Source organism: Lycium ferocissimum, chromosome 8, assembly GCF_029784015.1.
Source record: "Lycium ferocissimum isolate CSIRO_LF1 chromosome 8, AGI_CSIRO_Lferr_CH_V1, whole genome shotgun sequence".
NCBI classification, from domain to species: domain Eukaryota; kingdom Viridiplantae; phylum Streptophyta; class Magnoliopsida; order Solanales; family Solanaceae; genus Lycium; species Lycium ferocissimum.
The window spans coordinates 36,552,734-36,696,821 of NC_081349.1; the positions used below are offsets into that span (position 1 = coordinate 36,552,734).

At 36.7% G+C, this 144,088-nt stretch overlaps 4 protein-coding genes across 4 annotated transcripts; 2 read left to right on the forward strand and 2 right to left on the reverse strand.

Annotated features, from left to right (window-relative positions):
• Nucleotides 1-3,261: 3,261 nt before the first annotated feature.
• LOC132068278 (beta-amylase 1, chloroplastic-like) lies at nt 3,262-9,177 on the reverse strand. Its single transcript, XM_059461817.1, has 5 exons — nt 8,811-9,177; nt 5,940-6,211; nt 4,636-4,846; nt 4,430-4,540; nt 3,262-4,348 (listed from the first exon to the last, which is right to left on the reverse strand). Exons 1-5 carry the CDS (start codon nt 9,078-9,080, stop codon nt 3,545-3,547), a joined length of 1,668 nt encoding a protein of 555 aa, XP_059317800.1. The 5' UTR covers nt 9,081-9,177; the 3' UTR covers nt 3,262-3,544.
• Nucleotides 9,178-35,349: 26,172 nt separating this feature from the next.
• LOC132066304 (F-box protein CPR1-like) lies at nt 35,350-97,427 on the forward strand. Its single transcript, XM_059459637.1, has 6 exons — nt 35,350-35,580; nt 68,909-68,949; nt 92,411-92,451; nt 92,560-93,615; nt 96,350-96,448; nt 97,308-97,427. Exons 1-6 carry the CDS (start codon nt 35,498-35,500, stop codon nt 97,425-97,427), a joined length of 1,440 nt encoding a protein of 479 aa, XP_059315620.1. The 5' UTR covers nt 35,350-35,497.
• On the forward strand, nt 54,337-55,794 carry LOC132068279 (putative F-box protein At1g50870). The gene is made up of 2 exons (XM_059461818.1): nt 54,337-54,446; nt 54,555-55,794. The coding sequence occupies exons 1-2, from the start codon at nt 54,423-54,425 to the stop codon at nt 55,092-55,094; spliced, it is 564 nt and encodes a 187-aa protein (XP_059317801.1). The 5' UTR covers nt 54,337-54,422; the 3' UTR covers nt 55,095-55,794.
• A 19,940-nt stretch (nt 97,428-117,367) lies between the features above and the next one.
• LOC132068282 (cullin-4) lies at nt 117,368-132,143 on the reverse strand. The gene is made up of 17 exons (XM_059461819.1): nt 131,881-132,143; nt 129,427-129,542; nt 129,006-129,352; nt 125,307-125,487; nt 124,711-124,833; nt 123,829-124,110; nt 122,233-122,358; nt 122,004-122,105; nt 121,870-121,923; nt 121,255-121,361; nt 121,081-121,141; nt 120,851-120,982; nt 120,590-120,727; nt 119,822-119,902; nt 119,577-119,657; nt 119,080-119,160; nt 117,368-117,644 (listed from the first exon to the last, which is right to left on the reverse strand). The coding sequence occupies exons 1-17, from the start codon at nt 132,080-132,082 to the stop codon at nt 117,531-117,533; spliced, it is 2,328 nt and encodes a 775-aa protein (XP_059317802.1). The 5' UTR covers nt 132,083-132,143; the 3' UTR covers nt 117,368-117,530.
• Nucleotides 132,144-144,088: the final 11,945 nt, after the last annotated feature.

A 144,088-nucleotide genomic window follows, 5' to 3' on the forward strand; every position in this document is an offset into this window, starting at 1 on the left:
ATGGAACACCTACCGAAGTTAGCGTTCTCATGTGAATCTTATTGAGGCCGCAAAACACAAGCAAAGATTGATAGAACGTGGCAAAAGTAAGAGAGGAAACTTTGTGGCTAGACTACTTTTTGTCATTCAATCTAATGATGAGAACTAGGGGGGTCAAGGGTTTGGTTCGGTCGGTTTTTTGAAAAAATTTAAACCATACCAGTTTTTCGATCACTCTGCTATATATAACCAAAATTAAACTTTTGAAAACCATCCCAATGAGATCGGTTTTTCTTCGGTATCGGTACGGCTCGGTTAATTTTTGGTATTTTTTTAAAAGTCACCTAATGCAATACAAGAAACAAGGATTAAAAAGCTATTGAAGAAACAAACCGAAAACACTACATTATTGTTGCTCACAGATACAACGACATCTACTTATAACTTATAAGGAACACACTATACGATAAATACGTATATTCATTGCTTCTAAAAGAATATTAAAATTATTAAAAACTAGAACTATGCAATGGATTGATGGATCTTACAGGTAGCAAGGCGGCAAACCAACAATTGTATCAAGACATGATAATTGGTGTTTAAAGATTATTTTTATCATAAGAAATTATTGAAAAGTGGAACGATATAAATTAATTATCATATAGGTTCCAGTGGCAGTGGAGAAAGAGTAATTGTACTAAAAAAAATTAGTTAAAGAATTTGCAATATGAAGTTATCTGTAGTTAATACCATTGCTGATTGGAATAAGAACTTTAAAAATTTTAAAAAAATATAAATAAAAAGAAGAGGAGGAGGAATCAAACCTTTTCTTCTTTTGGAGCAAAAGAGATGATATTATCGTGCAATAGTGTTTGAGACTTTAGGTATTTCGTTTCAATAGGGTCGACGGGTAGGTTTAAGTTTTAGTTATAGCCCTCCCTATTTAAATTCATCCCAAGGACAAAATATCTAAAGGTATGTATTATAAATTATGATATATAAAATATATTTCTACATATGTATTTATTCGGTTCGGTTCGGTATTTTTTATACAATAAAAAACCCACGCTAATTATTCGGTACGGTTATCGATTTATTTTAAAACCTTCGGTTTTATTAAAAAGAACCTAAAAATCGGTTTGGTTCGGTCGGTTCAATCGGTTTTTCAAAAACCATTGACACCCTAATGAGAACAATGGGTTGCTGTTTGTTGATCGAATCCTTCGAGATTCTACAAAATATGAGGGCGATCGCTGGAAGAATCTAGACAATGAGAATTCCAATATCGTCTCCGCTTCATGAGACACTTCATCATGGTGCAAAGCCAAACCCAATGTATCGAATAGCTTCTGGACTTGTGGTTTTAGGGAGGAATTACAACCCTCATCATAAACTTTTCACGCAACGTTTGATAAGATAGAGACCCTCTTCCCAAACATTCTATGTGCGGTATACCTAGAATTGGTCAGGACAAACATCAAGGATTGAAAACTATATGGGATAGTAATGATTAGATTTGAAAGACGCAAGCTTATTATTTACTAGTTTAAGTATAAGAGAACTGTCACTCCCTGATTAGTGGGATAAAATTTAAAAAGTGAATCAATAGTTTAGTGGGTTAATTGACCAAATTTAAGTATGTCTAAAAAGTGATAACAACTGCTATTTTTTATGAACTTTAGAAGGTGGGCTATGTACGAGCCTAAATCTAATACCGTGACACCCCATGTAATTTTCTCTTCTTTTTATCTAGCTTCAAAGCCCATTTGTTGTAGGATCTTCAGTAAATAGTTCCAGTTGAGATGATCAAAGGACTCACATGAACCACTTGAATCAAAGAATCGTGTTGAGAATTGCAGTATGAATTCAAGAGTGAAAGGCCTCCAAATTTTTTACTATAATTATATAACTAGTCATTGGTATGTGTTTATAGTTGATAGCTTTGTATGCAAAAAATATGTATCACTTTCTTATTATATAATTGGGATAGGTTCTTTCAAGTTAATAAAATATTAGTCATTTGTTGCAATATAATATCTTGGTTCTTATTGTCAAAAAACTTAGGTAGATATGAAGATTTAAATAGTTTAATTAAAGTTCCAAAACATTAGACAAAGTTCATGAATATATAAGCAAATGATGAACTTTTCTATTTGTAACTTTGTGATACATATAGTAATTTTTTAGAGGTTATAAGAAAACTTTTGCTGAAAAATTAAAACTAATTGTAACTTGAAATAGTGAAAAAAAAAAACTTAATAATAGAAGATCCAATGCATTACTATGTCACTGTACAAGAAAATTATAGATATTATATTAGAAGACTTGGAAATGGTATTTAATTCTATACAGTATATAAAGTTTCTAATTATCATAAACAAAAGATTACAATTTTTTAGATTTTAGTTTGAGTTGCTCAAATGGCCGGGTGAAAAAAATTAGGTTTAGTTTTTAAATAGTTTAATTAAAAGCACATACAATGTTTAAAATTACACACCCTCCCAGTAACATTAGTTATTTATTTTTATTTTTTTTAAGAGCAAAATCAATATCTTTCTGGAGATAAAAAGCATACCAGGTGAACGAGGACAGTTTTTGCATAACCTAGGGAACTTTCCTCTAGGATTGGATCTTAACATTTGGTAGTAGTATTTTAGAAGAGAGTTCAAATTATATGGTCGATGGTGTAAGAAATTTTACCTAATCAGGGTACTAATAAAGTAACTAGTTTCTACGAAGCGGATCCAGGATTTAAATTCTATAAGATCGATTTTCTTATTCTTAGCATTAAACCTATTATACTTTTACAATTATGAGTTTATATCTACTGGTGAGTATTAGTTAAAATTTTATTAATTTTTTACACATAAATTTATATTCCGCGTCGAATGATAAGGTTCAATTGAACCCCTATCTAGAGTGCAAGATACGCCTCTGATAAGGTGTAACCTAGTAAAATTAGTAACTTACTATGTATCACATGTTAAAATTGTGTAAAAATTTTCATTCTGTCGGTATATATCTCATATCCCTCTACAAAGAAAGGCTCAAAAAGCGCCAAGAAATTGTTAGATCAAGGAAAATTTAGACGAATCGAATAAATGGACAGATGATGGAAAAGATGAAGCGTATTCAAGAGACGTTTGCATTTCTCTGAAGATTGATTCTGCTTTGATTTTGATAAAGAGATAAAGGAGAGTACATACTATTTTATTCAGAAACCTAGAATTAGAGACAGCAAATTTCAATCTTCCAGGATTGGCTAAATCATCAAAAATATGATATTCCAATCTTCTAAGATTGCACTATAATACATTTCATACATAAGTGGCAGAACAAAGCCGAGAAAACCCCAGTAAGAACTGCACGATACTGATGTCACGATAATGTGTATCATCTGTAGACGTATGTAGCTGAGATGCTAAGTTGATTTCTCAGATGATCACTCAACTAATAGTTATTATTTGCAGAAAGTCACTTTCTATGTTCAATGAAAAAGAAAGGTGATTTTATGAGATAATAACTATTAGTTGGGTGACCATCCGAGGAGCAACCCTTGAGATGCTCAGTGCATAAGGGCAACAGCAGCTTCTTGCACTAGAGGATGAACATGTACAAAATGCTCGGCTTCATGCTCCACTTGTTCCGAACACCGCTCCACATCCTTTCCTTCACTCATTTTCTTCACAAATGCGATAAACCGACTCCAGTTGTCTGGCTGGAAAAGATCTGGATTCATCCTCAGATAAGTAAATGCACACATTTCTCCATCATCAAATTCGCTGTCGATATTCAATGAGGATGCTTGGATGATCTGCTCATGTGCAAAATCATCATATCGGGGCAAAGCATTCTCACCAGCTAGTGGAACTTGAGCTTCCCGAGTGGCTAATGCTACCTGCCTAACCAACTTCTCAGGTGCACATTGTGCATCCTGTGGCTGCTCGTGATCTCGCATCTCAATACAAGTGAAGTTTAAAATAGCGCCGTGTTTGGCGAGCATCTGAGTGATCGGAAGGTAACCATCTCGGAAACGGGTATTGTAGTACCCTGCTGTGAGTTCAGGGGCATGGGACCGTGTTCCATAGTGCCAATGAATACCTGCAATCTTAACTGATATCTTGACGTCCTTGTTCTCGTATATAGCTTTGGCGGATTGCAATATTCTCTCGCCGTGGTCCAAAAGCATTTGAGAATACCATGTGAGGAAGAACTCACCGTATTGACAATCCCAACCACCACCTTCTTTCCTGAAAAAGTTTGTATCTTCGGGCCAGTTGTTATATTCACCTGCATCTGTGGGACCAGTATGGCCCCACTCAGACTTGCCAAATTCATCTGCCGCAGACTTTAAGCTGCTGAGCATGTACTGCAAGACACGGGGTTTGTTAGAACAACTCATCAGAGATGAGGCATTCAAAAATTTTGCACAAAGAAGTCGATGCATAACCTTGTCGTAACACTGAAAAGCTCCAATACCGGGAAATTTCCATACTCCATCTTTCTCAGGGTAGGATGGATAACGTAGCTCTCCAGCTGGACCCATGCCAACTTGAATTTCCTAGATTAAAAAAACCATTAGAGAAAAGTTTAAGCTTCCAATCTTTGGTCAGTGATCCAACATAGTTTAAAGGTTTAGAACATGTCTAAACTTACCACAATAGTGTCTCCTAGTAGATTCTCAAATCTATCTCTAAATGCTCTTATGAAGTCGGAGTAACATTGAACAGGGGTCCTTCCTTTAAGGACAGGAAGAGTATCACAACCAAGCGAGATATATTCAGAATTCCTCCTTCCCCATTGATCCGTATAAGCAAGGTCAGGATCCTTGTTGATCTCTTCAGTGACCCAACTTGGAAGAGGGATCCTAAAATATGAAAATTAACTATTAAGGAGGCAAGAAACAAATATAGGAGATAACGAAATATGTGGAATATTGTATTCTCCAGTTACAGGAATTGAGAAGTTAATCCACAAAAAACATGATTAATAATGTAACGATGAATTCTTTGTGGCTATATGTGTATGGAAGAGCTCTTTAAACGTGGATTCTACTGTTGACAAGATGGGATTACAATTAGCAGTTTCTAGAAGTTGCAGTAATCAAATCACTGATCAACATCCTCTTCCAATTTAAAACTTCCTAACAATGACTCTGCCATGTAGGTAACCAAAATATCAATGACTTTTTGATGTCTTCATGTTTTCCAGAAGACCAAGTTAACCAAATTCAGCCTGCTTGATATATTATAATCAAAAGTGTTTTGTTCAATTTGTTTTCTAGAAAAGGCCATAGATCTTCATGAAACAACGATAAAAGACAATTGCTTTATAGCATCCTTGTAACATATGGCAACTACTCCTTTAATTCTAAGCAAAATAGACTAATGAATGAAACGAGAAACTTTTACATGTTTCCTATAATGTTTAATTAGGGTCTATCGGGAACATTCCCTCTACCCCACAAAGGTACGGGTAAGGTCTGCGCATATCCTACCCTCCTCAGACCCCACTTGTGGGATTACACTGGGTACGCTGTTGTTGTTATTGTTGTTGTCCTATAATGTTTAATTAAACACAAAAAAATAAATTTCATGTTTCCTCTAATGATTTAAGGACAAGATTATGCAACTTTTTGTTTGTGTTCCCCTTTCTCCCTTGTTCCACTTCCTCACATCCAATGAATCAGCTATCAAAAAGTACTCCTACTTAAAAATGGATGTATTTAAATTATATACACTACATTACTAAATGTTCTAATAATAGTCACTTACAAAGAAGAAAAAAAGTAAATTAGCTTCTTCAACTAACTCCAGCTTGAATCAATGAGTCATATGTGAATTGTGAAGCAATGCAAGTTGAAAACAGCTCGAAAATACGATTTCTCGATATTGCTAAAGAAATATAGCAACACGAAATTACTAACAGAATAGAATATGAGTAACTAATTATGTACTCACGTGCAAGAGTCACCAACGTTTCCGCCACACTGATGAAAGGACATCACAGCCTGAACTTTAAGCCCTTGCTTCTTCGCCATTTCCAGTAACTCCACATAACCACTCCAATTGTACTCTCCCGGCGCGTCTCTCTCAACCAAGCCCCACCACACATCCATCATTATCCCTTCCACTCCAGCACTCTTCAGTGCCTGTAAACTCGCCTTCATCGCCTTTTTTCTATTCACCGTGTTGTCCATTTTCACACTGTCCAACGGCATCATCACGAATACCTGAAGGGAAAATATATATAATTCATAAACTAATAAAAAAAAAAATGAATGCACTCTACAATGTGCACTCTATAAGTACGTAGAACGTACTAAAATGACCTTTAATCTTATGGTCTGAAACATATTATATGAAAAGTTAAAATTAAATAGCTGCCAAAAAATGAAAGAAACATTCCTTTTTACACAGATTAAAAAAGAAAGTCAGACAAACAAATTACAACGGAGGGAGTGACTAGCAGCACCCCCATTTACAATAGTACAGATCTACTTTAACTCAAAACATATTCCTATATTCCAATCTAATTTGACTATAAATCCTAATTAAACATGAATTAAAATATAAAATCCTAACCAATTTCGATTTCCTACAACCTTTAATTTTTTATTTTTTTTTCAACACACTACTAGGAACAGAGGCTTTTCTGTAACACCCCGTAGTTTCGGACGAAGGTTTAACCAACAAGATGATAATATAATGGAACCAATATGAAGGTATGATGTATATGACATGTTGGCGAGTAAGAAGTAATATTTAAATTTAATGATTCTAAATGAGTTTTCAAAGACATTTGAGGTAGGAGGTGAAAGTTGTCAAGGAAAGCAAGGTATATATCGTGTGTCGGGCAAGAATTACGAGTATCGAGTTAATGATAGCTTAATGACATTTTAGAGAAGAGTTATAATTTCCCTTATATTGGTAACAAAGTGTTAAGTAGGTTTCAAGAAGGACCCATAAGCCAAATATGTGCATAAGCCATCCAAAAGGATGATTTAAGGAAAACATTTTCGGATGATTCGACTTGTAGGGGCAATAACGTCATTATAAGTTTAGACTTTGGGAAAGCTTCCTTGATAAAAGTTGTAGCCCTTTGAAATATCTTTCCAACGGTGTATTATGAGTCTTAAACAGAGCTTCGTACAAAGAGTTATGCCTATTTTACCGAACGCTGTGTAGAACCGACACCCGTAGCTTCTCGGGGCTCGTGAGGGCGCGTGAGAGAGCGCGCGATGGTCCCGCTTCGCGGACCAATCGCGCAACTCTGAGTTTTTAGCTGCAGAATGTTGCGCGATGAGCCTGCATCGCGGAACCATCGAGAAACAGGTCAATTTCGGGTCAAAAGTCGGGTTTACGCGTGTTTTTGTTATATTTGGGGTTTGGGGTTTAGTTCCCCAGCCCCCCATTTCACGAAAATTCTCTCTAAAACTCAGAGACAACAAGTCCCAAACCTCAAGATCTTCCAAGGTAAGCCTATTCTAATTATTCTAAGTCAATTCTAAAATATATCCTTGTAATCTAAGCAAGAAATCATTGTTCATAAACTAGGGTTTTCAAGAAAACCCATCTCAAGGTTCAAGAACCAAGATTTTTGGAAATCTTCTTCAAGTTCAAATCTTTAATTCAAGTTCGGAGTATTACCAGATATGTAGAGTTACTATCTACGTGTGAGAACATCATTGTTCTTCCCCACGCCTCATAATCCATAAAATTATGATTCTCTACAAAACTAGGGTTTCAATACCATGCTCATAATAACCCTAGGTCCATGTCTATGATTATATTATGCATGAATTGTTATAATTCCATCATTGAGTTCTTAATATTTCTTTATAATTATTGAGAATCCGTCCGTAATCTATGAAAACCCATATCTTGTATTCCATGGGTTCTTGCATGCATGTTTTTGACTAAGAATGATTATTTCATGAATATCCTACATATCTACAAGTTTTCATACAAATGTATTACATAATTACTTTCATGCTATGATACAAGATACATACTCTCTAAATACAAGTTATTTTATGAAACCATGTTTACAAGTTATCTCATGAAACCATGTTTACAAGTTATTTCGTGAAATCATGATTTCAAGACAAGTACAAGTTAGTTCACGAAAATCACGGGCTTCTTAGCCAATTATGTTATGTTCATATTTTTGGGAGTTGCTGTAATTACCGAGGAGGGCTTCAGATAGCCTGAAACTACGTAGCCACCGTAGGATGAGGACGCGGGTTCGATACCCGTAGCTCTGCAAAGTGAAGATGGCATAGTTGTGCGATCCGTCTGCGACCCAAGTCATACAATGCCCCAATATGTCAAGCATGCATGTCATGGAGGGCAGTGGTTCCCAGATGCTCCACTGCAGTCTCACAGTTTGGTTCCCAGATGCTCCAGCTGTGGGCCCTCACATTTTCTCACCGACAATCAATGAGAAATTTATGTTATAAAACTTTCCCACCTCATTTCTACCAAAGCAGGTGGAAAACAGAATCCATTGAACCCAAAAAAAAAAAAAATACATTTAGTCATTTGCACATCCTTACGAAACTACTCACTCCAAGGAAAAAAAAAATGTAAATTAACTAAATTACTCCTAATTAAGTAAACATTAAAATTTAATCACATAACACTTAATATGGACAAATTTGAAAAGATAAGGTAAATTATTTTTTGATTTAATAACTGGACACTTTTTTTTTTACTCAAGAAAACAAAGCTAAGTGAATATTATTTGATCCCCTTTTCTAGCTGATTCAATTAAAATATATGTGAAAATTTTCACTTTTAACATTTTTCTAAATTCAGTGATTTTTTTACCGGCACTCCTTTTCCCTTCTTCTCCGGCAAGTTCCCTGATTTATAATCCGTCGTCAACGACAATGCATCACGCGCCTCCATGAGCGCGTGAGATGCTGCCGGACTCATAGGTGGTGACAATGGATACACAACACTGTCTATTAATTCATTTCCTGATTTTTGTACTGATACTTGAAGATTTGTAGCTTGAGATGTTCGTAATGCTGACGTGGCAACACCTCCCGTTTCCGATGATAATGCTCCGATATGGTGAGTCAAACTCATAGCCATACTACTATGAGATTTGCAATATAATTAAAATGTGTGAGAGATGGAATGAAAATAAGAGCAATTTTGGAGTCTTAAGGTATTTTTCTTACAGTTGAGTTATGGAGATATTATTGATGAGAGGAGAAAAAGAAATATTTATAATCATGCACAAGTTACAGATAAGATTTTTTAAAAATTACTAATCGCTCAATTTTCGTGATACTTTTCATTTTCTGAAATTCAAATTGTTTCTTGATCAATATTTTAAAATGCATTTTATTAACAAATTGATACTAGACTCCTCAGTTTCAAAATATTTATTTAATTTTGTCTTGATATAAAATTTAAGAAAGTAAAGAAAATTTTTGAATCTTGTGGTATTGAATTAAAGATATGTAGAATGTGTACTAAAATGTCCTTTGATCTTATGGTCTTAAACATATCATGTGCAGGTTAAAATTCATGAGTTGCCAAAAAAAAAAAAAAACCTTTTATTTCTAAACAGACTAAAAAAGAAAGTAAGACATACATCTTGAAACGGAAGGAGTAACCTGTACTTCCTTCATCCCAATTTTAGGGTCTTACTTTCTTTTTTCCTCAGTTCCATTTTTTTTCTATATTTACTAGGTTAATTATATAAACATACTACCTGATAAATTTAAAATCATAAGATTTAAAGAACATTTTAGTACTATATTACGTTCGTTTTTAATTTAAGATCACAAGATTCAAGAGTTTCATTTTATTCCTTAAACTTTGTGTCTACTCAAAGTGATCATAGTAGTACCTTCAATGTATTTTTCAAATATATAAATTTTGATTTAAAAATATTGAGTTAATCTAATACTCCCTCGTTCACTTTTACTTATCCACTTTTGATTTCGCACATCCCTTAAGAATTAATAAATTACTCCCTCCATCCCAAAAAGATTTTTTAGTTTGACTTGGCACAAAGTTTAAGAAACAAAGAAAGACTTTTGAAACGTTTGTCCAAACTAAGCCTTAGATATTTGTATAGCTGTAAATCATTTCATAAAGTTAACTTCTTTCTAAATATAGAAATGTGTCATTTTTTTGGGACAGATTAAAAAGGAAAGGAAGATAATCTTTTTGGGACAAAAAGATGATGTATTGTATTATAATACCCATATTAATTGGTGTATAGTCTCATTGGACTTGAAAAAAAATTTTAAAATGAATAATTGATGGTAATGGTAAAACAAGGAAAAAATAAGTATTGTCTTCTCTTGATATGCTAATGAACAAGTACTCCCTCCGTTCACTTTTACTTGTCATGTTTTAATTTTTCACGCTATTTAAGAAATAATAATTAAAATAGGTATTTTATCACAATACCCCTATTAAATAGTGTATAATTGTATTGGGGTTGAAAAAATAATTTAAAATGAGTAATAAATGCTAAGGGTAAAATAAAAAAAAAATTGTCTTACCTTGATATGTGAAAATTGACAAGTAAAAATAAAAATCTATAAAAGGGATAGTGGGCAAGTAAAAGTGAACGGAGGGAGTAAAAGTGAAAATTTATTTTTAGTATAGTGAACAAGTAAAAGTGAACAGAGGGAGTAGAATTTAACTTCAAAGTTTAGTCAAATACATTATGAAAAAAACAAAAATTATCACATAAATTGAGACTGAGAGTGTTTATCTTTAATTTCGTTTTGCCACGTGTATAATTAGGATAAGTGGGAAGCATCATAGGCTGCGGAGGTGACGGCTCCAATTTCGTGGCTCACATGAAGTGGACGGTGGGATCCTCTATGCGCGTGCACACTCCACTTCGTATTAACGTGATCGTATAAAAAGTACATTTGGGTGTTCGCCAAATCATACCCAATTCATTTTGAATGGCAAAATGTCCCTAAACTTGCCCCTAATTTTTATTAGGTAAAATTACTCAAATGGCTACGTTATGGTAGTTTTCTATCATTTATAACTATCCTTTTAAATATTATCATTTATAGTTATGTTTTTTCAAATTATTTTGTAAAGGTTATTTTGTAAATTTTTCTATATATTTGTGTATTTTGTTCAAATTAGTTCCATCAGTTCATCTAGTTTCAAATACACGAGTGACGCAAATACATGATAAGTTTCCTATATATTTATGTATTTTGTTCAAATTAATCTCATCAAATGCATGGGTGATGCAAATTATTACTTACACAAATACATGAGATTTAAAATAAAATATATGGGACTTGATTGGAAACTTCAAATACATAAGTTATCTATCAAATACATGGGTAAATAAAAAACGAAATCAATATTGAAAACTTTAAATACATTACCACTAAATACATGGGTGATGCAAATTGTTACTCACACAAATACATGATATTTAATATAAAATACATGGAGTTTGATTGAAAACTCCAAATATATTAGTTATGCTATCAAATACATGAGTAAATAAAAAACAAAATCAATATTGAAAACTTCAAAGACATTGGCTGTTGAATGTTTTCAAATTCTGAACTTTTGATGTTTTACGTTTGAATGTTGAAGATTGGATGAAGGAATAGAAAACGATTATGGAAAAGAAACCTAAAATCTGATTTTGTGGAAGAGTATGGTAAAAAATACCAATTGATAACTAAGGGCTCGTTTGGATGGAAACAACTTATCCTGGGATAACTAATCCCGGGATTAGCTATTCCACCCTCAAGATGGGATAAAAAAATAATCTAATCCCAGAATTAGTTATCTCGAGTTTTTTTTCAACCAACCGTGGGATAAGGCGGTACTAATTTTTATCCTGAGACTATTTTTCTCTATCCGTCATACCTGTCACGACCCAACTAGGGGCCGCGACGGGTACCCGATACTCGTACCGAGCACCCCTTATCTCACTTCTTCTTCTTATTACTAAGTGAGCCGTATGAACACTAGCATTTTTTTTCCTTAACATTATCGTTAATAACATACTTATAAACAAGTAAGAGTAATATACATCACCGACATATTACACGGCGACAAGGACAACTAGGCTATGAAACATCTGACTGTACATATCTGTCTACGAGCCTCTAAACAAGATACATGTAATTACAAGTAGCTGCCTTTGCTGTGTCTAAATATATACACAAAGTAGTACCCAAAACAGAAGCTCCGGAGCAACTGGAGCGCCTCTCGATGTACTGCTGAAAGAGCTCCTAGGAGTCGAACCCGTCAACCCCGTTGTCCGCGCGTGCACGAGACGCACGAAGAAAAGGGGTCAGTACGAGCAGTCCGAGTATGTAAGCCATGAAAAATAATATAATGAAGCATGTAACATATGAGCAGCAACATGTGGGATCACGCGCATCATACAACGAGATAAGAGGGATAACCCGTACCGTAAGTGCCTCTCGTGCGAATGTCATGCTTGCTTATTTTTCCTTTTAAAAAAAACATTTCTTGTCATATACATATGAAAATAGAACATGTCATAGCGCCGAAATATGTCGGCTCGCCCACATATGTCCCGCGTCCGGGCATCCCGCGTCCGGGATGGAATTACGCCAATCGACTGTGGCAATGCGTCTATAGCGCAACATGTGTCCCTTCCCCATTTTTCCCATTTACATATACGTATCATATACATATCATATACATATCATATAAGCAGCATGCATAAGAACCCAAAGAAAGTCATGTGTCTATCAGAGTGACGTAAGGTCGGTAGCCCCCGATTACCTTATGGAATAACCATGGTCGCTTCGTGCTCACCTCGAAGGAACAATCATTATAAGGCGAGGATACCAATGAAGAGCAACACCACGAGAAAACATAAAATAAGATTATAAGGCATCTATGAGAGAAGTAGCGGGAACCTATGCGCACGTACATCGAGACTCGAGTGACGAACATAAAAACATGATCATTATATCTCATTGGATCATCCACGAAGATTTCATGGCATTCCGATTTCATTTACAAAAGTTACGGACGTTTGGACATTACTTTACATTAAAGCGTAAGTTATTTAATTCAATTCTACTGAATGAAAAAGGATAAATTTAGGTGTCGTTTCCGAGGAGTGGGACTTTCCCCGAGGGTCGAATTTCGACCTATCATAACTAGGACATGCCAAGAGAAGGAGAGGTGGACTTTACATACCTTTTCCACTTCGTACACGTCTCCAAAATTAAGTCTCAAGTTCACCAAAATCTACAATTTGGTCACATTTACCAAATGTTAATTGTAAGGCTTTAAGATTTCAATCTTAACCAATACTTGTCTACAAAAATTTGGGCAAAGATTCCCCTATACGTATAACATCCCCGAGATTTAATCTCCTCTCCAACATGTCAACAACAACAACCAACAACACCAACAACATCAACAATCAAATTAGAACACATTCTAGTATGAATATTCTTCTTTCCAACATAGCGACAACTCTCAATCTCACTTCGCACTTCCAAACTAATATCAATGTTTTCATATCCATTTATTAATCAAGATCATTCCAGTACAATTCGGAAGCATTTCATATCATTCTAAAAAATATTTACAAAATATACAAAAATTTCACCAAAACCATAATTCATCCGAAACTTTCAATTTTTGACATAAATATTCATAACACACTTTCATCTTCCAATTTCATTAACAATAATCATAATTTGCACCTTAACAATTTCATTTTCATAATTACATAAAAACTACATTAAAATCACATAAGTTCCTATAACCATTTTCAACAATTTTTCATGCCAACTTAAACCATTTTTCCTCCATTTCCATCACAAGGCTTCAACAACACAATTAATATAACAAATAAAATTTTAACCATCCCTTTCCATACATACCATTTTCGGCCATACATATATATATATCCATAACACAAAATTTTCATACTCTACATTCCTTTCCACATTCCACAACACCTATATATATTTCTTCCAAGACAAAAGGAGTGAAATCTTACCTTTTCTTCTTAGCTTCACAAGTTGGCTTGGGTTGTAAATGATGAAAACAAGTGATTTATTGACTCCAACAACAATTCCACGTTAACAAGGACCCTTCAATTAGTAGGTTTGCTAGAAAGGAATATTTTTTTGGATCAAGTTTCTTGGTCTTCTTTTTCTCCCTCTTTGGCTGAATATGGGGTGGTCTTTATTTTTCTTGAAGCTTCTTGGCTTTTCTCTTGGTTGAAGATGAATTATTCATCTTTTAATTCCCTATATTAAACCCCATATGGGCCTTTTTTAATGACCATGGCCGAATGGCCCCTATTGGGCCTCTTTTTTTTTTTTTTTTTTTTCATGGGCCTAACCCGGTTGGCCCCGAGTTGGGCCGAGCCCACTGACCTTTTGATCTTAAAACATCCATATCTCCTTGTACCGACGTCACCTGGGAACCCACGACCTATAGTTGAAAAGATAATTCAATTATCTACAACTTATATTTCTTGGTATTTTCCCAAATTCCGAACTTATAATATCATTTTTGCCCCTCAAAGTCAGGTCACCCGAAAACGTTTTCTTAAAAATATTCGTTTGGAGGGCTTCCACTTTGATTTGGCCCAAGGGTCCTTCATGAGTTGTGTTTAACTTTACATATGTGATTCATATAACTTGTCACATGTTCCAAAAAATCTTGACGTGTGGGCCCCACCTCAGCTTACAAATAATCCGACTTTCAAAAATACGGGATATAACATCCTCCCCCCTTTAGAACATTCGTCCTCGAATGTTGAACTAGCCTTATAGGGTATTATCGTAATTCGGGGAGGTATCTCTTATGGCTGTGATACAGTCACTTAACACGTTCGTTTTAGAAGCTTTGGTTGCCTGTAGGCCATAGGCCGATTCTGAATCAGCCGATTGGTGACTTATATCTCCTTGCTATATAACACTTCATAGGATGCCGTCCCGGTTGTCTTTTTATATCTGTTGATCTTTTTCAGGTATTTTCCCGGGTTGCTCTCTATATTTGCGTCACATTGCACCCGTCGCCAACTTGTTTCCATGTCTTTCCGTACTTGCATAATATGCCAACCTATCCCAAATTCTTGTTGTCACGACCCGACTAGGGGGCCGCGACGGGCACCCGGTGCTACCCCCACCCGGGCACCCCTTCGCATACATTTACATAACATCTAGGTGAGCCATAATCTTTTCATGCATTCTAATCATACACCATAAAGTCCCGTTGGACGACAATCATCATATATCATGTCACGGGCGTACGTGCCACAACAACGTACATGGGCCGACGAGGCCGGCAAAATGATATACAAAAATATATGAGCCGACAAGGCCGGACACATCTATCCACGTACACGTGACTACGAGCCTCCCAAGAGTATGACATATCATATGAGCGGGACGGGACCCGCGCTATGCCCATAATTATGTACACAAAAGAATGAGTACCAAAAGCTACGGCTCGAAGAAATGGAGCTCGTTGTGCGACCTCCGAATAGCAGCTATGGGTCAAGTCTGTCTCCCTGTGCACCTGCGGGCATGACGCAGCGTCCACAAACAAAAGGACGTCAGTACGAAGAATGTACTGAGTATGTAAAGCATGATCAACATCAATATAGAAGCATAGTAGACAACATATGCGGCAACATAGAAGGGAAGACGACAATACCATCATCGTGACACTTACTAGCTTTCCGTGGGCTTTCCCTTTCTCATATATATTATGTACACACGTGTCATAAATCCATAGTCCATAATAGTACTCGTACCATAATTGTGCTCATATTCGTGTTCATATACATAGTCTTATCACATTCATATATATTATATACATAGTATATATATACATATATACACATATATATATACATGGCGTACCCGACCACGGTTCGGTGTTTTGTACATAATTGGCCAACCAAAGGCTCAAGGTTATACGTACTGGGCCCTACCAAGGCTCGGTGTTATCCGTACCGGCCTACCAAGGCTCGGTGTTATCCGTACACAGCCTACACGAGGCTCAGTGTTATCCGTACCTTCTGCATGTGTGCGCGCGTTACGTCGTCGTATGCATACTCGGTATAAATATTCATACATATATATATAAACATATACTCTGCACTCGCACCATAGGCTCGAGGTTTCATTATAGCCTTTCATAGGCACACATACGTCTAATAGCCCGTAGGCACCTTTTCCATCATTATTATTATCATCATCATTATAGGCTTACTCGTCGCATGAGGTGCGTAGTACAATCGTAGTACATATCAAGGATCGTGAGCTTATGAGCTCGGAATATCAATCATTTGAAAACAACATACTCATATAGAGGAATTAGGAAATCAGCCAAGAACCATGCCTTATGAAAGAAGGGTTAGCCTCACATACCTTTTTGTCGCACTATTCTATGCTTGTACGACTCCCTCCAATGATAGCGTTTAAACCTTCATTAATATCATAACAATGGCCATTAGTCATTCACGTTATACACGTTATCTAGGTTTCTCAAATTGGCTTCTAATTCACCCATATTCATGGTCATAATACCCAACTTCGTCCATTCGTCTAAGGTGTCTAGTTCATGTTCTTAATACCATTTATAACACATTTATCTCACAACCCAACAACATTCATGATTCAATTCCAACTATGTCTCAAAACGTCACTATTCATCATTCATAACCCATTTTGCTATTCTCTTTTAATGACAAAGTATTTCAACTCCCAAATACCTTAAACAACATATAAATATCATGAATCTTACCTTAGATGTTTTATGAACAAGCCTTGGTTGCTAATACTCCTCTTTGAGCAAAACCACTAGTTTTTCTCCATTTGGATTTCTTGACTTGGATGATCTTTGATGATTTCCTTTACTCTTGATTCACTTATTTAATGTTGTTGATCCTCAAATATCCTTGAAAACTTGTGTAATAAATGTAGAGAGAGAGATTCTAGAGAGAAGTGGTGTAATGTAGAAAATGAAATAAAACAAGTCTTGGTCCTCGTATTTAATGACTTGAAAAATGCGTGCTTGAGGTGAACGGTGGTCGTCCATGGGGTTTACGGTCCGTATTCCACTTTACGGACCGTCCCTCGTGGTCGTCTTTAACCTTAAGCAGAACCGAAACTTTGGCGATGCATGGTGATTTACGACCATGGTTTACGGGCCGTATTTCACTTTACGGTCCGTCCACCGGTCGTTTTTAACCATTCTCATTTGAGAAACTCGAAGCCTTGCATGCCATTTTACGTACCTTTACGGTCCACCAGGTATTTAACCATTTCTCCCGGACAGAAAGTTGAAACCTTTGCATGCCATTTTACGGTCGGACCGTATTCAACTGGACTTCACCGACTCTTTACCGGCGGTTGCCAACTTTCAACTTTTCACATTTCTAGACTTTTTATTCTATTCATTCCCATCCATTTACATACATTGCCCATGAAACACTATACACTCGCACTCCTCGCACTCATCACTAGTTCGTCCACTTGCGTACCAACGGGAAATTTTTTGAGGTGTAACATTCTACCCCCCTTGGGAACATTCGTCCTCGAATGTTGAAGTCTTGGGGATTTCAATAAAAATTTCGCCAGAGTTTTCCCTATAATATAGCACTACCAACCTGACACAGCAGCCTAAAATATCGATGCCACACAGGGCTACAACATAATAGCATCACGAATTGGCCACACACGACCCAAAAGCATAAAAAAGAAAGTATACGTACCTTGTGATCTTGATGTTTCATCTTGGCCCTCTTACAAAGGCCGAAATAGATGCGGGTACTTGGATTGCATGTTTTCTTCCGCTTCCCATGTCATTTCCTCTCGATTGTTATTTCTCCACGGTGAGGCTACTTCTTTATTTCTAAGCCTTCGTACTTGCCTATCTAATATGGCAATGGGTATTTCATCATAAGCTAACTTCTCTGTCACTTGAACATCGTTTATCGGGACGATCCTCGTAGGATCTCCAACACACTTTCGAAGCATCGAGACATGGAAAACTGGATGGACTGACTCCAAATCTGGAGGTAGATCTAACTCATAGGCTACCTTGCCCACTTTGCGCACAATCTCATAAGGCCCTATATACCGGGGACTAAGCTTTCCCTTTTTGCCAAATCTCATGACGCCCTTCATTGGCGACACTTTCAAGAACACCCAATCTTTTACCTCGAACTCCAAGTCTCTTCGGCGATTATCCGCATAGGACTTTTGACGACTTTGAGCCGCTAGCAATCGATCTCTTATGAGCTTGACTTTTTCCACGGCCTGTTGGACCAAGTCTGGCCCCATTAATTTAGCTTCTCCAATTTCAAACCACCCAATTGGGGATCTACATTTCCGGCCATATAAAGCTCACACGGTGCCATCTGAATGCTAGAATGATAACTATAAATTCAATGAGTGGCAAATGATCATCCCAATTTCCTCCAATATCATGCATACGTAACATATCTTCAAGAGTCTGGATGGTGCGTTCCGCTTGCCCATCAGTCTGTGGGTGAAACGCCGTGCTAAGGCTCACTTGGGTCCCTAGACCCTCTTGAAAAGATGTCCAGAAATTTGCCGTAAACTGAGTTCCTCTGTCTGAGATAATCGATATTGGAACACCGTGGAGTCTCACTACCTCTTTAAGGTAAAGCCTTGCATAGTCCTCTGCCACATACGTCGTTCTGACAGGTAAGAAATGGGCTGACTTGGTGAGTCTATCAACAATTACCCATATAGAATCAAACTTGCGTCGAGTACGGGGTAAGCCTATAATGAAGTCCATATTAATCACTTCCCACTTCCACGTTGGGATTTCTATAGCTTGTAACAATCCGCCGCTTTTGGTGCTCTATTTTCACTTGTTGACAGTTGGGGCATTTGGCTAAGAATTCTGCTACATCTTTCTTCATCCCATTCCACCAATATATAGACTTAAGATCATGATACATTTTCGTCGTTCCGGGGTGGATAGAACAACGGGAACAATGAACTTCCCTCAATATTTAGTGGCGTAGATCTGCCACATCGGGAACACATAGTTCACCTATCGGAAGCTCCGTCTCCTGAAATGCCAAATGATGATCCCTCTTTCTGAGCAAGCGCGTCTCTGTACTGCAGTAGCATGGGATCCTCATATTGTCGCTCTTTTACTTCCGCTACTAGCGATGAAACTGCTGAATTCTGAATAGTAGCTCCGCTGCTACCTGAGTCCACTACTCGGACTCCTAGGCTAGCTAACCGCTGAAGCTCACGGGCCATCCCTTTCTTTTCTGGTCGTACATCACATAAACTCCCCATAGATCTGCGGCTAAGAGCATCAGCCACAACGTTAGCCTTTCCAGGGTGATACAAGATATCAACATCATAATCTTTTAGCAACTCCAACCATCGTCGTTGCCGCAAATTCAACTCTTTCTGCTTGAAAATGTACTGAAGGCTCTTATGATCTGTATAAATATCCACGTGGACGCCGTATAAATAATGTCTCCATATCTTTAATGCATGAATTACCGCGGCCAATTCTAAATCATGTGTTGGATAATTCTGTTCATGTTTCCGTAATTGCCGGGAAGCATACGCAATCACTTTACCATTTTGCATCAATACGCAGCCTAGCCCGACGCCTGAAGCATCACAATAAACGACATATCCTTCTAATCCCTCTGGAAGTGTCAAGACTGGGGCGGAAGTCAATTTATCTTTCAACTCTTGAAAACTATGCTCACAAGCATCTGTCCATTGAAACTTAGCCGACTTCTGGGTCAACTTTGTGAGCGGTGCTGAAATAGAAGAGAAACCTTCGACAAACCTTCTGTAATAACCTGCTAAGCCCCAAAAAGCTACGAACCTCTGTAGGAGTCGTGGGCCTTGGCCAAGTCTTCACGGCCTCAATCTTTTGGCTATCCACCCGAATACCATCAGCTGCAACAATATGGCCCAGAAATGATACCGAGTTCAACCAAAACTCACATTTAGAAAATTTCGCATACAATTCTCGAGTTCGAAGAACTCCTAAGACAATGCGCAAATGATCCGCATGCTCGGCCTCGGATCTAGAATACACCAAGATATCATCGATGAATACAATCACGAATAGATCCAGAAAGGGCCTGAACACACTGTTCATCAAATCCATAAATACCGCCGGCGTATTAGTTAGCCCAAACGACATTACTCGGAACTCAAAATGGCCGTATCTTGTCCTGAATGCTGTCCTAGGGATATCTTTCTCCCTAACTCTCACTTGGTGATAACCAGATCTCAAATCGATCTTTGAAAACCATTTAGCACCTTGCAATTGATCAAATAAATCATCGATCCTCGGAAGAGGATATTTGTTCTTAATCGTTACTTTATTCAATTGCCGATAATCAATACACATTCTCAAGGAGCCATCTTTCTTCCGGACAAATAATACCGGTGCTCCGCACGGGGATGAACTAGGCCTAATGAAGCCCTTTTCAAGCAAGTCTTTCAGTTGCTCCTTCAACTCTTTCAATTCTGCAGGTGCCATTCTATAGGGAGGAATAGATATGGGCTTAGTGTCCGGCAACACATCAATCGCAAAATCAATCTCCCGCTCGGGAGGAAGGCCTGGAAGCTCTTCCGGGAACACATCCGAAAATTCATTCACTACAGGGACTGACCGAAGAGTCGGCGACTCAGCTTCTACATCGTGAACTCGCACTAGATGGTAAATGCACCCTTTCGTAATCATCTTTCTTGCCTTTAGATAGGAAATAAACCTACCTTTTGGTGACGCCGTATTTCCTTTCCATTCTAAAACTGGTTCTCCCGGAAACTGGAAACGAACCATTTTCATTCTACAATCAACGTTGGCGTAGCAAGAAGCCAACCAATCCATGCCCATAATGACGTCAAAGTCTACCATCTTTAGTTCGTGCAAGTCAGCTATAGTACGGCGGTCACATATCATAACTATACAATCTCTATACACTCGGCTAACTATCACCGATTCACCCACGGGTGTAGACACCTCTCAATCTATATGACGCTAGCTCCACCGACTCGGTGTCTGAAGCATGTATCAATCGGAGCGTCCTCAACATACCATCGATGAAGTCCTGAGGATCCTCCTCCGGCTTTGACCCAAAGAATTTCGGAGGGTTTAAGGTAATGAAGTCACGGGCCCTTGCACTGACAGCCCTATCACCCTGCCCTGAACTTTGCCGCTGTGCCTGAGCAGCAACCAACTGTGTAAGCAAATGTATGGCCTCTTTCACATCTTGGCCTGAAGCATCCGGTGAAGGAGCGGGAGCTCGGGCTGAGGCTCCCTCACCCTCATCTGAAATAGGTACTGTCTGAGAGGGCTGAGATTGAGCCGCATCCTGGGACTCACTTTCCTCTACAACTGTTTGCGGCGCTCTTTCGGCCCGCTTTTCTGCCGCTGTCTTGCCCTTTTGGTCCACTGTAGCATTTCTCTTTATAGGCATTTCTGAAATACAACACACGATTAAGGAGCAAGAATTTCTTACATCATAGCTCTATCGCACGATTCTTATGAAGAAAGAAGGTCATTCATTCCTAAAATGTCCGCAGCCTCTCGTTTATAAGTGTGGCGCGCAACACACCCATAACCAAGACTCTACTAGACACGGCTCGTAGACACACCCTAGGACTGAACTGCTCTGATACCACTTTTGTCACGACCCGACTAGGGGGCCGCGACGGGCACCCGGTGCTACCCCCACCCGGGCACCCCTTCGCATACATTTACATAACATCTAGGTGAGCCATAATCTTTTCATGCATTCTGATCATACACCATAAAAGTCCCATTGGACGACAATCATCATATATCATGTCACGGGCGTCTGTGCCACAACAACGTACATGGGCCGACGAGGCCAGCAAAATGATATACAAAAATATAGGCCGACAAGGCCAGACACATCTATCCACATACACGTGACTACGAGCCTCTAAGAGTATGACATATCATATGAGCGGGACAGGACCCCGCTATGCCCGCTAATTATGTACACAAAAGAATGAGTACCAAAAGCTACGGCTCGAAGAAATGGAGCTCTGTTGTGCGACCTTTGAATAAGCAGCTATGGGTCAAGTCTGTCTCCCTGTGCACCTGCGGGCATGACGCAGCGTCCACAAACAAAAGGACGTCAGTACGAAGAATGTACTAAGTATGTAAAGCATGATCAACATCAATATAGAAGCATAGTAGACAACATATGCAGCAACATAGAAGGGAAGACGACAATACCATCATCATGACACTTACTAGCTTTTCATAGGGGCTTTCCATTTCTGATATGTATTTGTACACACATGTCATCATCCATAGTCCATAATAGTACTCGTACCATAATTGTGCTCATATTCGTGTTCATATACATAGTCTTATCACATTCATATTCATATTATATACATAGTTATATCATATACATAACATGTACACATATATACATACATGGCGTACCCGACCATACGGTTCGGTGTTTTGTACATAATTGGCCAACCAAGGCTCAAGGTTATACGTACCTGGCCCTACCAAGGCTCAGTGTTATCCGTACCTGGCCCTACCAAGGCTCAGTGTTATCCGTACCTGGCCCTACCAAGGCTCAGTGTTATCCGTACCTTCTGCAGATGTGTGCGCGCGTTACGTCATCGTATGCATACTCTATACATATTCATACATATATATATAAACATATACTCTACCCGGCACCATAGGCTCGAGGTTTCATTATAGCCTTTCATAGGCACACATACGTCTAATAGCCCATAGGCACCTTTTCCATCATTATTATTATCATCATCATTATAGGCTTACTCGTCGCATGAGGTGCGTAGTACAATCGTAGTACATATCAAGGATCATGAGCTTATGAGCTCGAAATATCAATCATTTGAAAACAACATACTCATATAGAGGAATTAGAAAATCGGCCAAGAACCATGCCTTATGAAAGAAGGGTTAGCCTCACATACCTTTTTGTCGCACTATTCTATGCTTGTACGACTCCCTCCAATGATAGCATTTAAACCTTCATTAATATCATAACAATGGCCATTAGTCATTCACGTTATACATGTTATCTAGGTTTCTCAAATTGGCTTCTAATTCGCCCATATTCAAGGTCATAATACCCAACTTCGTCCATTCGTCTAAAGTGTCTATTTCATGTTCTTAATACCATTTATAACACATTTATATCACAACCCAACAACATTCATGATTCAATTCCAACTATGTCTCAAAACGTCACTATTCATCATTCATAACCCATTTTGCTATTCTCCTTTAATGACCAAGTATTTCAACTCCCAAATACCTTAAACAACATATAAATATCATGAATCTTACCTTAGATGTTTTAGGAACAAGCCTTGGTTGCTAATACTCCTCTTTGAGCAAAACTCTAGTTTTTCTCCATTTGGATTTCTTGACTTGGATGATCTTTGATGATTTCCTTTACTCTTGGTTCACTTATTTAATGTTGTTGATCCTCAAATATCCTTGAAAACTTGTGTAATAAATGTAGAGAGAGATTCTAGAGAGAAGTGGTGTAATGAAGAAATGAAATAAAACAAGTCTTGGTCCTCATATTTAATGACTTGAAAAATCTGTGTTGCATGAACAGTGGTCGTCCATGGGGGTTTACGGTCCGTATTCCACTTTACGGACCGTCCCTCGTGGTCGTCTTTAACCTTAAGCAGAACCAGAAACTTTGGCAGCATACATGGTGATTTACGACCATGGTTTACGGGCCGTATTTCACTTTACGGTCCGTCCACCAGGTCGTTTTAACCATTCTCTCGGCTGCGAAACTCGAAGCCTTGCATGGCCGGTTTGGCCCCGGTTTACGACCGTATTTCACTTTATGGTCCGTCCACCGTATCGTATTTAACCATTTCTCCACCGACGGAGTTGAAACCTTTGCATGCCATTTTACGACCTGGCTATTTACGGACCGTATTCAACTTACGGTCCGTATTTGGACTTTACGACCCCTCGGGCGATTTGCCAACTTTTAACTTTTCACAATTCTAGACTTTTTATTCTATTCATTCCCATCCATTTACATACATTGCCCATGAAACACTATACACTCGCACTCCTCGCACTCATCACTAGTTCGTCCACTTGCGTACCAACGGGAAATTTTTCGAGGTGTAACACTTGTTACTGTTTCGCTCACCACATTTTCAATCTCTATTCAAACTTAATCTAATTCTAGAGTTGTGTTATGCCTTCTCCCTTTTTCTCGATGGTCCGTCTCAGCCTACGCAACCTCTATAACGTCTTTAGTCACCCCACGTACTCTAATATCATCCCGGCCACCCTAATTTAAAGTTTGTCCCCGGTATCTAGACTTATGGAATTTTCGGTACATTTCCCAGGGGATCACCCATCCTAAAATTGCTCTCACTCTAGCACGCTTAACCCTGAAACGTCAATGCATTTTGGTACCTTAATGCTAACATATTCGCGTCCACTCCTCCGCACGACCTTTATCACATAATCTAAAGCAGGTTAGGGTCTTGATCACTTCCGAAACGCTCTCGTAACGTAATTAATTTTTTTCTTTTAATTATTATTTTAGCCCTCTCGACCCCCAATATTCACCTCTCGCCTATGCGCACAACTACCTTTCATCCTAGATTTCTAAATTCCCACCAGCATCACAAAGAGCAACATATGACAGTGCAGAATTTAGATCGATCAGCACATATACATTATAGGGGAATACCGATAGTGTACCTGTAGCTGCGTTCGGGGAAGGCTCAGGATCCTGCTGTCTCGTCAGTGCATATATGCGGTTTTGAGGATCGCCTGAACTGGGTGTCCCTCCTCTGCCTCGGCCGCGGTTCGTTGGAGCCTGGGAATTCTGTCCGGGAGGGCGCACGGTCGATGACGAACCGATTGCGGATCCGGCGGGCTGAGTCTGGCCCCTCGTACCTCAGGTGGGCGATCACGCATCAAGTGGTCGGTCGACCACGGACAAACAAGCTTTTTGTCAAGGTAGCACCGTCCGGAGTGTGTCTTGCCACACCGAGGCATATCGCGATGGGGGTGGCCTCGTTCTATTTGAATCGGCTACTGTGCCGGACACGAAGCTCGGGCACTGCGATACGGTTACGAATACCGGAATCTTGGGTGCTGTCCCCCTCTATACTCACTTTTGGCTCCAAAAGATCCGGCCTTTTTCTCCGGAGCCCCCACGGAATCACGTTCACCCTCTCGTCGGCCCCGATCGCTCCTCCGGGTTTTGGGCGTGGGCACCCGGATGCGAGCGATAGTCATCCCGTCATCCGGGAGACATCTCGTCTGCCAGGTCTTTAGCTAAATGTGGCCCCAGCCCTCTTACGTACCGGTGCACACGATCCTCCATATCCGCTACCATGGCTGGGGCGTACCTGGCTAGGGAGTCGAAACGAAGACTGTATTCCCGAGCACTCATATTTCCCTGTCTGAGATTCAAGAACATATCAGCTCGAGCCCGTCGAACCTCTGGTGGTAAGTAGTGTCGCAGAAATGCCTCAGTGAACTCTTGCCAAACCGGGAGAGGCGCATTTGCTCCCCTCGAAGAGATAATTATTATACCAATGGACTGCTATATCCCGCAATCTATACGAGGTCAACTCTACTGACTCGGTCTCCGAAGCATGTATTATCTTCAGCGTCCTCAGCACCTCATCTAAAAAACTTTGCGGGTCTTCCTCTTGTTTCGATCCATAGAACTCCGGAGGATTTAGGGTGATAAAATCACGGGCTCTGGCGCTCACCGCCCTGTCCCCTTAGCCCGTATCTTGCCGCTGAGCTTGTACAGTGACTAGCGGGTCGACGGATAGCTTCCGTTGTCTGTGGCCGGCCCGAGGCCGCCGGCGATGGAACCGGAGGCACCGTGCTTCGGAGCTCTATCCCCTTTCCGCCGACGCAGGGGAAGCAGGAGAAGCCTCGTTGTGACACTCACCTTCTTCCACTTCCGTCGACGGCTCCCGTTCAACTCTTCTTCTAGCCTCCGTCTCGCCTCTCAAGGCTGCCACAGCTTTTTTCTTTACCGGCATTACTGAAACCATAACACGGGGTTAAGAGAAGATCATGAAAACCTAGTAGCATAGCTCTATCGCACGATCTTAGAATACAAAGAAGGTCACATTTCCTAAATGCCCTGCAGCCTCCTGTTTATAAGCGTGGCGCGCTACACACCCCTAAACAGGACTCTACTGGACACGGCTCGTAGACAACCCCTAGGACGAACTCCTCTAATACCACTTTTATCACGACCCAACTAGGGGCCGCGACAGGTACTGGATACTCGTACCGAGCACCCCTTATCTCACTTCTTATTCTTATTACTAAGTGGGTCGTATGAACACTAGCGTTTTTTTTCCTTAACATTATCGTTAATAACATACTTATAAACAAGTAGTAGTAATATACTGTACTGACATATTACACGGCGACAAGGACAACTAGGCTATGAAACATCTGACTGTACATATCTGTCTACGAGCCTCTAAACAAGATACATGTAATTACAAGTACTGCCTTCTTTATGCCGTGTCTAAATATATACACAAAGTAGTACCCGAAATAGAAGCTCGGGAGCAACGGAGCGCCTCTCGATGTACCGAAAGAGCCTAGGAGTCGAACCCGTCAACCCGTCTACCGCGTGGCATGAGACGCAGCCCCCGAAAAAAGGGGTCAGTACGAGCAGTGTACCGAGTATGTAAGCCATGAAAAATAATATAATGAAGCATGTAACATATGAGCAACAACATGTGGGATCACAGATCATACAACGAGATAAGAGGATAACCTGTACCTGTAAGTGCCTCTCAGGCGAATGTCATGCTTGCTTATTTTTCCTTTTAAAAAAAATATTTCTTGTCATATACATATGAAAATAGAACATGTCATAGCGCCGAAATACGTCGGCTCGCCCACATATGTCCCGCGTCCGGGATGGAATTACGCCAACTGACCAGGTGGCAATGCGTCTATAGCGCAACATGTGTCCCTTCCCCATTTTTCCCATTTACATATACGTATCATATACATATCATATAAGCAGCATGCATAAGAACCCAAAGAAAGTCATGTGTCTATCGGAGTGACGTAAGGTCGGTAGCCCCCGATTACCTTATGGAATAACCATGGTCGCTTCGTCTCACCTTGAAGGAACAATCATTATAAGGCGAGGATACCAATGAAGAGCAACACCACGAGAAAACATAAAATAAGATTATAAGGCATCTATGAGAGAAGTAGCGGGAACCTATGCGCACGTACATCGAGACTCGAGTGACGAACATAAAAACATGATCATTATATCTCATTGGATCATCCACGAAGATTTCATGGCATTCCGATTTCATTTACAAAAGTTACGGACTTTTGGACATTACTTTACATTAAAGCGTAAGTTATTTAATTCAATTCTACTGAATGAAAAAGGGATAAATTTAGGTGTCGTTTCCGAGGAGTGGGACTTTCCCCGAGGGTCGAATTTCGACCTATCATAACTAGGACATGCCAAGAGAAGGAGAGGTGGACTTTACATACCTTTTCCACTTCGTACACGTCTCCAAAATTAAGTCTCAAGTTCGCCAAAATCTACAATTTGGTCACATTTACCAAATGTTAATTGTCAGGCTTTAAGATTTCAATCTTAACCAATACTTGTCTACAAAAATTTGGGCAGCATCTCCCCTATACGTATAACATCCCCAAGATTTAACTCGGCTCCAACATGTCAACAACAACAACCACAACAACACCAACAACATCAACAATCAAATTAGAACACATTCTAGTATGAATATTCTTCTTTCCAACATAGTGTGACAACTCTCAATCTCACTTCGCACTTCCAAACTAATATCAATGTTTTCATATTCATTTATTAATCAAGATCATTCCAATACAATTCGGAAGCATTTCATATCATTCTACAAAATATTTACAAAATATACAAAAATTCCACCAAAATCATAATTCATCCGAAACTTCCAATTTTTGACATAAATATTCATAACACACTTTCATCTTCCAATTTCATTAACAATAATCATGATTTGCACCTTAACAATTTCATTTTCATAATTACATAAAAGCTACATTAAAATCACATAAGTTCCTATAACCATTTTCAATAATTTTTCATGCCAACTTAAACCATTTTTCCTCCATTTCCATCACAAGGCTTCAACAACACAATTAATATAACAAATAAAATTTTAACCATCCCTTTCCATCCATACCATTTTCGGCCATACATATATATATATATATATCCATAACACAAAATTTTCATACTCTACATTCCTTTCCACATTCCACAACACCTATATATTTCTTCCAAGACAAAAGGAGTGAAATCTTACCTTTCTTCTTAGCTTCACAAGTTGGCTTGGGTTGTAAATGATGAAAACAAGTGATTTATTGACTCCAACAACAATTCCACGTTAACAAGGACCCTTCAATTAGTAGGTTTGCTAGAAAGGAATATTTTTTTGGATTAAGTTTCTTGGTCTTTTTTTTCTCCCTCTTTAGCCCGAATATGGGGTGGTCTTTATTTTTCTTGAAGCTTCTTGGCTTTTCTCTTGGTTGAAGATGAATTATTCATCTTTTAATTCCATATATTAAACCCCATATGGGCCTTTTTTAATGACCATGGCCGAATGGCCCCTATTGGGCCTCTTTTTTTTTTTTTTTTGTCATGGGCTAACACAGTTTGGCCACCGAGTTGAACGCCCACCGACCTTTTGATCTTAAAATGTCCGTATCTCCTTATCACAGAAGACGTCGCTTGAACCCACAACCTATGGTTGGAAAGCTAATTCAATTATCTACAACTTATATTTCTTGGTATTTTCCCAAATTCCAAACTTATAATGTCATTTTTGCCCCTCAAAGTCAAGTTGCCCGAAAACGTTTTCTTAAAAATATTCGTTTGGAGGGCTTCCACTTTGATTTGGCCCAAGGGTCCTTCATGAGTTGTGTTTAACTTTACATATGTGATTCATATAACTTGTCACATGTTCCAAAAAATCTTGATGTGTAGGCCCCACCTCAGCTTACAAATAATCCGACGTTCAAAAATACGGGATATAACAATACCAAATGATCCCTAATGGTTAAAAATACCAATTAATAACTAATTAAATGATCCCACCGTTATGGCCTAAAATCAAGGGATATGTTTTCTTTTTTACTGTGTTTCTATGAATTTACACTCATCAAATACATCCAAAAAAATACCTTAATTTGGGAAAAACATAACTATAGATGATAATATTTAAAAGGGTAGTTATAAATGATAGAAAACTACCATAATGTAGTCATTTGAGTAATTAATTAATGAAGGACATTGCTTATACTTTTTTTTTTTTGAATATTTTCACATATGTAAAGTGCCAGTATGATATAATTGAAACGTTTCTTGAATAGCCGAATTCCTAATTCATTTAGGATTTTCATTCAGGGAGTTCGAAAAAAAATCTTTTGCTTTTATTCAGCGTATTCAAAAGTTAATATATACACATAAATACAAACAATTTACCTTATAAATACACTGTAAATTTTTTTTTCAAAATTAATTTAGTGTAAAACTCCCAAAATTAACGCAAAAGAAGAATGGTAACCAGACATTGACCTGCCGAGAATGGCCTTTTTAGTCGTTCCCAGGCCCATTTGAATGGCCAAAGGGAAAGATCCAAGACTCTCTGGTGAGAATCTTAAGACGATGAAAGCAAGGATTTGCATATCGGCTTCTTTTCAACTCAACACTAGCCATTTTAAGTTATTGAGGATGGGTAGGCTCCAATGAAGACCGTGTATATCGGTGAACATTACCAAATCCAGAGATAACAAGAAAGTTCAATCTTTCCGGATCTTGTAATGAGATGATGATGATGATGAAGAAGAAGAAAGGTATGTTTCTCCTACTAGATTTATTGTCATCTTGCTCATGACATTACCCGGCTTCACGATAAGTACTTAATTTAGTGACATAAGAAGGGCTCCACGGTGGGTCCTTGCAAAGACTACGGGACCTTGCTCCCTGCCGGCCTCATGGCCCGTGTCATGCTACTCCCTGCGAGTTACTTGGGCATTGTTATTGTCGACGGACAATTCGAGAATACACGGTTGCGGGGGTCTCGAACCCGTGACCCTTACCTTTTGTTTCCACAGGAACGCCTTTCGCAGCGGGCGTAGCTCGGATGGTGGCGTTCCCCGTGTGAAACAAAGGCTTGAATCCGGGTTCGGGCGGCTGCGACGTCTCCTCGGAATTGTCTGTTAGCTCAGTATAACAATGCCCCGGTGTGTTATGTATGTCGACGGCTTCGACAACATGGAGGACCGGTGTCGGCGGCCTTGCGTCCGAGAGGCCCGATGTCGGCGGCCTTTGTGGATCTGCATAAGAAGGCGCCTTTTTGTGAGGATCCACGATGCGCGGCGAGATGCTGGCGACATACATGACATACTGGGGCATTGTTATAATTGAGTTGCAGCTCAGTTGGTGAAAGGTTTTTTGTGAGGATTCGCAGGACTTCCCATCACAGCCACGCCACGGCCTCGAGGATGCGATGCTGGCGACGCGGTCCTCGTGCTGGCTGGCCGACATACATGACATCTTGGGCATTGTTATACTTGGATCAACGGACAATTCGAGGAATACAAGGCTGCCGGCGCCTCGAACCGTGACCTCGGAAACCTTTTGTTTCCACGTGGAAGACGTTTTGAATAGCCGAAGTCTGGTTCATTTAGGATTTTCATTCGAGGGGTTCGAAAAAAAATCTTTTGCTTTTATTCGGCGTATTCAAAAGTTAATATATACGAATAAATATAAAAAAATTTACCTTATAAATACAACTGTAATTTTTTTTTTCAAAATTAATTAAGTGTAAAATTCCCAAAATTAACGCAAAAAGAAGAATGGGAACCGGACAGCGACACCGAGAATGGCCTTTTTAGTCGTTCCCAGGGCCCGATTTGAATGACGGGGAAAGATCCAAGGCTCTACTGGTGAGAATCTTAAGACGATGAAAGCAAGGATTTGCATATCGGGTTCTTTTCAACTTCAACACTAGCCATTTAAAGTTATTGCTCCCGATGAAGGCTTGTGTATATCGGTGGAACATTACCAAATCCGGAGATAAAAAAGAAAGTTCAATCTTTCCGGATGTGATGATGATGAAGAAGAAGAAGAAAAGGTATGTTTCTCCTCTTTAGATTTATTGTCATCTGGTCACATTACCACTTCGCGAGCAAAACAAAATAAGTACTTAATTTAGTGACATTTTATTTTTGAGATTCAAATACCGTCATTCCTTTTTTGGGGTCAAAGCTGGAACTTGTATTAACCAGAGAAATGTGTGTATGCTCGGACTATAGAGATAGGATTCTCAAAATTAACAAAAACTCTCTCTTTAACTCATCCATCAAGCAGCTAACATTTGGGTAACTATTCAAACTAAGTAAAGTTTGATGCCATTTGACTTGGCTCTGTCCTGCACTGCAGGGCTATTTCTTTTGTTCTGTCAGCATGTTGAAATCTTCTAGCATTCCGCTCAGCCCATACATGGTAATCACAAAACCAACCATGGGTATTGGGCCCATTTTGAACTTGTACTCTGCATCCTTCTAGCAAGCCAAGCAATCATTTTGCCTGTTTATGCTTAACCAGTGAAGAAGCTAGAATATTCACATTCAAAGAACAGATGTCTATGATTTTCATTGACTCCAGCATTGCATAATTGACACACCCTACCTAGCTAATCTATCAGTAGTTGCTAGTCTGTTTTGTACAGCCATCCACTGATGCCTTGGGATAAGGCCTTTGAGTAACACTATTGATTTCCATTGGACTTCAGGCATCATACCGATATATGCCTTCTTTATAATGGACTTGTCACCAGTGCTAAATTTGTCCAGGTCTTGCAGATGTGCCCTTGCATCCAATATCTTCCTCACTAACCAAGTAGCTTGCTTTAGTGTTGTGATTTCACTAATAGTTCTCTTCTTTATATAGTGTGTATGAATCCATAACACCCAGAGTCTGTCTTTCTTTGCCCAGAGCAACTTACTAAGTGCAGCCTCGTTCCATTGCTCAAAGTGCATAATATTCAGACCTCCAGATGACTTTGATTGACATAGAGTTTCCCAAGCTATAGGATTAACTGCTTGGCGTTTGTCCCAGTCGTGTGAGGGCTCCACAGTGGGTCCTTGCACCACACTGCGAGACTCGACCTTCTCACCAGTTCCCCATGACGTGTCATGCTACCCCTTGCGAGTAGACATACTTGGGCATTGTTATACTTGGATCAACAGACAATTCGAGAATACACGCTGCAGGGTCTCGAACCCATGACCTCAAGCCTTTTGTTTCCACTTAGGGAACGCCTTTCACCAAACGAGCTACGGCTCGGTTGGTGGCGTTCCCGAAACAAAAGGCTTGAGGTCACGGGGTTCGACTCGAATCATGATCTGCGAACAATGCCCCGCATGTCATGTATGTCGGCCGTTGGAGGACCGGTGTCGGCGGCCTTTGCGTGTCCGGAGGACCGATTAGGAGCCTTTGATCCTCGCAAAAAAGCGCGCCTTTTGTGAGGATCCACGAGACATCCTCCGCCGCACATGCGGGGGCATTGTTATAATTGAGTTGCGGCTCGGTTGGTGAAAGGTTTTTGTGAGGATTCGCGGGACTTCCCCGCTCGAGGGCTACCCCGGCCTCGGAGGATGCGGTCAAGCCTCGCGTTTGCTTTACATGACATACTGGGGCATTGTTATACTTGGATCAACAGACAATTCGAGAGTACACGCTGCAGCGCCTCGAACCCGTGACCTCAAGCCTTTTGTTTCCACATGGAGACGTTTCTTGAATAGCCAAAGTCCTAATTCATTTAGGATTTTCATTCAGGGAGTTCGAAAAAAAATCTTTTGCTTTTATTCAGCGTATTCAAAAGTTAATATATACACATAAATATAAAAAATTTACCTTATAAATACACTGTAATTTTTTTTTCAAAATTAATTAAGTGTAAAATTCCCAAAATTAACGCAAAAGAAGAATGGGAACCAGACACTGACCTGCCGAGAATGGCCTTTTTAGTCGTTCCCAGGCCCATTTGAATGGCCAAAGGGAAAGATCCAAGGCTCTCTGGTGAGAATCTTAAGACGATGAAAGCAAGGATTTGCATATCGGGTTCTTTTCAACTCAACACTAGCCATTTTAAGTTATTGAGGGTGGTGGCTCCGATGAAGACCGTGTATATCAGTGGAACATTACCAAATCCAGAGATAACAAGAAAGTTCAATCTTTCCAGATGCCGACAGATGATGATGATGAAGAAGAAGAAGAATGGTGTGTTTCTCCTCTTTAGATTTATTGTCATCTGCTCATGACATTACCACATCACCGAGCAAAACAAAATAAGTACTTAATTTAGTGACATTTTATTTTGAGATTCAAATACCGTCATTCCTTTTTTGGGGGTCAAAGCCGGAACTTGTATTAACCAACCGGAATGTGTATACGCAACCTCGCTTTCATTTGGACTATGTAGATAGGATTCTCAAAATTAACAAAAAACTCTCTTGCTCCTAACTCATCCATCAAGCGAGCTAACATTTGGGTAACTATTCAAACTAAGTAAAGTTTGATGCCATTTGACTTGGCTCTCATCCCGCACCGGGGGGGCTATTTCTTTTGTTCTGTCAGCATGTTGAAATCTTCTAGCATTCCGCTCAGCCCATACATGGTAATCACAAAACCAACCATGGGTATTGGGCCCATTTTGAACTTGTACTCTGCATCCTTCTAGCAAGCCAAGCAATCATTTTGCCTGTTTATGCTTAACCAGTGAAGAAGCTAGAATATTCACATTCAAAGAACGATGTCTATGATTTTCATTGACTCCGCATTGCATAATTGACACACCTACCTAGCTAATCTATCGGTAGTTGCTAGTCCGTTTGTACACCATCCACCGATGCCTTGGGATAAGGCCTTTGAGTAACACTATTGATTTCCATTGGACTTCGGTGCATCATACCGATATATGCCTTCTTTATAATGGACTTGTCACCCGGTGCTAAATTTGTCCGTGCTTGCGTACGTGCCCTTGCATCCAATATCTTCCTCACTAACCAAGTAGCTTGCTTTAGTGTTGTGATTTCACTAATAGTTCTCTTCTTTATATAGTGTGTATGAATCCATAACACCCGCAGTCTCCTCTTTCTTTGCCCGAGCAACTTACTAAGTGCAGCCTCGTTCCATTGCTCAAAGTGCATAATATTCAGACCTCCGGATGACTTTGATTGACATAGAGTTTCCCAAGCTATAGGATTCTTCTTGGCGTTTGTCCCAGTCGTGTGAGGGCTCCACAGTGGGTCCTTGCACCACACTGCGAGACTCTACAGGACCTTGCTCCTGAAGCCTCCATGACGTGTCATGCTACCCCCTTGCGAGTAGACATACTTGGGCATTGTTATACTTGGATCAACAGACAATTCGAGAATACACGCTGCAGCGCCTCGAACCCGTGACCTCAAGCCTTTTGTTTCCACTGAGGGAACGCCTTTCCTGGCGAGCTACGTAGCTCGGTTGGTGAAATGCGTTCCCGAAGGTGGAAAACAAAAGGCTCGAGGTCACGGGTTTGAGGCGCCGGCAGTGTATTCTCGAATTGTCTCGTTGATCCAAAGTATAACAATGCCCAAAAGATGTATGTCGACGGCAACATGAGGACCGAAGTCGTCGGCACCGCATCTAGAGGACCGATGTCGAAGCTGCGTGGATCCTCACAAAAAAAGGCGCCTTTTTTGTGAGGATCCACGGTCGTCGACAACGGTCCCTCCATGTCGCTGCGACATGCGCTGGGCATTGTTATAATTGAGTTGCAGCTCAGTTGGTGAAAGGTTTTTTGTGAGGATTCGCAGGACTTCCCATCTGAGGGCTACCCCTGGCCTCGAGGATGCAGTGCTGCTGACACTGGTCCTCCATGCTGCTGCTGACATACATGACATACTGGGGCATTGTTATACTTGGATCAACAGACAATTCGAGAGTACACGGCTGGGCGCCGCCGAACCCGTGACCTCGGCCTTTTGTTTCCACATGGAGACGTTTCTTGAATAGCCAAAGTCCTAATTCATTTAGGATTTTCATTCAGGGAGTTCGAAAAAAAATCTTTTGCTTTTATTCAGCGTATTCAAAAGTTAATATATACACATAAATATAAAAAATTTACCTTATAAATACACTGTAATTTTTTTTTCAAAATTAATTAAGTGTAAAATTCCCAAAATTAACGCAAAAGAAGAATGGGAACCAGACACTGACCTGCCGAGAATGGCCTTTTTAGTCGTTCCCAGGCCCATTTGAATGGCCAAACGGAAAGATCCAAGACTCTCTGGTGAGAATCTTAAGACGATGAAAGCAAGGATTTGCATATCGGCTTCTTTTCAACTCAACACTAGCCATTTTAAGTTATTGAGGGTGGCTGGCTCCAATGAAGACTGTGTATATCAGTGGAACATTACCAAATCCAGAGATAAAAAGAAAGTTCAATCTTTCCAGATGCCGACAGATGATGATGATGAAGAAGAAGAAGAAAGGTATGTTTCTCCTCTTTAGATTTATTGTCATCTGCTCATGACATTACCACTTCACCGAGCAAAACAAAATAAGTACTTAATTTAGTGACATTTTATTTTGAGATTCAAATACCGTCATTCCTTTTTTGGGGTCAAAACTGGAACTTGTATTAACCAACTGGAATGTGTATGCAACCTGCTCATTTGGACTATAGAGATAGGATTCTCAAAATTAACAAAAACTCTCTCGCTCCTAACTCATCCATCAAGCAAATTAACATTTGGGTAACTATTCAAACTAAGTAAAGTTTGATGCCATTTGACTTGGCTGTCTGGCCCTGCACATCAGGGCAGGCTATTTCTTTTGTTCGTCGATGTTGAAATCTTCAGCATTCCGTCACCCATACATGGTAATCACAAAACCAACCATGGGTATTGGGCCCATTTTGAACTTGTACTCGCATCCTTCTAGCAAGCCAAGCAATCATTTTGCTGTTTATGCTAAACCAAAGGAAGAAGCTAGAATATTCACATTCAAAGAACGATGTCTATGATTTTCATTGACTCACGTTGCATAATTGACACACCCTACCTAGCTAATCTATCGGTAGTTGCTAGTCCGTTTTGTACACCATCCACCGATGCCTTGGGATAAGGCCTTTGAGTAACACTATTGATTTCCATTGGACTTGCATCATACCGATATATGCCTTCTTTATAATGGACTTGTCACCGTGCCAAATTTGTCCAGTTCTTGCGTGTGCCCTTGCATCCAATATCTTCCTCACTAACCAAGTGGCTTGCTTTAGTGTTGTGAGTTCACTAATAGTTCTCTTCTTTATATAGTGTGTGAATCCATAACACCCGCAGTCTCCGTTTTCTTTGCCCGCAGCAACTTACTAAGTGCAGCCTCGTTCCATTGCTCAAAGTGCATAATATTCGGACCTCCGGATGACTTTGATTGACATAGAGTTTCCCAAGCTATGGATTCTTCTTGGCGTTTGTCCCAGTCGTGTGAGGGCTCCACAGTGGGTCCTTGCACCACACTGCGAGACTCTACAGGACCTTGCTCCTGCAGCCTCCATGACGTGTCATGCTACCCCCTTGCGAGTAGACATACTTGGGCATTGTTATACTTGGATCAACAGACAATTCGAGAATACACGATGCAGCACCTCAAACCCGTGACCTCAAGCCTTTTGTTTCCACTGAGGGAACGCCTTTCACCAACTGAGCTGTAGCTCAGATGGTGAAAGGCGTTCCCCATGTGGAAACAAAAGGCTTGAGGTCACGGGGATGAACTAGGCCTAATGAAGCCTTTCTCAAGCAAGTCTTTCAATTGCTCCTTCAACTCTTTCAATTCTGCGGGTGCCATTCTATAAGGAGGAATAGATATAGGCTTAGTGTCTGGCAACACATCAATAGAAAAATCAATCTCCCTCTCGGGAGGAAGGCCTGGAAGCTCTTCCGGGAATACATCCGGAAACTCATTCACCACAGGAGCCGACTGAAGAGTCGGCGACTCAGCTTCTACATCTTGAATTCGCACTAGGTGATAAATGCACCCTTTCGTGATCATTTTCTTGCTATACTTTGCATTGCATTTCTTGTTACATTCTTATTATATCCTAATCATAATCAACTCTATAGAGTGACACTTCTTGGTCTCAGTCACGATCTTGCTCATAAAATAGCTTAACCCTCGCGAAGTGAGCGCACTTAACCTGTTACTCTTTCTGATTATCCCTATTTCAATTACCACATAATCACTTCACCAATGTATTCACATTCATTATAACCCTTCACATTCGTATCTCTGTCTTCATGATGTTGTTACTTTATTTTGCTAATAAACTTATCGTAGCTTACTCGTGCTTATACATCCAATTGCTACCCCACTATCACATTCTATTAGAGTTACACTTTCTCTTCCATACCATGTTTTAGTGCTACCAATCTCCTTGATTTACTCTAGCATGTCTCTTTACCGTATCAATGTCACTCTTGTAACTGCCGTTACTATCAATTTAATAGTATCTAACTCATCTCTTGTAGTCATTATCGATACCCATTGCTTAATCTCATTCTGCCATTACTCTTTTGCACATCATCTTTTCTTATTAGGACATATTACAAGCTTATATCCTATCTCTTTTAGATTCTAGAAAATTTTGGCAGAGTTTCCTCTATATTTCTTGCTATCTCAAAATCTGCACGCAGCAAATACCAACCATACCCCATAGGGCCAATACACACACATATATATATACATATATCCACGGCATGTCTCAGCCACACAGGGCTCCCACTAAGCTCAAATCTGTCGAAACTTACCTCATGTATCGCACTTCGAGATGTACCTGATCCTTTAGCAATCTGCCCTGTTACCTCTTCCTATTTACATTCTCTTTCATCCTTCAGCTTTTCCTTTCAATCATATCTCGATATTCTTACTTTATTCGACACACATCTTTCGTGCCGTCACTTACCTTTGTTCGGATCCATTCAATTTGCTGAGTTCTCAACTTATAGCTGAACTTATCATCAAGAAACACATTTAATCAATTTCCCTATCATGTAAACACTGACTCATTTTCAAGACGATTAATTCATCATCATATAATTACATATTTCAATAACGTAGCCTTAACAAAGGGGCTTACTGCCGTGGCTTTCAATATCATCAATCACTTTCTTCTATCATTACCATTCTTCTGCTGCAATCAGGGGTTAGTATAAGGAATCACATTTCCTATGGCTTAGCTCTATCGCACGATCTTAGAGATGAAAGAAGAGTAACCATCCTAAATGCCCAGTAGCTCCCTGTTTATAGATGTGGCGCGCAACACACCATAAACTAGACTCTACTAGACACGGCTCGTAGACACATCCTAGGACTGAACTGCTCTGATACCACTTTTGTCATGACCCGACTAGGGGCCGCGACGAGCACCCAGTGCTACCCCACCCGGGCACCCCTTAGCATACATTTACTTAACGTCGAGGTGAACCGTGATTCAATTCATGCATTCTAGTCATCAATCATATTAGTCCCATTGGACGACAATCATCGTTTAACATGTCATAGGCATCTATGCCGCATCAATGTACATGGGCCAACGTGGCCGACAAAAGGATATACAAAACATAGGCCAACGAGGCCAAACACATCTACCCACATCCACATGACTACGAGCCTCTAAGAGTATAACATGTCACATAAGCGGGACAGGACCCCGCTGTGCCCATAATTATGTACACAAAAGAATGAGTACCCAAAAGCTATGGCTCCGAGTGAAATGGAGCTCGACTATGTGATCTCTGAAAAGCTGCTATGGATCAAGTTCCTCCCTGTGCACCTGCGGGCATGACGCAACGTCCACAAACAAAAGGACGTCAATACGAAGAATGTACTGAGTATGTGAAGCATGATCAACATCAACATAGAAGCATAATAGACAATATATAAACTAGCATAGGAGAGGAGGCAATAACGTCATCGTCGTATCCTGTAATAATAGCCTTGCCACTTTGTTTTCGTTTTCATACACATGCCCTCATTTACATTCCTTTACAAATCTTTTCACATTCACATTCATAGTCATATCATATCCATAGCATATACATATATACATACATAGCGTACCCGACCATAAAGGTTCGGTGTTCATATCTACTTGGCCAACCAAGGCTCATTATATCTAAAAAGGATAGGCCAAGGCTTCAGGGTTATCCGTACCCTCTGCAGAGGTGTGCGCGCGTTTCGTAATCGTATACATACTTTATACATAATCATATACATATATCCTTACCCGGCATCATAAGCTCGGGGGTTCATTATAGCCCTTCATAGGCACACATACATACATATAATAGTTCATACACATCTCTAGTCTCATTTTACTCTTATCATCATTACTATCCTCATCCTTATCATTATCGTTACGTCTACATTATAGGCTTACTCGTCATACGAGGAACATAGTGGAATCGTAGTACATATCAAAGGTCGTGAGCTTATGAGCTCGGAATGTCAACCATGTGAAAGCAACATACTCATATTGAGGAAGTAGGAATTTGGCCAAGAACCATGCCTTATGAAAGAAGGGTTAGCCTCACATACCTCTTTGTCGAACTATGCTACACTTGCGCGTACTCCTTCGATGCTCAAGTTTCTACCTTCATTAATATCACAATAATAACCATTAGTCATTCACATTATCCACATTCTTCATTTTACCTCCATTGACCATTTTAGTATATTCTTCCATAACCCAAGTGTTTCAACTCTCCAATATCTTAAGAAACTCATATATATCATGAATCTTACCTTAGATGATGTAGGAACAAGCCTTGGTTGATAATACTTCGCTTTGAGCCAAACCCTAGTTTTTCTCCATTTGCATTTCTTGACTTGAATGGTATTTAATGGCTTGCTTACACTTGATTCACTTATTTATGTTGTTGGTGGCTTATAATCCTTGGAAACTTATGAAATAAATGTAGAGAGATGATTCTAGAGAGAAGTGGTGTAGTGTAGAAATGTAATAAAACAAGTCTTGGCCTTCATATTTAATGACTTGAAAAATGTTGCTGAACAGTGGTCGTCCATGGTGGTTTACGGTCCGTATTTCACTTTACGGACCGTCCCCCATGGTCGTCTTTAAGCTTAAGCTGAACCAGAAACCTTAGGCTGCATGCATGGTGATTTACGACCATGGTTTACGGGCCGTAAATCACTTTACGGTCCGTCCACCAGGTCGTATTTAACCATTTATCGGCCCAGGGGAAGTTTGAAGTTTTTTGCATGGCAATTTACGGCTGCCGTTTACGGACCGTATTGCACTTTACGGTCCGTATTTTGCGCTTACGACCACGCGCGTTTTTGCCAACTTTCAATTTTTCACATTTCTCGACCTTTTCATTCTATTCATTCCCATCCATTTACATACATTGCCCATGAAACATTATACACTCGCACTCCTCGCACTCATCACTAGCTCGTCCACTTGCGTACCAACGGAAAAATTTTCGAGGTGTAACATTCTACCCCCCTTAAGAACATTCGTCCTCGAATGTTGAAGTCTTGGGGAATTCAATAAAAATTTCATCAGAGTCTCCTTTGTAACGCGGCACTACCATCCTGTCACAACAACCCACAATAACAATGCCTCACAGGGCAACAACACAATAGCATAGAAATTTGGCCACACACGACCCAAAAGCACGAAAAGAAATCATACATACCTCATGGTCTTGACGTCTCCTCTAGGACTTCCTCCAAAGGCTGCAATAGGTGTGGGTAATTGGATCGTATATTCTCTTCCGCTTTCCATGTCATTTCCTCTCGATTATTATTTCTCCACAAAACTTTAACTGAGGCCACTTCCTTGTTTCTAAGCCTCCTTACTTGCCTATCTAATATGGCAATGGGTATTTCATCATAAGATAGCCTTTTTGTCACTTGGACATCATTTATTGGGACGATCCTCGTAGGATCTCCAACACACTTTCGAAGCATCGAGACATGAAAAATCATGAACTGACTCCAAATATGGAGGTAGATCTAACTCATAGGCCACTTTGCCCACTTTGCGCACAATCTCATAAGGCCCTATATACCGGGGACTAAGCTTCCCCTTTTTGCCAAATCTCATAACGCCCTTCATTGGCGACACTTTCAAGACTACCCAATCCTTATCTCTAAGTCCCTTCAACGATTATTCGCATAGACTTCGACGACTTTGGGCAACAACCGACCTTGTATGAGCCTAACTCTCTCTACCTTGGGACCAAGTTACGCTTTAACTTCTCCGGTTTCAAACCACCCGATTGGGGATAGGCCCATATAAAGCTTCATACGGTTCCATTTGAATGCTAGAATGATAACTATTATTGTATTCAATGAGCGGTAAATGGTCATCCCAACTTCCTCCAAAATCTATCATACATGCCCGTAACATATCTTCGAGAGTCATGGTGCGTTCGGCTTGCCCATCGGGGGTGAAATGCGTCTTGGTTCCCTAAACCCTCTTGAAAAGATGTCCAAAAATTGGCGTAAAATGAGTCCTCTCGAAGATAATGATATCGGAACACCATGGAGTCTCACTATCTCTTTAAGGTTTGCTTAATCTTCGCCACGTACGTCGTTCTAATCGATGCGAGTCTATCAACAATCACCCATATAGAATCATACTTACGTCGAGTACGGGTAAGCTTCCATATTAATCACTTCCCACTTCCAAGTTGGGATCTCTATATAAATCCGCCCGCTTTTGGTGCTCTATTTTCACTTGTTGACAACAAGTTCATTGGGCTACAAATCTTTCTTCATCCCATTCTACCAATATATAGACTTAAGATCATGATACATTTTCGTCATTTTGGGGTGGATAGAATAATGGGAACAATGAGCTTCTCTCAAAATCTGGTGGCGTAGACCATTCGACTCGATTCTCCCGAAACGTCAAATGATGACTCCTCTTTCGAGCGAGCGTATTTCCGTACCATAGCATGGCATCCTCATATTGTCGCGCTTTCACTTCCGCTACTAGCGACGAATCTCCAATAGTAGTCCCCCACTTAAGAATCTATCACCTCGGACTCCTGCATATAACCGTCAGCTCACGAGTCATTTCCTTCTTTCCTTGTCGCACCTCACATAAGCTCCCCATAGATCTGCGGCTAAGAGCATCAGCCACAACATTTGCCTTTCCGGGATGATATAAGATATCAATATCATAATCTTTTAGCAATTCCAGCCATCGCCGTTGCCGCAGATTCAACTCTTTCTGCTTGAGAATATATTGAAAACTTTTATGATCTGTGTAAATATCCACGGTGGACGCCGTATAATGTCTCCATATCTTTAATGCATGAGTTACGCGGCCAATTCTAAATCATGTGTTGGATAATTCTCGTTTCCGTATGACCATTTTGCATCAATACGCTTAGCCCGACGCCCGAAGCATCACAATAAACGACATATCCCTCCGATCCCTCTGAAGTGTCAAGGCCAGGAAGTCAATCTATCTTTCAACTCTTGAAAACTACGTTCACAAGCATCTGTCCATTGAAACTTAGCCGACTTCTGGGTCAACTTTGTGAGTGGAGCCGAAATAGAAGAAAAACCCCCAACGAATCTCCTGTAATAACACGTTGCTTCCGTAAAAGCTACGAACCTCCGTAGGAGTCGTGGGTCTTGGCCAAGTCTTAACGGCATCAATCTTTTGGCTATCCACTCGGATACCATCGGCTGCAACAATATGGCCCAGAAATGATACTGAGTTCAACCAAAACTCACATTTAGAAAATTTCGCAAACAACTCTCGAGCTCGAAGAACTCCGAGGACAATACGCAGATGGTTTGCATGTTCTGTCTCGGATCTAGAATACACCAAGATATCATCGATGAATACAATCACGAATAGATCCAGAAAGGGCCTGAATACATTATTCATTAAGTCCATAAACACTGCCGGTGCATTAGTTAGCCCAAACGACATTACTCGAAACTCGAAATGGCCATATCTTGTCCTGAAAGCTATCTTAAGGATATCTCTTTCCCTAACTCTCACTTGGTGGTACCCGGACCTCAAATCAATCTTTGAAAACCATTTGGCACCTTGCAATTGATCAAATAAGTCATCGATCCTTGGGAGAGGATATTTGTTCTTAATCGTTACTTTATTCAATTCGATAATCAATACACATTCTCAAGAGCCATCTTTCTTCCGGACAAACAATACGGTGCCCCCACGGGGATGAACTAGGCCTAATGAAGCCTTTCTCAAGCAAGTCTTTCAATTGCTCCTTCAACTCTTTCAATTCTGCGGGTGCCATTCTATTAGATATAGCTTGTGTCCGGCAACACATCAATAGAAAAATCAATCTCCTCTCGGGAGAAGGCACTGGAAGCTCTTCCAGAATACATCCGGAAACTCATTCACCATGGAGTCGGCGACTTTACATCTTGAATTCGCACTAGGTGATAAATGCACCCTTTCGTGATCATTTTCTTGCTATACTTTGCATTGCATTTCTTGTTACATTCTTATTATATCCTAATCATAATCAACTCTATAGAGTGACACTTCTTGGTCTCAGTCACGATCTTGCTCATAAAATAGCTTAACCCTCAAGCCGAGCGCGCTTAACCTCGTTACTCTTTCTGATTATCCCTATTTCAATTACCACATAATCACTTCACCAATGTATTCACATTCATTATAACCCTTCACATTCGTATCTCTGTCTTCATGATGTTGTTACTTTATTTTGCTAATAAACTTATCGTAGCTTACTTATACATCATTTACCCCACTATCACATTCTATTAGAGTTACACTTTCTCTTCCATACCATGTTTTAGTGCTACCAATCTCCTTGATTTACCTCTAGCATGTCTCTTTACCGTATCAATGTCGCTCTTGTACTTTACTATCAATTTAATAGTATCTAACTCATCTCTTGTAGTCATTATCGATACCCATCGTAATCTCATTCGCCATTACTCTTTTCGCACATCATCTTTTCTTATTAGGACATATTACAAGCTTATATCCTATCTCTTTTAGATTCTAGAAAATTTTGCGAGTTTCCTCTATATTTCTTGTTATCAAAACACGCAAAGAATACCAACCATACCCCATGTGCGGCATGTCTCACCACACTTTCTCAAATCGAAACTTACCTCATGTATCGCACATACCGATCCTTTAGCGACCTCTTCCTATTTACATTCTATTCATCATATCTCCTTACTTTATTCGACACACATTTTCGTGCCGTCACCTTTGTTCGGATCCATTCAATTGCTCAACTTATGAACTTATCATCAAGAAACACATTTAATCAATTTCCCTATCATGTAAACATCGACTCATTTTCACGACGATCAATTCATCATCATATAATTACATATTTCAATAACGTAGCCTTAACAAAAGGGGCCATTGCCGTGGCTTTCAATATCATCAATCAAAACCATTTTCGAGGTGTATACACATTTCCTATCTTAGCGCACGATCTTAGAGATGCCCAAAAGACATAGATGTACCACTTCACCGAGCAAAACAAAAATAAGTACTTAATCTTGTGAACCGTGATTCAATTCATGCATTCTAGTCATCAATCATATTAGTCCCATTTCATCGTTTAACATGTCAGATTCAAAACATACCCAAACACATCTACCCACATCCACATGACTACGAGCATTGTCACATAAGCGGACAGACCCCGGTACACAAAAGAATGTCAAAAGCCTATGGCTCGAGTGAAATGGAGCTCGACTACGTGATCTTCCCGAAAAGGTATGGATATTAACGCAACGTCCACAAACAAAAGGAATGTCGAGTATGTGAAGCATGATCAACATCAACATAGAAGCATAATAGACAATATATAAACTAGCATAGGAGAGGAGGCAATAACGTCATCGTCGTATCCCGTAATAATAGCCTTGCCACTTTGTTCTCAACACATTAACAAAAACTCTCACATTCATAGTCATATCATATCTAATATGTACTATATACATCCACCAATAAAAAGGTTCGGTGTTCATATCACTAACATTTCAAGGTTATATCTATTCAAGGTCAACTTGTATCTAGTCAAAGTTTGGGTTATGCCATTTGTGCGCGCGTTTCGTAATCGTATACATACTTTATACATAATCATATACATATATCCTTACCCGGCATCATAAGCTCGGGGGTTCATTATAGGGCACACGTACATACATATAATAGTTCATACACATCTCTAGTCTCATTTTACTCTTATCATCATTACTATCCTCATCCTTATCATTATCGTTGAACATTATAGGCTTACTCATACGAGGAACATAGTGAATCGTAGTACATATCAAAGGTATTGAGCTCTCGGAATGTCAAATTATGTGAAAGCAACATACCTCGGTAATCACAAAACCAATACCTCTTTGTCAGATGGGTACCTGCGCCGTACTCCTTCGATGCTCAAGTTTCATTTTGACAATAATAACCATTAGTCATTCACATTATCCACATTCTTCATTTTACCTCCATTGACCATTTTAGTATATTCTTCCATAACCCAAGTCTAGAAACTCATATATATCATGAATCTTACCTTAGATGATGTAGAACAATCATTGATAATATTCTCTGCTTTGAGCCAAACCCTAGTTTTTCTCCATTTGCATTTCTGTGACGTGGTATTTAATGGCTTAACACTTGATTCACTTATTTATGTTGTTGGTGGCTTATAATCCTTGGAAACTTATGAAATAAATGTAGAGAGATGATTCTAGAGAGAAGTGGTGTAGTGTAGAAATGTAATAAAACAAGTCTTGGCCTTCATATTTAATGACTTGAAAAATCTGTGCTGGGTGAACAGTGGTCGTCCATGGTGGTTTACGGTCCGTATTTCACTTTACGGACCGTCCCCCATGGTCGGCTTTAAGCTTAAGCTGAACCAGAAACCTTAGGCTGCATGCATGGTGATTTACGACCATGGTTTACGGGCCGTAAATCACTTTACGGTCCGTCCACCAGGTCGTATTTAACCATTTATCGACTGGGCAGGAAGTTTGAAGTTTTTGCATGGCAATTTACGGCTGCCAGTTTACGGACCGTATTGCACTTTACGGTCCGTATTTTGCAGTTTACGACCACTGGGCAGTTTTGCCAACTTTCAATTTTTCACATTTCTCGACCTTTTCATTCTATTCATTCCCATCCATTTACATACATTGCCCATGAAACATTATACACTCGCACTCCTCGCACTCATCACTAGCTCGTCTACTTGCGTACCAACGGAAAAATTTTCGAGGTGTAACAATTGTCATCTGCTCATGACATTACCACTTCACCGAGCAAAACAAAATAAGTACTTAATTTAGTGACATTTTATTTTGAGATTCAAATACCGTCATTCCTTTTTTGGGGTCAAAACTGGAACTTGTATTAACCAACTGGAATGTGTATGCAACCTGCTCATTTGGACTATAGAGATAGGATTCTCAAAATTAACAAAAACTCTCTGCTCCTAACTCATCCATCAAGCAGCTAACATTTGGGTAACTATTCAAACTAAGTAAAGTTTGATGCCATTTGACTTGGCTCTGTCCTGCACTATTTCTTTTGTTCTGTCATGTTGAAATCTTCTAGCATTCCGCTCAATAATCACAAAACCAACCAATTATTTTGAACTTGTACTCTGCATCCTTCTAGCAAGCCAAGCAATCATTTTGCCTGTTTATGCTTAACCTAAGAAGCTAGAATATTCACATTCAAAGAACAGATGTCTATGATTTTCATTGACTCCATTGCATAATTGACACACCCTACCTAGCTAATCTATCAGTAGTTGCTAGTCTGTTTTGTACAGCCATCCACTGATATCTTGGGATAAGTGTTTATACCCTATTTTGACCCGGGCTAAAAGTAGAGTATGACATTTTGGTGATTCCTACTTTTTGTTTATTTATTTTAAGGAATCGCCACCTAATTATTTACGGTGAATTAGGACACCTAAAGTTTATTAAAGTAGTTGTCTAAAGTTAACTCTGTTTAAGGTCTGCGAAACTTAAGATTCTAGGTAAGGGTTCAATTAGTCTAAAGGGAAGGTATTATGCATCCTTTAAGACCCATTAACAATGATTAACCGACCGGACTTATGATTAGTTAGGCTAAGAATGTAAATGTAATTTTTTTTTTTATGATATTTTAAAAAAAATATCTTTATAAGTATCGCTAAAGTTATGGATAGATGTATAAGAATGCTATTTAAAATAAGACTTGTAAAAAAATAATGATTTGCATAAGAAGAGGCTTAATTATAAATAAACTAAAAAGAAGCGGGATATGTAACGTTTATATATATTTGGAGAAAGTAAGTTATGGAGACTAACAAATTTAAAAGAGTTATTGTAAGACTAAAATCGGTAAAGTTTAAAACTTTTATAGAAGGAATATTAGTTCAATATAACTATATAAAGGTTGTTTTGACAAACGCCTATGAAGACTAGCTCATTTTCTTCTTTCTCGAAACAGGTTAAACGTTAGTGTGTAAATTCATGATACTTTGGAAGCATATCTTTCCTTCTAACTAAAAATGCTAAACCTACGAGGAACAATTAAACTTCATTTAATTTAAGACCTACATTTGCTAATTAAGACATCCTAACATAAAATAGGCTCGGTTAAAAATAAGCAATTGGGTATTTATCACAATCACACAGCAGATAAAATGTTAGTCACACATAAGCAAACATTAAGGAACGAAAGTAAAATGACTAAAGCCACATTTGGTTCCCATAAAAGAGTAACGCTTTCCGTGGTCCGTCGTTTGGCTAACCACCCTCTTTGTTCGGATAAAGGTTGAGAGAACGAAAGCTGAAATAGGAAGGCGCATGCAAAGTCCGAATACCGCATAGTCTCAAATGAGACTGTTCGGATAATGAGTCTTTATGAAGACTCCATTTCGCTCCGAAGTGTACATGTAAAAGAAGGAAAAATAAGGATTAGCACTCATATAGGCACAAATTTGATCGAGACTATAAATTTTAAACTAAACTGTCAGCCCAACATAAACTAAAACCAAGCGCATGCTCAGATGCTTAAGAAACAAAGGCAGAAGTAAATTTTAGTTTGAAAGGCTTTGAACAAAATTCACCCATTTGCACACTCAATTTATTATTTAGGAACTAAATAACCAAAGGTCAGAAGATAGGCACATGTAGTTAAATCGTATATAACTTAGTTCCACGGCATAGGAGACATCATTATTCAGTATCCATGATCAAATGTAAACACATAAATTCAAAAGGATCATACACAAATAGAAATAGAACGTAACAAGGTAAAACAGGGTGCAATTACCGAGGGTTATAGAAATCTAGAATTCTGTCCACCACAGATTCAGATTTAGATGACTCCTCACAAATTAGAGCTAAACCTTAGAATGATTTGCTAAAATATGCCGCAGCAAAACAGCAGCGAAAGCAGCGTTATAACCTCAAAATGAATAACAATTCAGTTCAAAATGAAGGTGAAAATCAGCTCAATACGCAGCAAAAATTCAGTTTTTTTAAAAATGCAGTGGTTCATGACTAAAAAATACAACAACCAAGTGGCTGAAATTACAGCAGTTTCTAACCATAAGTAAAACAGGAAAAAATGGCTAAAATGTAATGCTTCATGGACCAACATAAAGCAGCAGAATGCAGCAGCATTGAGTGTCAAAGGGCAGCAACATTCAGGCGATGTGGGTAATCAAATACGACTACTGGATTTATGTTCAAACATGACACATACAAATGTCTGGTGACAGAAGGATGCGGCCAAGAAAACAACGAGAACAGGTGCAACAAAGGTAAATAAACAACTACAATCAGGAGAAACTGGGCAGAAGATTTAACAATTTCTGTTCAGAGCAGCAGAGGGGAAGAAGAACAGTTTGGGAACAGATTTCTAGACAGAGGATGCCTGATCAAAAGCAGGTCGCAGTATTAAGCAAAATGAAATGCTACGGAAACCATATGATTACACAGAACAACATACAAGGTGTCTTAGCTAGGATAAGAAACAAGAGAGGAGAGGGTACACAAGAGAACAAGTCAAAAACAGGAGCAAAATGTTATGCCGAAATCAGAAGGAAACAGTAGCTCAGAGCAGCATATGTATGCGGCAGCCAAGATAAAGAGACAGGCAAATTACAGCATGTTTGAAGGGTTAACACAAAGCAGGGAAAAGCATAAAAGACTCTATATAGTATATGTAGGCATGCACTTTGGTCTAGTGTTTTGAACATGGCATACATATGGTGGGGAATATTGTATCATGATTCAAAGAGTCCCAAATGGATATCATACTGCTTCAGGGTACCAGAAAACAAGATATCATTTCCTCTTCCCAATAGGCAGAAAACCAAACAGACGATCTCAAGTTATTAAATTACCATAGCAGTGAATAATCAACAATGCAACCATGAATGACAAAATTGCAGCCAAGAATTTAAACAATTTGAACCATCAACTAATTATAGCAGAAAAAACAGGTTTCAAATACAGTAGCAGGTGGTACAACTCAACAGCAGCACATTCAGATAAATTACAGATTTTAAACATACAGAATTAGATCAGTTTAAACACAAACATCTTATTAAAACCATCATAGACATACGCCCAGAAATTTCAGACTAGCTTGTTAACCAGAGGGGAAAAGCTGAGAAAGAAACTGAATTATTCCATGACCAAGAATAGTAGATTAAACAGGGCTGTTCACACAGGTCCAAAGGGGTAATCATATGGTATGCATATCATGTTTTAGCAAATAAGGAATCTCGAGCACTTTGCCAACTTTAGCAGGTCATTTATACATGTCTAAAGATACTAAGATTATGCTCCTAATGCTTTTAATCTTTCTAATAAAAAAAACATAATCTATGACTCGTATTACTGCCAGCAGTCAATCACATAACACAGAGTGGCTGAATGCAACTAATCTAGTCTAAACTATACATGAGTTTAACAACAAACTAATTATGCTTAAACAAACGTGAGCACATACCAATCAACCACTATATTAAGCATCACACATATTTTGACTACATCAGCATCTTAGGAACATAAACTAACCAAACAAAGCGATAGTATCCAATATGGTCTAAACTAAGCTAAGACACAATGAAGGCTAAGCTAATAATCTGAACAGCAAGCTAACATTATGTTGGACTACAAATTCATTAACAGAGGATCAAACTTATCTAACGGAGACAAACAAATGCTATCAATCATATCATATAACAACCAACCTAATCAACTCTAATAAAACAGCATGTAGATCATAACTAATCAAAACAATAATTATATACAATACGTGGTTAACATAAGCAGGTTAAGCCAAATAACTCCTAAGGCATTTTCAGCTAAAACCAATTACATTAACACCTAAACCATACTCAACTGAGAACAGACAGAGCTAAGCCATCATATACTTAAAGTAGAACCCAGAACCAACAATGTATTACACTTAGCCACTTTCTACTACCTGAATCCATATGAAACTAAACAAATCACAACAGAGCCTGCTCTGAGAAACTCGACTCAGTTAATCCGTACAATCGTCAATAGCCAACAACTTAACCACAATATTTAAACTAAAAACAGACCCATTGAGACTAATTGTCAACTAATCTAACAAATTATCACCCAAATATGCAATCATAAGCAGCGAATCAAAATCGTCATGCTAAAGGAGGAAGGTTTACCTTTTTCGGGTGTAGTGAACTGAGACGTCGGGGTCTCGAATCTACTCTCGAACTCAAACAAATCCGAACCCGATTAAAGCAAACTAAAGTTTTAAAACAGAAAAGAAAATGGAAATAGAGTTTTTGTTCGCTGTTTTTTTTTTGGTGATTAAAACTTGTGTTTCGTAGGGGATTTTCGTGGTTCCAGATCCTTCAAACTTTGAATGATTTCCGGCTAAATTTCACCGAAAAAATAAGAATCCAGTGTGGAAGGTCATTTAACTCGATAAAAATCCCCCTTTTCATGTCCGAATTTCTGTTCTTTTATAGGGCTGTGATTAGGGTTTAAGCAAGGGAGAAGGAGGAGCGTGGGGAACAAAGAGACAGAGGAGTCAGAGGCGTGGGAGGGGGAGACGAAGAGAGTGGAGAGAACGTGAGGAGAGGAGAGACGAGAGAGAGAAGAGAGAAAGGAGGCGGGTGAAGGAGAAGAGAAAGAAAAAGAAGCGGATCATTAGGTTTAGGGATGAAAAGGAGAGGAAGTGGACCGGGTCGGGTATAACATTAACGGGTATGGGCTGGTCTGTTGGGTATTTTAGTTGGGCTGAAAATGTGGGTTGTTTATTTGGGCCATTTATTTGGCTGAAAATTATTGATCCTTTCTCCGCTATTTAATTATTCTTGGGCTTCTAATTTGATAAATAGTACAATATATGCTATGTGAAGATAATTAATAATTAATATGTATAAGAATTTAACAAAGTGTTATTTTGTAATTAATTTGACGAGTCCGAACCCCAAAAATGAAACGATGATTAACCGTTTAAAATTTGTGATAAAGTAATGCTCGTAATGTTGAAAATAAAAGTAGCGATATTAATAATAGTAGCAATAAAAATGATGAAAAAATAAGGTATTTAGCTCGTCAGTAAATTTAGAAACCCGAGTAAATTAAATAAAGGAGGGACAAAATTGGGTGTCAACAATAAGGCCTTTGAGTAACACTATTGATTTCCATTGGACTTCAGGCATCATACCGATATATGCCTTCTTTATAATGGACTTGTCACCAGTGCTAAATTTGTCCAGGTCTTGCAGATGTGCCCTTGCATCCAATATCTTCCTCACTAACCAAGTAGCTTGCTTTAGTGTTGTGAGTTCACTAATAGTTCTCTTCTTTATATAGTGTGTATGAATCCATAACACCCAGAGTCCTGCCTTTTTCTTTGCCCACCGCAGCAACTTACTAAGTGTGACCTCGTTCCATTGCTCAAAGTGCATAATATTCGTACCTCGGATGACTTTGATTGACATAGAGTTTCCCAAGCTATGATTCTTCTTGGCGTTTGTCCCCGGTCGTGTGAGGGCTCCACAAAATGTGGTCCTTGCACCACACTGCGAGACTTCATGTGACCTTGCTCCTGCAGCCTCCGTGATGTGTCATGCTACCCTTTGCGAGTAGACATACTGGCATTGTTATGCTTGGATCGACGAACGGTCGAGAATACACGCTGCCGCCTCGAACCGTGACCTCGAAGCCTTTTGTTTCCATCGAGGAACGCCACCAACCGAGCTGTAGCTCGGGATGGTGAAAGCGTTCCCATGTGGAAACAAAAGGCTCGAGGTCACGGTTCGAGGCGCCGTGCCGTGTATTCTCGAATTGTCTGTCGATCCAAGCATACAACGCCCAAAGATGTCGGGGCCATGGACCAAGCACAAGAAGACCGCACCCCTAGGCCCAGCATCGCCGGTTTGGGCAGTCGATCGTGGATCCTCACAAAAAAAGGTGCCTTTGCGAGATCCACGCGCCGCCGCCGACATTGTCTCCGGATGCAAGGCCGCCGACACCGGTCCTCCATGCTACCGTCGACATATACGACATGCCGGGGTACAGCAGGCACCGAGCCGGGCGCCCGCCGTGAAAGGTTTTTTGTGAGGATTCGCAGACTTCCCATCCGAGGCTACCCTTAGCCTCGAGGACGCAAAGCAGCCGCCGACACCGGTCCTCCATGCCGCCGGACATACATGACACACGGGGCACAGCCATACTTCGGATCAATAGACAATTCGAGAATACACGCCGGCCGCGCCAAACCCCGTGACCTCAAGCCTTTGTTTCCATACGGAACGCCACCAACCGAGCAAACACTGCAGACTCGCTTGGTGAAAGGCGTTCCCCATATGGAAACAAAAGGCTTGAGGTCACGGGTTCGGGGCGCTGCAGCGTGTATTCTCGAATTGTCTGTTGATCCAAGTATAACAATGCCCAAGTATGTCTACTCGCAAGGGGGTAGCATGACATGTCATGGAGGCTGCAGGAGCAAGGTCCTGTAGAGTCTCGCAGTGTGGTGCAAGGACCCACTGTTGAGCCCTCACAAGTCGATAAGTAATTTCTGTCACCAGTTTATGCACCTTCTTAGGGAGGTTTGCATTTCAAACAAGCACTCCCTTGATGAGATGCAATCCTCCTGATTAAGATAGCAACTTGGGTGTCCAACACCTAACTCTGGCTAGTAAATACCGTAATTTTTTCGTAGGCCTTTTAAAAATTTTGAATTGTTAATTATTGTGATTTATAGTATTTATTACGTAGTCGCTTAAAAATTTCATGTCCTAATTCACGGTCAAAACTAAAAGATTTGACTCTCGAAATTCAAAATGTGACACATAAATTTGGACAGATGGAGTATTAGTTTTACATGTACAAAGGGAAAAAAATAAAATAAAATAAATATATATCATGAAAATTAATGAAGAACCAGTTTTTTGTGAACATTTCTAGCCAAGAGGAAAACGGATTGGGCCAAAAAAACAATGGATTCCCATTGATCTTTATTGATCAGCGTGTCTCCAACAAACAAAAACCTCTTGCTCCTAATTCTCAACAACAATTTTGGTATAAACCTAAACTAGTAGTAATATGTAAAATTAGTGTTTAAAAATTGGACAAAAGAAAAGAAAGAAATGTATTGGGTGTCTGACATTGTCATAAACCCATTGCCTCATAAGAAGATCACAATCTTCAGTAGCAATTCAATTTTTTCTTCTTCAGTGAGCATTTTAATCCTCTGCCTTTTCTTCCCAGTCTCTATCTGTTCTTCATCCTTTCTTCAGTTCTCACAACCTTTTGCTCTAATTTCATATGCCTATATATTCACATAGTATGTTTAATTTGACTCAAATAGGAACTGCTCTTAAATCCTCCAGAAACGGCCAGAGAAACACAAAACTGATTGTTCTAGAACCTCATTGCATATGGCTAAGATAACTAATGGGTCTGTTCGAGGCTATGACCCAAATAACACATTACGATTGGGTAAGGGTGGATTGAACATTAGGTTTTATTTGTTGAAGTGGTTATGTGAGAGCAGATGACAACAGATATGTTAAAACTTAACCAGCTGTTTAGGTTATGTGCAAAAGTGCACCACTTTTGCAAACATTGTGTATTATTAGTGCTCCACTTGAAACTATATGGATGATTGCGAACCTAAACTCAAAGATAGTGGATGATTTTGGGCCTTTTCTCATTTTTTTACTTAACTAGTCTAGTGTTTGAATATTTCTTTTAATTAAACTGCAGGGAAGAGCGTTGTGGAGATGGATATTGTTGCTTCTTCAAATGTAAGGCTTACAATTGAGTTTAATTGTTGTTGGTCGGACTTGTCTTCTTTCAATAACACTTCTGCTCTAATATTCTTCTGCTTATATTTATTTGTCCTATCCATCTAGGGAATTCCAATTCATTGTCAACGGGACATAATGATGGAGATCCTCAGCCGGTTTCCCGTGCCTTCTCTTTTTCGATCCAAATGTGTTTCAAAATCTTGGGATAATATAACCTCCGACCCTTACTTTAAGATGAAGCATCAAAGTCGTCATGCATTACATAATTCCCTTAAATTTCTTTTTGTCCATCACGACTTCAATAAGACACATAGTTTAAACTTTTATTATTCTTCTTCTTTATCATCCTTTGAGGATGTACAAAAAGTTGATATCCGTTCAAACATTGCACCATTTCGTTGCACAATGTTTGCTTCTTGTGATGGGTTGGTTCTTATTGGATTTGCAAATAAATTTCTTGATCAGCTTATGCTGTGGAACCCCTCCACAAGAGAATCAATACAACTTCCCTTCCAGAATTTAGAATTTTGGATTCTATTTTCGGATTGGCATACGATGAAGCTTGTGATGACTATAAGATACTTAAAGTTCACCGGTTCAAAGAGCGACACCCTGAGAAACCAACCAGTGAAATTCTCGCGCTAAAAAGTGGTTCTTGGAAAAAAGTCTGTACCCGTTCAAGAATCATTTGCCCTTGGACAGATAGCCTTGGTCGTATGGATCCTTTGGTATTTGTTCATGGAGCATTTCATTGGGTTGTTAGATGGCCATGTCCTTTTGTGGTTTCATTAAGTATTTCGACTGAGGTATATGGAAAGATACCGTTGCTACGGAAAAAATGTACGAGTGCGATTTTATTTCCCACTCTTCCAGGGAATATGTAACTTCCCACTCTTCCAGGGAATATGGCGTTACAGTATTGGAAGGAATGCTTTGCTTTTCTTCCACTTGTAAATTTCATGAGGAGGGTACTTTTAAGTTATGGGCAATGAAAGAATATGGTGTCAAGGAATCTTGGACTGAATTATTTAACATAAATGTTCTGGTCTTTATGTAGCCAAACCTAGATATAGGTTTGCAGATGGTGATGTACTACTCCGCTGCCGCATAAATGGATGTGAGACATTAAGGACATCCAAAGGACCATTTAGATTATGGTCCAAGTCACTCTCAACACCAGGTGACAGGGTTGAAGTAATTAGTTTCAAGGAGAGCTTGATCTCTCCAAAATTACTTACTACTATATAATATTTGGCTATGTATGATTGAGACCTTTTTCCCCCCTTCTGTTGATCATGTAACAAACTATTGGTCTTATAAAGTTTATTTAGCTATTGCTTGTCAATGTTTGGTTCCAAAATGTATTCATCACCAAAGTTGTCAAAGTTACTTGTTTCATATTTTCGAAGAAGCTCATTTCTTTGTTAGGAAAGAAGCCTCTTATTATCTATTATTGCTTAGAGGCAATCGTATATAGTAATTGCCAGTGGTGAGATTGATAGTAGTCCAAAGCCAATTCAAGAGTAATATGCAATATATGCACCGTGTGATGCAAACATCATTAAATTAAATACGTGATCGACGCGTCATATGGGAATAATTTAAATCATGGATCTACAAGTTATATGGGAATAATTTTACTTTTGCTTTAAGACTTCCTTCACAATTCAAAAGTCATATCCCAGCACCAAAATCAAAATCCTTTGGATGTGGATGCTTAAACCCATAATTGTTCACTATACACAAGATTTGAATGAACCAAACCTATTCGAAGCAAACGGTAAATCTATTTTTAGGAACTATACGGTAGCCAAAAGCACAATCCACGGGAACTCAAAATTCAAACTTTGATACAAAGAAAGAGAAAGACGAGGCCGACTTTTGAGAAAATATTTTGCTCATAAGGTAAAGAGCAGTGCACAAAAATGATCACTGGAACAACAAGTGATGCTTTAATACCACATGAAGGTAGGAATGAAAAAAAAATTCTTTGTTTGAAACTGGTTAACTACGTAGATGAGAACCACTAGCCTCGAGCTACATTAAATTACAATTTCGTAAGCTGATACTATAAATTCCTCTCTCTCTCTCTCTCTCGCATATCCACACACACTCAAGTTTCTTGGAATCATAGCTTATAAGAATTTGACTCTTGCGAATGTTATGGTAACATGCACTAAACTGCAAGCTGTTAGATGTCATTATGAATTCTATTCGACTTCAATGGTTTTGGACTCAGATAATTATCACTTGAAATTTTCAAGGGTTAGTATAAGTATGTCACGCCTTTGACAAACGGAGTTATCTGTATGAAGTAACATTAATAGCGTGATCACATCGTAGTTCACCTCTTTTTTTAATGACAGTGGTATTTTGGATTAATTTGTGCACATCTCAACTATTTCACTGTTTACGTACTGCCTTCTACCTCCACCAAAGACAAGTATCACATAAATCTATCCATCAAAGTTTAAGCAGATGGAAAGAAATTACTTATAACCCGTTTAGATTAAGTATTGAAAAGCAATTTTAAATATTGAAACTAATATGATAGATAATTAGTTACTTGTTTGAATAGAAGTGCTGAAACTATTAATAAGCAAAAGGATGTGTTTGGTCAAAAATTCTAATAAGTTTCTTTTGCTAGAATGACTAAGATACCCTTAACATTTTTACAAAAAATAATTTAACTAAAAGTATTCATGTAAGAAAAGGAGGAACGACGAATACAGAGTGAAGAAGAAATTAGGAGTTTTGTTTTTGTAGATATTTTGAGAATTAAAAAAAATAAGGATAAAATAGTAAAATATTTTGTCAAATCAAAAGTGCTTATAAGTTTAAAATCCATAAGTCGGAGATGACCAACTTATTTATGATTTTAGCTTATAAGCACTTTATTGATAACCAAACACATAAATAAGCTAAACGATGTGTACAAGCCAGTTTGATCAGCTTATAAGCTTAGAAAACAACCTCTTAGTAACTTTTTTTTAATTTTTTTTTTTTTTTTTTTAACTTCTGATTCAAACTTTTGACCTCATGATTCTTCTTCCCCTTTATTTATCACTAAGCCACACACTTAGGCTCACCTTTGTTCTTGCATCCACGGATTGGCAAAGGACGGTCTAGAAATATATGCTCTCCTGGACAGCAGAATAGACGATTAAGGAACCAAACAGATGAACCTGGGTCCAATAGATCAATAGGATCTACATACATCCTATTTTTTCCGATTTAACCATTTTATGACCAGCGATGTTAGGGAAGGACCAACAATGGGACCTTTACATTCTTTTAACAAAAAGCTCGCGCAAATGATCTATCATGAGCAGCGAGTTTAAACGATGATTCACCACGCGACAACAAACTATAAAAATGCAGTGCCAACAAATTCAAACTAGTCCAAGTAAGATGATATTGTTTCTTGAACAAAGTGTGTTTTACAGTCGCAAAAAAAAGAACTTCAAGGATGAAAAGCATGGAGGATAATAACTACCAAATACTTTTTACACGAACAGCAATATCAAGAGCCATACAAAGTCATTATCCATTGAGTATGTATGACTTTGGTCGGAGTGATTAAGTCATAGGTAAGTTTTCTATTTTAAACGGAATATTTGTCGTCGTTTCAAATGTGACATTATTTTACGGAAAAAACTTAGGAGTGAAAATGATTAGGCAAATGAAGGGATTATTATTCAGTATTAGTAATAAATTAATTTTATTGTACATAAATTATTTACTTTAACATGATTTACCAGAATGTGGGTATTATTTAATTCTGTAAAATTAGCATAGTAAGCAGGAATTTGAAAATATCACACCAAAAGTTTTCTTCATATAAAGGAGATTCAACATATTATATATGTAAAAAGTTTTATTTTTACCCATATACGCAATATAATTTTCCAGCTAACAAAATTCAATAAACATTCATATACATAGCTCTGTCACTACGCCGAATGCTGCATAAGTTATGTGGTGACAGGAGATTACTTTTCTTATATGTACACGATACATCAAACCAAACAAAGAATATCTTACCCTACTACCCCCCGCCCAACCACCAACCCCTTCAATTTTTTATTTTTTTTTATTTTTTACACCACCTAGCCCTCCACCCCACCCCACCCCCAAACTATAACACTCCGTAAATTCGGATTAGGTGTGAATGTGTTAATATAAAATATTGTTTGCTGTTGTAGTCTTATTATATATATTTTTTATTTTTTTATTAATATAAAATAATTAGTTAATATTTTTATCCTTATATTTTATTTTATCCTTGAAAAGAAAAAAAAAAGTAGACAAAAAAGGAAAGGACTAAACCGAAAAAAAAAACATAACTCACAACCCACGGCAAACATACAAATAAATAAATAAAATATGAAAATATATTTTTCTATTAATTTAAATTTCTATAATTAAGCTTGTGACTTTAATGTTTTTCATAATTACTTTTTGTTGTAGTATAACTATTTCATTTTCTTATATTTTCATTAGTCTTAAAATAATTATCTAATAATTTATTTTTATATTTTATTTTTATCTTTGAAAAGAAAAATTGAACACCAACAAAGAAACTAAAGAAAAGACAAAACAAAGAGCAATGATGAAGCCTCCAAGTTAATGTGCATTTTGCTTTCACAAGAAAAAGCTACGGCAAATATATGAAAAAGATAAAAAATAAAAAATAAAAAAGAAGAAGAAAAGATAACAATTAAACGAAATAGGCAAGCAAAAGGATAAACAACCCATATCAATGGGCAATGCAAAGACAATTAACTCTCTATAACTAAGATCCACATATAATAACACCCCTTTATAACAATCAAATTTTTTCGTAATCAATTTTTATATTATATTTTACTTTCTATAATAATATTTCACCTATAACAACATTGACCAACAATACGCTTTTATAAAATTACCCACCAATAATAGCTATCTTTTTTGGATAATATAATAATTAATCATTTTTATAGAATATCTATGATTAACAATAATAAGTATAGAGATTTTGACTAGATATTTAATACTTTAGTACACTATCTATGACAAAAACATGATATGGATATATGTATTTTCATCATTAAAAGATTTTTCTTCGTTATACGAAATCTAAGCTTAATCTAATGCATTAAGTAAAAAAAAATTTAGATTTTATGCATTTTTTTTGCCTATAACAAATAAATATTATTTAAATGTCAATATTGCTATATGTGTACAATCAACCATTCTCTATAACATCCAAAAAAATTCTGACCCATTAATGTTGTTATAGAGAGGTTTGACTCGCAATTATTTTGAGCCGTAAAGGCAATTTGAGCATTTAATATATAGAGGGATAAAAAGCCGTATTCCTCTCGTCCCATTACTTTTCTTTTTGGTTTGGTTCAAAAAAGAGTTCTCTTTCTATATTTAAGAAGTTTTCTAATTTCAAAACAAGTTTTAAGACTACAAGATTTAAAATATCCCATATATATTTAATTTAAGTTTGTAAGATTAAAAATCTTTCTTTATTTTTTAAATTTTCAGGTGTCGATGAAACTAAAATACTTAAATTGGAACGTAGGGATAGTAATTATTTTGCAATGCATGGCCGGAATTCCCAAAATTAAAGAGAATCCGTGCAAAAAAAAAAAAAAAAAAAAGGAAAAGGACACTGTGTGTCCACTCAGCCAAACTAATCCACATTTAACTACTGTTTGAGCTTAATTACACTAGGTGTCCGTTCGCCCAAAATAATGCCAAAAAATGGCCGGTCGGCCCAAAATAATGCTAAGGCTGACCGGCCCAACAAATTGCGCGCTTTAAAAAAAAAAAGAAGGATTTTTTGTGGCGACTAAGTCGCCACTAAATGTACGTTATAACATATATACATATATTGGAATTATATATACACTTTATATACAAAAATTATACAATTTATATACATATGCTGGAATTAATCATACATTTATTTTACATAAACTATACGTTAATTATATATTTATTAAACACATATTATACAATAATGATACGATTTTTTTTCATATACAATAGTGATACATATTATATACCACAATGATACGATTTCTATTATATATTTTTTATACGTACGGTACACTTTCTATACAAGACTGATACATTTTATATACACATGTTGGAATTATATATACACTTTATATACAAAAAATGATACATATTATATACAAAAATGATATAATTTTCTATTCTATACAGGGCAGTTGCACTGTGCTATACACATTATATACACAAATGATACATATATATACAAAAATGATACATAATTTAGTGATTCATATTTTATACGAGCTTTCTATACATTACGTATAGGTATCGATACATATTTTATATACAAATGACACATATTATATATAAAAATCGCTCAAATATTTTTGTGTTTAGGTTTTTTATTTGAAAATTATCTTATTTAAGTTTTAGCTAATGAATAGAATTAGTTTAATGGGCATAATTTGAATTTGAAAAAAAATTGGGTTAGAGGGTGTTTCACCCCACCCCACCATTTGTGTCCTTTTCCTAAAAAAACAAAACAAAAAAACTATGGGGAACCCTAACCTCGCACTCCGGAATGGGCCATTTTTAGTGTTCCCAGTCCCATTTGAATGGCCGAAGGCATATGAGCTCCTCCTTTATCTTTGCTCCCCTCCTTTATGTCACGACCTAACTCCGTAGGCCGCGACTCGTGCCCGAGTTGGACACTCATACGTACCTTATCCCAAATTAGCAAAATATCAAAAATAAACAGAAATAATAATTTAACGATGCTGAGTAGATATGGCGCACTGTCACGCCCCGAACCATGGCCTGGGCGTAACACGGCACTCGGGCCTTGCTTGCATGTGTCCGAGCGAACCTCATGGCTTGCTTGTCAACATGGGCATCAAAACAATACAATCTATATGATGCAATTTAAATAAATCATGAAAATATAAGTTGCGGAATAGAGTCTTGAAATTATCTCATAGCATGAAGTATTATGAAAACATAATAGTCTGTAAACATGAATGCATCACTGACTCTGTAAACTAACATCTGTCTATGAAACCTCTAAAACATGTCCGAATACTAACTACCAGGATACGGCTCCGACTACCATAAACTGCATACTAAATATATAGACTCCATGTTGAACCCCGAGAGGAGCGGGGCTCACCAATAAGCCGATACCGAGGTGATCCTAACGCGCGTGTGCCGATGCTCGAAAATCGGTATCCGCACCGCGGGCGGTGCCCCGGCAAAAGGGACGTTAGTACATGGTGAATAGTACTAGTATGTAAAACCTGCTGAGATGAAGAACATGGCATAACATAGGTATAGAACATGAACTGAAACTGAATGTAACTTGAACATGAGCATGAAACGTGAGCAAATCCTCAAACAATAAATCACTGAAAAATACTTATATGTAAAACTGCTTGTAACGTGGGGAATGCTATAGTATAACCGACAACATGGGCTGGTACTTGCGTCCTACCAGCAGAACACTCACAACCTCGCCAGGGGATATGAGATTTACGTGAAAATAAGCATGTAAGGATCCAAACTGCATAATGAAGGTGTTGCCTACTTGCTGACAACCCTTATCCTACGGGGGCAACGTAGTTTCAGGCTATCTGAGCCTTCTCGGTTAACTAAGCAATTCCCAAAAACATGAACATGACATAGTTGGCTAAGAAGCCCATGATTTTCGTGAAATAACTTGTAATATGGTTTCATGATATAACTTGTCATAATCTTGCAAACATGTTCTTGATTCGTGAATAGTAACAATAGTTCCCAAATATATAGATATATAATTTGACTTGAAAACATGCTTGTAACTTGCTACATAAAATCATAAAACATAATAAGAACACATGAGGAATAATTCATGATTCATGGATTAAGCTAGGGTTCCTAATAACCGTAATGGAAGATTAGGAATACAATAACGAATGTGGATACAAATTCATATGCGTAAATACATAATTACGGGCTACCAATATGTTGGGTTTAATGCCCTAGGGTTTGAACTTCATGAATATCAAAAAACGAAGCATGGGGAAGAACGTAGAGATTCCCACATGTGGATAGAAGTTCTACATACCTTAATTGTTTCAACACTTGAATTAGAGACTTGAGTTTTGAAAGTGTTTCCCCAATTCTTGATTCTTGAATCTTGAACGGGTTTAGTTAGGGTTTACCAAAAGTGTTGGATGGAGGAGATACCCAAAAGCAAGGAATCCCTTGGAGATGTTTAATCAACACTTGTATGAGTTCCACAAGGAATACCAATGGTTTAGTCGCCGAATAATCGGTCCGGACCTAGAAAACCTATTTATAGGATGTCCAAAAAACGGGAAAACTTCCGACGAAAATAGCCGCGCACCATGTGCGATTCGCACATGGGTGTCGCACGTGCAACATGCGAGTCGCATGTTGCACCAAAAACCGGGTGTGCTGCGATGTTTGGATCGTCATTCAAAGAAGATACGCGACATCATATGCGACTCGCATGTACCACATGCGATTCGCATCTGGTGTCGCAGGGGCGCACACCCGATGGTCTTTTCGCCCTTCTCCGACACTGTGCGATACCTTATGCGACTCGCATGTGTCACATGCGAACCGCACACGGTGTCGCGTGGTGGTGCACGCCCCATGTCTTCTTGGCACATCTCCGACGCGACGCGACACACATGCGACTCGCACGTGTAACACGCGAATCGCACATTGTGTCGCGTGTGTGCCGTTACGGGTTCGTTTCAGCCAGCTAAAGGTACTTGGTGTTACAATAGCTCCCCCTTGGGAACATTCGTCCTCGAATGTTGGGTCATGGTTAAGAATACGGCTGGACAAGGCTTGGATACATGAACATGAATGAAACCTGACATACAATACAAGAACTTGACGTGGTTACTTGGGAACATGATCATGGGTCATGAGGACTGAATGCGGGGTTACATGGGTACTGAAACATGAGGCACATAACATAAGCGTTGAATACATGACATGAGCGTGGAACATGAGACATAACGAGACATGGCTATGAAAAGTTACCGTGGAAGTTCTCTCGTTGCGTTCAAACAAAAATGGGTACTTGGATTTCATATCCTCCTCGGCTTCCCATGTAGCTTCCTCAACCTTCTCGGCTCCTCCACAGACTTTCACCGAGGCTACTTCCTGCTCTCAACTTGCGAACTCGACGATCGTTAATGGCCACGGAATCTCCTCGTAAGTCAAACCATCCTTAACCGATATGGTATCAATAGGAACAACTAACGACGGGTCCCACACACACTTCCTCAACATGGACACATGGAACACGGATGTACGCAACCAAATCTTGTGGCAACTCCAATTCATAAGCTACTAGACCAACCCTTCGCACTCGTAAGGTCCAATATATCCGGGACCGAGTTTGCCTTTCTTGCCAAATCTCATAACACCCTTCATGAAGGCGAGACTTTTTAGGAACACCCAATCATCAATCGAAAATTTAAGTCCCTTCGCTCACATCCGTGTAAGACTTCTGCGACTTTTGAGCCGTTTTCAAACGCTCCCGTATTAACTTGACCTTTCTCCATAGCCTCGATAAACCAAATCCGGCCCTAGCAACTCGCTTCACCAACTTCGAACCACCCAATCGGTGATCTACACCTTCGCCCATATGTAGCTTCAAACGGTGCCATCCCAATACTAGCATGATAGTCGTTATCATATGAAAACTCGACGAGAGGTGATCATCCCAATTACCTTTGAAATCCAAGACGATGCTCTCAACACGTCTTCCATAGTCCGAATGGTACGCTCTCGCCGTCCATCCGTTTCTGAAAAGCCGTACTCAAGGTTCACCTTGGTACCCAAATCCTTCGAAAGGATTTCCGAAGTTCGCCGTAAACCGAGCACCACGATCGAAATAATGGACACGGTGTCCCATGCACCGACAATCTCATTAACATACGCCTTGGCATAATCTTCCGTCGAATCCGTGGTCTTGATCGGCAAAAAGTGCGCCGACTTAGTAAGCTCCGTCAACGATCACCCAACAGTCATGTCTCCTAGCCGAACGAGGTAAGCCTCGATACAAAGTCCATATTGATCATTTCCCCATTTCCAGCACCGGAATATCGATATTCTCCGAGCCAAGCCACTCCGGTGTTCACTTTCACTTGCCGACAATTCGACATTTAGCTACAAAGTTCCATATATTCTTCTTCATATCATTCCACCAATAAATCTCCTTAAGATCATGGTACATCTTTGTAGAACCGGGTGAATGGAATACATTCGGAATTGTGAGCTTCTCGACATGATTCGCTCCCCGAGCCCATCTACATCCGGAACACACACCCCTCGGTACCTCAAGGTACCATCGTCTCCCCCTTGTTCGAAAGCCGTCCGTGCTTGTGAATCCCCTCTTTGGGCCGCAACAAGTAGGATCATTAAACCGTTTCTCCGACTTCAACGACTAAAGAGGAAAGAGCTCTATTCTCAACAACCACACCACCATCCCTGAGTCCACAAATCGAACTCCAAGATCAAGCAACCAACTTCTCAATCTGAAGAGGCGCGACTCTCAGTGAGGCAAGAGGGCAAGAGGTCGACACACCCGTAGCGCTCAGCAAGGAAGAGATCAAGGTGCGATCCGTCTGTGACCCTTGCATAGACAATACCTCATGTACATGCATGCATGGAGGGCAACCCGCAGTGGGCCAGGTCCTAGACACCCCTGTGGATCCTCAAACACAAGGCGCCTTTTTTGTGACGACCTCCCTCGGGAGTCTTGATCGTACATACTGTGTATTGTCTATGCTGCAGGCTGTACGCCCGCTCGCACCTTAATCCTCTTCTTCCGGCAGCCGCTACGGGGTATCGAACCCGAACCTCAAAGCTCCTTTACATACTCCCTGGCGATCGCCTACCACCGAGCCGTAGCAACAAGAGGATTAAGGTGCGAACTGGCTGTACCCTGGCATAGACAATACCTGAGTATGTACGATCAAGACTCCCGAGGGAGGTCGTCACACGCACGAAGGCCATAAGTCCGTCACAAAGTATAGATAAGCCCCAAACGTATGTGAAACTCACAAAACATATACAGAACCCACAACACATATATCTACAGACCTCTACATAACGAAAGCATAATCATATGACGGGACAGGGCCCCGTCGTACCCTTGAAATCCGTATAGCATATAGCAGAAAAAGTCTGTAACAAAATATGAGCTCCGGACAGCGAGTACCGTAGACTAGCCGAGCAGATAGGCCTAAGCGGGTGGATCCGCGAAATGAGCGTCTGTGACTACGGCATGAAACGCAGCCTCCCGAAGAGGGAGTCGCACGGAAAATGTACCGAATATGTAAAGCACAGATCGTAACAAATAAAGAGCAAATCCGTAATCGTAAAATACCGAAAATGAGCAAATGTCCAGACTATCAAAATGCATATCTGATTTGGGCAAAATGTCCAGATTATCAAAATGCATATCATAAATCAAACTCAATATATGCAAAAAACATATGTCAGAACCGACCCATTATAGACTCTGATCAAAGGCAGTCGCCCCGACACCGGCGCCACCGCACAAATACCCGCAGTAGGAATAGCTCCGTACATATCATATCATATCGAATGTGCACATATCATAACATATCGACGGCCATATCATATCATATCATATCAAAGTGTGTACATGGCACAACATACTCCACAACCCATGTACATATCATACCTGCCCCCTCACATCGGGACATGGCGAATAATGCAGAGAAACACGCGTGATAACATATCCTGGCCCGGGCTCAGTGAAGGAAGCATTGAGGCATCCACGAATGGAGTAGTGAGAAACTATATGCATCATAAAATATTTACAAAGACTCGATAGAATAATCCGAACGACGGGTCATTTAGAAAGAAATCAGACGATAGTCATAGTACGTACCTTTCGGATGTTGTGGGGAATTATACTAAATTAAAACTTCTGGGATTGTTTGTACATATCAAGTATAAAACATTTACAGAAATTCGATAGCCTAATTCAGATGACAAACCATATAAGAGAAATTGAGCAATGATCATAACGTATGTCTTTCGGATGTCATGACGGTCTATGTCAAAATAATCTTTCTGAAATCGTTTTCATATTTCAAAATATATTATGAGACCTTATAAAATAATTGAAACGACTGTCATATAGTAGTTAGAAGTATAGCTAAGAGTTTCCTTTGGATTATACTCAAAAATAGGTCAAACGGAACAATAAGAAAAAAAATCGTAAATAGTGAGAAACCATATTCATATAAGTAAATAAATTCCAAGGCTCGATGAACAAATATATTTACCAACATCTGAAAGCTCAGAAACAAGTATCAGGTCAATCGGAAGTAGTATTGGAAAGTTACGAGCTTTTGAAGTACAGAACCTTCTAAAAACGTTTCAGAAGCTGTTTTAGGCAATTCAAGTAACTATCATATTAGGTAACCTACAAATATCGCTTACAGACCAAATTAAATAGCCTTTAGAACCATATATATATATATATATATATATATATATATATATATATATATATATATATATCCATGACTTTAGCCATATCACTTATTTTTCAAACAACATTCGGAAACATATCAACTAGAACTTCGAACATCATAAATACGTATCAAACCGTATGGAATAGCCTATAGAAGCCAAAGATGTTAACAATCCTAGTGGCTCTAAGAATGGGAAACTCTTTAAAATCATACATATACATCATATATTTGTTTCATAAAGATCATGCCAAAAGAAAAGGCTGCAACTTTTACATACCTCACGTTATTCAAGAACTCAGTCCAACCACGAACTTTCACAATTAATATGTCAACCCTTATATGCAAGATTTAATATTCTTCCGTAAAATATCAAGTCACGTTGGTACTCTATCGATTTAAAACTGCGTTGTTTCCATATAAATGGAAGTCACGTTGTTGCTCCTTTGCATATTGAAACAACAAAATAATTAGCTAGAGAGAAAATAATGGTGTTGTACGTTTGTTATTATGGCTGAATGGGAAAGATTTAAGTTTGATTGCCTAAAAAGAGAAAGGGATTCAGCATCCTTTCTTTTGTACGTGTCATTATGCACTTTAATGTGCATGACTCATCACTCCTATCTGCATGTTTTAAGACCACCCTTTTTCATGGAGTCGTGGGGTCCAGCCCCTCATTTTTGCTTACTAATTATAATTGTCTGAACGTGTCCACCCACCAAATAATATATAGGACAGCATGCATTGCTTTATATTTGTTTTTTTTTTCACGGCCCACATGGACTCATCAATCTTGACACTTGTCCACTTTGTTTGTAAATCACCCCACTTTGTTTTCCACGATAATTATGCCCCCTTGATTAAGTAATAAACTCCTTGCATTAGTTAATCATTTTCTTTTCTATTTCTTTTTTTCAACTTCACTCCAAATATTAACTAATTACACACCTAATTAAATCCTTAATCTTCATTAATATCTCCACACTAAATAATCTGATCGTGATTAATTAATTTCTCACTTCACTAATGTTTCTATACCAATAGCAATTAATTAATACACCGTGCAATAATAAAATCGGGGTATAACAATGAAACTCCAACGTTGCTGCTCCATAGAAAATTAAGCTTCCTCCCTTTTCTAATGTGTAATGAAAATAAAACAGCTATATAAGGATCCTTTGTCCTTTTTCACGTGTACCTTAGCTGGCCACATTTTTTTCCATTAGTCATCATTAATATGACAAGGCACAATGTGCATGTATATACTTGTAGTGCTTGTGGCCCACTTAGATTAAACACACGGACCATGTCCACTAATAGCTATCCAATTATATCAATTAATTTTTTTGATCATGATTCACTTAAATATGGATCACTTTTAAACACTTAGTATACTCACCATCATAATCATGTAGTATAACTCTAGTCCATAACCTTTTCATATTTCCTAAAATGGAATACACCATTTCCCATAATTCCACGAGTGGGTGTGGTTGGCAAATAAGTTACTATTCTAGTTATATTTATTTAATTTCCTTAAATCTCGATTCACTCATGCAATAATAATAATTTTTTTTCTTTTAACACTCTTTCTTATCACGTGTTAAGAATTACATCAACACTTATAACCTCAAATTTAATCTCGTCCTTGAACATACGCTTGCTAAATTTTTACGAATAATCCAATGTACAAAAATACTAATATAACACTTTAGATTCCAAGACTAGGAGAATCTTAAGACGATGAAAGCAAGGATTTGCAGATCCTAAAAGGAGGCTTCTTTCAACTCAACAATAGCCTTTTTAAGTTATTGAGGGTGGTCGGCTCCAATGAAGACGTGTATATCAAAATGAACGTTACCAAATCCAGAGATAACAAAAAAGTTTAATCTTTCCGTATGCCGACAGATGATGAAAGAAGAAGAAGAAGAAGAAGAAATCACTTCATACTTGCAAAGGTATGTTTCTCCTCTTAGATTTATTGTCATCTCGCTCATGACATTACCACTTCACCGAGCAAAACAAAATAACTACTTAATTTAGTGACATTTTTCGTGATTTTGAGATTCAAATACCGTCATTCCTTTTTGGGGTCAAAATGAACTTGTATTAACTAACCGGTATGTGTCCGCAACCCGCTCAATTGGACTATGTAGATAGATTCTCAAAATTAACAAAAACTCTATGCTCCTACCGTTCGTCAACTCATCCATCAAGCCTAACATTTGGGTAACTATTCAAACTAAGTAAAGTTTGATGCCATTTGACTTCGTCTCTGTCTCCGCACCGGCAGGCTTATTTCTTTGTTCTCAAAGATGTCGAAATCTTCTAGCATTCCGCTTGCCACCCCATACGGTAATCACAAAACCAACCACAGGTATCGGCCCATTTTTGAACTTGTACTCGCATCCTTCTAGCAAGCCAAGCAATAATTTTGCCTGTTTATGCCTAACCAAGAAGGTGCTAGAGTATTCACATTCAAAGAACATGTATGTCTATGATTTTCATTGACTCAAAGATTGCATAATCGACACACCCTAGCTAGCTAATCTATCAAGAGTCGCTAGTCCGTTTTGTAACCATCCGACCGATGCCTTGGGATAAGGCCTTTTGAGTAACACTATTGATTTCCATTGGACTTCGCATCATACCATATATGCCTTCTTTATAATGAACTTGTCACCAAGCATAAATTTGTCCAGCCTTTGCAAATGTGTCTCCTTGCATCCAATATCTTCCTCACTAACCAAGTAGCTTGCTTTGGTGCTGGGAGTTCACTAATATTTCTCTTCTTTATGTAGTGTATGAATTCATAACACCCGCAGCCTCGAAATTCAAAACGACACATAAATTTATTTACATGGAGTATTAGTTTTACATGTACAAAGGGAAAAAATAAAATAAATATATATATCATGAAAATTAATGAAGAACCAGTTTTTTAAAACATTTCTAGCCAAGAGGAAAACGGATTGGGCCCAAAAAACGATGGATTCCCATTGATCTTTATTGATCAGCGTGTCTCCAACAAACAAAAACCTCTTGCTCCTAATTCTCAACAACAATTTTGGTATAAACCTAAACTAGTAGTAATATGTAAAATTAGTGTTTAAAAATTGGACAAAAGAAAAGAAAGAAATGTATTGGGTGTCTGACATTGTCATAAACCCATTGCCTCATAAGAAGATCACAATCTTCAGTAGCAATTCAATTTTTTCTTCTTCACCATCTTCAGTGAGCATTTTAATCCTCTGCCTTTTCTTCCCAGTCTCTATCCGTTCTTCATCCTTTCTTCAGTTCTCACAATCTTTTGCTCTCATTTCATATGCCTATATATTCACATAGTACGTTTAATTTGACTCAAATAGGAGCTGCTCTTAAATCCTCCAGAAACGGCCAGACAAACACAAAACTGATTGTTCTGAACCTCATTGCATATGGCTAAGATAACTAATGGGTCTGTTCGAGGCTATGACCCAAATAACACATTACGATTGGGTAAGGGTGGATTGAACATTAGGTTTTGTTTGTTGAAGTGGTTATGTGAGAGCAGATGACAACAGATATGTTAAAACTTAACCAGCTGTTTAGGTTATGTGCAAAAGTGCACCACTTTTGCAAACATTGTGTATTATTAGTGCTCCACTTGAAACTATATGGATGATTGCGAACCTAAACTCAAAGATAGTGGATGATTTTGGGCCTTTTCTCATTTTTTTACTTAACTAGTCTAGTGTTTGAATATTTCTTTTAATTAAACTGCAGGGAAGAGAGTTGTGGAGATGGATATTGTTGCTTCTTCAAATGTAAGGCTTACAATTGAGTTTAATTGTTGTTGGTCGGACTTGTCTTCTTTCAATAACACTTCTGCTCTAATATTCTTCTGCTTATATTTATTTGTCCTTTCCATCTAGGGAATTCCAATTCATTTTCAACGGGACATAATGATGGAGATCCTCAGCTCTGCCGTGCCTTCTCTTTTCGATCCAAATGTGTTTCAAAATCTTGGGATAATATAACCTCCGACCCTTACTTTAAGATGAAGCATCAAAGTCGTCATGCATTACATAATTCCCTTAAATTTCTTTTTGTCCATCACGACTTCAATAAGACACATAGTTTAAACTTTTATTATTCTTCTTCTTTATCATCCTTTGAGGATGTACAAAAAGTTGATATCCCTTCAAACATTGCACCATTTCGTTGCACAATGTTTGCTTCTTGTGATGGGTTGGTTCTTATTGGATTTGCAAATAAATTTCTTGATCAGCTTATGCTGTGGAACCCTCCACAAGAGAATCAATACAACTTCCCTTCCAGAATTTAGAATTTTGGATTCTATTTTCGGATTGGCATACGATGAAGCTTGTGATGACTATAAGATACTTAAAGTTCACCGGTTCAAAGAGCGACACCCTGAGAAACCAGCCAGTGAAATTCTCGCGCTAAAAAGTGGTTCTTGGAAAAAAATCTGTACCCGTTCAAGAATCATTTGCCCTTGGACAGATAGCCTTGGTCGTATGGATCCTTTGGTATTTGTTCATGGAGCATTTCATTGGGTTGTTAGATGGCCATGTCCTTTTGTGGTTTCATTAAGTATTTTGACTGAGGTATATGGAAAGATACCGTTGCTACGGAAAATGTACGAGTGCGATTTTATTTCCCACTCTTCCAGGGAATATGTAACTTCCCACTCTTCCAGGGAATATGGCGTTACAGTATTGGAAGGAATGCTTTGCTTTTCTTCCACTTGTAAATTTCATGAGGAGGGTACTTTTAAGTTATGGGCAATGAAAAAATATGGTGTCAAGGAATCTTGGACTGAATTATTTAACATAAATGTTCTGTCTTTATGTAGCCAAACCTAGATATAGGTTTGCAGATGGTGATGTACTACTTCGCTGCCGCATAAATGGATGTGAGACATTAAGGACATCCAAAGGACCGTTTAGATTATGGTGTAAGTCATTATCAACACCAGGTGACAGGGTTGAAGTAATTAGTTTCAAGGAGAGCTTGATCTCTCCAAAATTACTTACTACTATATAATATTTGGCTATGTATGATTGAGACCTTTTTCCCCCCTTCTGTTGATCATGTAACAAACTATTGGTCTTATAAAGTTTATTTATCTATTGCTTGCCAATGTTTGGTTCCAAAATGTATTCATCACCAAAGCTGTCAAAGTTACTTGTTTCATATTTTCGAAGAAGCCCATTTCTTTGTTAGGAAAGAAGCCTCTTATTATCTATTATTGCTTAGAGGCAATCGTATATAGTAATTGCCAGTGGTGAGATTGACAGTAGTCCAAAGCCAATTCAAGAGTAATATGCAATATATGCAGTCTGCCGTGATGCAAACATCATTAAATTAAATCTGTGATCGACAAGTCATATGGGAATAATTTAAATCTGTGATCTACAAGTTATATGGGAATAATTTTACTGTTGCTTTAAGACTTCCTTCACAATTCAAAAGTCATATCCCAGACCAAAATCAAAATCCTTTGGATGTGGATGCTTAAACCCATAATTGTTCACTATACACAAGATTTGAATGAACCAAACCTATTCGAAGCAAACGGTAAATCTATTTTTAGGAACTATACGGTAGCCAAAAGCACAATCCACAGGGAACTCAAAATTCAAACTTTGATACAAAGAAAGAGAAAGACGAGGCCGACTTTTGAGAAAATATTTTGCTCGTAAGGTAAAGAGCAGTGCACAAAAATGATCACTGGAACAACAAGTGATGCTTTAATACCACATGAAGGTAGGAATGAAAAAAAAATTCTTTGTTTGAAACTGGTTAACTACGTAGATGAGAACCACTAGCCTCGAGCTACATTAAATTACAATTTCATAAGTTTGATACTATAAATTCTCTCTCTCTCTCTCTCTCTCGCATACCCACACACACTCAAGTTTCTTGGAATAATAGCTTTTAAGAATTTGACTCTTGCAAATGTTATGGTAACATGCACTAAACTGCAAGCTGTTAGATGTCATTATGAATTCTATTCGACTTCAATGGTTTTGGACTCAGATAATTATCACTTGAAATTTTCAAGGGTTAGTATAAGTATGTCACGCCTTTGACAAACGGAGTTATCTGTATGAAGTAACATTAATAGCGTGATCACATCGTAGTTCACCTCTTTTTTTAATGACAAGGTGTATTTTGGATTAATTTGTGTGCACATCTCAACTATTTCACCGTTTACGTACGCCTTCTACCTCCACCAAAGACAAGTATCACATAAATCTATCCATCAAAGTTTAAGCAGATGGAAAGAAATTACTTATAACCCGTTTAGATTAAGTATTGAAAAGCAATTTTAAATATTGAAACTAATATGATAGATAATTAGTTACTTGTTTGAATAGAAGTGCTGAAACTATTAATAAGCAGTGGATGTGTTTGGTCAAAAATTCTAATAAGTTTCTTTTGCTAGAATGACTAAGATACCCTTAACATTTTTACAAAAAATAATTTAACTAAAAGTATTCATGTAAGAAAAGGAGGAACGACGAATACAGAGTGAAGAAGAAATTAGGAGTTTTGTTTTTGTAGATATTTTGAGAATTAAAAAAAAATAAGGATAAAATAGTAAAATATTTTGTCAAATCAAAAGTGCTTATAAGCTGAAAATCCATAAGTCGGAGATGACCAACTTATTTATGATTTTAGCTTATAAGCACTTTATTGATAACCAAACACATAAATAAGCTAAACGATGTGTACAAGCCAGTTTGATCAGCTTATAAACTTAGAAAACAACCTCTTAGTAACTTTTTTTTTTTAATTTTTTTTTTTGTTTTTAAACTTCTAATTCAAACTTTTGACCTCATGATTCTCCTTCCCCTTTATTTATCACTAAGCCACACACTTAGGCTCACCTTTGTTCTTGCATCCACGGATTGGCAAAGGACGGTCTAGAAATATATGCTCTCCTGGACAGCAGAATAGACGATTAAGGAACCAAACAGATGAACCTGGTCCAATAGATCAATAGGATCTAAATACATAACCTACTTTTAAGGTCATGTTGGATTTTTCTTAATATGTGTACCATTTTATGACCAGAGATATTAAGTAAGGCTAAGGACCAACAATGGGACCTTTAAATTTATTTTAAATATAAAAGCTCGCCAAATGATTGGGCTAAAAAAAAGCAAATTGCGAGTTTAAACGATGATTCACCACGCGACAACAAACTTTAATCAATTTTCCATGTGCTAAAATTCAAACTAGTCCAAGTAAGATGATATTGTTTCAAGAAAAATCAAAGGAAATCACAGAGAGAAAAAAAAGAACTTCAAGGAGAAAAAAGAGAAAAAAAAAGAGATAATAACTAATCCAAAAACTTGTTTACACGAACAACAAGTATCAAGAGCTCTTACGAAGTCATTATAGTTGAGTAAGCAAAAGACTTTGGTCGGAAGTGATTAAGTCATAAGGTAAGTTTATCTATTTTAAGATGGTGCGTATTTGTCGTGTTTCAAATTGTGACATTATGGAAATTGTGTTGGAGATTAAATTAGGCCGTGAAAGTATGATTTAGCCATGGTCTTGAGAAAAGGAAGGATTATTATTCAGTATTATGTAATAAATTAATAAGTGTTATTGTATAATTGATAAAAATTTTAGAAATGTGGTATACATGTGTGGCCGTGAGAGTATATTGTGTGTGGCCGTGTGGTATTTAACCTTAATTTTTCTTAGTGTATTAATTGTGTTATTGGAACTTTGTGAAGGAAATGGAAGAAAATCACACCAAAAGTTTGAATGAATTCATTGATGGAAAACTTGCATTTATTATATATGAGAAATGTTTTGAAATGTATTTGGTCTTGAATTAGCAGATAAATATGAAAATGTTAGTGTTGGATTGAAAGTGTGAATTAGAACATTCATATACATGTTGAAAGAAAGACCATTTATGTTAATATGTGTTTTGTATATTGATGTTGTTGATGTTGTTGTTGGGTTGTGATTGATTGTTTTCTTATCTCGGGGATGCTACATGATACAGGTCTTTTCAAACCAAACAAAGAATGATCTCCTAATTTTGTATTGCACCATTAACTAATCCAAACAATCATGTTCATATTTCAAAAAGGTATGTGAAATCCCATCCTCGTTCATGTCCTAGGTATACTACAATTTGAGCCTCGGGGGTTAATGAACCAAACACTATTCATTCGGTGCATTGAACTAGAATCTATTTTGTTGGAAAAAAATGCTCAAACGTCCGTAACTTGCGGGAAGTGACGAATCGCCTTGAAACTTCCAAAATTCAAACTTTGTATACGTAAAGAACCTCCGTTGACCCGGGGGCGGACCCGCTTTCCCAAAATGACTTATTTTTCGTACCAAGTAAAGGAAAACTTTTGGCTATCTATTAAGCTATTTTATAAAACTTTTCAAACCACTCCGGATATTTTATAAAGCTTTTCAAAACCACAATCGGGAGTGTGATATTTTATAAAGCTTTTCAAAACCACAACTTGATATTTTTAAAACTTTTCAAAACCACTCCGGGGGTGTGAGATTTTATTATTATTATTATTATTATGCAATAAGAGTACACGAGCAGCCGAATTAAAATTATAGTATAAAAATCAAAAATTCAAAAATGGGTCTTCTTGGGAGACTTTTCGGCAATACACCAATGGGATTAATATTACCCATTTTAAAACTAAGGTTATTACTACTATTGTTATTATAGCCTAAAGAGAATAATAATTTAAATATTTAAATGAAATTAAAAACTTGCTTTTCAAGTACAATTCCCTTTTCTGATAGCTTCCACATCAAAAACAAAAGGGAGTAGCAAAGTAGGGTAATTCATTCCTTAAATTTTTTTTTGAAAGCAAAGAAACAATTGCAGAGAAATTATGGGGAGTTCTCATGCAACAATAGGAAGTTACACAGTAGTAATCTCCTAGTCAGGTAACCTTTTTTGGCTCTCTATGCGTTGTATATATATATGTATCATGTTTTGAGATGTGATTCTCGATTTTGGTATTTCATTTACAACTTTCACATTTTGTTTAAAAAAAAAAATAATTTTGAGTTGATGTGACTAGATGTTGACAGAAGAATGAACAGATTTTGTAATATCAATAAACCTAGCATCCTATTTTTTCCGATTTTTTATGGGCATCCCTAACCCAATTTAATCTAAGGTCATCATTCTGCACGTTGAGATCATAATAATAACCCGGTACTTCAGCAATTATCCTCCCTTTAACACAAGGGCTCAAGTGAATGCCATGACCAGCGAGTTTACAATATGATGATCCAATACCTGAGATGTTAGGGAAGGACCAACAATGGGACCTTTACATTCTTTTAACAAAAAGCTCGCGCAAATGATCTATCATGAGCAGCGAGTTTAAACGATGATTCACCACGCGACAACAAATATATATTTGCAGTGCCAACAAATTCAGACTAGTCCAAGTAAGATGATATTGTTTCTTGAACAAAGTGTGTTTTACAGTCGCAAAAAAAAGAACTTCAAGGATATATATTTTTTATAATAACTACCAAATACTTTTTACACGAACAGCAATATCAAGAGCCATACAAAGTCATTATCCATTGAGTATGTATGACTTTGGTCGGAGTGATTAAGTCATAGGTAAGTTTTCTATTTTAAACGGAATATTTGTCGTCGTTTCAAATGTGACATTATTTTACGGAAAAAAATTAGGAGTGAAAATGATTAGGCAAATGAAGGGATTATTATTCAGTATTAGTAATAAATTAATTTTATTGTACATAAATTATTTACTTTAACATGATTTACCAGAATGTGGGTATTATTTAATTCTGTAAAATTAGCATAGTAACAGTGAATTTGAAAATATCACACCAAAAGTTTTCTTCATATAAAGGAGATTCAACATATTATATATGTAAAAAGTTTTATTTTACCCATATACGCAATATAATTTTAAGCCTTCAATAAACATTCATATACATAGCTCTGTCACTACGCCGAATGCTGCATAAGTTATGTGGTGACAGGAGATTACTTTTCTTATATGTACATGATACATCAAACCAAACAAAGAAATCTCTAATTTTGTATTGCAATTAACTAATCCAATACAATCATGTTCATATTTCAAAAAGATATTGAAACCCATAATCGTTCACTATACACAAGATTTGAATGAACCAAACCTATTCGAAGCAAACGGTAAATCTATTTTTAGGAACTATACGGTAGCCAAAAGCACAATCCACAGAGAACTCAAAATTCAAACTTTGATACAGCAAAGAGAAAGACGAGGCCGACTTTTGAGAAAATGTTTTGCTCGTAAAGTAAAGACCTATCTATGCTTTCGGACAAGGGCAGTCCGGATGAGTGCAACCACAATCAGGGTTGCACTTCTCTAGCCTTGAAACTTGTTTTTTCTTCCTGGTTTTCCTTTTCTTTGCCTGCAATAAGAGTACACAAGCAGGATTAAAATTATAGTATAAAAATCAAAAATTCAAAAATGGGTCTTCTTGGGAGACTTTTGGGCAATCCAAAATGTAATAACCCAAATTTTAAAATAAGGGTTATTTGAGCAAAAAAAAAATAATTTAATTTTTTAAAAGAGAATAATAATTAAAAAAAAATGAAATTTTAAAAGAAAAAGCCCAATATAAACCTTTTCTGATAGCTTCCACATCAAAAACAAATTTAGCAAAGTAGGGTATTATTCATTCCGTTAAAAAAATATATATTTTTTTAAAAAAATATTTTTTAAAAAAATTGCAGAGAAATTTAATGCAAAAAAAGGAATTTACACAGTATTAACCTTGGCTCTCTTATCTTCTCAAAAAAATTAACATTCACATTTTTTGAATAAGAGATATTATATATGTGACTAGATGTTCTTCTATGACAGAAGAATGAACAGATTTTGTAAATATAAACCTAGCATTTTGCTGTGATGTTTTGGGCATATATGTCAATTTAATAAAGGCAATAATGGGCCAATGATTTGATAATAATTAGCTATGAAGTGATGTAATGACAATGATTGGTGAAGTAGTAGCATTACTCTAAAAATATTAAATTACAACAAGATAAAACCACTGCTATGGAATTTCGGTCTACTGCTTCTAATTAGATGAAAATTTATAGCTAATGATTGGTTAATATGGGAGAATTATGGTTGGGTAATGATGGGAAGGGGTTTGATTAGTAACAAAAGTAATTCGTTCCAAAGGAGAAAAAGGTATGTAATGTGCACACAGTGCATTGATCGTACCAGTATGGTGTGCAAATTTTCATTCTTTCTTTTGCATATATTATAAGTAGTATTCTGGAATAAATATTAACATAGTATATTAAACAGTGAGAAAAGAGTGAGATATTGAGAGTTAGCTCTAATCTTGAAAGTTAGAGACGATTAGATTTGACCCCGACTACCATAATTGACATTGTGAACCAATATTTTGTATAGATTGAGGCCATTGGAGGCCGTTGGTTGGTGCTCTAGACATTGCAAGGTTGGGAAAATTTATCGTTGCGAGGTAAGTGAGACTTTAAGCTTTGGGTACTTGCTTTTCAAAATCCGTTTTGAAAATATGTTTTGCCTGCCTGGTCCATGTGTTGAAACGAGCGTGTGCTTGGCAGAATTGGTGGTCCCTCAGGCCAGCCGCATATATTTTATTTTCAAATACTCTAAAACTCTCTTTATAAATTGTTTCGTAATGTGATACGGCTATAAGCCATGATATTGGGGCATTGTGTATGCTCCCCTTAGCATTGTGTATGCTTCTTGATGATATTGGGGCATTGTGTATGCTCCCCTTAGCATTGTGTATGCGTCTTGATGATATTGGAGCATTGTGTATGCTTCCCTTAGCATTGTGTATGCTTCTTGATGATATTGGGCCATTGTGTATGCTTCCCTTAGCATTGTGTATGCTTCCTGACATACTTGGCACATTGTGTATCTTTCCGTGGATTCATAGTGTTGACTAATTCTTTAACTCGCCACTTATGACGGTTCGTAGTGTAAATTGTGTTGAGACATATAATATATTTGATAAATAGTGGTTTGGACCTTGGTTGCTATTATATAATGATATATTCATGTGCATAATATTTTTGTGCTGCTTGTGTGTTTGTATTTTCTAACACTTGTTCCAGGGGTATTTGAAGTGGCGGGTCGAGGATCTTACTGGGTTATATTTATGTATAACTCACTCCTTACCTGCATGTCCATGCAGATACTGTCATTAAGAACGAGGCTGGTAATTGAAGACTTCGTGAGTGAATTTTGTTGCTGAGGTGAGCCACCGCATTGTTCGTGGAAGCAGCCATTCCAGCTTTATTCTGTTTATTTCTAGTTATTTCTTTTATTTTGGGTTTACATGTCTGACACTCAAACTCATATAAATCTGTTAGATGCTCCATGGTCTTAGCGTGGGATGTGGGCTAGAGATTCTTTTTTTTTATTTTTTTTTATTTTAGCATTGATTGGTTATCATAAATCGATTATGGATTTGGTTGGCGACTATTTCACATTTTTATCATTAATAACGTTGTTGGACCTGCACTTATTTTCTTTTAGTGCTTTTGTAAATAATTAAGAGTATGATATATGGTTCGCCTGGCGGGTGGTGTTTGCTGGGTGCCAATCACGTCTAGCTGGTATTTTGGGACGTGACACAAAAATCCAAAAGAGGGTCTCCAATCTTCAATTTCTGAGTAGAGTTTTTTGTAGAACTCTTTCATGGCCACCTTAATCTCTAGAGGTTCTTTAATCTCTTCCCCCTTACTACCAGTCTACCAATACTGTTGTATCTTCTGTGAATTGTTGCCATTCTTTTGAAAAATCTAGTGTTAGTCTCCCTGTTTCAGCCATAAGACACTGGATTTTTGCCCCCAACTACTTTCCTCACTCTTTGCCAGCTTCTCTAGCTCAACTAGTCCTGTTGCTCTCATTCGGGAGCTTTTGATTTAAGTTGAAAAGTCAAGAAGATGGCCTGAAGGGATTCTCTTTAATAAACCAACAGCTAAGAAGAAAGCGCAAGCAAATGGAAATGATCCTAACTTGAGGCAAGAGATTATTCATATCTAGCATAAGAAGCCAGTAGGCAGTATGGGGTCACTCAGGAATTGCAAACATATACAAGAGGTTGGCCAGCTTGTTCTACTGGAAGGGCCTTAATGAGGATATGACGATCTGTGAAAAGGCGTGCTGCTTGCCAGAGGAGTAAATAAGATACTGCAGCCTATCCAGGCTTACTTCAACCTCTAAAAATACCTAGTACAGTCTGGTCCAACATTAGCATGGATTTTATGGATGGTTCGCCCAAGTCTAAAGGCAAGACCACTAATTGTAGACAGGCTTACCAAGTATGGTCATTTGTTTGGCTATTAGTAATCCTTACAACTACATCTGTAGCTCAACATTTCTTGGATCAGGTTTACAAGTTACATGGGATGCCTGAAAACATCATATGACATGAACTATTTGCAATGCAAGGGGTAACACTAAGCTATAATAATCTATATATTATTAATAAGTAAATGTACTTAGAACTTACAGAAAAACCGGGAGAAGTGCTGGCAGCTAAAGTAGTGGAGGTCTGGCCGCCTAGACGTCTAGTAATCTGAAAGAAAAAAAGAGAGGTGTCATCAATATCTATCTATATAAGTGGGCACGAAAGACAGAACCGAAAGTAAACATACATTCTAAAACGACAAGCTTATATATTTTCAAAAAATCTAAAATGTTAAAGTTAAAAAATATGCAAAATTACAGGAGTAATTTCTAAATTACAACCACTAAAAGATAAATAACCATTTACATAATAATAATAATAATAATAATAATAATTTCGTGGGGTCACATGAAGTGGACGGTGGGATCCTCTATGCGCGTGCACACTCCACTTCGTATTAACGTGATCGTATAAAAAGTACATTTGGGTGTTCGCCAAATCATACCCAATTCATTTTGAAGGGCAAAATGTCCCTTAACTTGCCCCTAATTTTTATTAGGTAAAATTACTCAAATGGCTATGTTATGGTAGTTTCCTATCATTTATAACTATTTTTTTAAATATTACCATTTGTAACTATATTTTTTTACATTATTTTGTAAAAGTTATTTTGTAAGTTTTTCTATATATTTGTGTTTGTTCAAATTAATTCCATCAGTTCATCTAGTTTCAAATACACGGGTGATGCAAATACATGGTAAGTTTTCTATATATTTATGTATTTTGTTCAAATTAATCTCATCAAATACATGGGTGATACAAATTGTTACTCACACAAATACATGAGATTTGATTGGAAACTTCAAATACACAAGTTATCTATTAAATACATGGGTAAATAAAAAGCGAAATCACTATTGAAAGCTTCAAATACATTACCACTAAATACATGGGTGATGCAAATTATTACTCACACAAATACATGATATTTAATATAAAATACATGGAGTTTGATTGAAAACTTCAAATACATTAGTTATACTATCAAATACATGAGTAAATAAAAAACGAAATCAATATTGAAAACTTCAAATACATTGGCTGTTGAATGTTTTCAAATTTTGAATTTTTGATGTTTTACATTTGAATGTTGAAGATTGAATGAAGGAATAGGAAACGGTTATGGAAAATAAACCTAAAATCTGATTTTGTGGAAGAGTATGGTAAAAAATACCAATTGATAACTAAGGGCTCGTTTGGTTGGAAACAACTTATCCCGGGATTAGCTATTCCACCTTCAAGGTGGGATAAAAAAACAATCTAATTCCGGGATTAGTTATCCCGAGCTTTTTTTTTCCAATCAAACGTGGGATAAGGCGGTACTAATTTTTATTCCAGGACTATTTTTCTCTATCCATCATACCAAACGAGCCCTGATGGTTAAAAATACCAATTAATAACTAATTAAATGATCCCACCGTTATGGCCTAAAATCAAGGGATATGTTTTCTTTTTCTTGTTTTTCTATGAATTTACATGCATCAAATACATCCAAAAAAATACCTTAATTTGGGAAAACATAGCTACAAATGGTAATATTTAAAAAGGTAGTTATAAATGATAGAAAACTACCATAACGTAGTCATTTGAGTAATTAACTAATGAAGGAAATTGCTTGCACTTTTTTTTTTGAATATTTTTACATATGTAAGGTGCTAGTATGATATAATTGATACGTTTTTTGAATAGCCGAAGTCGTAATTCATTCAGGGGGTTCGAAAAAAAAAAACCTTTTGCTTTTATTCAACATGTTCAAAAGTTGATATATACACATAAACATAGAAAATTTACCCTATAAATACACTGTAATTTTTTTCCGACAGTGTTCGGGTGAACATCCTCAACCCTCTTTAAATCCGTCCCCGTCTATTATATGTATATATGTAAGTCGGAGTCAAACAAACTATGGTTACCGAATTACCATGCCGTAAAATATCAAAACCGAACTTAAGAATACCGAACTATACTGAATTAATTTGGTATGATAATGGTATAGTATTTTTAAATATCGAAAATTGAAATTACTAAACCGAAATTTTAAATACTGTACCATGCCACGCCTAGAAATCTCCAAGTTAATGTTCATTTTTCTTTCACAAGAAAAAGCTACAGCAAATATATGAAAAAGATTTTAAAAAATAATAATAGAAAAGATAAAACGAAATAGGCAAGCAAAAGGATAAACAACCCATATCAATGGGCGATGTGGGTATAGTCAGACCTCTCTATAACGGTATCCGCATATAACACCATCTCTCTATAACAATCTAGTTTTTTTGAAATCAATTGTTTATGTTATATTGTACTTCTCTATAAAAACATCGACCAACTTTACAACAAAAGATGCTCTTTGTAAAATTACCCTCCAACAATAGCTATCTTTTTTGGGTAATATAAAATTAATCATTTTTATAGAATATCTATGATTACCAATAATAAGTGTAGAGATTTTGACTAGATATTTGATACTTTAATACACTATCTATGACAAAAACATCATATGAATATACATATATTTTCATCATTAAAAGATTTTTCTTTGTTATACAAAATCTAAGCTTAATCTAATGCATTAAATGAAAAAATATATTTTATGTATTTTTTTTAAATAACAGCGAAATATTATTTAAATGTCAATGTTGTTACATGTATATAATAATCATTCGCTATAACATCAAAAAAAATTAGAACCCATTAATGTTTTTATAGAGAGGTTTGGTTGTAATTATTTTGGGCCGTAAAGGCAATTTGAGCAATTAACATATAGAGGGATAAAAAGTTGTGCTCCCTTCGTCCTTTTTTTTTTATTTAGTTTGTCCCAAAAAAGAATGTCTCTATATATTTAGTAAGTTTTCTAATTTCAAAGCAAGTTTAAGACCACAAGATTTAAAAGACTTTATACATTTTTAATTTAAGACTGTAAGATTAAAAAATCTTTCTTTATTCGTTAAAATTCGTGTCGGATCAAATTAAAATACTTAAATTGTAACGGAAAGGGTAGTAATTAAGGTGTAGAATTCCCAAAATTAACGCAAAAGAACTATGGGAACCAAACACTGACCTGCCGAGAATGGCCTTTTTTGTCATTCCCAAGCCCATTTGAATGGCCAAAAGAGGCTTCTTTTCAACTCAACACTAGCCATTTTAAGTTATTGAGGCTGTTGACACCTAATTTTGCCCCGCCTCTCCTCCGAAATACCTATTTATGCTTCTAATATTTTTGGCAATTTAAAAAAAAATTTATTTATATTTTACTATAATTATTAGTTTTTATTAATATCGGCATTTCATTATCCTGTCATTATCTTTTATTACCGTTACTAATACCACTATTATTATTATTATTATTATCAGTATTATTATAATTCGCATTTTTTTTACCAGCTTACGCACACGCATCGCATTTATCTTCGCATAATTAAATAATAGTGTTTATTTACTATGGACTTTCGAAATATTATTGCACGGCTATTATGACGACATATATTATCTGAGCATTAATAATTGCATATTTTATATTAAGTAATATTTTAACACACTTTAGTATAGAGTTATTTAAATAGGTCTTTTATTTAAATATAGTAGCCCAATCAACCCATACTATTTTTGGATCAATTCATAAAAAAGCAGCCCAATGTTTTTCATCCGCCAGCCAACATTTTCAGCCCAAACAATTACACAAACGGACCAGCCCATACCCGTTTAATTTGTACCCGACCCGGCCCAACTACCCTTTTAACAAAATATGAAACCTTAGGGTTTCATATTTCTCCTCTTCAGCCGCCGCCCCCTCCCCCTCTTCTCTCCCTCATCGCCCCCCATTTTCGCCCTGTCCCCCGCTCTTCTCTCTCTCCCGCTCCTCCTTCTCTCTTTCTTCAACACAAAGCAAAACCCTATAAATAGTGGCGGGTTGAATCGTTTGAAGGAGAGGTTTTTCGGAAAGCCTTGGAATCGAGAAATCCCCTAAGAATCAAGGTTTTTGAATCGCAAAATCCCCCCCCCCCCCCCCCCCTAAAATTATAAGTTTTTTTTTTTTAGTCGCTAAAATCCCGAAAAAGAAGCACAAGTTCTGGCAAAGCCGCCTAAAATTCGCCTTCAGCAGTTTTAAATATTTCCTGGAGATTTGTTCGAGATAGAAAATCCCCCTTTGTTTTACTCTTATACTTCGCTACTGTTTCGGGTCCGAGAGGATTCAAGCTCGGATTTTTGATAGTGTTCGAGGTATATTGGAGATTCGCGCCCCACTTCGCTGCACCCGAAGAAGGTAATTTTCCCTTCCCTTTTGTTTCTTTTTTTTTTTTTTTTTGTATTTGAAGTTTATCTGTTCTGTGTTAGTTTGGGTTTACTGTTTTTGTATAATTTGTATGTGTAGTTCAATGTCTATAATATGATAGAATAGTCCGGTTCTATGTGTGGGTTATATTTGTGCCTAGCTTGATTTAGTTAAAAGGAATAAGGCTAGGTAAACTAATTTAACTAGTCATTAAGTATGCATCATCTTTTCTTTTGTGTGTTTAAACTTGTCTCAGTCAAATATGTTGAGAAGCTTGAACACTATTTGGTTTAGTGATTTTCTTTGGGGTTGTTTTGATTTTTTTTTTTTTTTTTTTTTTTTTTTTTAAGATCTAGATTAGCTTTCATCTTTATTGCTGTTTTTTTTTTTTTCGGATATAGCCTCTACATTAAATAATGCTTTTGTCCTTATCGATTTCCTTCATGTTTGGATTAAGTTTGAAATTAGTAGCTAGGCTTGAGTTCCTCCTTATATGTTTATAAGTTTGTTTCCCTGTTCTAGAGTTGTTTGGGTCAATTAGGATCCCTAAGTGTTTAGATGTTGTTGTGGTGTACTAACAAGAAAGAGCAAATATTATAAGTTTGAAGAAAAGAATTGAGGCAGTAGAATATGCTCCCACTGCTGTCCCATTTTCTTTTAGCTATTTTGTGTCACTTTCGAACCTGTTTTCCTTTTCCCAACACTGTTCATTTCTTTCCTTCAACTGGATTTTCTCTGTAAAATTATTGTTTTTTTGTACCCTTAAAGTATACAAATATGTTGGTTATGTTTGGCCTGGGAAATATCTCGAGCATTATTAACTTCTATTGTGGCAACTATTAGCGTAGGGAAATAAAACCTATTGTTTTCTTTCAAAACATGCTTTGAATACTGATTTTGTCCATCTGAGAATGATACTCTCATCATCGTTGATGGTAATTAGTTGATTAATTTAAGTTTGCATATAGAAGGATAACTAATCTTCCAGAAGACTGAATACAAAGGTGGTCATATTTGTCGGGATTTTTTTTTTTTTTTTTTGTGTATTGAAAAAGCCATGTGTTAGTTTTGGCCATCTGTCGTTGAATGCCCAAGGAATAGGAAGAGTCATCATGTTGAATCTATAGTCTCAACGCATGGTAGTCCTGCACACTCCACTTCAGCAACCCTTGTCCGCCACCAAACCTTAGCTTCATTACCCAAATACATAGTGGTGACTGACATTCGTTCGTTCTCTGGCACCTTGTCTGCCTGAAAGTAATTTTCCATGTCCCACAGAAAATTTTCCAACTCTTTGGCACTCCGCACGCCATTACATGCCTTTGGTTCTGGCACCTTTACCTTGCATGCTCCTCACCTCTAGGGATAGTGTTTTGCAAAGCCCTTCAGAGGATCAAAACTTCCCCACGCAGTTCCTCCTTTTCCCGATGAACCATGGCCATTTATTCTATTGAAGCCTGATGCTTTGCATCATAATCCGGCTCAGGACATTCCATTCTCGCTAGAACTGAAGCCATTTCACCTGTTCCAGGCATCTGTCCCACTTGTAAGATGAGTGCTTCCAACTGCTCTACTCTTTGGCGAAGTTCTACATTTGTCGTGCCTCCTGCCATTGAATCCAGCCGTCTCCTCGAGCCTTCACACTCTGATACCAGTTGTCACAGGGGTGTTTTTCCATCGTGTTGAGGGTGGCCGCACACACATATTTTCGTGTGACAGCCAACTGCCTGACACTTGGCTTATAATAATTGGACAGTTTTGGCCCAGTCATCCCCATCATGTGTAACTTCCTTCAGTGGTTAACATCCCCAACCACATAAGCGAAATATACAAGTCATAATACATATAATGCGAGTAAAACTGCCCAAAAAACAAGGCCACTTCGGCTGAAAACATGGGACACGCCCCTTCTAAGAGATTGGTGTTTCTGGTTTGGTTGGGATTTTTGGTAATATAAATCATCGTGTTGATATTATATCAATGTTTAATATTTATTTATTTATCTGTGTATTATATTAATTAAAATTTTTAATATGTACTTTTAAAATTTAATTAAATAAAAGCAAAACTTAATTAAAATCTTTCATAATATATATTTAAATTAATTTCTCCCTGTAAAATCTTGATAGTAAATGATCATTAATAATTGTTCTTTTTCGTAATTTGATACTCAAAAGCATTTTTTAAGAAGATTAGCCAAACACAATCTACTTATTAAAAGCAGTCAAAAGCACTTTTCAAATAAATTAACCAAACACAAATTGATTCTCACGAAAAGTACTTTTTTGAAAAGCACTTTAAAAAAAAAAACTTCTCAAAATAAGTAGTTTTTAGCCGCTAGGCCTAACAGGCTCGTAATCTTTATATGTATACTAAGGTGTGCTTGGTATGACGGAAAATATTTTCCAATTTTCTCTTATTTGGTTGCACTTAAGATCTTGAAAAATATTTTCCTCAAAATATGAGAAAATGTTTTCCATAAAAATTTTTGGGGAAACATTTTCGTATTAAAAAAAACACACCAACGAATTCCCCAACCCACCCCCAACTCCACAATGAGAAAATGTTTTCCATAAAAATTTTTGGGGAAACATTTTCGTATTAAAAAAAACACACCAACGAATTCCCCAACCCACCCCCAACTCCACCCCCACGCCCACAAACCAAACCCCACCCACGCCTCCTCCCCCTACCACCACCACCACCCCCACCACCCACCTCACCCCTACGTTCCACCACTCCCTCCCTCTGAATTTTCTTTTTCGTATTATCTTATTTTAGTTTTATTAAAAAAAAAAGTGAAAAAGAATATCTTACCCTACTACCCCCCGCCCAACCACCAACCCCTTCAATTTTTATTTTTTTTGATTTTTTACACCACCTAGCCCTCCACCCCACCCCACCCCCAAACTATAACACTCCGTAAATTCGGATCGGTGTGAATGTGTTAATATAAAATATTGTTTGCTGTTGTAGTCTTATTATATATATTTTTTATTTTTTTATTAATATAAAATAATTAGTTAATATTTTTATCCTTATATTTTATTTTATCCTTGAAAAGAAAAAAAAAGTAGACAAAAAAGGAAAGGACTAAACCGAAAAAAAAAACATAACTCACAACCCACGGCAAACATACAAATAAATAAATAAAATATGAAAATATATTTTTCTATTAATTTAAATTTCTATAATTAAGCTTGTGACTTTAATATTTTTCATAATTACTTTTTGTTGTAGTATAACTATTTCATTTTCTTATATTTTCATTAGTCTTAAAATAATTATCTAATAATTTATTTTTATATTTTATTTTTATCTTTGAAAAGAAAAATTGAACACCAACAAAGAAACTAAAGAAAAAGACAAAACAAAGAGCAATGATGAAGCCTCCAAGTTAATGTGCATTTTGCTTTCACGAGAAAAAGCTACGGCAAATATATGAAAAAGATAAAAAAATAAAAAATAAAAAAGAAGAAGAAAAGATAACAATTAAACGAAATAGGCAAGCAAAAGGATAAACAACCCATATCAATGGGCAATGCAGGTACAGTCAGAACTCTCTATAACGGCATCCGCATATAATAACACCCCTTTATAACAATCAAATTTTTTCAGAATCAATTTTTATATTATATTTTACTTCTCTATAATAATATTTCACCTATAACAACATTGACCAACAATACGCTTTTATAAAATTACCCACCAATAATAGCTATCTTTTTTGGATAATATAATAATTAATCATTTTTATAGAATATCTATGATTAACAATAATAAGTATAGAGATTTTGACTAGATATTTAATACTTTAGTACACTATCTATGACAAAAACATCATATGGATATATGTATTTTCATCATTAAAAGATTTTTCTTCGTTATACGAAATCTAAGCTTAATCTAATGCATTAAGTAAAAAAAATTAGATTTTATGCATTTTTTTTACCTATAACAGCGAAATATTATTTAAATGTCAATATTGCTATATGTGTACAATAACCATTCTCTATAACATCCAAAAAAATTCTGACCCATTAATGTTGTTATAGAGATGTTTGACTGCAATTATTTTGAGCCGTAAAGGCAATTTGAGCAGTTAATATATAGAGGGATAAAAAGTTGTATTCCCTCTGTCCCATTACTTTTCTTTTTGGTTTGTCTCAAAAAGAGTGTCTCTTTCTATATTTAGTAAGTTTTCTAATTTCAAAACAAGTTTAAGACTACAAGATTTAAAATATCCCATATATATTTAATTTAAGTTTGTAAGATTAAAAATCTTTCTTTATTTTTTAAATTTTGTGCCGGATGAAACTAAAATACTTAAATTGGAACAGAGGGATAGTAATTATTTTGCAATGCACGGGCTGGAATTCCCAAAATTAAAGAGAATCCGTGCAAAAAAAAAAAAAAAAAAAGGAAAAAGGACACTGTGTGTCCACTCAGCCAAACTAATCCACATTTAACTACTGTTTGAGCTTAATTCCACTAGGTGTCCGTTCGCCCAAAATAATGCCAAAAAATGGCCGGTCGGCCCAAAATAATGCCAAGGCTGACCGGCCCAACAGCCCAGGCGCTTTAAAAAAAAAGAAGGATTTTTTGTGGCGACTAAGTCGCCACTAAAGGGCTGCTACAACATATATACATATGTTGGAATTATATATACACTTTATATACAAAAATTATACAGTTTATATACATATGCTGGAATTAATCATACATTTATTTTACATAAACTATACGTTAATTATACATTTATTAAACACATATTATACAATAATGATACGATTTTTTTTTCATATACAATAGTGATACATATTATATACCACAATGATACGATTTCTATTATATATTTTTTATACGTACGGTACACTTTCTATACAAGATCGATACGCTTATATACACATGTTGGAATTATATATACACTTTATATACAAAAAATGATACATATTATATACAAAAATGATATAATTTTCTATTCTATACAGGGCAGTTGCACTGTGCTATACACATTATATACACAAATGATACATATTATATACAAAAATGATACATAACTTAGTGATTCATATTTTATACAGTTTCTATACATTACAGATAGGTACTGATACATATTTTATACACAAATGACACATATTATATATAAAAATCGCCTCAAATATTTTTGTGTTTAGGTTTTTATTTGAAAATTATCTTATTTAAGTTTTAGCTAATGAATAGAATTAGTTTAATGGGCATAATTTGAATTTGAAAAAAATTGGGTTAGAGGGTGTTTCACCCCACCCCACCGGCCATTTGTGTCCTTTTCCTAAAAAAACAAAAAAAAAAACTATGGGAACCCTAACCTGCCTGGAATGGGCCATTTTTAGTGTTCCCAGTCCCATTTGAATGGCCGAAGGCATATGAGCTCCTCCTTTATTTTTGCTCCCCTCCTTTAGATCCAAGACTATGGTGAGAATCTTAAGACGATGAAAGCAAGGATTTGCAGATCCTAAAAGGAGGCTTCTTTTCAACTCAACAATAGCCTTTTTAAGTTATTGAGGGTGGCTGGCTCCAATGAAGACTGTGTATATCAGTGGAACATTACCAAATCCAGAGATAACAAAAAAGTTCAATCTTTCCAGATGCCGACAGATGATGAAGAAGAAGAAGAAGAAATCACTTCATACTTGCAAAGGTATGTTTCTCCTCTTTAGATTTATTGTCATCTGCTCATGACATTACCACTTCACCGAGCAAAACAAAATAACTACTTAATTTAGTGACATTTTTCGGATTTTGAGATTCAAATACCGTCATTCCTTTTTTGGGGTCAAAACTGGAACTTGTATTAACCAACTGGTATGTGTCTGCAACCTGCTCATTTGGACTATAGAGATAGGATTCTCAAAATTAACAAAAACTCTATGCTCCTACTGTTCTTTCAACTCATCCATCAAGCAGCTAATCTATCAGTAGTTGCTAGTCTGTTTTGTACAGCCATCCACTGATGCCGTGGGATAAGGCCTTTGAGTAACACTATTGATTTCATCATTGGACTTCAGGCATCATACCGATATATGCTCTCTTTATATAGTGTGTATTCTTTATAATGAACTTGTCACCAGTGCTAAATTTGTCCAGGTCTTGCAGATTTATGCCCTTCTTAGGGAGGTTGCATCCAATATCTTCCTAAGATACTAACCAAGGCTAGTAAATACTTGCTTTGGTGTTGTGAGTTCACTAATAGTTCTCTTCTTTATATAGTGTGTATGAATCCATAACACCCAGAGTCTGTCTTTCTTTGCCCAGAGCAACTTACTAAGTGCAGCCTCGTTCCATTGCTCAAAGTGCATAATATTCAGACCTCCAGATGACTTTGATTGACATAGAGTTTCCCAAGCTATAGGATTCTTCTTGGCGTTTGTCCCAGTCGATAAGTAATTTCTGTCACCAGTTTATGCACCTTCTTAGGGAGGTTTGCATTTCAAACAGTACCCCTTTGATGAGATGCAATCCTCCTGAGTAAGATAGCAACTTGGGTGTCCAACACCTAACTCTGGCTAGTAAATACCGTAATTTTTTCGTAGGCCTTTTAAAAATTTTGAATTGTTAATTATTGTGATTTATAGTATTTTTTACGTAGTCGCTTAAAAATTTCATGTCCTAATTCACGGTCATAACTAAAAGATTTGACTCTCGAAATTCAAAATGTGACACATAAATTTGGACAGATGGAGTATTAGTTTTACATGTACAAAGGGAAAAAATAAAATAAATATATATCATGAAAATTAATGAAGAACCAGTTTTTTGTGAACATTTCTAGCCAAGAGGAAAACGGATTGGGCCAAAAAAACAATGGATTCCCATTGATCTTTATTGATCAGCGTGTCTCCAACAAACAAAAACCTCTTGGTCTTAATTGTCAACAACAATTTTGGTATAAACCTAAACTAGTAGTAATATGTAAAATTAGTGTTTAAAAATTGGACAAAAGAAAAGAAAGAAATGTATTGGGTGTCTGACATTGTCATAAACCGATTGCCTCATAAGAAGATCACAATGTTCAGTAGCAATTCAATTTTTTCTTCTTCACCATCTTCAGTGAGCATTTTAATCCTCTGCCTTTTCTTCCCAGTCTCTATCTGTTCTTCGTCCTTTCTTCAGTTCTCACAACCTTTTGCTCTAATTTCATATGCCTATATATTCACATAGTACGTTTAATTTGACTCAAATAGGAGCTGCTCTTAAATCCTCCAGAAACGGCCAGAGAAACACAAAACTGATTGTTCTGGAACCTCATTGCATATGGCTAAGATAACTAATGGGTCTGTTCGAGGCTATGACCCAAATAACACATTACGATTGGGTAAGGGTGGATTGAACATTAGGTTTTGTTTGTTGAAGTGGTTTTGTGAGAGCAGATGACAACAGATATGTTAAAACTTAACCAGCTGTTTAGGTTATGTGCAAAAGTGCACCACTTTTGCAAACATTGTGTATTATTAGTGCTCCACTTGAAACTATATGGATGATTGCAAACCTAAACTCAAAGATAGTGGATGATTTTGGGCCTTTTCTCATTTTTTTACTTAACTAGTCTAGTGTTTGAATTATTTCTTTTAATTAAACTGCAGGGAAGAGCGTTGTGGAGATGGATATTGTTGCTTCTTCAAAAGTAAGGCTTACAATTGAGTTTAATTGTTGTTGGTCGGACTTGTCTTCTTTCAATAACACTTCTGCTCTAATATTCTTCTGCTTATATTTATTTGTCCTATCCATCTAGGGAATTCCAATTCATTGTCAACGGGACATAATGATGGAGATCCTCAGCCGGTTGCCCGTGCCTTCTCTTTTCCGATTCAAATGTGTTTCAAAATCTTGGGATAATATAACCTCCGACCCTTACTTTAAGATGAAGCATCAAAGTTGTCATGCGTTACATAATTCCATTAAATTTCTTTTTGTCCATCACGACTTCAATAAGACACATAGTTTAAACTTTTATTCTTCTTCTTCTTTATCATCCTTTGAGGATGTACAAAAAGTTGATATCCCTTCAAACATTGCACCATTTCGTTGCACAATGTTTGCTTCTTGTGATGGGTTGGTTCTTATTGGATTTGCAAATAAATTTCTTGATCAGCTTATGCTGTGGAACCCCTCCACAAGAGAATCAATACAACTTCCCCTTCCAGAATTTAGAATTTTGGATTCTACTTTCGGATTGGCATACGATGAAGCTTGTGATGACTATAAGATACTTAAAGTTCACCGGTTCAAAGAGCGAAACCCTGAGAAACCAGCCAGTGAAATTCTCGCGCTAAAAAGTGGTTCTTGGAAAAAAGTCTGTGCCCGTTCAAGAATCTTTTGGCCTTGGACAGATAGGTTACGTCGTATGGATCCTTTGGTATTTGTTCATGGGGCAGTTCATTGGGTTGTTAGAGGGTCAGGTCCTTTTGTGGTTTCATTAAGTATTTCAACTGAGGTATATGGAAAGATACCGTTGCTACAGAAAATGTGCGATCATATTTCCCACTCTTCCAGGGAATATGGCGTTACAGTATTGGAAGGAATGCTTTGCTTTTCTTCCACTTGTAAATTTCATGAGGAGGCTACTTTTAAGTTGTGGGCAATGAAAGAATATGGTGTCAAGGAATCTTGGACTGAATTGTTTAACATAAATGTTCCTGGTCTTTATGTAGCCAAACCTAGATATAGGTTTGCAGATGGTGATGTACTACTTCGCTGCCGCATAAATGGATGTGAGACATTAAGGACATCCAAAGGACCATTTAGATTATGGTCTAAGTCACTCTCAACACCAGGTGACAGGGTTGAAGTAATTAGTTTCAAGGAGAGCTTGATCTCTCCTAAATTACTTACTACTATATAATATTTGGCTATGTATGATTGACACCTTTTTTTCCCCCCTTCTGTCGATCATGTAACAGACGATTGGTCTTATAAAGTTTATTTATCTATTGCTTGCCAATGTTTGGTTCCGAAATGTATTCATCACCAAAGCTGTCAAAGTTACTTGTTTCATATTTTCGAAGAAGCCCATTTCTTTGTTGGGAAAGAAGCCTCTTCTTATCTATTATTGCTTAGAGACAATCGTATATGGTAATTGCCAGTGGTGAGATTGACAGTAGTCCAAAGCCAATTCGAGAGTAATATGCAATATATGCAGTCTGCCGTGATGCAAACATCATTAAATTAAATCTGTGATCTACAGGTCATATGGGAATAATTTAAATCTGTGATCTACAAGTTATATGGGAATAATTTTACTGTTGCTCCAAGATTTCCTTCACAATTCAAAAGTCATATCCCAGACCAAAATCAAAATCCTTTGGATGTGGATGCTTAAACCCATAATCGTTCACCATGCACAAGATTTGAATGAACCAAACCTATTCAAAGCAAACGGTAAATCTATTTTTAGGAACTATAGCCAAAAGCACAATCCATAGAGAACTCAAAATTCGAACTTTGATACAGCAAAGAGAAAGACGAGGCGGACTTTTGAGAAAATATTTTGCTCGTAAAGTAAAGAGCAGTGCACAAAAATGATCACTGGAACAACAAGTGATGCTTTAATACCACATGAAGCTAGGAATGAAGAAAGAATTCTTTGTTTGAAACTGGTTAACTACGTAGATGAGAACCACTAGCCTCGAGCTACACATTAAATTACAATTTCGCAAGCTGATACTATAAATTCCTCTATCTCTCTCTCTCTCTCTCTCTATCGCATACCCACACACACTCAAGTTTCTTGGAATCATAGCTTTTAAAAATTTGACCCTTGCGAATGTTATGGTAACATGCACTAAACTGCAAGCAGTTAGATGTTATTATGAATTCTATTCGACTTCAATGGTTTTGGACTCGGATAATTATCACTTGGAATTTTCAAGGGTTAGTATTAGTATGTCACGCCTTTGACAAATGGAGTTATCTGTATGAAGTAACATTAATAGCGTGATCACATCGTAGTTCACCTCTTTTTTTTCTTGAACAAAGTGTGTTTTACAGTCACAAACAGAAGAACTTCAAGGATGAAAAGCATGGAGGATAATAAATACTGAAATACTTTTTACATGAACAGCAATATCAAGAGCCATACAAAGTCATTATCCATTGAGTATGTATGACTTTGGTCGGAGTGATTAAGTCATAAATAAGTTTTTTATTTTAAACGGAATATTTGTCGTCGTTTCAAATGTGACATTATTTTACGCAAAAAACTTAGGAGTGAATATGATTAGGCAAATGAAGGGATTGTTATTCAGTATTGGTAATAAATTAATTTTATTGTACATAAATTATTTACTTTAACATGATTTACCAGAATGTGGGTATTATTTAATTTTGTCAAATTAGCATAGTAAGCGGGGATTCGAAAATACACCAAAAGTTTTCTTCATATAAAGAAGATTCAACAGATTATATATGTAAAAAGTTTTATCTTTACCCATATACGCAATATAATTTTCCAGGTAACCAAATTCAATAAACATTCATATACATAGCTCTGTCACTACGTCGAATGCTGCATAAGTTATGTGGTGACTGGAGATTACTTTTCTTATATGTACACGATACATCAAACCAAACACAGAAATCTCTAATTCTGTATTGCAATTATTGTCAACAAAGTTATTTTTTTTTCTTTCCAAATCCAAAAAGCAACTCACATCAAACTAAATGATTGTGGTTAGATCTGTAGAACCTCTTAGGTGTTTCTTGACACCAACGAGCAATTATTAGCTCATGTAATTTTGTATAGATAATTCATAGATATATTTGTATGTCATAGCGTGATTATACTACAAATCCCAATGTTAAAATTGGTAATTACATAATTAGATAGTTTTTAAAATATTAAAATGAATTTTAATTGATAAAATTTAAATAAGACCATTTTATATATGAACAAGTAAATAGATTTTGATTGGATAACAACGTGTATAAAAAATATTAAATATTATACATTACTAAGTATTTTAAAATGCATATTTTTCTATAAAATATATATTACATGATTATAATAGGGGAATAAATTGACTCTAAAATCTACTTGTCCTCTAATATGCACACAAATTTTAGTCCGCTTCACAATATTCACATTAAAATTTATTTACTTGCGCAAAAAACAGAAAAAGAAAAGAATCCAACCTCCATTTCGAAGCATGTGGGGAAACGGAAAAAAATTACTATATGCCTTTGCTCATACATTTGCGTCATTCATGAAAAAGCATTATCATATACCTAAGACCAAAAGTACATGTTCTCCAAATACAACATGAACAACAAAGGTAGCATTTGTTGAAACTTGAAACCATTAGACACTTCTCTACAAGTTTCCTCTTTTTGTACTGCCCACTCCTCTTTGCTTCACACAACCATGCAAAACCACTTACAAATTGGTACAACAAACACCAGAAAGGGAAGCATTTTGTCGAAGAAAATAAAACTCGAACTACAAGTTGAGCATACAGTTGGCAGAGTAACCCAAAACTTAGAGAGAAGAACCACATCTTGATGAAGATTTTCAAAGCCGATTGCAGGGCAAAAGCAGTAAAATCATGAGATCATCTGACTGTACATATGTTCTGAGGTTTAAAGCAATGAAACTAGCTGATGTAGTGGCAGCGGCAATTGTGATGGTCCACCTAAGAAACTCGACGGGGATGATCAACAGAAACTGAAAGATGGAGAAGACATAATAGGATCTGATGAATACATGTTGCCAAAAATAAAAAAAGAATCATTAAAGTTTCTACAAAGAGAAAGGACACCAGTCGTTCTCTCTTTCGGGATTTCAGAAATTACTACTTCTATGCGTATTTCAATCAAAGAGTGATCTCACAATTAGATATTCACAGCACTACAACAAACCAACTAATGGATACTCTTTTTTTCTAGGTGGTGTTTTGGTGAGTGGGAAAGGGCATTACTACTTCTATGCGTATTTCAATCAAAGAGTGATCTCACAATTAGATTTCACAGCGCTACAACAAACCAACTAATGGATACTCTTTTTTTCTAGGTGGTGTTTTGGTGAGTGGGAAAGGGAAAAAGGATGTCAATAATGCTCTCAAGTCAAGATTTCAAGCTACTAGCAACGAACTTCTCCTGAGGATGACGGCATCTTCAATTTCAAGATACTAGAAGAAATAATAAATCCTTAACAAGTTACAAGTAGGCATAAAGAAAGAAAGTCGATTCTGTGCTTCAAATATCTACTTTTATTGAACTTGCCTCAATATATCACCTACTTCTTTATCTAACCATACACCGGAAAATGATCTTTCATAATAGAACATTTCCTCCCTACCAAATGCACCTTATACACACACACCCCCCCCCCCCCCCGGCAACACCCCAAATGCACCTTATAGAAATAGAACACGCCTGTCTATGCTTTCGGACAAGGGCAGTCCGGATGAGTGCAACCACAATTAGGGTTGCACTTCTCTGGCACAGTTTGTTTTTTCTTCCTGGCTTTCCTTTTCTTTGCCACAGGTGCTGCAACCAGATGAGCATGAGGGCGCTCATCAGAAGATGGGTCATCATCGCCCTGGTCCAATAATTGCATGTGCTGCAACTTGCAATAAGAGTACACAAGCAGGATTAAAATTATAGTATAATAATCAATGAAAGGAGAATTCAAACAAACGACCATCGAGCAACATTGAACCCACTTAACCACCTAAGCAGAGACCACAAATGCATCAAGTGGATTCAAATTATTGTTTATGTCTTGAAAACTAATTTTACTGCATATACCCCGTGTAATTTTTCGACGAGGTGGGTTCTACTGAACCCCTTGACCACACGTGGGTCCACCCCTGGCAGTCAACCAACTGAGCCACTTCTCGCCGTTCTTCCCCACATCGGGCTGGTTAAATGCTAATGAGTTCTAAGTACATTTGGTCGTTAATAATATATAGATTATTATAGAAATAAAATAGATATTGATGACAACTCTGTTATTTCCGTGTTTTTACTAATGAAAGATAAATACTAATCGACTTCCCCAACCAACTTCAGTTCTTTCTATCGAGCTTCAAAGCCCATTTGTCGTAGGATTTCAGTAAACAGTTCCAGTTGAGATTATCAAAGGCCTCAAATGAACCACTTGAATTTGTAATCATATTCAAACTTGCAGTAGAAACTCAAAAATAAAAGGCCTCCAAATATTTTCTATAATTATATAACCAGTCATTGGTACGTGTTTATACTTGATAGCTTTGTATGCTAAAAATATGTATCACTTTCTTATTATATAATTGGGATAGGTTCTTCAAAGTTAATAAAATATTAGTCATTTGTTGCAATATAATACATTGGTTCTTGTTGTCAAAAATCTTATAGGCAGATATGAAGATTTCAATAGTTTAATTCAAAGTTCCAAAACATTAGATAAAGTTCCTGACTATATAAGGAAATAATGAACTTTTCTATTTGTAACTTTGTGATAAATATAGTAAATTACGAATGAGAAAAAATTAATTGCAAGTCTGAATTGAAATTATGAATTGCATACAATATATCAATTACTTGTTGACCTGCTTTTCTTTTTTAAAAACACCAATATTATCCACAAGAATTAACAATTTGATGTTAGAATGCATACACTATTTGTTATATTTGTGTTCTAAACCAAAGAAACTAGAAACTTGAATTAATTTGGAAAAACGTAAAATGCATAAAATTGAAACTATCTTAGACCACATATTTCACTGTGTGTCCTTAGAGAATTTAATCCTCTCACTGTACCTGAGGTCATGGATTACGACCTCCCAGGATAAACAGATATACCTATTGATGGTGTAGTTGTACCTCAAACCCCACCAACTTCGTCGAACGCAAATTCGGCAGCAAATAATCACACAAAGACTCAATATTTATTTGTAAGAAAATTGCGGAAGTTCGAAAATTCAACGCAAAAAAGGAAGCTACTCCTATGAATTTAATTTATAGACAATGACAATGTGAGATGGAGAGTTGCAATCCAAAAGGTGTCTTTTGGTGCACTCCAAAAGATACATTTCTCATTTCACATTCACACCTTAAAATCCCAACAATACTGACTTCATCGGTCATTGCTTCAATATGCATATGATCAGGGGCGGATCCACCCTTTAGGGTGGGGTGGAATGGCACCCCCCAGATTGATAAAAATTTTATATACCTATGTTGTAATTTGCTTAAATTAGGTTAAATATTTGATCCTGCCACTCCAGTCGCAAATTAGACAAAGGTGCCATGGCTAGTAGACACAAGTTTAAATCTATCTTGAACATTTCTGACTCCCGCTTTTCTTGTGCTTTTTAGTTCCTTGTACCAGTAATTCCCTTTTCGGCTCTCCCAATTTTCTATTTATCTTTTTATTATTTATATTGTCTTTCCTCTATTCTATTATTTTATCTGTGATCTCTAGCGAGAACACACAAATAGAAACTTCAAAATCCCTTAAATTAAGCATTTTTCTTAATCTCAAATCTCGTGAGTATTTAAATTGAAAAACTTGGTCTCAATGGGAATTTTGGATTGAGATCAAAATTCAATTTATTTTTATTTTTTATAATTTGTTTTGTTTATTACTCCCTCCGTCCATGTTTACTAGTCTATATTTGACTTGGGACACTCTTAATAAGCAATAAATAAAATGAGAAATGAATTGGAGTACTTAATAATAAGGGTAAAATAGGTATAAAATAGTAAATTATGTCTTGGTTTTTCAAACTATACAACTTACAAGTAAAAGTGGACATATATTTTTAGTATAGTGGACACAAATAAAAATGAACGGAGGGAGTGTATTATAAAAAATTGTGCTATTCTATAATTGTTAAATTTAATTTAAATCACTTTACGACTTAAATTGTGATGGAAATTTCACAAGCATTGCTTAGAAAAAGCATGAAATTTATGATTTATTTTTGAGAACTTGTAGTTTATCTACTTCTACATTTACTTATGGGGTATGATTACCAATTGAAGAGTTTTTCTATTATTTTTCTTATTTTGATTGGTGTAATTCCCGTATTTAAGATGTTATTTTACTTGTGCAAGTTCATTTTTTAATATGCATAAAAGATGCAAGTCCCTCGGTGAAAATGTTGATTTTACCTTGTTGTTAATGGGTGTGATTCCTTGTTTAAGATGTTAATTATATTCATTTCTTGATTTTTGAGATGTAATTTTCATATTTGTAAATAAAAAAAGGCCGATTAAATTAAAAAGAGATGGACCCGACCCAACACATTCCTAACAAAATGTACATTGAAGAAAATTATGGCACCCGGCACCTTCAAATCATAGATCCGCCTGTGCATATGGTAGCTAAATAATTCCGTCATCTTTTGTTTCTATATATATAGTATGACCCTATCAATTCGATGCATCAACTGTATATCATGAATAATATGTTTTCCAACTTGATCAAGAACATTTTCAATTAGGACGTCAAACATATGATGATTATCGGGAAAAATAAATCTGTATCCTCAACGTGCCGGCTGATCGAATATATAAGCTACTCTCTTCCATCTTATTATTACTTAAAGAAAGTTAATTTCTCTTTGCAAGAAGATGAATACTTTTTTCCTTTTAAAAAAAGACTCACTTAATTCCACATATTTTCGTTCTCTATTTAACGTCATATTTTACCTTGTAATCCTTAGAACCTTTCATGTATAACTCGATGCATATGTTAAGAGCGAAGTAAAGTAAGAACTACAAATTAATATACATAATCGCATAACAAGGAGATAGTATTGACGAGGATATAAGGGAATAGAAGCAGATTCAAATTTAAATTTTGTTTAAGGTTCTTAACACTGGACTCATCTGTCACTAATTGCTGCCACTGATTGGACGAGACCGTGGAGAAACTAATTTCACGAATAAGTATAAAGCCTTTATGTACATTCACTATTAAGTAAACATTGAACACGAGACAACCAAAAAGTAACTGTTGAAGAATCAAAAAATTAAAGTACCGCATCGGTGATTAATGCGATGGGGGTTTTCTTATATGAATTTGGGCAATTCTCCCCTCGTGAGCTAGCTTTCGGGATTGAATTAGGTCCAAGATACATCGATGGTTAATGGAATGAGTGATCTTCTTATATGGACTTGACAATTCTCCCCTCATGATATAGCTAGAGAATTCATTGTATGTTTCAAATAATAAGCTCACATCTAATATTAGGTAAACTTTTAGTGAGTTTTTACTTATATAATATGTTTGGCTTCGTAAATATTGGGATCAGATACACCTACGACCTCAGAACTGCATCCTCCACTTTCAAGTCTAATTAAGCCTTTTCGTACATTCATTACTAAGAAAAACAAAACGGAACACAAGAAGTACAACAACAACAACAACAACAAAAAAACATATAAATAGCTATGGAGACAGCTATATACGTAACTAGTGTATTTGCGCGGTTGTAGAAAAAATTCTCTTACAAATCATAGATGTAACACGTTACTCTAAGTGTAACAACACTCTCTTTAAGAAAAAATATCCATGTTGGTGCTGGTATGAGCAATATCTTGTACTTCTTTTTCAAAAAGTACTGATTAAAAAGAAAGCAAAATGGGAAGTAATCAAAATTGCAAAAACAAAATTGCTGCAATAAAAAATTTCAGACTGAAAATACCAACAATTAAAACAGAATGACAGTATTTAATTAGAATCGTAGCCATCACAGAAAAATAAAATACAAAACAAAAATTGACAATCAGCATTTCAATAGGGTGATACGATGAGATAAATCTAACTTTATATCACAATCAAACCACACACAAGTCTCACAAAGATATCACGCATAAATCAACTCTTGATCTTCAGAAACTAATGAACATAAAAAAAAGATAAAATAAAAATAAGTGATCCACCAATTCTAATACCACATCAAGATTTATGCATAAATGATAAAATTTACATTAGAGAAGATAATTTGAGAGAGGAAGCATCATAAACTTCTCATATCTTTTTGTGTGTAAAGAATAAAAACTTACCATGAGAACTTCCAAAAAAAGTTAGAAATATACGAACAACATGTTAATGGAGAAGCTTCTTTTGACGTAATCAATAACGCAATAGCCTTTTTAGTGGTAAATCCTTATTTTCATGATTTGTTATGTGCTTCGCTTTTATGCTCAATGATAACTTTGTCTTTCAAAATATAAAATCATAGCTCAAATTTGTAGTTCACACTTTATAGACAATCATGTCTTTCACTCGATTCCTCCTGCAATGCGTATATAAAAAAGTAATATTAGTTGAAGCTAAATTTCTTGTGACATCCGGTTCAAAAGCTCGACAGCAATTGATCGAAGTGTGTCTAGTCTAAGACGAAACAATCTTTTTTTTTTTTAATTTCATTGACCAAGCTGATAGATAGATCTCATTTAAGTACAGCCAAGTGCTGAATTATCCCAAAGAATAAAACAACTACTAATATACGTAGAAATCCTGTTACAATCACCCTATCTCATATGAACTATTGATAGACATGCTTACCTCAGAAAGAGAGCTCCATTTGTGAGTGGTTACATAAAGTCCTGCTAATATATCTATTATGCTAACAGTCCATTAAGGTGAGGAAATTAGAACACAAAATTAGGCACCCAAAAGCTTCAAGAATATAATCCAAATCCTTAACTTGCTACGTGCAGTACAAATAACAGTCACAACATAAAATTATATTTCTACTCTTTAATTACCAGCAATTAGTGTTAAGTAATGGGTGTAAGTGTTGGGGGATAATTAAGACTTGAAAACTGACGTCTTTTCCTTCTCATTTTGATGAGTACTTCTTACTACCTTCAATCCTTACGAAGAAATCAAATGAGACGTGAAAAGAAGAGGAAAAGATCAGCGAGTAATAAAGAAAATTTAAAGTGGAATAGTAATTATTGAGATGAATTTAAAGGTTTGATGGTATATATACGGAGAATAATTAAATGATGACGTATTTATAGTACTCTTTTCTTGATAATTTTTCATGTATTCGATCTTGATCACTTGATGAAGAAGAGAAAGCTTTTTTTGTAGAAAGCTCGACCAGCGAGAAAAAGTGTTTGGCCGGTGCCTTTACTGTTCGTCCCGGAGGAGCACCGAAGAACTTTCTTTCATCCCAGCGCATCAACTGATCCTTAAATGACTAATCCCTGGCTATGGAAGACGGGGCCGCTTGGCCAATTCGGTTGTGTCAGCCCTGAGACTGGTCTACCATTTTGTTATGAGCTGGCTGGACAATAAGGTCCCAAAATTAAAATCAGCGGCAATGATGAGAATGAGGGTGTTGGAAACGAAGAATCAGAAGTTGGTGGTGCTAACAAGAGTATATGGGGAGAGAGGTTGAAGATATAAACTATGGAAATATATATACATGATAATTGAAAAAACAAAGGCCCAAAAAGATAACCTATTTCTTTTTTGAGGAACATTAATACTCCTGAACTTGGTAAGTTTTATAGGGTTTTCTATTAAATTTTGGCTGAGGCATATATGGCCATATTTGGAAGAGGTTTGAGTTTGGTGGAGGGACTTTAGATTTTGTTTAAGTGAGTATTCCGAGTGAAGAGGGAATTTATAGCGGAAAATACAAGAGAAGGGGACAGATAAGTCATGATTAATCTAGATACTATTATTAATGTTGCTAATAATTGAGATAGTAACTGTTGTTACATGTAAATCCTTTGTAATAAAAAGAATTCCAATAAGATCCTCAACTTTTCAATACATGATAATACATATATATACTCCTTCCGTTCCAATTTACGTCACGTGATTTATATCCACATGAAGTCTATAAAATAAATCAATGTTTTGGAATTTATGATTTAAAACATGTCATAACATGTGATTATAAATTTTTTGAAATTTCTATTTCTAAACATGCCATAATATTTATGTGGTTATAAAGCTTCTCATTTAAAAATATATTGTTCTATTTGAAACTAACCGAAAAAAAGAAAAACATGTAACATAATTGGGAGGAGGAGTATTACTCCAATCATAGTTCCATTTTACGAGTCAATCAAAATTTCTTGTGAGATAGATGTAGGTGCGATAATTTAATATTGTATTGCAGTTTGACATCTTTTTATTTATTCTTTCTACAGATTAAATCTATCATTTTTTGTCAATAAAAACGACTGCATGGCCATTTAAAAAAGAGTCTAGAGAAAGAAATAGTAATTAAAAGGGGGAAATTTTGATAATCTATCTCACTCCCTTTACTAATTATTAGTAATTGTGGAACTTACATTAAAATATTAGAACTTTCAATCTTGTGAACGTTTCATTGGATGAACATTTGCAATGTTACAGCTATCCCATCAAACTCATATATGGCAACTGTCCTATGAGTTGAATAAGTAATAATGCAGTATTGATTAAAGAACCGTACGTGGAGGTGAGAAATATATAGTGTGCATGTATCTTCTAATATCTTTGGTAGTTCAAATGATTAATCGGAGCTTGGTCACGTCCCTTAATAGCACTTTGGACAACATTTTGAAAGAAAAAAATAATCAATCTTTTATTCGTTTTTGAGTTTTTTTTTGGTTCTAAGGTTCAAACAAAATAGATGTAATTAGGAGAAGGATTTATATACTCATCAAAATCCAACATTAACCTTGAGGAGATATCAGTTTTACAATTGATGATTGCTACTCAACTCTTCTTTAATATTTTATCGCAGCCCAAAGAAGAAGTAAAAAGAAAGTAAGACAAAAGAGCAAGTGTCATGCATTGTAGTACTTCACATTGTATCGGTTGCTTTTAAAAATTACTAGTAATGGAATAGCTTCATAAATTTGTTTGATTAAACAATCATTGAAAATTTGGTGGATTTTTATCTGATAGATAGGTGTAGTTTTCACAACTGATATCATAAAATCCAAAAATAAAGGTTAGTAATTCCCCTCTCTACCTAATAAAACCATCCTCATCTTATGCATATAATTGTGTTTTGTGGACCCTTTTTCCCCCAACATTTGCATTAATTTTTTAATTCCCTGCCTTACAGATTTACGCTGCTATCTCCCTTCATGGCCCAGTCAGCAGCAAATTTATCCTTACGTACGTGGCAGCCAAGTCATGCCACGTCTTTACTTGTGGAAAACATGTCAATTATACTGTGCAAAATTTTAGGTATTGATTGATGAGTTGAATAATGATACAGCAATATGTTTTTTTTATTATTATTTTCAAGGCCTTCAAATTCTATTTTAGTTTTTCACTTGGTGTCGGTATTCATTATGGGGCTCGAGCAATTTTAATTTGCATCGGAAAGTCTTGTTTTGGGGTAAAGCTAGCTAGCGCTTTGTACAATGACGACTTTATTTCCAGTATTCAAACTCAAAATCTATAATTAAAGACTAGATAGTACTCACCACCACATCATAACTTTGCCGGTAAGGTCTTCAAGCTAATTTCTTGCTCTTTTTTTTCTTTTTCTTTTTCCAGAGGGAGCTCGTAGACCAGTCACTAGGAAACATTCTATATATTTATATTTGGTATTACCTTTTAATTAATGTACTGAACACTGGACTTACAGATTATTTAGGGCCTAAATTAAACTATGTGTAATTATTTGTATAACTATAATTTATGTTGAAAGTTTTATCAAAACTTGACCTGATAAATTGTAGTCAAATGTGTTTTTGTAGATTTAAAGGTTAAGCATAACAACAACAACGTACCCGATGAAACCCCACAAAGTGGGGTTTGGGGAAGGTAGAGTGTACGCAGACCTTAGCCCTACCTTGGGTAGGGAGGCTGTTTCCGGTAGACCCTTGGCATAAGAAACAAGCAATCCAAAGAAGGATGAAACAAAAATAATGAACACACCATGAAAACAACAAAATAAAGCAGTCAAAGGACAAGAAATTAACAACAAATTGTAATAGAAATCGAAAGGCAAGAAAGTATGAGAGTAGTACTACGACCACTAGTATGGAAGGATAAGTGGGACAATACTCAACTACCTACTACCCTTTTACTCTAATTTGTGTCCTCCAAAACCTCCTATCGACGGTCATGTCCTCGGTAAGCTGGAACTGCGTCATGTCCTGTCTAATCACCTCTCCCCAATACTTCTTCGGTCTAACTCTACCTCTTCTAAAACCGTCCATAGCCAACCTCTTACACCTCCTCACTTGGGCATCCGGGCATCTTCTCTTCACGTGTCCAAACCACCTCAGTCTCGCTTCTCGCATCTTGTCCTCCACCGATGCCAACCCCACTGTGTCCCGGATATCGTCATTTCTAATCCTATCTCTCCTAGTATGGCCACACATCCAACGTAACATCCTCATTCCGCTACTTTCATCTTCTGAACGTGAGAGTTCTTGACTGACCAACAATCCGCCCCATATAACATAGTCTGTCTAACCACCACTTTGTAGAACTTGCCTTTAAGTTTCAGTGGCACCTTCTTGTCACATAAGACTCCTGATACGAGTCTCCGCATCATCCACATAGAACCAATATGATGTGTGACATCATTGCCAATTTCCCCATTTCCTTGTATAATCGACCCAAGATACTTGAAACTTCTTTTCTTTTGGATTGCCTGGGTACCAAGCCTCACTTCCACTCCAGCCTCAGACGTTAAGCCGCTGAACTTGCACTCCAAATACTCTGTCTTGGTCCGACTCAACCTGAAACCTTTAGACACGGCTTTCTGACTAATGGCTTACTTAAGGAGGAAGAATTGATGAGTATGTCAAAAAGAGGGGAGAGAATTGTGTCATTTGTCTACTTCTTATTTGCTCTCTACTATTAATTTAATTTGTACATTGTTGCGTGGTCAAATTTATAAGTAAATTGTTTAGTTTTTAATCATGCTTCGCAAAATAGGGTTATAGTAACATAATTCAATTGATTAGTAATCATAAGAACATCCAGATAAATAGAGACAAATAAGTAGGAGTTTTAGTCGAAGATTATTAGCTCTGTGAAACTTACCATAAGAACATAGGCACGAATCATTGCGCACTTAAGTATCGTATATGTTCAACCATAAAAATTTATAGATTATTGTCTTTGTGCATGCGTATGACAGGGACGTCTTCGCCAGCTTTATAAGGCCGACTGCTACATAAGTCGTTGCTGACAGAGAATGCTCAAATAGCTTCCTTTTACTCATTATTAAGTTGAGTTTATGTGTTAGTCCACGCTTTTCCGAAGAATCCTACACCCATAAGCATATGGCCTGATTGGTCTTCCGTATTTGCCCGAGCTTCATAGGCTTTGGCCCGTTCTCCAATTAGATAATTGGATGTTAGGACGTGAGTTATCTTCTGTGAGGAGCCAAACAGGCATATAGCCTGCTATTAAAAAAATATTATCCTGTATTTTCAACTATAAAATTTGAGATTTTAATTATTATTTTTTATTAATTATAAATGTTGAAGAGCGGCCTATTCATAGATATTGCTGTGGGACATATGATGAGGCTGCAGAAAAAAAAAAGGTTCAATTAATCCCCTTGGTAACTTTACACCATCACGTGCACAGGTTGTGTTTGCTTAGCTTCTAGTTTGTTCAAACTAGCAATTACGTTAGACTGCCAAGAGTTAAAATGATGAGGGCATGTATATATAATCTTGTAATACCTTACAACTTATATACTTCCCAACAAGCTAAGGTTCCACTACTTCTTATGTTTCTTCGTTTGTGATGCATTTAGCTAGAATGCAATAAACACATAGTCTAATGAATCTTTTTACCATTCTGCTTCAAATATCAATCTTTTGTCCGTTTTAATTTGCGCATACTATCTTGATATACTAATGGTCTTGATTGCTAACTTCAATTAATTAAGGAATACATATCCAAGCCTCGATGGGCTTAACTGATGATCTAAGTATGTAATTGATATGTTATGATCATTTACAGCAAATTATTGTGTAACATGTTAGGATTTAAAATCCCAAATCCGACTTTTGTAAGCAGATTCCCAGAAAGATTGGAGGGTCACAAATGACCACTTAAATACCAACCTCCTTAGATGTAACCTACTTACGTCGTGATGTAAGCGAAGAATAAATAATACACACGATTTATAGTGGTTCACCCTCAATGTGAGAGCTACGTCCACGTTGCCGTCGCAGATCTTATTAAAGAAGAAATATTACAAGTGTTTACAACACTCAACCTCACAACCCCAATCCCAATGACACTCAAGAATTTTACCACACAAAATTCTCTCAAAGACCTTCTCTTACTTAGGCCTTTCACTAAGAGTATTTCTCTTAGATTTTCTCTCTTTGGGATGTGTTGTCTTCTTCAATTTGGTATGTTTAGCAAATGAGAAAGCTTCCTATTTATAGGTGTGAGATGAACCTATTGATGTCATTGGTGACTCAAGCAAGCACTTGACAATTTGCCAAATACAAGGAAGATGTTTTCTTCCTTAAAACAAGGGAAGTGTTTTCTTCCTCAAAACAAGGAAGTGTTTTCTTCCCTAAAATAAGGACGGACCCAACAAATCTCCCACTTGAAGACTAATTTTAATTTGTCTTCACACTTTGATCGATGCAGCAGCTCTTTCCTAGTTTCATACTTCGTGCAGTGCCAACCGAAGCTCGAACACAGCCTTCGCTTGTCAACATCACCACCGTTGTCGCATTAACATAACCTTGCAATCCCGTTTCGATTTTCGGAAATACGTAGCTGAACTCGAGCTACCTTTCGATATCCGAATATCCACTTCACAAATTCTCCCGTTGTTGCTTTCCGGATTGCTCATAAATCGGCCGACAACTCCCATCGCATGTGCAATGTCCGGTCTTGTACATATCATTGCATACATAAGACTACCGATTGCGTATGCATAAGGTATCTTGTCCATCTGTTTCTTCTCATCCTCGCTGTTCGATCGATCCTTTGACAACCGAAAGTGTCCAGCCAAGCCAAGGGAGTACTGACTGGCTTGGCATCATGCATGTTGAACCTTTTGATAACTTTCCTCACATATTCTTCTTGTGAGAGTTTGATGCCCTCCTTGCTTCGGTCAATTCTCATCCCAAGGATTTGCTTTCTTGTCCTTCATTGCAAACTCTTCCGATAACCCCTTTTTCAACCGATCAATCTCCTGTAGGTTTGCTCCTACGATTAGCATGTCGTCGACATAGAGTAGCAGTATCATGTACGAGTCTTCAAATTTCTTGAAGTAGCAACAGTGATCTGCCTCGCACCTTGAAAAATCAGCTTTCTTCATAAAGCTGTCAAACTTTAAATACCACTGTCTTGGAGCCTGTTTTAGTCCGTACAGACTCTTTTGTAGTTTGCACACCAGATTCTCCTTTCCTTTGACTTTGAATCCCTCCGGCTGTCGCATGTAGATTTCCTCGTCTAGATCACCGTGAAGAAATGCAGTTTTCACGTCCATCTGTTGCAGATGTAGATTTTCCTTTGCTACCAGTCCAAGAACAGTTCTGATAGTCACCATCTTGACTACGGGAGAGAAGATCTCCGTATAGTCGATGCCTTCTTTTTGTTGAAATCCCTTTGCAACCAGCCTTGCTTTATAACGCTTGCTTCCATTGGGTTCTTCCTTTATCCGATAAACCCATTTGTTTTGCAATGCCTTCTTATCCTTTGGCAATTCGGCTAATTCCCATGTATGATTTGCCGATAGGGAGTCCATCTCATCTTTCATTGCCATCCCACTTAGTCGATTCATCGACTTGCATTGCTTCTTCATAACATTCCGGCTCACCCCTATCGGTGAGTAGAATGTAGTTGAGGGATGGAGAGTACCCGTGAATCGGCTTCCCCGATCCCCGGATGATCTACGTTGTAGCTTCCGTGATCAAGGCGTCGTTGATTTGTTTGTAATCAGCACTTTCATCAAGACTTTCTCGGATTATTTGTTCCTCTGCCTCGCTGTACCTCGGTCATGCGGCTCGTGTGTCGGAAAGTCCCTCAAATCGACTATTTCCGATTCCTTGTCCCGACATTCCGAATTTTTTTGCAACTTGTCTTTGTACGCACCTCTTCATCAAGACAACATTCACCTTCGATGATCTTCCGATTTTGTTCATCCCAAAATCGATAACCAAGCTCGGTGTCACCATAGCCAATAAAGTAACACTTCTTTGATTTTGGATCAAGCTTGCTTCTAGCCGTATCATCATTATGAACATATGATAAGCACGAACACTTTCGAAATGAAAGATTTACCTTCTTGCCACTCCAGACTTCTTCTGGAATTCTGAAATCCAAGGGAACTGACGGTCCTCGGTTAATTAAGAAGGCCGCGGTATTGACTGCATCTGCCCAGAATGTCTTGGGCAGTCCTGAGTGTATTCTCATACTCCGAGCACGCTCGTTCAACGTTCGGTTCATTCTTTCGGCTACTCCATTTTGTTGCGGCGTTCCAGGAATAGTCTTCATCATCTTGATTCCATTATCGGCACAATACCGTTTGAAATCACCATCAATGTATTCTCCGCCGTTGTCGGACCTCAAACACTTCAACTTGAGGTTTGTTTCATTCTCGACCATGGCTTTCCATCTTTTGAATACACTAAACACATCGGATTTATTTTTCATAAAATAAACCCACACCTTCTGGTTGAATCATCAATGAAGGTCACGTAGTAGTGTGATCCTCCAAGAGAGGGGACAAAGGGTAGGTCCCCACACGTCTGTGCACCAATTCCGCTTTTTCGACCTTCAACTCCTCGCCCGCATTTGAGAAGCTTACTCGCTTTTGTTTTCCGAGAATGCAGCTCTCACACGTATGAAGATCCACCGTCTTCGCCTCCTAATTAAGCCATTTGTCACCAACAAATTCATCCCCTTCTCCGTCGATATGTCCCGCCGACAATGCCACAAATCTCTTCTTTGTGTTGTCAACCACAAGAATGATCACGACAACTAGTCGTCATGTAGAGAGTGCCAATCTTCTTTCTCGCCAACTACCATAGCACCTTTCGCCACCTTCCAAGACCCATTACCAAAATTGAGATCATATCCCTCATCATCAAGCCGACCTCACCGAGATCGATTTCGCATCGGCTTTGGAACATGTCTAACTTTTGTAATCTTCCACGAGGATCCATTTGACATCTTCAAATTAATGTCTCCCGTGCCAACAACGTCTAGCGGCTCTCCATCGGCTAAATAAACTTTGCCGAGATTCCCAGCCACGTAGTTTGTCATTATATCATGATGTGGGGTGGTATGAAAGGACGCTCCTGAGTCAAGCACCCAAGAGTCTATCGGTCGTCAACCGATAGCAACAACGCATCGCCAATGTCTTCCGTAGCAGCGTTGATTCCACTCTTTGTTGTCCTCCTTCTTTGGCGCCCGCAATTCTTCTCGAGGTGACCTCGGTTTTCCCCAGCTCCAACACTCAAGTGTTCGTCCCGGTCCGGATCGACCCCCATTCCTTGACTTCGATCCGCCCCTATTTCGGTGTAGTTTCGTCATAATTTCGCTTCGTTTTCAACATTTAAAAACGTAACCTCGTCGACGCTCTCCGAATCTTTCCCGCGCACCTCTCGCAAGGATACGATCCCTAGCATCGTTGAACTTTAGTTTGTTACCGCCGACGTAATTACTAACCGCCGCTCTCATTGGTTCCCGCTATTTGGTAGGGATGCCAACAAAATTAGAGCTTGCACTTCATCATCGAAATCAATTTTTACCGATGACAATTGATTTACAATGGTATTGAATTCATTTATACGTAAAAGAACATGAGCATTTTCCATCATCTTTAGATGAAATAGTTTCTTCATGAGAAATACCTTATTATTTGCCGAAGGTTTCTCATACATATCGACAATACCTTCATCATATCTCGCGGTGGTCTTCTCCTTTGCCACGTTGTGAGCAACGTTCTTCGACAAATACCGAATGACTCCTAGAACTTGTCCGTCGAGAGATCCCAATCCTTTGCTTCATCTCCTCTGGTTTCGGACTCAGAGGTTCATGAAGTTTTCTGCCATATAAATAATCTTCAATTTGCATTCTCCAGAATGCAAAATCTGTACCATCGAATTTACCGATGCCGTGCGTCGTACCATCTTCGCCTCCCATCGTTTCTAAATCACAACACAACCTGTTGCTCTGATACCGATATGTTAGGATTTAAAATCCCAAATCCGACTTTGTAAGCAGATTCGTTAAAGATTGAGGTCACAAATTGGACCACTTAAATACCAACCTCCTTAGACAAACCTACTTACGTCGTGATGTAAGCGAAGAATAAATAATACACACAGATTTATAGTGGTTCACCCTCAACGTGAGAGCTACGTCCACGTTGTCGCGTTGCATCTTATTAAAGAAGAAATATTACAAGTGTTTACAACACTCAACCTCACAACCCCAATCCCAATGACACTCAAGAATTTTACCACACAAAATTCTCTCAAAGACCTTCTCTTACTTAGGCCTTTCACTAAGAGTATTTCTCTTAGATTTTTCTCTCTTTTGGGATGTGTTGTCTTCTTCAATTTGGTATGTTTAGCAAATGAGAAAGCTTCCCTATTTATAGGTGTGAGATGAACCTATTGATGTCATTGGTGACTCAAGCAAGCACTTGACAATTTGCCAAATACAAGGAAGATGTTTTCTTCCTTAAAACAAGGGAAGTGTTTTCTTCCTCAAAACAAGGGAAGTGTTTTCTTCCCTAAAATAAGGGATGGACCCAACATAACATAACTCTTTTAACTTGTAATAATCTTATATTATGGCATGGCATTTCAGACTACATCGATCTACTGACAAGTATCTCTAATACTCTCTAGCTAATTCATTCTATGGGGATCTAGACTCCAGACGCAAGATTTTTCTTTTTCTTTCACATGCTGATAATGTTTCCCTTGTGGACCAGTGCTGTTCTATCTTACTTTTCATAGTATTAATTATCATGATAGTATTAACATGATATCGTCGTTTTACAATCACTAAGATTTAATTCACGACCCTAAAGTTTTGAAAGCTTCAAATTGGTTAGGATGTGAAGGTAAAAATTCTTATGGAAACATTACAAGAAGATAGTTTCTAGATGTAGTAGATATCAACTGAAAAATGCACCATTTTGTTCATTCTTCCTTTCTGACCTATTATTTCAACATAAAGCTAGCTGTTTTTTTTTCCTTTTAGTTTTTCCTTGATCAGTTGATCCTATTTTCCTTATAAATGGCAAATCAAGAATTGGTGGCAATTCCACTTTGCTAGATCTTCCACCAATTAAATATAGCGCCATGACACTGTGATTGCTACTATCATTGTATTTCCTCCGTTTTGCAATTTTCTCATTGTCTTCTATGCTCTTGACAATGAAATAAATCCTATTCTCGACAAATGTCATTATTGTCTCATAGTTCTATTTGCATTCTCGTGTTTTAGAAAGGGTGGCTAAACGAGAGTTATATGAGGCACATGCTAAAATAATCAATTGTGTTTGATTGGACACAATATTTAAGAAATAAAAGATTTTCAAACCTTGTACTCCCTCCGTCCATCCTTTTTATATGAAGATGTTTGACTGGGCACAAAGTTTAAGAAATAAAGAAAGATTTTTTAAACTTGTCATCTAAAATAAATTGAACCTTAGAAAATTTGTGTAGCTAGAAATCATTTCATTTAAGGTACACGGTAAAATTTGTGTGGCTAGAAATCATTTCATTAAGGCTAAAAGGGTAGATTTAAAGTTGAATTGTTACTAAATATAGAAGGGTCTCATTCTTTTTTGGACTGACTAAAATGAAAAGAGTGTCATATAAATTGGGACGGAGGGAATAGCTTAAAACAAGCCATAAATAAATTTTGTGTCATCTCACTAAAAATAAAATTAGAAGTTCTAAAGATTGAATGGTTTTTAAAGATAGGGACACATAATTATTTTGACACCAAGAGAAGAATTGTTTGCATGACACAATAAAATGGGACAGCAGGGTGTTACGCTGGATAAGGACTTATAATACATTTATTTCTCCTACTGATAACCCGCTTCTTCCACTGCCGTCAAAATTGTCTGATCATTCACTATTTTCTTTACAAAATTTTAGTTTTGTGTTTGTTTTACTTTATTTGTTTTCTTGGCTTCTGAATTTGTGAAATCTCAAGTGGAGTCTAAGAGGGAGCTTTTGTCGGTGGCCTTTTTATCTCCATTGTAATATGTTTTGGATTTCTGCCCATGAGAAAAATGTTTCTTTATTTTTTGTATGTATAATGAATTATATGAGGAAAATGATGTATACTTTGTTTAGATATGTGGCTATTTGGCTTTGAAGTTGTTTGTTTATTCAGATTGGTGACATTATAGCAAATGTAATGTTTCGGGATCTTATAGCTTTGTTCAAGAAATGTTTTATTTTGATAACTTCGAGGAAAGGCTGTAACGACTATAAGCTCTGTAGCATATAACAATGAAATGCGCTAGTTTCATCAAATGGTAATATCTCCAGTGAGATGCCTATATTCTCATTGGATCAATCAGAATTTGGAACGTGTAGTAATAATACCTCCTTCCATTTTGTTGAATTGTTCTATCATTGTGCTCTTGCTGTTAGATTATCACCCCTAAAAATGGACGGCTGTCATTCTTTACACAGTGACAGATCCATGGCACCTCCTATGGTAAACTATACTTAAAACTCTTTAGATTCTTCAAATATTCGACTGGCATTCAGTACATGAACTTAAACTGCTGGTACAGACGAGGTCAAGAATGTCCAGATTATTGCCATGATAGTAAAATGCCTAGCATTGAATAGACTGGGCATTCACCTTATCAAGATCTCAAATCATTAATGGGGTTTATTTGACACCTCCTAAATGGGTGTTTAAATTGGACCAAACCCCTTCTCAAGCTATGGTAAGACATCGATTTCTCAACGAGATCAATTTTTCTGATTGTATGATGAACTCCTTTAAAATAACATTGGTGCGCGCGTAAACGAGTTACTCTACCAACTGAACTATAACCCTTAGAGCTTGTGATGCATATTTTATCAAAAAGGCAGAGAGCCAATAGGTGGTGAGATTAAAGGTGTCACGCCCCGAACCTGGGCCTGGACGTAACACGGCACCCGGTGCCTGACTGCATGTGACCGAGCGAACCAACTGGCTGGCTGAATCAACATGTGATACCAAAACATAACTAATTTATAAAATAAAACTAACACATGCTGATTAACTAAAAGTCTGACTGAAATATCATAATGCGGAAATACTTAGACAATCTGAACATATCTGAAAGTAGCCAACATGGCTAAACCAAAACAACTGAACGACTGAGTATAACTGTCTACAAGGCTAACATAACAAATATCTGACTGTCTGAACTGTGTCTATGAAGCCTCTAATGAATACAAAAAGGTAACCGTTCTAGAAAGCCGAAGAACCGCATGACCGATATCGCCCCGAAGAAACCGGGGCTCACCACAGTAGCCGATACGAACACTCCTAGATAGTCGGATCGTCAACTCGTATGTCGTTAATTGCATCGCGAGACGCAGTGCCCCCAACAATAAAAAGGACATCGACATTTGAATTGTACCGGTATGTAAAGCAACCGAAGCAATAAAATACCGGAACCGAAACCGAAACCGATAATCGTAATCGTAATAGCGGAAGTAGAGATATGAATACTCCCCGCTCCGTATCCGAATCATCCGTATTATCCGTGTTTGTATATGTGGGGCCTCGCCCAATAATAAATGCACGCTATGACCTCGGCCTAGTAGTGCGTCGATCAATGGCCTCGGCCATGTATACGTATACACAAGACCGTGCTTGTGCCATGGACAAAATCACATATGTTTAATTATGGTTAATTAATAAGGATTGAGACCATAACAACAATGAACAATGCTGAACTAAAATAGACATGCTGGACTGAATTAAAAGCACTGACTGTTTCTAAGCATACTGAATTTCTAGATTGAGACTCATGTGGTAACAATACATAAGTCTATAAAGATTACGTGCTGAGTTCATGATATTCAAATTGACAACCATGAACGAGATTACAGAATCGCAACCCTAGAAGATAACAGCTCTACAACATATCATAAAACTAGGGCTAAACTATATTCCGAATCAAATTATCGACAAGTATGAAGAATGAGGCGTAGGGAGAATCATGAACATTCCCTAACGTAGATAGTTAGCCTCACATACCTTAATTCCAGCCTTTGAGCGTAATACAATGTTCATCAACCCTTTCAACTTTGATCTATATCAATACAAGTCAAAGGGATTCTATATTAGCAATAATATTCATGCTTTGGTCATCTAAGCATTTTATCAAATACTTAGTGGGCATAAAGCTCCACAATCTCCATTAATGGTGATTTCTTCACCCAATTCCCATTCTATTACTTATAGGTGATTCTACAATCTCAATTAGGTGTAATTAACATCATTCTCCATCACCCATATGATTATAACAATCTCAAGTCAACAATCCAAAACCCTACTATAGTTCGTGTAATTCTCTTGACTAAACCCATTTACTATTCTCCCAAGAACTCATCAATTCACTATTATAAATGATTAGAGTGTAGAAGCATTACCTTTTTGACGTTCAATCCTCTTGAATTCGAGTTCTAGGGTTTCCACGCCCAACAATAATGTTTCACTCACAACTCTATCGATTAAAAGGGTTTACTCAAGTTAGAAAGAGATTAGGGACTTGAATTCAACCTAGAATCATGATAAAACTTACCTTGGAGAGTTCTTGCGGCTTGGGAATTGTTCCCTCTGACTTTAGGGTAATTTTTCGTGACTAGGGGTGTTAGGAAAATAAACCCCAAGCTTATATATAACTTAAAACGCGAAATCCCGACTTTTGACCCGAAACCTGACCTGTTATGCGATGGGCCCGCGACGCACGTGCAGCACACGACCCCTGTAGGTCAATATTCAGAGAGGGGGTTTTTGTGCGATCGGTGCGTGACGCGAGGCCATCGCACGCGCCCTCACAACGGACCTATGTCAGTTCTGCACAGTATTCGGTAAAATGGACATAACTTCTTGTCCAGAGCTTTGTTTGAGCTCCACAATATACCGTTGGAAAGCTATTTCAAAAGGCTACAACTTTCATGTTTTAAGTTTCCTCAAATTCCCAACGGATTTTCACAAAATTTGACTGCAAGGTAGACGTATCAAAAACATAGCCGATTCTATAGAATTTTAAACGCCTTACTATTAGCCATCTTGAGACGATCATATCTCCTTGCTCCGATCTCTGATTGGCCTGGTCCTTATATTGTTAGAAAGCTATTTTTACGTACTACAACTTTCATTGAGGGTACTTTCACAAATTCCCAACTAATCAAGGAGTTATCACTTCCCGAAGTAGGCCTATCAACCATTTTCGCAAAACGTTCAAACCTTCAGTTTTTCCACAAAAATTCTAATGATATGAGTCTAACCTTGGTTCTAAGATACGGGGTGTAACAAAAGGTAAGTTAACTTGCATACATCAGGCATAATACCTAGATAATAAGAAAATGTAGAATCATTACTTGCTGATAGGAGCATGCGTAGCATAATTTTGTCAACAAGGCAAACCCAAATATGCACATTCTTTTTGAAGATTCTATTGATAAAGACATCTTTTTACTTGAGGTGAAGTTAGAATAAAATAAAAAAGGCAATTGTTCAAAGCCATCAAAGGAGTAGATACATATATATATATGAAATAAAAGCAAGCTTTACAGATAAATCTGAGAATGGACATTCTAGGCAAGATAGTTGTAAACTTGAGGATTGTTCTTGTCTCGTTCCAGATACTCCCTTTCTATGAGGCTTTCAATCCTTTTCTTCAAGTCAGCTGGTTTTACAGGGAATTTAAGCTGCATCACCAATATGTAACAGAGTTAGGGCCAAAAAAAGCCATGGTACACTGAATTGCACTTTTTCTGAGAAAAGGTAAGTATATGGTACATAGAATTACACTTTTGAACTTCTGATTGATCAGAATGCTTAAAAAAAAGTTCTCTTAACTAACCAAACTATGTCTGTGTCTACCATATTATAGTAATTGCATCTGATTAGCTCGTTTCTAAAGCATTGCTGAGGAGCCGAAATACACTTAAATGTTAAATAATTAAAAATATATTCTCCACAGATACCAACATTTTGATATCAGATTGTGGCAACAATTGCAGTTTTCCACAAGATTTGTTCAGTTACAGAAGTCACAAACTTGAAATATATCAACTAGCAGAGCCTCAACCGGTGCATATGACATTCATAGTTGTAGTATTGCTATTTAGGTGTACATGAATCGGATTCCTATCTTAATCAATCGCTCTAGGATTTCGCATTATCATCAACTACTGAGGCCAAATGACAACCATTCTATTATCTTCTCTCTGTCCAATCTTTAGCACTGGTATATAAAAGCCAGCTACAATCAATTGGATCCAGACTTTATGGTTTCAACATTCATAACAGATGAAACAAAATGGAGGATTAATAAGATATCCTGATAGAGAAAAGCAATCAACACTTCAGCTAGACAATCAACTGTTTTGGTCTCTTTGTTTCTCCTCTCAGTATAAGCTTTATACATTTTCAAGAAATTTGTCATATTTTGTCTACTATAATGCAACAACGTTATTTACTACTTTGCAAATCAAAGAACAGTGACCTTTACATGGTGTAGGATCTACCAGCCTAAATAGAAGTTAAAAAGTACACTCCCAGCCTAATACTTGTAATGATATTTCCTGTTCATTTTTCAAACCATTTTCTGAAAAAACGATTTTCTTGAGCTGGGGGTCTATCGGAAACAGCCCCTCTACCGCACAAAGGTAGGGATAAGGTCTGCGTACACCCCACCCTCCCCAGATCCCACTTGTCGGAATATACTGGGTATGTTGTTGATATTTCCTGTTCATTTCTGTCCCAAGATAAGGTTTTCTCAACTTCATATTACTGTTTTTGTTGATAAATTATTTGCCTTCAAAAATCATGACAAGCTTTTATGGACATGATAGAGGTATAGCCTCAGTAACACTAAATGATTTTGATTGTACTTAAATTCATTGAAAGCTTTATTGTTAAGTTTGTCAGTAAGGAACTTGAGACAGTTCTATTTGTACGGGGTACTAAATGCATTCCTGTTTGGATTGAAGGCAAGACACCCATAGGGACAACTGATAAGTTTTAATTAAAAGGGTTCTTGTGTGGAGTTCATGCATCTTCAGAGCTTGCACCAGATCCATTTCCCAAAACACTATTCAGAAATTATCTGTGATACATTAAGGTAAGAAGTGACTTTACCTGCTGAAAGAGTTCAGTTATCAAAAGGGTATGACTCAGCACTTTTCTGGTCTTCATTATCCTAACTATAGCAGCATCAACCTGCCAAAGTGGACACAGAAGACTAGCTTTGTCAACAGCAAAGAAGAACGATAAGTCTGAATTTTCCCTTGATATGAAGAGCTTATATGTTTATAGAAAATATTGTTTCCTCCAGTGATTTTAGCCCAAGCCATGTCAAGGAGTCTTGACTTTTTTTCCTGACTATCTATGGCCTTATAGGGAACAGAAATGTTGACTACCAACAGAAACAAGAGCAGGAAAAAAATAAGCAAAAAGATAGCAATCAACAACTTAGCAAATTTGTTATTACACAGAGTTGTGAAGCACTCCAATTAAGAGAAGAAGAACTTTTTTATCAGGTAAAAAATGATACAGAACGTTCATTGGCTTTAGATGATTCTCCTTTTGCAAATTCAACCCAACATACAAGAGTAGAGAGGCGAGGAAAAGCAGACCTGGTATTGCCGGTCTTGGAATACTCTTTCTGTGGTGCTTGTGTTCTCCTCAACTGTTTCCTTCATCTGAATGGCATTTACCTGTACACATGGATAATGATTAGCATTTATATGTCTCCAATAATCCCATAATACCAATCAAATCTTTACTTAAGAACCATGTCAGAATCATTTCAAACCACCTCACATTTTTCTTCTCTTTCTGAGAAATAGAAGATTAATATTCTCGAAGTACCAAAAAGTACCTTTATCCGATAGAGTGGAGTAGTAAATTGATCATTGAACACAAAGGTATCGTCGTCTTCCACATCTCTTCCTTTTGGAATCTGTAAAATAACTTATTTTTTTCAGCAGCTAAAGGTTGAAACCAGAATGATATTCATTATAAGAGTTAATATATTCTCAAATATTGCAGAATGATTAATTAATTTATTCTTCTTCTCGAAAATCAACAAAATTTTCTAATACGAAACAGTCAAAATATGTTGCTGTCTTTTCTATTGTAATACCCTTTATGTAGTTTCTATCCACTATGTCCTAATTCATGACACAATTACTATTTGAGGAGTCACACAACTTATTTGAATATAGCTTCTTTTTTTTCTTTCTTTTTTGTTTATGACGGTGATGTCTGTGCCGGCTTGCGGGTACCTCGACTAATTCCACCAGTTACCTGCTACTTCCTACAGATATCAGTTTATAGTACTTCCCATAAACTTTCTGAATGCAACAAATTTTGTTGTTTAAATTGGATCAATGTCGAAATCATGTCAAATATTAGACTGTTTGAATCTCGCAGTCCAAACCATGTTATTGGGATGGAGTGACTATCTTACTTCTTGTTTCAAATGCAAAAATCAATCTAAGTCCAATCAGTCTTCAAAAGCTGGGAAATCGGCCTTTTAAAACTAAATACGTCTAAAGTTACCAGTTTCAAAAAAAAACTAAATACGTCTTATCAATTTGGGGGTGATGAAGTAGGTAAGAATCTCCACCTAGTAATGACCACCCACCTTCTGGAGAACACGAACTTTACCACATGCAAGAGACTGTAAAGTTCTCCTGAGCTCTTTATCCTCAATTCGAGTTGCTTCCCTCATATCTTGAAAGCTAAGCTTTTCCGCATCATTAAAAAGCATTAAAACAACAGTCTGCAGAAAAGAAGAGATAGGAAAAAAACCAGCAAATGATTTAGACATCTGTTGCATATGTGATAGAATTAGCTAGAAGAAGGGATAAGTATTTCTGATACATCCAGTGAAACAGTAACAAACCTGAAACAGAGACACTGCCAGCTCCTTTTTACCTTTGGGAAACTCTGCTTTTACAACACAGTGCCCCAAAGAATTTTGCCACATCAACCGCCTACCGTGGTATTTGCTCAAGTAGAATTCCTTGAAAATATCCTGCAGTACAGATCAAAGTAATAAGGGCATGTGTAGTTTACACAAACATATTCAAGGCGCGAAAGAGGACCTAAATGGTAAGTAAATTTGTGCAAAACCTGATAGACATTAAGTTCATGGGGGAGCCGGACATCCATGGGCGGATATGTTGGCCAGTACCTGCATAGCGACCAGTATAAATGAGCTTTAATTTCAATCAAAATACAAAATGAAGAAAGAGAAAAGTCTAAGCTTGAAAAGTAATGGAACGTTTAGCAGGATAAGCAACTTGCCCTGTGGTTAATACATGAACACTCATCTCAATTCCTGTTGGCAGTTTTTTCCTGGCTTGAGAAGATTGCTTAAAGGATTCATTTATCTCTTTTGACAATTCAATATCCTGGATAATGGTTTCGAAGATTAAAACAACAAAATCAATGATTAAAAACTGGCAGTGATTCCACATGAAAGCTAGAAAAATACCAAATTTATTCTCCAATATCAAAGGACAGTTTAGACATCTAGAATGGGTATAATAAAATCAGTTAGAGACTCTAGGATACATTTATTCTGGTAAACTGTGCGGTAACAAGTCTAAACCTCTCAGTTACATTAGTACACAGAAGTGCTAGAATAAAATACATGTGGAGAAAAGGTTATTCTGAACCTAAGTTTTTTTTTTTTTTTTTTTGTGAAAAAACCACTTATTTAAATCCAAGATGAGATGTTCACATTTTAGTGAGATCTGTCAGTTGAGAACAAGATAGATGGACTTTTATCTGATGTTCAATGAAAACCACTTTTTGGCAGAAGGAGGAATCAGGAAACAAAATTATTTCACCTGGTCAACTATTATTTCAACTTCAAAAAACATGACGGGAGATGCATATATTTAATATCCTTCATACCTTGAACATTCCTTCCAATTTGTTAGTGAATTGACTACCACATTCAGTCTTCAACTGTACCATAACGAAAAGACTCAATATACAGCAAGATAAATCAAGTAAGAAAATCAGAAGTTACAAACAAGAGACGTAACCTTAGAGATCATGGACTTCTCTGCATCGATTGAAGCACTCTTTCCCAACAATAATCTCTTTGCTAAATCTTTCTTGTAGAATGCCTCAAATACATCCTTACCCTACCCAAAGATGAAAACATACACTAAGAAATATCTCACATGCACGATATACAGGAAGTATCAAATCATGTGCAACATAAACAGGCTGATCCGGCTACAGATTCCTCAAGTTCTCTTTTCATCATACCTGTATAAACCTGAACAGGACCAAGACTTTATCAAGTGTACCCTCCAATTCCTCTTCTGAAGTACCCTTATTTCCAGCACGAAGCTTCTCGTCCAGAAATTTAGCAATCAGCTCGGCAGACCGATTCTATAAATGGCAAAATAATCCAGAATTAATTGAGTAAACACTGCACTTTGGTGTACCAGAATGTATTTTTTATAACAAATTATAATCACCGTTAGTAATCTGCCCCTCGGACACAAAGTAAAGAAAAGATCCAGGAAGACAATATTTACAAGGGAGGGAAGAAGTATGACAAGCTACAGTCTACCCAGAATGGTAGATCTATTAAAGTAGACTAGAGAAACTACCATACTTACTATTTACCACAACCCAATATTGCAGATCTCATCTCACAAAATAAAATTCAATGAGCAGATGCAAGCAAGTTGAACAACCAACTTACTGGACTAGGATAACGCGAGCATGACTTTAACAATGTGGCCTAAATTAAGATGCTCTGTCCAATGGGAAAAAGTTTCTATGATGATACGTTCATCGACGAGTCTTAATACAGGATCACTGTGACCACAATTATCCTATTCTGATAGCGAGGAGTCAGGGACCGACAGAAAGAAGTAAAGAATTACCTTAGAATGGCAGACGTGTTCTACAGGCTGAAGCAAGAACTAATTTGTAAGATGCAGGTTCATATATCAAGTTTTATGCCATATGTTACAGGAGCATGTGTCGATGACATATTAAGATATGTCTGGTACAGCAGGTCACACACAGCAGCGCAGGAACTGGAACAGTGCACCTATTTGCATGGATTGATTGGTTTGCACAGAGATGAATGAAGAGGAAAAGACTTTGCTTTTTCCTCAACCATTGACAACTTTGGTTTCTTTGAGCCTATTTCTAGTAGGGATATTACACTATAACTCTATTCTAGAACCCCTAGGGCATGATCAGTGTACTTCATTTACCACATTAAAATGGATGAGGGAAAGGAACACATAGCATCAATAGCAGTGTCCTAGCATGTATACTTCATTTAAAACATGAAAAGAGCTGAGAGAAAGGAAAACCCAATGTTACTAGCAACTCTTTTCACATTAGATAAAGCATTCTCATAAATAATGCACTAGATCTATATTCTCCCCATTCCCATACTACCGCGGCCAACTGCAGAAACAACAAAACAGAAGGGAAAGAAAGGGTAAATGAGGTCTCATTTCAGTGAGGTGATACAACATTGAGCCTAATTTTTCCCTTCTTTCTTTAGTTCTTTTTTAAATAAATAAAAAAAGATAGTGCCAAAATCTTACAGATATTGGGATGTATTTACAGGCACAAAGGTAAATAAAATTGAGCAAACACCCAAGTCATTACAACTTCATTACCTACTCGGTCAATCTATTTAAATATTCTGTTCAGTTGTTTTGGCTGTGGTTTCAATACAATTCATCATTCACTTCAAATAACAGGAGTATATAAATTAAATTCCTTTAGACAGCAGCTCCCTAAGTGACATCAACAGTGCTAATATACAGAATAATTGAGATAGTCATGAATACAGACATGTGAAGGATAGAGCTAGTTGTTGGAATGTACCTCGCGGAGATTTATGAGATGTTCAAACGCATCCTTGATAGAGTTGCCGAATGCTTCATTTTTAGAGAAGCTTTCTTCCCATATAGTATCAACAGATATCTTAAATTCCAACAGGCTAGATACCATATCTTTTTCGTCGTCATGCACGATGCTTTGCCCAGTTTTTCGGATGTATGAACTAAGAGTTTGCTTCAATGACTCAAGCGCCTCTACCCTAGAGAAGAGTGAATACATTCTTCGAAGATCCTCAATACGGATTCCATCCATCAGCATCATGAAACCCTGGAGATGAGAAACACAATTAAGAAAAGCGTAGCGATTGCAGCAGCAGTCCATAACTACACAGGAAACAGAAAAGTTTCTTCTTATAGAGTAATAAACTTCATTAATATGTGGAACAATTCCCTACTATACAAGTGATATACACAAAGTAAAGAATCTAAACAAAAATGGGTGTCTTCGATCTCAACCAATCATATATGCTATCTAAAATCTCATTATTGCACCCAAAAAGGAGATAGAATATCCACCTAATTTGTCAAAAGAGTTTTCCATCCTTTCAACGACACTCCTATTACTTTCCCTCCAAACTTCCACACGAGTGCTAAAGGGACTACTTGTCACGCCATGCTTCTCCTTTATTCCTTCTAAATCCCTTGCTAAATAGCCACGCTTCTAAATCCCTTCCACAGGGATGATGATGAGCATCACCCCTTTTATGTTTCTAAGAACTTTATCTATATTGTCCACTTTGAAGCTGATGCATCATTGAAACTCATCTTATACTTCCATTATTTTCTTTACAGGCCTCCCATAAGAATACTTTGTCCGCATACCCCTACTTGACTCTATAGTTGTCTACAGTTGCCTCAGCATAAATACCTTATCAAGTATAGCCGAAATATGACGTTTTAAAAGTTGCCTCTCTGCAGTTGCTATCAGTGGTTTACTTGTCCTTGCATCCAGGTAGAGTAAGCACCTTTCATGTTCTTCATGCAATCTTACCTGCAAGGAGAGAAAAAGACCAGTCAGGTACTTGATCATTTTGTTTTATAAGGAGAGAAGAAGACCGGTCAAGTACTTGATCATAGCAAAATCAAAGCATGACAATATCTTAAACTAATAATATGTGCCATCTATACGAGAAAAAGATAACCTGGTTGGTTTATGAAGGTTAAATTGACCAACTACAGTTTGATTCCACAAATAGATTTATTTTTTTTTTATTTTTTTTATTTTTTTTTTTTTTTTGGAAACAGAATTGTAGAGTTGAGAAACGAACCAAAGATTGCAAAATAGAAATAAAATGTTGAAGATCCACGTGAACAAAAATCATGGTCAGAAAAAAATGCATTTGATTATAAAAACCGTTAGTTCAGTTCTTTGGGATGATTGGATTATACTTAACATGAGGAATAAAAAATAGGTCAAATGTCATTTATAAAAAAATAGGCTACAAGGAAGAAGAGAAAGCACACCTCCACATGCTTCAAGTAATCTGGAACATCTGACTGTTGCATGTATTTGACACCTTCAGCAGCATAAAACTCAGAAGTGCGCTCAACAAATGGCTTCTCGAAGCTCTCTGCGTAAATTCCTAAGGCAGTGAACATCTTCAAAAGATGGTTAAGGAGAGTTCTATCAACTGCCTCACCTAATCTGGAAACACCAGAATGAACAAAGAAAAATTATAAAAGGAAGAAACTGGAAGACCTCATTTTTCTAATTAAGCATAAAAATGTTGCAATAATAAAAAGTATTTCGTCCGTCCCAATTTGTTTGACACTCTTTCTTTTATTGTATGCTCCAAACTGGTACACTTTTTTTTTGGTAAAGTAAACAAATTTCATTAGAAAAGGCATCAAGTAGATGCAAAGTTACAGAGAGAAACCTAAGCTTCAAACATAGAGCTGCATGAAGCTAGATTGGTGAGCAAAAACCTGTGCAAACAGTCTAAACCTATGCTACCTTAGAAACTCTGCTAAATAAAAGTCAAGGAGCCAACAAAATCCAAAAAGTTATCAACACTGTTTACAGGAGTATGGAAATGCCAACTAAACAAACTAACTAAGCAGATTCCTTTCAAAGAACTGGTGGGAGTTGATTTTCCATCAAAGCATCTATTGTTTCTTTCTTTCCAAATACACCAGAAGATGGCTGCTGGGATCATTCTCCGATGCTTTTGATGGATTTGTCAACTCTCCATAATATCCAGCTTTCAAAAGCATCTTTAATAGAAGAAGACATAACCCAACTAAGACCAAACAATGAGAAAAAGAAGTGCCAGACAGCAGCAGTCACCGGGCAGTGCAAAAATAGGTGATCCACAGTCTCATTGGTCTGATAGCATAGATGGCATCTGTTGATAAGAATGATGCCTCTCCTTCTGAGGTTGTCTTCGGTCAGACAAGCCCCTTTTAAAGCTGTCCAGGTGAAACAACTGGACTTTCAGAGGCTGCCTAGTCCTCCAAACATGCTTCCAAGGCCAATTTTCAAGCAAACCATTCTCAGAACACCCAATCTCGTAGCATCGTTTCACAGTGTATTCCCCCTTCTTTGAATTGCCCCATATGATCCTGTCAGGTGCCTCAGCTAATATGTAGTTTTCGAGAGCACCCAAAAGCTGTAGGAGGTCATTGATTTCCCAGTCTTGGAGATTTCTTCTAAAAATAGGGTTCCAAACATTGCTCCAAACTGGTACACTTTACATCTTAAAACTCTTAAAATTTACATTTTCATATTACCCTTAATAAGATTTATAGGAGTAAAAGTTAAATAGAATTGTATTGCATCTTTATTTTCTTGGTGTAAATAACAATGTATAGAGGATGTAGATCAAATTGTAGATTTATTAGGATCTCTGTAACTTTTTGGAGGTAGCCAGTATGTCCTTAATGCTGAGGAATACAAACTTACCAGTTTCAAGAAAGAAGATATTCTTATACGAGTTGGCATTTGAATGCATTGACATGATCTGTCGTGGACCCCATTAAAAGAGTTCTACTGGTGTTTCCTAAATAATTAATTTTGTTAAGAATCTGCAAATATGGAAGAATATATTCTTTGAGAAGATGAAACATTTAGAATCCCTGAAATTGTGGAATTAGGAAGATTTTAAGGGTTATAAATATATGTTCTTTTGATGAAGATCATATGTTTTCCTTTTTCAGATTTCCTGTGAACACTATTTAGATACCTAATTGCTTGAGAGAAAATCAAGTCATTCGTTCTCAAGAGCTTTTCTTATCACCTTCCTTTACATGGTATAAGAGCCATGGTGCTCCTCCATCCTCTACACTTCTCCCTTTTTTTTTTTTTGTCCGGAAAAAAAAATCAATAAATCTAAAATTTGTGAAGAAAAGATTTGGTTCTTCAATTGTCAACTTTTAGTCAAGTTCCGACCATCACCTCTCACTCATATCCGAAGCCCATCCAACAGCGACGTCAACAGAATAAGTGTCCCATCATTGAAAGAGACGTGTGTATATCAGACGCGCTAAGCAGAGGACTTCGTGACCATAGCACCAACAGGTGAGTGAGGTCATATCTTCAAAACATCTTGCCAGTAATCAGTCTAATCAATTGGCACAAGGCTATAATAGAGGAAATGACTGCTGTTCATGATAATAACTCTCTGAGATAACTTTTTATCACAGAGCAAATCAACAGTGGAATGTCGTTGGGTGTTTACTGTCGAGATGGGGCCTGAAGGCAAGGTTGATTTTCTTAAAGCCAATCTGGTGGCCAAGGGATACACACAGATCGATGGTCCAAGCTAGCATCGGTTTGTCTCTTTATCTTTATCTCAGGGGTGTCCAGGTTAAAGTGTTGACTATGCCGATCTTTCCACAGCCTTATGCAATCACCGAGGGAATGGTTTGGCCGTTTACCACTTCTGTCCAACCGTTTGGCATATTTTAAGGTGAAGCTAATCATTCTGTGCTTAAAAACATTCTTCTAACGGAAAAAAAAAAACGTATTTTGGTTGTTTATGTTAACAACATTGTTATAACAGGGAATGATAGTTATTACATTACCCAACTTAAGCAGCATCTTGTCAGTCACTTTCAGACAAAAGACTTGGGTAAGCTGAAATACTTCCTAGGGATCGAATTGGTAAAATCTAGTAGTGAGATTGTTATTTCAGAAAGGAAGTATGCCTAATTGATACTCCTACAAATCCAAATGTTAAGCTTGTATGAGGACGGGGAAGGTTTTTGGAAGGACCCAGGTAGATAGCAAAGGCTTGCTGGTAAACTCAATTATCTTACGACCCAACATCTCATTTGTAGTCAATGTGACTAGCCAATTTCTCCAAGCTTCCCGTGACCATCATTAGAATGCAGCGACTTGAATTCTAAGGTATACTACAGACTCATCTGGACTAGATCTATTACATGAGGATAGGGGACATGCAAGCATTATGGCATATTCTGACGCAGATTTAGAAGGATCTTCTCCAAATAGAGAGTCCACTTCAAAACAGTGTGCTAATTGAAGAAAATCTAATATCTTGGAAAAGCAAAAGGCAAGATGTAGTAGCCAGGTCAAGTGTAGATGCAGAATACTTAACAATGCTTTTAGCTACATGTGAACTTATATGACGGAAGCTACTTCTCAGAGTTAAGCTGAGCACGAGATGAACGGATGAAATTGATCTGTTACAATCAAGCTGCACTACACATTGCTTCAGATCCAATCTCCCACGAAAGAATGAAGCATATAGAAGTAAATTTCCACTTCATTCAACAGAAGAATGAATCATGATCCATTGTTACAAGTTTTGTCAACTCTAACTGATCAGTAAACAGATATCCTTACAAAATCACTCCGAGACTCCAAAATTCAGCATATTTGAAGCAAGCTAAGAACATAAAACATGTACAGTCCAACTTGAGGATTAGTGTCGAAAGTCTATAAATATGGCAGGAATGTATTCCTTCTGAATATGGAAAGATTTAGAATTAATGTAATTGTTATTATAGGGTTGTAATTATATGTTTTCCACTTTTTAGATTCTTGTAAACACAGCTTGAGGGACTACTCAAGTCACTCACTCTTCTCATCTCCTCTCTTTACAAGCTTATTTGTCAAAAGTTGAAACTTGGTAGCAGTAAAATTGAGACAAGGAAAAACTACCAATCATAAAATTCAACCAAGAACTGTTTTAAGTTTACCTTTCACTCTCAATCATCTGAAGGAGCCCAAAGACAGTTTTGTGTTCTACTTCTGAAGCTAGACAAAGATGTTTGCGAAAAAGCTGCAAGCCCATATCCCACAACGAATGCACATTTGGGGTTTGTTTCACATATGTTCTATCTAGATACAGCGCTATACTACGGATCATCAACATCTGATCACAGAAGTCCCGCCAGCAGCTCTCAACAAGTGATAGAAAAACAACAAGATCTTCACTTTGGCCAACTAAGGACTGCAGTGCTGCAACTATGTGTGTCTCACACTCTTCTTCAATCCGTTGGTATAAACTTCCACCCATCTTGTGCAGACACAGGTCATTGACAGCCTAAGCACAGTAAAGTCAATAATTAACATAAAGAAGCTACAGTACTAGAAGGTAAATACTGCTACAAAATGCACCTGATAAAGCTTTTCCAAGTCACAAGGATCAGGCTGCTTTAAGAATATTGAACTGATAGCTGACTTCAGAGTTGCCCATGTATTTTCTTCAAAATTTGTCGGAAGCGCAGGTTTTCCTTCAAGGAGAAAAAAATGACCAGAAGTTGAACAAATGAGATATTGCATTAATACATTAAATTTCACTTTTTATAGATTTACCCATGGCAGTTCTATGCCACAAGGAGTATCGTATAATTACAATTTCATGGTCCAGCCTCTAGATAAAGAGAGAAAGTGATATAGGGAGAAAATTGTCTACAGATCTATCCTCTCTCTCCTTTTTTTTATAAGCACCAGATCAAATCTTTGGAACAGTAATACTTCCAGACTTTGCATCAATAAAAACAAGCATATGGATACAATGGTCTATCTGATCTTATAATTCCACAATGTTATTTTTATTTTATTTTTATAATCGTGGTGTCCAGACTAGCTTGTGTACCTCGACTAATTCCACGGGGTACCTGCTACCTCCCACCAACACAGGTACCAAGTAACTCTGTACGCCGAGGCTTGGCAGAAGGAAAGAAATCGCCTAATGTTTTTGCCTCCGCTGGGATTTGAACCTGATATCTCATGGTTCTGACCACTAGGCCACACCCTGATGTATATTTCCACAATGTTACCAACGCATGAGTTTTTACATTTGAACCTTTTGGTGTTTTTTACAGAGCTATTACCTTAAACGAGTCATAGCAAGAAACTTTAGGAAATTAAAAACAGGAATGAGAAGTCATAATTCATGGTTCCTAACATGTAATGCAACTCTCGAATATCGTGCATATTCCACATTCTAGAACTACATATAGTTAGGCTCCAAATTTTCTTTTTGAAACCTCGGGTCCCCTCTTTAATAATTTTCTCAACATTTTAAGGGCTTCAACCATCACAAAGTAGCCAAAACATAACTTTACCCAAGCCTAATATCCAAATGCAACAACTAACTGCCCCTCTAAGGGACTGTATCTTTTAGGCAACCCAGCAAAGTCTTCAGATACTGAGATGTACTTATTTCAAATCGATAATAGAATGGTAAAAAAATGAAAAGACACTTCAGGCGTAAAAAGATCCGGTTTCTTATGGATATCAAACATGTGCCACTGACCATCGCAAATTTCTCGATTATCACTAAAACAAAAATCTGATTCCCCCCGATATCCTAAGGCGACTGATGTGCAGAGGCTTAATGACAAGGGTGGAGAAGTTTCTATAGTAGCTTTTAGATAGAGTCACCATATTATAAATAATATAATTGCTGGAAATTGTTGAAATTAGTTTTGAAATATCCCTGACATCAAAAAATAAAGAGAAAATAATCAAATGTTCGTTCGTTCCAGCTCAAATGTCTCACTCCCAAAGTTCTACATTTAAAATGAAGACAAACCACACACATGAGAGCAACTCAAATTTTTCAATACAGTGAGGGAAAATTTTCAAATTCCAGTTGAAATCCCCTAGAACTCATCAATTCTGGTAGAAAAGAATCAAATTTTGGATCAATTTCCACTTTTAGCCTTAGGGATCGTTTGGTTAGAAACAAGTTATCCCAGGATATTCCACCCTCCCACAGGGATAAAATAACACTACAATCCCGGGATAACTAATCCTGGGATTATTTGTCCTTATCCCTTGTACCGAACGAGTCCTAACATTGCAAATACAGCTGAGCAACGGAGTCAAAATGTCAGATAAAATATTACTTATAACCATCCGTTCATTTCGACTCAAATGGCTCACTCCCAAAATGCTACATTTAGCACACCCGATAACGGAAATTCTTCAAATTCCAGTTCAAATCCCCTAATTTAGCCCTCATTTTTACAATTTTAAACCTACAAATTCAACCTATCAACCCTAATATCATACAACATTAAAACTTCAATCTAGGGCATGCATATTTAAATCTATTTAAAACCCAAATGAAGAAAGAAAAAAGGGAAAATTTCAATAATGTACAATCTAGCATACAAAATTACATTTACGTAGCCATATTTTTAAAATTACACCCCGTATAACCACTTTTTCACAATATACAACATTATATATTTGGAGCAAACAATGTATCAACCTCGTATAAAAGTATATAAGAGGTGTTTATATCAAAACTTCAACCTAGGGCATTCAAAAAACACTAATACCCGCAAGGATGGATCAGTTGGTTGAGCATGAGGCTTTCATAACGGAGGTCTCAAGTTCAAAACCCCCTGCCTACCTACAACAGCATGGGAGGTTATCTCTCCTGTGTGATTTGCGAGCTATTACACAGGAGTTGAGTTTATCCTGTGCGCACGGTTTGCGAGCCACAGTTTGCGAGCCATTACACAGGACCTGAGTTTATCCTGTGCGCACTCAAAGGGACTCAAAGGGTAGCGACTACGGGTTCCATGTCATAAAAAAAAAAGTGAGGAAACTAACCTTTGTTGAGCTTAATAACGAAGGGTTTTTTAGAAGGGTGAGGAAGGGTAGCTTTCTTGCGAGACAAATTAGAAGTGACACCCGAATCTTGCATCAGTGACACACACGGCTCATCCATGGATCCGAATTTGTTGTTGTTTTCTTGAGACCTAGGCTTCTTCATTGGTGTTGTTGTATTGATGGAGGAAAATCGCTTCGACATAAAGAAACAAGCTAAGAAAAAAAACAGTGAAATCAGCTCATTATATTTGTTTGTTCAACGAGAAGAAAAGAAAGAAATTTCTTGAAGCCGAAAGTAAATAATTAATCGGCCTCCTGTTTTTCTTGTCCAGTTGCTCCAGTGCTACTCTAAATGAGTTACACGTGTCCTTTTTAATTGGTTTAATGGCCCAGATTCATTTTGGTAACCCAAGACCTCTTTTATTTCTCTTATTATTATCCAGCCTCTGGGAAAATTAGAATAATAAGACTTCGATGTAGACTGCTAATAGTAATTATAGCCTGTTTGGTTAGGCTTCTAAAAATAACTTATTTTAAAAAATAATTTTTTTAAAAGTATTTTTTTAAAAAGTATTTTTGGCTAAAAGCAGTTTGTATTTAGTCAATTAATTTAAAAAGTATTTTTGAGCAGCAATTAGTGTTTGGTCAAGCTTTTAAAAAGTGTTTTTATGTGTATTTTTTTCAAAAATATTTTTTTTAAAAGTGCTTTTAGGCAAAAGCAATTTTTTTTAACTTAATTCTGCTACTCCCAAAAGCACTTATTTTCTCCCAAAAGCTTGGTCAAACCCCTCACTTTTTTAAAATAAGCACTTATTAAAAAAAAGTACTTTTGGGGGAAAAATAAACTTGGCCAAACAGGCTATTAGATAAGTTTATCCATGCCAAAATGTGGAAAAACAATTATTTCAGGATAAAATAATAAAAATGACAAAAATAATCCTGAGAGGAAAAAATTTCAATTTAGAGTTTCCTTAGAACTATAAAACGCCAAATAAAGGAGCAAGGGGAAAAAATGATTGATGCAGTTAGGTGCAGATGTTTGAGTTTTTCTCATGAAATACATAATCTTTGTTCATGGGTTTTCTTTTTCTCTTGTTGTATGTATTTATAATTGTATTATTCTATTGAGGCTATACTCACTCCCATTCAATAATTTTTCTTTTGAGATTTGTTCCAGTTATTTAGTTTACACACGTAAATATTGTTGGGTTTAGTTGAGTTGAATGGGAAAATTTCTGAAAAGATGCAACTAAACTGAAAAGTTGCAACTTTTGAGTTGCACCTTTTCACTAAACCAGACCAATGGCTATATAAATCTGTTCAGTCCTTCAGATATTCCTTACGAATTTTCTGATTTCTCCTCTCTTCTTCTTCTTGCACATCATTAAAATTCTTGTGTAATTTACTGTCGTCAAGTGAGTTCGTCGTTCACCGGAGTTTGAGGTACCACTACGCTGGTGAGTTAATTCGTTCTATCCTGGGAGGATATATTCCATAACCTCGGGTACTTGAGGGGAATAATTTCCTTAAGGAAACACTGTGAATTCAGTGGGCTCGAATTTATTTTCCTTTCTTTTCAGATTCTGTTTTAGATTTTTTCTCTCTTTTCAGATTCTGTTTTAAATTATTTTCCGAATACAAATTGACAATAGTCTTAAGGAAATTAGTAATTTTATATATTTTGTATTCTGTTAATCTACTAGAATCTTACTCTTTTGACAAAGAAGAAAGTAATTTTTTTCTGAAATAAAAGTACTCTTTTCTGAGTTATAAAAGTATTCCTTCAGAAAGTATTTTTTCAGTGATTTCTACCCCGGTTTTGGCGACTAAACCTTGATAACATTGGAGAAGAAAGTTACTCATTTCAGGAAGAAGAAAGTTATTCTTTTCAGAAGAGGAAAAAGTCCTATTTTCAGAGGGGGAAAAAAAAAACTTTACAGAGATAAAAAATAAAAAAAGTACTATTTTCAGAAGATAAAACAATACTCTTTTTGGAGACTAAAACCTTTGTGGTTTTCTACTCCCCTGTTTGGAGATTAAAATCTGCGTGATTTTCTACTCCAAGTTACTATTCGGTTTAAAGAAGATAAAAACTTTACCGATTTAGTAACTTTTAATTGGCTTGAAGATATAAAATCTTCGCTGGTTGTTTATTCGGTTTGAAGATATAAAAACTTTGTCGTTTTATTAGAAGCAATATCGTGTTGTCTGCAATTACAAGACAACAAATCATATTAGATAAGAGGATTTCTTAGTGGCCAGATTCGCATGATTTATCTGTATCGTGAGAAATCTTTTCTTGATTGATGATTTTGGAATAAATATGATCGTTGAAGAGGGATCATGGATAACAAAGCTGTGTACAAAATTTCCACCCTTTTCATTCCATTATTGTCATGGAATTAGTTTTGCTTAGTCATTACAATTTCAGGATGTATAATTCTTGTGAAAAAATGTGTCTTGGAAATTGACTGGGCTTGTCCTGTATGTTGCTAAGAATATAAGTGGAAAAAAATCTTATGTGTGGCAACTAGAAAAGAAAATATAAGCAAGAATTAAACACATAGCATGGGTACATGAATAAAGGTTGAAGCCCTCATATTGTTCTACACTTCTACTAGTGTAAAATGGTTTCACTGTTACAAAAGACGTAGTTAAATCTAAATTCAACGTGCGTCAATTGAAAGTTAAACCAACGAGAGGCACCTGTCCATGCTTATTAAGAAAATCCAGGGATAAGGATAATACAATTCCATCTCAATAAGTAGATTGGAATAAACAAAAACAAGGCCGGTAAGAAGGAAGGGCGAAATAAGGTTCTACTTCTTTACTTTGTTCATTCTTTATTTTTCTACTCTTTATGATTTATGAAATTCAGATTTTATAAATGTTAGGGTAGACATTTATTAGTTGATGATCTTAAAGTATATTTTACTTGCGTGCCATAAAATTAATTAGTTGATATATGATATGGTAGCGTGCTCGAAGTGTGTGGAATATTATTTTCAAGGTAGTAAAACATGAATTAGGCTTACATTAATACTTGTAAGTATTTCTTGAGATCAAGAAAATAATATGTATATATTATTTTGAGTCAAAATAAATTTCTCTGGAAATCATTTGTAAAACAAATTATTTTTGTTTTGGGTGTATGCTAAATTTTGAAATTTGTCCAAAACTATTAGTTACGATGAAGAAAAAAATCTTCTTTGATTCCTAGAAAGTCACTATCTTTGTATTTATTGAGAATATCTATTGATAGAATATTTCATCACATGTGAAGAAAGGGATACGTGGCGGGAAAAAAAATGGAATATGTCTGACAAAATTGCCGCGGCAATTAAAAGCTAAATGGACAATAGACATTTTGTTCCATACTTATGTTGACGCTACCATCTCAATTAAGTACACTGATAGTGGGTAATATGTTTTTTATCTATTCCAAATGTGTCAGTGTGAAGGGTATTTTGACCATGTCTAATGAAAATATATCATGCAATTTTTAGCAAAATTTGGTGACTTTCTGGCAAGTTTCTGCCTTACTTTTATATGGGTAATATAAGAATTTTCTTGAATCTATTTGATAAAATAGAAAGGTTGAATTATAGTTGGCAGAACCATAAAAAAAAAAAAATGATGGCCTCATGCCCTAGTTGGCAGAACCATAAAAAGAAATGATGGCCTAAATGCTTTTAGCAATTGATTTAATTGCTCCAATTTGACAAGTTGTTGTTTTGACATTTGAAACTGGAGAACTCGTCACGTCATTCCTTGCATATCATCTTGCAAATGAAATCAATCACGAGATAAGACACTTCAAAGGAATTGTTAAAACCACAAGCCACGTTTGGTAATAAGAAAATTATTTTGTGTCGTACTTTGTCTCGTATAATTGCAGGATAACTGAAGTGGCTTGATGGAAATAAAAGTTGGGTGTTTTGTGATGCTTTCTGAAGAAAAAAAATGTTTGGCACCAGTTAAGAATGATTGCTTAGCATGAAGTTTGGTTAATAAGATTTTAACGTCAAAATGTTTGAGGGCATTATATTTGTTTGTTCAACGAGAAGAAAAGAAAGAAATTTCTTGAAGCCGAAAGTAAATAATTAATCGGCCTCCTGTTTTTCTTGTCTAGTTGCTCCAGTGCTACTCTAAATGAGTTACACGTGTCCTTTTTAATTGGTTTAACGGCCCAGATTCATTTTGGTAACCCAAGACCTCTTTCATTCTCTTATTATCCAATCTCTGGGAAAATTAGAGTAATAAGACTTCGATGTAGGCTGCTAATAGTAGCTATACCCTGTTTGGTCAAGTTTTTAAAAATAGTTTATTTTAAAAAGTATTTTTTTTAAAAGTACTTTTCAAAAAAGTACTTTTGACTAAAAGCAATTTGTGTTTAGCCAATTAATTTAAAAATTACTTTTGAGTAGCAATTAGTGTTTGGCTAAGCTTTTAAAAAGTATTTTTCTCAAAAGTACTTTTCAAAAAAGTGCTTTTGGGCAAAAGCAATTTTTTTTAGCTTCTGAAAAACTACTTCTGATACTCCCCAAAAGTACTTATTTTCTCCCAAAAGCTTAGCCAAACAGCTCACTTTTTTTAAAATAAGCACTTATTAAAAAAATAAGTATTTTTGAGAGAAAAATAAGCTTGGCCAAACAGGCTATTAGATAAGTTTATCCGTGCCAGAATGTGGAAAAAACAATCTTTTTATTTCAGGATAAAATAATAAAAATGACAAAAATAATCCTGAGAGGATAAAATTTCAATTTAGAGTTTCTTTAGAACTATAAAACGCCAAATAAAGGAGCAAGGAGAAAAAAATGATTGATGCGTTAGGTGCAGATGTTTGAGTTTTTCTCATGAAATACATAGTCTTTGTTCATGGGTTTTCTTTTTCTCTTGTTGTATGTATTTATAATTGTATTCTTCTATTGAGGCTATACTCACTCCCATTCAATAATTTTTCTTTCGAGATTTGTTCCAGTTATTTAATTTACACAAGTAAATATTGCATCTATTTTCTGGATAGAATTGGGAGCTGGGTATGGGTTTCTTGTTGGTACCTATAATTAATACTCCTGAATTTTAGTGAGTTAGCAAAATGAATCTAGGCCATTAAATAATTAAAAGGACACGTGTAGCTTATTTTGGAGCGACTGAAGAGATTTTCTACTGGAGGGGAGTCAAATTCAAAATTACAGTATATAGGGAATCCAAAAATAAGAATCATTCTATGGATCATGAGCTGAAAAAGGAAATACCTTTAACAAATATTGGTAAAATTCTGAAGTGATTCTATTAGGGGCAATAAATTTAAAATAGAAGCTGTAGAAAATGCATTTTCTCATAATTACTCTGAAGTCCCACACAATTTGGGAAAAGTGTTGTTGTTTCTTTTGGATGCTAGTAACTTAGGCATATACTGTTAGTAGTTTCAAGCAATGTATTCAGCAAAAAATGAATCATTATACTATTATCAGTTAATTAATCTCTACAAAACTCAAATGGTGAATGGTAAAATGATGATCCAATTTGATCAATTAAGTGAAAGGCAATTGGCTCTACCTCTCCTATATCAATATTATTTTTTTTTCAATCAGTAGTCTTTTATCTTGCGTCGTCTCCCACGTATTTAACTTCTTCAAATCAAATCATGTCTCAAGGTGTTTGTGAATTTTCCCGGGGATAATTATTACACTCGTATTAATCATTATACTATTATCATCTTATCTCGTTTTGGGGTATTTTTTGCGGATTTTAATATATTTTATGTAACATTATTTATACAAATGCGTACTCCATTATGTATTTCAAGGTTATTCCATGTGTTGGGAATTTTTTCCTAGTGTTTTTATATATTTTTTTACATTTTTCTCCCGATACCGCAAATCAAATTAATAAGTAATTCTTCTTGTTGTTTGTTGCCATAGTTTGAGGAGGAGAAGAAGCAATGACAACTAAGAAATTATTTGGAACATTGAAGAATTACTTTTTGGAAATAACGGATGAGAAATTTCGGACTTAGAAACGAAAATAAATTTGACTAAGAACACAACGATTCCGATTTTACTTCAAATGATAATTAGGAATTGAACTCGAGATTTAATAATCGATGTGTGTTACTACCAATTACCAAACGGTTTCTTACGAGATCACTTGTGGAATCTTATAAATTATCCACCCGCATCACACTTTATTCTAAGGATGTTTTCTCTTCTCTGATGACAAAGTCACCCCTTTTATAGGACAATGTTGAGACTTGCAACTCAACTTCTATTCAAGAGTTACATCACCCCTTATCCTTAACTCTCACCTCATTCATGAATCACATAACTCTCGCTCTTTCTACTTTAGGAGTTAATTTAGTGGAGTTGTAACTTGCATTTGTGCAATGAAGCAAGTTATGTGTTTTCCCATCAATGGGTGTACATCTCTCACTCACACATGACGGGATGAATCACATTGAGCTTTGAACGAAACTAAACATCCTTTTGAATTTTCATATATAGCGTGTTGTCGTGACCGTTTGAGCACTAATTTTGGGAGCTCTTAAACTAGAAATCCTTTTAAGATTTAGTATAAGAGACTACTACCCCTTTGTTATTTATGATATCTCATGATGTAATATAAAGTTCCTCAAATGCCCTAGACATGTCTATACACATACGGCTTTCTTCGTGCCGTTCTCAATTCAAATATGTCTTGTCCACACTTATGATGCCATCTAAAACAAGCTTATAATGGACCGGTCTAAGACACAAGCATAATATGTATACATTTGACATATCCTCCTTTCTGCTAGGACGAAGAATACATTAATAATAATCCCAAACTTTGAGTTTCATTTTAATCCACTATTGCTCTCTCTCGGCTTTAGTCACCATTGAAGTATAATATGGTGGTAATGGTTGTGGTGGAGGGGAAGAAAATTTTAGTGGTGGAAGTAAGGAGGGGTAAAATAGATTAGGGGTGATGAGGTGGCAATGCCGTGTGGCATCCACCTCATCAAATATCAGTGCAAGGTAGGATGGGATGTCCACCTTGGACAACTTTAACAGAGGTGGCAATGCCGTGTTTTCTTGAGACTTAGGCTTCTTCATTGGTGTTGTTGTATTGATGGAGGAAAATCGCTTCGACATAAAGAAACAAGCTAAGAAAAAAAAAAATTATATTTGTTTGTTCAACGAGAAGAAAAGAAAGAAATTTCTTGAAGCCGAAAGTAAATAATTAATCGGCCTCCCGTTTTTCTTGTCCGATTGCTCCGACTCTAAATGAGTTACACGTGTCCTTTTAATTGGTTTAACGGCCAGATTCATTTTGGTAACCCAAGACCTCTTTTATTTCTCTTATTATCCAATCTCTGGGAAAATTAGAATAATAAGACTTCGATCTAGACTGCTAATAGGGCTTATAGCCTCTCTCGCCAACATTTTAAAAATAGCTTATTTTAAAAGGTGTTTTTAGCTAAAAACAGTTTGTGTTTAGCCAATTAATTTAAAAAGTACTTTTGAGCAGTAATTAATGTTTGGCCAAGCTTTTAAAAAGTGCTTTTATGTGTATTTTTCTCAAAAGCATTTTTTAAAAAAGTGCTTTTGGGCAAAAGCAATTTTTTTTATCTTCTGAAAAACTACTTCCACTACTCCCAAAAGTACTTATTTTCTCTCAAAAGTTTGGCCAAACACCTCACTTTTTTTAAAATAAGCACTTATTAAAAAAATAAGTATTTTTAGGGGGAAAATAAGCTTGGCCAAACAGGCTATTAGATAAGTTTATCCGTGCCAGAATGTGGAAAAACAATTATTTAAGGATAAAATAATAAAAATGATAAAAATAATCCCGAGAGGAAAAAAATTTCAATTTAGAGTTTCTTTAGAACTATAAAACGCCAAATAAAGGAGCAAGGGGAAAAAAATGATTGATGCAAGGTGCAGATGTTTGAGTTTTTCTCATGAAATACATAATCTTTATTCATGGGTTTTCTTTTTCTCTTGTTGTATTGTATTTATAATTGTATTCTTCTATTGAGGCTATACTCACTCCCATTCAATAATTTTTCTTTTGAGATTTGTTCCAGTTATTTAATTTACACAAGTAAATATTGCATCTATTTTCTGGATAGAATTGGGAGCTGGGTATGGGTTTCTTGTTGGTACCTATAGTTAATACTCCTGAATTTTAGTGACTTAGCAAAATGAATCTAGGCCATTAAATAATTAAAAGGACGCGTGTAGCTTATTTTGGAGCAACTGAAGAGATTTTCTACTGGAGGGGAGTCAAATTCAAAATTACAGTACATAGGCAATCCAAAAATAAGAATCATTCAATGGATCATGAGCTGAAAAAGGAAATACCTTTAACAAATATTGGTAAAATTCTGAAGTGATTCTATTAGGGGCAATAAATTTAAAATAGAAGCTGTAGAAAATACATTCTCTCATAATTACTCGCATGTCCCATACAATTTTGGGAAAAGTGCTGTTGTTTCTTTTGGATGCTAGTAACTTAGGCATATACTGTTAGTAGTTTCAAGCAATGTATTCAGCCAAAAATGAAAAAACACAAGTAGATTTCGAATATCATTACGTTTTTTTGGTATACTTGAAAATACAAAATAGAAATGTTAAAATGTTTCATGAGCTACATAAAACATTGCTTGAATCTCTCATGAGCAAAAAAAAAAAACTCCATTTTTTGTGTATCTTCACAAATTAGCAAAGCTTCTTCACATTCGTGACTTTCATTACCTGCCAGAAAGTTGGTATATTTGTTTGCTTCTCTCGTGTCTAATATTCGTCTTGTTAGCTTTCATCAAGTATCAGCGATCTTCAATCTATATATATTATAAAATTTGGATGAACGAGGTAACTACTTTGCTTCATCGCTTAGATCACTATTTGTCATTTTTCTTAGAATTTTGAATTTTTTTCTCATCGTTTGTCCTAAAAACCTCCCAAAAAAATAACATATCTTTCCTCTTATTGACATTTATTTCATTCCTTAAAGTCTCTTCTCTTCCTTCCATTAAAAAAAACGAAAGTGAACTTTTCCTCATTTTTTTAGCCTTGACTTCTCTTCCTTCTATTAAAAAAAAAAACGAAAGTGAACTTTTCCTCATTTTTGTAGCCTTGACTTCTCATTAGTCTTCTACTAAATATATGTTTAATTCCTTCCTTTCAAAAGGAAGACGGCTGAAAATTTAATGAACATGATGGTGCAATTACATCCTAAAGAATTACCTAGTTGAATTCTAGCTAACGAAATGACTATTACACTAAATATTGTTAGCAACACTCTTCCTCTTCACAACCAGATATTATCCTGTTTTAATCGCATCTTCTTCTTCATAATTATTTTTGTATTTTGTTGGTATCCATCTTTGGACGCTGCAAATATTGAGAAGAAGCTTTACACTACGGCTCCTTATCCCATTTGTTATAGCTTCCTGCTTCATTTTTTGAAATTTTCATGACATGATTCATTAAAAGTTACTAATACTAATTTGTTCTTTACACTAGATTTTAGATTCATGGTGATTTGTCTCAGTTACGAAATTATAACCAGCCAAAGATGTATCTACTTAAATTTTGCAAGTTTGTGTGGAGGCACGGACTTCCGAAAGATGAATAAAGAATTCTGAAAGCGGAAAGTAATCTTCACATAAAAAGTACGCATTCTACAGAGCTAATAAGAGTTTTCTCCCTCTCGATCACATTAAGCACAATACTGAGTATGATTTAATAATACAAATTTACTCCTATAAAATTAGTAATTGTCAAGAACACAGTAAAATCTTAATTAGTTAAATATATTATCATAAAACTACAAGTTAATATGCTCGATAATGTTCCCTGGCATTTTACTGCATATACCTACATGCGTTTAAGTTATGTGCACTGACAGTGTATCATGTTTTTACACTATTAGGTAACATTAACATGCTACAGCAGGTTACCACTTCCCAAAATCATTCATTGTTCCATTATCTCTGTTAATTAATCTCTACAAAACTCAAATGGTGAATAGTAAAATGATGATCCAATTTGATCAATTAAGTGAAAGGCAATTGGCTCTACCTCTCCTATATCAATATTATTTTTCTTTTCAATCTGTATAGTCTTTTACTACGTCGTCTCCCACAGTATTTAACTTTCAGTCAAATCATGTCTCCAAGGTGTTTGTGAATTTTCCCAGGGATAATTATTACACTCGTATTAATCATTATACTATTATCAGTTATCTTATCTCAGGTCATTTGGGGTATATTTTGCGGATTTTAATATATTTTATGTAACATTATTTATACAAATGTGTACTCCATTATGTATGTCAAGGTTATTTCATGTGTTGGGAATTTTTTCCTAGTGTTTTATAATTTTTTTACATTTTTCTCCCGATACTGCAAATCAAATTAATAAGTTGCTTGTTATTTGAATTCTTCTTGTTGTTTGTTGCCATAGTTTGAGAAGGAGAAGAAGCAATGACAACTAAGAAATTATTTGGAACATTGAAGAATTACTTTTTTGGAAATAACAGATGAGAAATTTCAGACTTAGAAACGAAAATAAATTTGACTAAGAACACAACGACTCCGATTTTACTTCAACTAGAGTACAATGAAGGAATTGAACTCGGAGATTTATGCGGAACAATACATACCTTCTTCTCTAGGATCGATGTGTGTTACTACCACCAATTGCCAAACGGTTTCTTACGAGATCACTTGTGGAGTCTTGTAAATTATCCACAGCGATCACACTCTTATTCTAAGGATGTTTTTCTCTCTTCTCTGTGGTGTCTTTGGATGACCTCAAGTCACCCCTTTTATAGGACAATGTTGAGACTTGCAACTCAACTTCTATTCAAGAGTTACATCACCCCTTATCCCTTAACTCTCACCTTATTCATGAATCACATAACTCTCACTCTTTCTACTTTAGGGAGTTAATTTAGTGGAGTTGTAACTTGCATTTATGAATGAAGCAAGTTATGTGTTTTCCCATCAATGGGTGTACATCTCTCACTCGCACATGATGGGATGAATCACATCGAGCTTTGAACGAAACTAAACATCCGTTTGAATTTTCATACATAGCGTGTTGTCGTGACCGTTTGAGCACTAATTTTGGGAGCTCTTAAACTAGAAATCCTTTTAAGATTTAGTATAAGAGACTACTACCCCTTTGTTATTTATGATATCTCATGATGTAATATAAAGTTCCTCAAATGCCCTAGACATGTCTATATACATACGGCTTCTCTAACCCTCGTGCCATTCTCAATTCAAATATGTCTTGTGTCCACACTTATGATGCCATCTAAAACAGGCTTCATAATGGATCGGTCTAAGACACAAGCATAATATGTATACATTTGACATATCCTCCTTTCGGCTACTTTAAGCCAACAATGGACGAAGAATACATTAATAATAATCCCAAACTTTGAGTTTCATTTTAATTCACTATTGCTCTCTCTCAGCTTTAGTCACCATTGAAGTATAATATGGTGGTAATGGTTGTGGTGGAGGGGAAGAAAATTTTAGTGGTGGAAGTAAGGAGGGGTAAAATAGATTAGAGGTGATGAGGTGGCAATGCCGCGTGGCATCCACCTCATCAAATATCAGTGCAAGGTAGGATAGGATGTCCATCTTGGACAACTTTAACAGAGGAGGGGTATATTTGATCCAATAGTATAACGGCAGAGATATATTTGAATTCAAAGTATAACGAGGGGTATATTTGGCCCTTCTCTGTAAGGAAAAATAGTCCTGGGATAAGAATTTAGTACCACCATATCCCTTGTTTAGTTACTAATTCTGGGATAAGTTATCCCATAATTAAAAATAGTACTGGGATAAGTTATCCCTGACAGAGGGTGAAATAACAATCCCAAGACTAGTTATCCCGGGATAAAATAATAAAAATGACAAAAATAACCCTGAGGTCCCTCAAACCCTTTTTCTACTAAATAAGGTGGAGGGTATTTTGTAAACCAACAATTTTTTCTTAAAAATTACGCAGTGCATGTTACTTTTAATACAACAAACTAAACAATCAATAAGAAATAATATTAGCATAACTAATCCCAACATAAATAATACAGTATAACCAATTCAATCATAACTAATCCTATCATAACTTGTATTCAAACCAAACAACCCCGTAGAGTTTAAGCTCCCGTTTGGCCTTAGCCTTTAAAGCTGAAACTTGAA

What these genes read in the sequence shown, in the direction of transcription:
- LOC132068282 (XM_059461819.1), bottom strand. Translation starts at nt 132,082, where the DNA reads ATGTCGAAGCGATTTTCCTCCATCAATACAACAACACCAATGAAGAAG. An exon ending in ACTTGGAAAAGCTTTATCAG is followed by an intron (nt 129,353 to 129,426) that starts GTGCATTTTGTA and finishes TACTGTGCTTAG; the next exon opens with GCTGTCAATGACCTGTGTCT. An exon ending in TTTCGGCTATACTTGATAAG is followed by an intron (nt 124,111 to 124,710) that starts GTATTTATGCTG and finishes TCTCATCTCCAG; the next exon opens with GGTTTCATGATGCTGATGGA.
- LOC132068278 (XM_059461817.1), bottom strand. Translation starts at nt 9,080, where the DNA reads ATGGCTATGAGTTTGACTCACCATATCGGAGCATTATCATCGGAAACG. An exon ending in AGAAGGGAAAAGGAGTGCCG is followed by an intron (nt 6,212 to 8,810) that starts GTAAAAAAATCA and finishes TTTTCCCTTCAG; the next exon opens with GTATTCGTGATGATGCCGTT. An exon ending in AACGTTGGTGACTCTTGCAC is followed by an intron (nt 4,847 to 5,939) that starts GTGAGTACATAA and finishes TTCATATTTTAG; the next exon opens with GATCCCTCTTCCAAGTTGGG.
- LOC132068279 (XM_059461818.1), top strand. Translation starts at nt 54,423, where the DNA reads ATGGATATTGTTGCTTCTTCAAAT. An exon ending in ATATTGTTGCTTCTTCAAAT is followed by an intron (nt 54,447 to 54,554) that starts GTAAGGCTTACA and finishes CTATCCATCTAG; the next exon opens with GGAATTCCAATTCATTGTCA.
- LOC132066304 (XM_059459637.1), top strand. Translation starts at nt 35,498, where the DNA reads ATGAAGACTGTGTATATCAGTGGAACATTACCAAATCCAGAGATAAAA. An exon ending in CACCAGGTGACAGGGTTGAA is followed by an intron (nt 93,616 to 96,349) that starts GTAATTAGTTTC and finishes AGCCGATTGCAG; the next exon opens with GGCAAAAGCAGTAAAATCAT. An exon ending in TGGCAGCGGCAATTGTGATG is followed by an intron (nt 96,449 to 97,307) that starts GTCCACCTAAGA and finishes TCTTTGCCACAG; the next exon opens with GTGCTGCAACCAGATGAGCA.